This window comes from Convolutriloba macropyga, chromosome 8 (genome assembly GCF_964194025.1).
Source record: "Convolutriloba macropyga chromosome 8, txConMacr16.3, whole genome shotgun sequence".
In the NCBI taxonomy this organism is placed as follows: Eukaryota; Metazoa; Xenacoelomorpha; order Acoela; family Convolutidae; genus Convolutriloba; species Convolutriloba macropyga.
In genome coordinates this window covers 43,505,610-43,624,467 of record NC_134475.1, presented here as the reverse complement: position 1 = coordinate 43,624,467, position 118,858 = coordinate 43,505,610, and the positions used below count along the sequence as shown (strand labels likewise).

The 118,858-nt window shown below is 36.2% G+C and overlaps 2 protein-coding genes across 5 annotated transcripts; both read left to right on the top strand.

The window, feature by feature from the left end:
- The first annotated feature begins 18,963 nt into the window (after nucleotides 1-18,963).
- Nucleotides 18,964-23,940, top strand: LOC142345064 (uncharacterized). The gene is made up of 4 exons (XM_075397146.1): nucleotides 18,964-20,012; nucleotides 20,356-21,173; nucleotides 21,528-22,483; nucleotides 22,636-23,940. The coding sequence occupies exons 1-4, from the start codon at nucleotides 18,964-18,966 to the stop codon at nucleotides 23,938-23,940; spliced, it is 4,128 nt and encodes a 1,375-aa protein (XP_075253261.1).
- Nucleotides 23,941-36,208: 12,268 nt separating this feature from the next.
- On the top strand, nucleotides 36,209-79,668 carry LOC142344747 (uncharacterized). 4 transcript variants are annotated; one of them, XM_075396638.1, is made up of 9 exons: nucleotides 36,209-36,440; nucleotides 41,721-41,810; nucleotides 45,287-45,582; nucleotides 54,035-54,046; nucleotides 56,683-56,895; nucleotides 61,098-63,926; nucleotides 64,455-64,472; nucleotides 73,209-75,262; nucleotides 79,390-79,668. In XM_075396638.1, exons 1-9 carry the CDS (start codon nucleotides 36,371-36,373, stop codon nucleotides 79,586-79,588), a joined length of 5,781 nt encoding a protein of 1,926 aa, XP_075252753.1. In that variant the 5' UTR covers nucleotides 36,209-36,370; the 3' UTR covers nucleotides 79,589-79,668. The 4 variants fall into 4 exon arrangements, with proteins under 4 accessions (XP_075252753.1, XP_075252755.1, XP_075252756.1 ...); XM_075396640.1 differs by lacking the exon at nucleotides 54,035-54,046; XM_075396641.1 differs by lacking the exon at nucleotides 64,455-64,472 and having other exon boundaries at nucleotides 36,210-36,440.
- The last annotated feature ends 39,190 nt before the right edge of the window (nucleotides 79,669-118,858 follow it).

Sequence of the window (118,858 nt, the reverse complement as noted above, 5' to 3'; positions counted from 1 at the left end):
AGAGAGAGAGAGAGAGAGAGAGAGGAGAGAGAGAGAGAGAGAGAGAGAGAGGAGAGAGGAGAAGAGAGAGAGAGAGAGAGAGAGAGAGAGAGAGAGGGAGAGAGAGAGAGAGAGAGAGAGATAGAGAGAAAGAGAGGAGAGAGAGAGAGAGAGAGAGAGAGAGAGAGAGAGAGAAAGAGAGATAGTTAGAGTTAGATAGAGAGAGAGAGAAAGAGACGGAGAGTGTGTGAGAGAGAGAAAGAGGGAGAGAAAGAGAGAGAGAGAGAGAGAGAGAGAGAGAGAAAGAGAGATAGTTAGAGTTAGATAGAGAGAGAGAGAGAAAGAGACGGAGAGTGTGTGAGAGAGAGAAAGAGGGAGAGAGAGAGAGAGAGAGAGAGAGAGAGAGTGAGAGGGAGAGAAAGAGAGAGATACTCAAAGGCACGGTTCAACGAGATCAAGCCCTGCAAATTGCAAAACAATTCCAATTAGAATTCGAAAATTAAACATCCTTGAAGGCACTTAGAATAGCACTGCATCAAAGTCATAAAGACAAAATATTCTCTGCTTTAGATATGCGACCATCGGTTAGCAGCATGAATGCAATAAAAATTCAAAACAAGCGAGCTCTAATACAAAGATTTGTAGCAATTGTAGTTTTAATTACAATAAGGATGTTTAAACCCGATGCCCAACAGTCGGCCGAACTTGCACGAAATACATTAAAATCAATCATTTTTCGCCAGTCGCAGTTCTTCGAAGGTTGTCAATAAATCTCTCTTTATGTATTGTTGATCCATGTTCAAAGGCATACTAAAACCGCATTGACAGCACGAGATTCAATTTTTTTTCCAAGAAAAACATTTCTTTTTCGAGCTCTTCGAATTGATCAGTGGATACACAGGGGTGGAACATACTTGTGTTCTCGAAGACCACCTATTGAAAAGCCCATTTTCCCGAGCATCGTAGACCACAGTTTTCAGACTATGTTTTAGCTTATCAATCTGACTTTATCTTTCCAAAAATATGTCCCTTTCACAGCAACACACCAAAAAGGTGACATAATTCCAATTAATATCTAATCTGGAGTTCACAAAAGAACTCTCAGACTCAATCGCAGGAGGACATATTCCCGATAAATTCCTAAATTCAAGTCGTGATTACAGTTAAGAGAAATAAGCCAATCAGAATTTCAACTTATTCAAAAGGTGCAAATTGAAGCAAGACCTAAAAACGATTATCAAATTCCAAACATCGAAATACTAATTCACAGTATCGGAAATGTCAGCACAATTGGTGAAAAAGTCTGCGACGTCTGGTTTAGCAACATTGAAGTCGAAATACCCGTACAATACAGTCAACTTAATTTCGTCCCTGAGTTATGGAATATGCTGTCCAAATTTCAAAATACGATGAACGTTAATTTAGCACCACGAAATACGAAGTACACGTACTGTCTGTGAGGTGAAATAATTATAGTTACGCAGCGTCAAAATTTTAATGAGAAAGACTTGTACGCGTAACCGAATTACTAGACACGGAAAATCTTTGAATTAGTTCTCCAAACTGTCATATTTTTCAACATTTATTCAAATGGCTACACTATGCGATTGCCAATTCGTGTGTAACGCCTCTAATTTTATGAACATCATCAACCTTGAGCCTATCTGCCTCAAAAAGTTTCAACCAAATCAGATCCGTCCTAAGATCCGATCACCTTATCACTAAACATATGCCATAATTAGTTGCACTATGCCATCTGTGGTACAATAGTACATTTTTAGTTTGAGTTCATTAATTTGGTGCAACCAATTTAGTTCAATTTCTGTTTAACTTAATTTAGTTCAATTTCCTTATTTTAATTTGTTCATTTATTCAGTTTAATTTTGAAGATCAAATCTGATGATTTCATACTTGTTAATTTGTTTATATCCTATGCATGATCATTTGTCTGTTCACCTTGTCTCGTGATTGTCAGTTGCCGCAATTTAGTAATGTTATCTTGTGAACAATTTGTGAAGCAGTTTTGTTAATCTTGCCTAATTTCATTCTTCTCAATTTCTTAATTTAAAATAGTTGACTCTCTCTCTTAACTAGATTTCGATCCGCCAAAGTCTAAATTCAGACACAACAAAAATTTGGTATATCTCGCTAAGCGAAATACCCGATAGATAGTTGACGTGATTTCGCTCCGCCAAATCAACCTAAATTTTGTAACTCAAATAAACGATATTTGAATAACAAAATAAAGCTTGAATTCGCTCCGCCAATTCACTCTTAAATTGGCCGAAATAAAGAACGCTAATTGGCACTACGAAACAATTCAAATCTACAGATTGTAAATCTGTACGACATGGCGCAGCCAGCTCGAGAATCGAGAAAAACACCGCTGTCGATAGAGCCATTTTGGGAACGACCAACCTCAGACCCACCGATCAGATGGGAGAAATGGAGAATTCAATTAAAACTAGCGATTCTCGCTCGCGAGAACATAACTATAGACATATTGCTTCAACCCAAACCATCGACAGTTCGCCTACCAGTGGAACCGAAGTACGAAATGCCGATTGACGACACAACCGAGGAAGCAGAAAGAGAACGTAGAGTAAGAAACAACCAGCTGAAGCTACAATGGGAACTAAAGTGTCAAAAAACAACCGAAGCGGGAATACTATGTGGGGAGCGTCCTTGGAATCTGTGCGATCAGAAATGCGTGTCTTTGTTGTACCTCAGTATTGGTACTGAAGGAAGACGACTATTAACACAAAAATTTCCGCACGACAACATTTATGATTTGACTACTCTAAAACTCCGGGAAATGATGGAGATTGCCTTTATCCGCCCAAGAAACATCACATTCGATCGATTTGTGTTCTTTTCTCGGAAACAAAAGAAGGGCGAGACTGTAGAGCAATTTTACAGCATCTTAAAAGAACTAGCTGAAAACTGTGACTTTGAAAACCGTGAAGAAGCCATCATCAGGGACATTTTCATCACTAACATGCTAGACGATGACATTCAGCGAGAGCTTCTAAGGGACACAGTCGAACCAGAGAGGGCACTCAGCATTGCAGTAAACATGGAAATGGGTAATCAGAATCAGCAAAGAATTTCATCTAATAACGGCGCAACTGGCAGTACGGTAAACACAGTACAACAATTCAATCGATTTCGCGGCGCGGGAGCACGAGGACCTCAATCAAGCAGAACAGTCACAAACCGTGCACCCATTGGTCAATGCCGTGGTTGTGGTCAAGTCTGGACACCTACACATCGTCAGGTTTGCCCCGCAATGGGTAAGAAATGTAATCACTGCGGTTTGCAAAACCATTTCGCTAAAGTTTGTCGTCGAAGACTTAATTCTTCAAGAAACACTCAACAAACTAATCGCATTAACAATATAGATACGGCAGAAACATCTAATCAAAATTCTAGCCAGGAAAGTCTAAACGTCAATTATATCAATTATAATACGCAAATCAATTCAGACTATGATTCTTCGGATGATAATTACGTTGCCACTATTGAAAATACGAGTTCCCCAAATTTGACACTGAAAAATTTAACACTAACAATTGGAAACACAAACTGCGATTTACTTCTAGACTCTGGTAGTGGTTGTACCATTATTAATATGTCACTCGCAAGAGAAATAATGCTCAATTGCGCTCAATCACAATGGTCGGAGAAAAGACCATTGGAATTGAAGTCATTTTGGAATGATATCGTCCAACCTCTTGGTACTTTGAAAACGCCGGTAAAATGCAATGATTGGAGTCTACAGAAGGCAAAAATAACAGTTGTATCCGATGGCTTTAGACCAAAATTAGGACGGGACCTTTTTGACCACTTAGGTATTACAATTTCTCAGAAGCCTTGTCCGCAATCTGAAGTTAACAATATAGATCCACCTTGTGCAATCAAGAAATCAATGGCAAAGGAATTTCCTGATTTGATATCTCGAATTGGGAAATCAAAAAACCACACGGTCAATTCAAAATTTCACAAAAATTATCGAGTAATACATCAAAAAGGACGAAAAGTACCCATTCACCTCCAACCGAAAGTGAAAGTTGAATTAGAAAAACTGTTAAATGAAGGACATATTGAAAAGTTAAACAACTGTTCAGATCAATTTTTCATATCTCCGATTGTCATTACGGTAAAAAAGGATAAGTTAATCAAAATAGCCCTTGATTCAAAAATCCTAAACAAAGCTATTCATAAAACAAGTATCAAATGCCTAATATAGATTCGCTAATTCAAACGATTTCGCAAACACTGTCAACGCGCCGCAGGAGACTGCTTATTTCACAACTCTTGATTTGCAATACGCTTATAGTCAATTAAAGCTACACAGTGATACGGCCCGCCATTGTAACTTCAATATAGTCAGTGGTGATATGACTGGCACATATCGATTTAAAACTGGATTTTATGGGCTGACAGACATGCCGGCGGAGTTCCAAAAAGCTATTGATTGTACCCTAGCCGGTTTAGAAAATACTTTCTGTTTCCTAGATGACATTTTGATCGTTAGTAGAGGTGGAATCGAAAATCATCTTCATTTAGTAAGAAAATGTCTAATAAAACTGGATCAGGAAAATTTACGCATAAATCTGGCAAAATGTCATTTCGCAAAAGAGACGATTGAATGGCTCGGTCATAATATTACGCAGTCTGGTGTAACCCCACTTTCAAGTAAAACAGATGCAATCGGAAAATTATCGGCACCTACTAATCTTAAAAAACTTCGATCTTTTATGGGATCTGTACACCATCTTGGAAAATTTATTCCAAATTTGTCACAATTATGTTACCCCCTCCGACCATTGCTTAAGAAAAATTCAAAATTTCTCTGGACGGAAGAGCACGATAAACAGTTTTCTTTAATAAAAGAACAAATTACGGAAACGACTGAAAATAAACATTTCAATCCGGATTTGGAAACGCGAATTAAATGTGACGCCTCGCGTAGGGGATTGGGATGTGCATTGGAGTAACGAACACCTAATGGGTGGCATACTGTAGCGTTCGCGTCGCGATTTTTGAACTCTGTTGAAGACAGATATAGCATAAACGAACAAGAACTTCTGGGTGTTGTTTGGTCAGTGGAACACTTTAAGTATTACTTATACGGCAAACCCTTTACTGTGATAACTGATCATAGAGCCCTTCTCTCTATTATGAGAGAAAACAGATCCAATAAATCCTATAATAGTAGACTGACGCGATGGGAATATCGTTTACTACCATTTGAATTTTCGATTGATCACCTTCCGGGCACAAAAATGGGATTAGTGGATTATATATCTCGCGACCCGCATCATCAAGCTGCTAATATATCCACATACGACGAGCAATTTATTGTAGCTAAATTGGATATAATTAAGCGTAGCGCGAAACGCTTCTTATTAAATGCTGAAAATTACGTCGATTTCGCAGCGCGAAATCAATCTACAAATTGCGTCGTAATTAATCCAAATTCCACTAATAACTTATGTGGTGATTTCGCACCGCGAAATCCAGAACATTCTACAAGCACGCAAATTGACGACTCAATTAGCGAATTAACGATAAATAGTTTAAATTCCATCCCCAAAATCGAAACAACTAACATTCCTCAATCGCTTTTTGCCTTAAACCGACCCACCGAACAGTCACACTCTAATCAAAATCATTTTCAACGCATCGCAACAAAATTCAAGAAAGTATATATGATGTCTCAATCACCTTCTGACGACGACACACTGATGACTGTAAAACAATCGACCCCTTCGAGAGTTCGATTTGCAGAAGCGGGGCCTTCTACTGTTCAAGCGGCACCCGTGACCCCCATTACACCTACTACAGATACAACAGCCACTTCGCCTTCGGTAGACGACTTGTACATGGATTCCTTCAATTTCGCGCTTTCAAAAATCTTCTCAAGTTCTCTCATGGCCAGCCTGAAAACAAAGGACGCGATCTTGAAAGAGATTCGCGACTGCATTTTGACGTCCAATGAAGACAGATGCAGACAAATCTCACCCTACATTCATTCCTTCTGGAAGGACTTACACGTGAAGAATGGGTGTGTTTGCATAGACGACAGAATTGCACTCCCACATGCTATCAAGGATGCGTATGTAGATGCAATCCACGCAACTCACCCTGGCACATGGGGAATGACGGATATGGCGACACACGCGTGGTGGCCATACATGCACAGGGATATTGCCACCAAAACAGCAAAGTGCAACCCATGTGTCAAAATTGGTAAAAATTTAAAACCTATTATACCAGCAAATAAATGGGCACCATTAAAGCTATGTAAAGTTCCTAATGAAGAGATTCAAATTGATTTTGGAGGACCCATTTATAATGAGAAAAATCAAGAGATTTATTTTCTTGCATGTATTGATCGATTTTCGAAATTTCTAACAGCAAAGGTATTTGATAGAGCCAATGCAGATAATATTTTAAAGTTTCTTCAAGAATATGTTTTGCTACACGGTATACCCCGCGCGATTAGATTGGATCAGGCTAGATGTCAAACGGGGCATCGAATTAAAACATTCTGTAATCAAAATAATATACAGCTAATCGAGGCGCCAATACACGACCACAGAGCTATTGGTTTGGTTGAAAGACTCATTCAAACAATCAAGAATCGCTTAGCCTGTATTTAAACGGCGGCGCAAAATCAATTTAACATGAAAGCATCAATAAATTCGATAATTTATCAATTACGAATATGTCGTCAAAAGACCATTGGAATATCACCTTTTGAAGCACATTTTGGCAGAAAAGCGAATACACCATTAAGCAATATAACGACTAATCCTGATTCAAAAAGTTTAACTTACAAAAATATTCTTAACAAATATTTAGATTTGGAGACTGTCAAATGGGACCAACTCATCACTGACGACAAATGGGATAATGATGAGCGAAGCGACATAGAAATGGAAAAAAACAAGGACAAACTGGGCAAGGAGGCAATGAAAAGACAGAGGGACGACCCAGATAAAGAATCGAGATTAATTTCTCATCCCGATGTTGGCCAACCGATACCAAGAACAGAATCGTCACTGGAGCTCAAATTGGCAAAGAAAAAACCACAAATAAAACGATCAAAGAAAAGTCTCGACGGTCTCTACGACGTACTTGCACCAGGATCGTCAGTTATTAAAACAACCGAAAACACATCAATAATCAAAGAACCGGGCAAGACAGAGGTTACTATACGGAATTCTGACCTCGCAAAGTTCGGCACAAAGGCAGAACGAGAAACAGATTTGCAAATATATGCAAATAGACGCCCGAAAATCCCCACGGAAAAACAACGGAGGAAATCATTCATCACCATGCAAAAGAACTAAGAAAAAAGTTAGAAGGTGGAAAGAAAATGAAACACAGAAAAGTGGCAGATGACGTCAGCACAGTGTCGTCCATTCACTCTAATGTAACACGCGCCCTCAGAGTAAGAATGCCGACCAAGCCAAAGATACAACAAGCAACGGCGCCGCGAAATCAAACCACGGAGTCAAATAACGATCCCGCAGTGCCAATGGAACTACCGACTTCAAGCATCATTATCGCGGAGCCACCAAGCAGACCGAAAAGAAAAGCAGCCACGAAAGCATCCGCAGCGCTAATTCCTTCAAAGAGAATACGCTCTGCGACTTCAACAACAGAATCGGATGAGTCTGTGAATCCAATTCAATCATGCCCTCCCTCAACACCAAGTACTTCAGCAATTGGAAAACAGAAGAGACGGCAAAACATTAAAAAACAACAAATCGAAAACAAGTCCATAATTTCTGCAATACAAACGGCTGCAGCGCAATCCAACCAAGAGGAGTCAAACTTCACAGTCGGCCCATGCTCCCCAACAACTTCCTACCCCACTCAATTCTACGTCTCTCCGAATTATGAGGAACCCGAATTATCTATGACAGTTGGCGAAGCGGAAAGGTATTATGAAAGCGAAAGCGATTAATGAATAAAACTGACCATTCCAAACTCTGTCTAAAACATTACAGTATTAATTATTTAACAAGTACATATTTCTTACTAATTTTCTGATAAATAACATGTTATTTGTTTCCGCCAAGGAGGAAATGTGGTACAATAGTACATTTTTAGTTTGAGTTCATTAATTTGGTGCAACCAATTTAGTTCAATTTCTGTTTAACTTAATTTAGTTCAATTTCCTTATTTTAATTTGTTCATTTATTCAGTTTAATTTTGAAGATCAAATCTGATGATTTCATACTTGTTAATTTGTTTATATCCTATGCATGATCATTTGTCTGTTCACCTTGTCTCGTGATTGTCAGTTGCCGCAATTTAGTAATGTTATCTTGTGAACAATTTGTGAAGCAGTTTTGTTAATCTTGCCTAATTTCATTCTTCTCAATTTCTTAATTTAAAATAGTTGACTCTCTCTCTTAACTAGATTTCGATCCGCCAAAGTCTAAATTCAGACACAACAAAAATTTGGTATATCTCGCTAAGCGAAATACCCGATAGATAGTTGACGTGATTTCGCTCCGCCAAATCAACCTAAATTTTGTAACTCAAATAAACGATATTTGAATAACAAAATAAAGCTTGAATTCGCTCCGCCAATTCACTCTTAAATTGGCCGAAATAAAGAACGCTAATTGGCACTACGAAACAATTCAAATCTACAGATTGTAAATCTGTACGACACCATCCTCTCAAAAATTTTTTCAAGAAAGATTTGAAATGTTCTTGGACAGAATCAATTGAATCGTACTTAAGATCAATCAAAGCCGAAATTTTCAAGCTGGAGAAAACTTTTTTCGGCGCAACTCGTAACACAACAGCCATATAATAAGAGAGGGCGTGCGCGCTGCAATTGAAGAACAATTTCCAATTGCGTAGAAATTTTTTAGTGGTAAGGGAGAATAACGCAATTTAGTCTCTATCATAACGTCTAATTAAAATATCAAAGTAGATTAACTTACTACTAATCCTTACTTTTGTAAAAAATATTTGATAATATTTTGCATTCTACAACTGACAATTGATTTGAAGTCCGAGTTGGTCTTTACTCAGCTACTCTGACAATATAATTTCTAGTGAAATCCCAATGCGATGCTCAAGTATCAACTCCGTAAACAACGCGCTATTTTCTTTTGATTCAAATATTTCCTCAATGAGTAACAAATCAGAAAAGTTGATCTATTTCAAAGACTCAACTGACACTCACATCAAGGAAATGCTGGATATTGTTTTAACAAGAATGTGATTCCTAGCATCTTCGATGAACCTCGCGACTGTGTAAGTGCCCCAAAAAAAAAACGTTGCGAAACCCTATCTATTTTTATTCATCCCTTCTGGAAAGATTATCATGGTTGTCTGTGATGTGGCGATAAAATGGCAATACACTTCAATTGGTAAAAATATTATAACAGTCATAGCAAAATGTAAATCTAGGACTCTGTCCGAATGGCAACAGCTCAATGAAGAATTTAAAGTAGATTTTGCGTGCACTTTCTTAGACGACCTTGGCCAAGAGTTCTATATTCTAATAGCTATCGATATGTTTAGCGAACATCCTTAAGCGAAATTCTATCCGCTAACTTCGAGTGAAAGTGTTATAACTTTTATCGACAAGAAAAATTATATACAAAGTCTACCTCGAAACACACTTTCTGATCAAATGAAAAGGCTGTCCGAAAATACTGATATAATTATAATCGAAGATCCTGCAAACGACGCTTAGGCCATTTTGAAATTTTAAAACTTGCACTATTATGTGTAATGCAACAAAATGATTTCCCAAATAAAGGAAAGGATTTTAAGAAAGCGTTGAAAACAATTTACCAGCGCAAAGTTTGCAAACAACTCTCCATCAAATTATCTTCGTTTAGAGCTCATTTCGAAAGACCCGCTGTCACCAGATTTAGCTTGAAACTCTAGCTAGTGAATCCGATCATCAAGCACTTAATCGGAATACTGTTAAACGAAATCGTTTAAATCGAGAGAAGGTAGCCTCAATACAAATGGAACAACCTGCATTATGGTAGCCTCCATGGAACAACCTGCATTAGATAAATTACCAGGGCCTCAATGCAAATAAAGCCCTTTGGATCAAAGATGCAGGAGCTTGCCCACAGACAGTCCTAAGCTGCCTGATTAGGTGTCAAAATTTTCTCCGATGAAGAGCAATAATCATCTTGATGTCTCGATTGAAGTATTGGCACCAGGTAAAGCAATCGAACTGACAGACACCAGTTCAAAGATCAGCAAACCCGGCTTTATGTAGGAGTTAGAAACAGCTACATTGCTAATTTCGGCAAGGAATACTCTATAGATCTAATGGTTTATACGAATCGCCAACACAGATAGTTAGGAAAATATCTGACAATATTTATGAAAAAAAAGTAGTCTCAACCCGCTTCAGCAAACACTAAGAAATCGAACGTACAACGCGCTCTACAAACACTCCCCAAATTTTGCTAACTAAGAAGAACAGCTGATAGTCAAATCTCCAGACTGCAAGCGAGGATCAGGTCATCATACTAAATCTGAGCGAAACCTTTGACGAACCAACACAGACTAGCAAGTATATTAAGGCCACTGACAACCCTCCAACATTTTCTATTGACTTCAATTCCAACGTCTCCAGAACTACCGCATGAATTTCAGAAAGTCCATACATTACGGCTTCGACAACAGAGACTCTCTTTTGTCTCACAAGTCCACGTCTTGCAAGCCTAAAACCCTAAAGCCCAAGAAGCACACAACTATCGATTTTATTTAATCTCAGTATCTCAATGACAGATTTTTGTCACCTCCATCTTTGAAGGACAAACAATTTTAAATATGTCCAAAAAGCTATTGAGAACTTGAACGGGATTATCTTCTCACCTATTTCTCAGCGTCAAGACACAGGACTCTCGGCTTCATCCGACACAACTCAAGCAACAAGGAGTGTGACCCTCGGGTTCATCAGCGAACCAACTGGATTAACAGGGAGTGGAACCTCGGGTTCATCTGAGAGCACCCTTTTGAACGTCTCAAACACTTCTAAGGGTAAAGAACATTGCGCATTTGATGCTGAGCAAAAGTTCATTTTTGATGGAAAACTCTATTTATCGATTTTATTTAATATCAGTATCTCAAGGACAGATATATTCCACCTCCAGCTTTGAAAAACAAACAATTTTAAATCCGAGCGTAAACGCGATCATCTTGTCACTTATATCTAAGCGTCAGGAAGCGGGAACCTCGGGTTCATCAGCGACCCAAGTTGATTCACAGGGAAAGAAACCTCGTGGTCATCTGACAACACCCTTTTAAACGTCTCCAACACCTCCAAGGCTAAAGAGCATTCCTTATTGGATGCTGAGCAAAGCTCACTTTTGACGGAACATTCTATTCATTCTTTATTCCTTCGCATGTCAAATTTTAGACGATTATAGGTCAAATCTTTGCAGACAAAACGAAAAATGTCACAAAACGAAAAATTCTCATACGAACTTTTTCTCTCTTCTGCCTCTACTTTTTGAAATCTCCATTTTAGTGCACTCAAGTTTTTTTCTTGTTCCCTAACTCCCATATATATTTCACATTCACCAATAAAAGTTAGCCAATTACGGGTTGACACTCATTATTTTGTTAGATCAACACCTACCATCTGATGAGCAATTTAAACTTCAAATCACACTTCAACTTGTCTTATAAAAATCTAGCCTCTGATACATTGACTATATACTTTACATACGCGCGTCTCAAAAGTGTAACTTAAAAGTCATATTGTCGTCAAGTTGAAAATTTGAATTTAGTCCCGAGTAGTTTGTTACGTAGTAAATGGATTTTAGCCAATCAGATTCGAGAATTTCTAATCTTTAAAATAAGATTTAAATACGTTCTAATATACGTAGAAAGTTGCGAAAAAGTTAAATTAACCTAATTTTAAGTAAATATAACCACGATTTGAATCGACTAAGTTGGTTTTCGCCTCAATATTTTTAGGTTATCTAGACAATTGTTGAACGATTACGAACAAATTTTGACGTCAATAACATCAGACAAAAAACCGGTAAAAGAGCATCAAAATCCGCGCCGTCTAAGTTTTCACTTGTTGTCTTGATCTTATTAATGCTGACACGTTGTTGAATTGAACGTCTTAATGCTTGTACGTTGTCTTATTAAACCTTGTATGAAAGATACGTTGCATTATACTATAGCGAACTGAATTCGCGAACTACAGTTTTTTCTGAGTTTATATGGTTCCGCGACCCGGGATTACGAACACTCTTCATTTTTGATAAACTTATGAAACTTAGAAACTGTTGCGATTGTGATTGTTGTTCGAATTTGAAGCTCTGCTCTGTTGTGGTTTGCAATACTCTGTTGACCAGACAGGACTTTGGAGTAGGTAACTGCTCCGACATCGACGGCCAAGATTCACCATCAAGACCAGTAGACAGAAGTGTTTGTGGACCAGACATGCCTTGGAAAGAAATTGTCTACATCACCAAAGATAATGTAGTGGGCAGTCAACAGATGGATCTGGTTTCGAGCTATTTTAACACAGCATTCAGTTGCAGACCATCTCATGTGACAAGAACGCCCTGCTGAAAGACTTACTTACATTATAGTAAGAGGCAATGTGCTCCCAGTATCTGCTTTCGAATAGCAAATTGTCATACAAATGAACACGCAAATGGTTCAGCCAGTAGCAGAAGAGGCAGGCAGTGATCACAAGGACGATAGTTATCAACTGCGTTGACGTCAGAGAAAACTGTAAGACAGAACAAAAAAAATTTTATTGAGTTTACATTAATTTATTGTGTTGAAATTAGACGGTAAGAAACCCAACCCGTGAATTTTTTTCGATATCGCATGTGGTAGTGAAATTATACTATTCCTTTTTTTAAAAATACTGGTAAGGGGCCCACGCAAACATGATTTTTGAGACGAAAAAACATCGAATTTGAAAATTTTTGGTCAAATTGTCGAAAATTTGTAAAAAGTGATCAAGTTGGCCCGTATATCAAAAAATAACATGCGATATAGAAAAAATAGAGAAGACATTATGCCATATTGTTCAATTTTGTAAATTTTTGGTCAATTTTGATGCAATTCAAAAAACTTACCGTTTCGTAATAAAGAAATTGCAGAAAAAATTGACCAAAACTGGTAAAAATTGGACAAAAGCATAGAATTTTGACAATTTTTTCAAAATTATGATATTTCAATCAGAAGGTTCGTCAATTGAGTGAAACTCAATACACAGAGAAAATTTGTGAAAAAATCCACAACCTCCGGCCTAAAGAGAAAATGATCGAAGTCCCAGAATTTTTTCTCGTCGCTCGTTCATGTAACGTTTCGTACGCGTCCTTTTCCTCCTTTCACTCTCCAACTTTCAACGTTCCGTTTTTTTCATTAACGTCACTCTCCCAAAACTTTACTTTTCGTTTCTTCTGCTACGTTTCCGGATGTCGATGTAGTATGTCATATGTGATGAAGTATGCTATTGTTTTTGCTGTAGTATGTTGAGTACGTTAGTAAGCCGTCTTGTTGCTCTGGTCTTACAGCTTGGTAGGGTGTGACTTAAGTTTATTCTCGAGTTACGGCTGGATTGACCTTTGATTTTTCAAGTTTACTATTTAAGTAGCCGGCTTGTTGTAGTATATTGATTTTGCTGCTGTATGTTTGTGTGTACCTGTTTGACTGGTAGTTGGTTTGGTCCTGTTGCCCTCTAGGGTGTGACTTAAAATTATTCTCGAGTTACGGCTGGATTTTCTCTGGACTTTTCCAACTGTCTTAGTCTAAAAATACACTATTGTAGTTTTTTCAATTTTGCTGTAGTTTGTTTAATACCGTTAGTATGCTGATTGTTTATTTGGTTCGGTTTTTGCTAAGATGTTACTTATGTTTTTTCTGGAGTTACGGCTAGTAAACTTCTCGACTTTTTCATCCTTTTAGCGTTTTAATGCTTTGCCGTAGATTAATTTGTTGTTATATTAAGTCCCATAATGAATTATGGTATATGTCTTGCAGTAGCTTCTCTCCTTCTTCCTAGGGAGTGACTTAAGTTTGTTCTGGAGTTACGGCTAGGTTGTTTGGTTGAGTTTTCTGCTGTGGTCTGCTAACAAAGTTCTTTCTGACTTCATTTCCCGCCCGTTCTTTCCCCACTGTCCCGTTTCGTTGCGTTGCGCGTTTTTTGCTCAGTTTCCCGTCCGTCCTGTTTCCGTTCCGTTGCGCACTGCTCGCTCGACTTCTCGTCTGTTCCGTTTCCGTTGCGTCGCGCGTTGCTCGCTCGACTTCCCGTCCGTAACGTCTCCGCTTCATCGCGCGTTGCTCGCTCGACTTCCTGTCCGTAACGCTTCCCTTTTGTCGCGCGTTGCTCGTTCGACTTCCCGTTTGTCCTTCGTGTCCCGCCGCTTTGAGCGCATAGCGTTCAGCTCTCCACTTCTGCTTTTGTCGGGCACTGTGTGCTCAACGATCTTTTCTGCTGTTTGGGTGGTTTGTTTTACAGATTTTCTACAGTGTGCTGTGTTTGTTATCTTTTGCGTCAGCTTTGTTTTGCGTGGTTTGTTTGTGGTGTGCATATAATTGATAACCGTTTGCAGTGGTAGTTTTGCTGGTTTTTGGAAATAATAGCATCACGATGTCTAAAGGTTTTGATCAAAAAGTCAAACAGTTGTACGCTGCCAGGTCAAAGCGTGAGGCTGAATTGCATGCTATACATGAAGACATTCTTCATTGTATAAATAGTCAAAGAAGGCGAGTGAAATGTGAACGACTAGTAACAAAGTGCAACGAAAAAACGAAAAAATGAGGACCTGATTGCATTTGCTGGAAAAACGGAGGATCCAAGTGCCTTTGTTCCTTAATTAGAGTCTTACTTGGAGGCAATGACAAATAAGAACGACAAAATACTCATTTCAGCACGAAACTACGTCAACTCTGCTGACAATAAAGTGAGCGAAATTCAGGAACCGAGGGCTTCCATTCTTTTCAGAGTTCCCTCACTGATGGCCTCGTCAAAACATCTAGTCAGCGTAAACAAGATTACAAATGTGCTAAACTGAAGCGTGAAGAAATTGAAAAACAGAATGAGGCAGACATTCGCCCTGCTAAACAGAAAAAACAAACGGAATCAGATGAACTGGAAGGAAAACAACAGGAAGGGTTTGGCTGAGGCAACTCTGCAAGAACTTGAATTGCGGGACGCTTCTTCTAAAGGTAGCCAATCTGAAACAACTGCAAGTGATAGGAGCTCAATGAGAAGTGAAAAGGCTGTCCAGGACTGGATCAACACCTCATTTGCTTTAAGTGTTAACAATGAGGAGAAGACTGGGGAACCAGAGGTTACAAAAAGCCCTCCAGAATTCCCTAGCCACAATAACGGCGAAGCAGTGGAAGATCACAACACTGAGATTTCAAGGCATTCCATTCCAAAAAAAATGTCGAGGCAATTACTTTTTAAGCAATGAGACCTTGCCTCAACTTGACCCCTACTATACCCCACCTGAAAATCTCCTGGCTGCTGCTAACACACAGGCGTTGTACCAGCCGCACCTAAGGGCACAAATGGATCAAACAGGCCAACAAGGCATGGTGCTTCCGAGCATAACTAAACATGGACCCGCTGACAGTTACCCGCCTTCTGTACACGCCTCAGGGGCTTCACCGCCCATTCAACAGCCCGTTACATCACAGCCGTTCGCACCGCAAGTAAATCAAAATAATGCATCCGAGTTTTTTCCCAACGCACAACTTCAATTTTTACAAGCAAGGGCACCTGAAACTTCAATTCTGCCTATCTGCTTAAGAGAAATTCAGCTCAGCGTATATGCTCCCGACAACAAATTAATTTTGTCCCCCTAGCACCAAACGCCACTCTTCCTTTTTTTCCGGCAACAAATCATCCAGCCCTCGCAAAAAACGTTAACTTGCACCCAAGCGTCCCACCTAGTCTAAACACTCAACAGCACAACTCCAAACCCGCTCTACCTAATGACCTTCCCATTCCGAATCCAGTTTTCGCACCTAACCTCACTACTCCAATCCTACACACCCTTTTTATTAATCAGCCTCTCGTCAACAACGCTTTTCAGAAAAATAATAACCGAGTACACAAAGTCGTACGTCCCGTTGCTGCTTTTGTCCCAAATATGCCCAATATCCCTCTTGGCCAACACTTTGTGCCAAGTATGAGTAATTGGCGTTTTTCAATGCACAGACCGCTAATAGTCAACCAAGGCACTACCACCGTAAATAGTGTGCCTCCAAACGTACAGGCACATATTGCACACTCAAGAGTTTGCTTACTGTGGTTTAATGTACAAGATTGCACTAAGGACTTTAGAACGTAGTTTTGGTCAACACAGGCAGTCGTAAGTGCACACTTGGATAAACTAAGCAATTTTCCGCCTCTTAAAATGCACAATGGTGATAACATCATTAACTATTCTGCAGCCATATACACCCTCGTTGGGTTTTCAAGTCGCTATCATATGATGCTGACTTAAAGAGCGCTTCCCTACTTAAGCAAGCGATACAGAAGTTACCACCAAACATGAAAAAGTCGTGGTCACTCTTTACGGTTAAGAAGCACTGGGTTAAACCTACCCTCCTTGTCTTCAACGATTGGCCTAGGGTAAATGCTGAGACCCATGATCATATGAAACAAAGCCCAAACAAGGCAAAACCTGAAGAGAACAGCACTTTCAGTAACCAAGACCAAAACAGCTTCAAAAATGTTTGCATCAAATTCACAACAAAAGGAAACAAAGAAGCATGTGCCCTCTTTTTCCACAAACACTTACTCTTGCCGCATTGTATGCAAAACTAACCACCGGCTACGGGAGTGTCGAGTTTTCAAGAAAAATACTCCGACCCAGAGAGCTAATTTGGTGGCCGATAACAAACTTCGCTTTTCGTGCTTACGGGACAAGCACACATTCCGCCAGTGCCCTAAACCGAGAAAGTGCCAAGCAGAGGGGTGCAATAGTTCGCATAACTCACTATTGCATGGATTGGATAGGGTTTTGCCAACAAAACAGTCAACAAATTCCAATACCATTCAGCCTTCTGTGGCAATGTTGCGACCAAAAAACTTTTGATACTCATTTTATATATTTGTTGAGGTCCTTTTGAACGTATATAACTTTGCGAATTCCTAAATAGCCAAATAGTACCATATGAAGTGCCCTAGTAATGTTTTAACTTGTTAAAAGTGCAGAATTTACCCTATAATCAAAAAGTGCTAATTTTGCCTGTTTTTTAAAGTGATGTATCTTCTCAGGAAGTGATCTGAGAACCCTAAACCCCCCTTTGTTTTTCTAGTGGGACCAAACTACGATCAATGGTATAGGTCTCAACTCGTACCTTTGACCTAAGTTTCACATCATTTTTTACCTCATTTTTGCCAAATTTATCTGTTTTACGGTGTATTTGTTATATTTTGTCAAAGTTCAATTACATTTGAGTGTTCATATGTTCCATAATGGTGCTTAAAGGTCAGGTCAAGTGACCACAAATGCCAAACATCTGTTTCCTGTGCTTGTCATTTACTTTAGCCCGACTAATAGTCAGAAAATGTCAGAATTTTCATATTTTATTTATTTAATTTTTAATTTAAACTTGATTATTTGCCCTAATCACGCCACAATTGTGATCGGGTGCTCTTCGTGTGTCATTCTGCTATTTTCGTTCATGAGATTGCTTTATAGTTGTCCTTAAACGGTTCATAGGTATTTAATATGAATTCATATATGTATTTGTTTAGTTATGTAAACATTGTAAGTCAGTTTTATAACATCACAAGGTGAATTGGTTTTGATTATATATTTATAATGATAAATTATCAAGTCAGCGAACAGTTGTATTCAGATTGTCACAATATTAATAATTTGAAACTTTTATATATCGTTTTGGCTGAAAACCTAAGGATAAAATACAGTCATAAAAGATAATTTGAATTTGATATCGAACCAACCGGTACAAAGATAATTTTAGTTTTCATTCTTATTATCAGCCGGAACATTAATGGTCCGTAATCTCCCCGGACTTTGAAAAAAAAGTTATTGAATTAGAAGTTTCGAAAATGTTGAAAAAATCTTCGAAATCGTCAAAGAAGAATGCTTCTGCTCAACCTGTCTCATCCGACGCTGACTCCAAACGTTCAGATGAAATACTTCAAATCCACTGCGACGACTCAGCGACTTACGAGCAACTCAGAAGAAAACGAGAGGACGTAATACGACTTTTGAAAGGCAATTATCGTATTGCGAGAGTTAAAACTGAGTTGGATCATTATCTGGCAGAAGAATCAGATCTTTGCCGCAGATTAGAGCAATTTGAAAACGAATTCGATCGAAGTGTATTAACAAAAGCCGCTCTCGCGAACGTGGAAAAATGTAACGACTATGCAGAACGATTGAAAAATCACAGAAGTTATATAGAAGAACTGTTTGTAGAAAAGAAGCAAGCAGTTTCGAGAAAGTATGTCACATTTGAGAAGTCATCAGTCTCGTCATTCACTTCTGTAACAGGTGAAGAAGAGAATTTGGGTGCATCTAATGTCGTGGAACCACCGAAGCCTAATCAAGATGTACGTCCGAAGAACTCAACACCTTTGGAAACAGAGAGCAGTGAAAAGAGGAATTCGGAACATCTTGACAGTCAGGTCACACATAAAAGTACTTGTGAGTCTTATTTAGACGCCGAGGAAGCAGCTCATCTTGAAATGCGACGAAAAGAACGTCAACAAAAATCGGTTGAAAAGCGAGCCGAATTGAAACGAAAGAAGGTGCAAATCGAGTACGAGCGAGCTCAACGAAGAGAACGAATCGAGTACGAAGAGCGAATGAAGAAACTCGATGAAGAAACGCAACTTCAACTACTGGAAGGTGAATTGGGCACTTTTGAATTGAGTGGCGAGGTAAAGAAGCCTGTCGAAGACGATTAAAGTCTTCGTGATTTTGAGAAAACTGAAAGAGTTGTTGCAAGATGATACTCCCAAGAAGTTTCCAGGCAAGAACAGATTTTGTGCCGGAGAAAACTGATTCCTTGAGCCATCAGGGACGGAGAGAGTTGTCTTCAGAGATGGAAGACAGATATCGCAACAGATCGTCTAGCGGTGATTCGAATGATTCATTGAGAAGAAATCGTCTTCGAGATTTTGACTATTCAGCAAGGAGAGAAGAACGAGACTATGATGCCGCAAGAAGAGGTGGCCATGCTCACTTTGCATATGCCAGTCATCGGAACATTCCTAAGCTGAAACTTAGAGAGTTTAACGGCGATCCACTGGAATGGCCAGAATGGAGCGGAATGTTTTTGGCTACAATTGACAGTAGTCCGCTGGCAAATGATGAAAAGATGAGTCATTTGAAAAGCCTTGTCACTGGTAAAGCAAAACGTGCAATAATGGGTCTCGGATTCTCAGGTGCTATGTACAATCAAGCGTGGCAAACACTGCAGAAGAAATTCGGACAGTCGCATCACATCGTGTCATCGCAATTGTCCAAGATACAAGAGTTTGCCCCGATACGATACAATGATTCAACTGCGTATATCAAATTTGTTGATGCTATTGCATCATTTGTCGGAGTATTACAACAGTTTGGATACTCTAATGATCTGTTCTCATCTAGTAACCTGGATAAAAATGTCAATAAACTGCCTCATGAAGCCAGACGGAGATGGTTTGCTTATATTGAGAGTCCAGCGAGAGTTGGAAAACTGCCAAATCCATCTCAACTGAACGAGTGGCTGCAAGAAGAAGCTCAGGTTCAGGAGAGACTGCTGAACAGTTCATCAAACAGCAGCAGCAGTTTCAAGAATGACAATCAGAGGAAACCTGACGGAGATAAACGCTCAGGTTTCAAGAAGTTCAACAGATCTTCAAATTCAACTTTCAGTTCTGCCGAAACAGAAAACGCAGAAGATGGTCCCAAGTGCCCACTGGACAGTGAGAACCACCGCATTTGGAACTGTGAGAAGTTTAAGTCAATGAAGATTGACGATCGATACAATGTTGCGAAAGAGAAAAGATTGTGTTTCTGTTGTTTGGCTGCTGATCATTCAGCAAAAGATTGTCCACGCAAACGCAAACGTGGAATTGATGGTTGTGAGAAGAATCACAACAAACTGTTGCATTACAAAAAAAGTCTGATGAAAATAAGCCAACCACCAAGACAGAGAGCACAAACTTGACAAGCAATACTGAGTCAGTAAGAGGACTAATGCAGATTGGTAGAGTGAAAATCTTCGGCAATGATGGCAAGTTCGAAGAAACTCTTGCTTGTTGTGACACAGGTTCAAATCAGACGTGGGTTGATGAAGATCTGCTGAAAAAACTGGATCTTAAAGGAGAATCAATCTCGTTGAATGTCACAGGAATTCACGGAACCCATGTAACTCCATGCAAACAGTGCAGGCTACAATTGGGCCGGCTAATTGCAAGGAGAGCAAGGGGAAGAAGCTTGTTGTTCACAGTCAGAAGAACTTGGAAATTGGAAAGAGTGTCTACAATGTCCAAGAAATGAAACAAACGTATCCGTACCTAAAATGCGTTGGTTTCAAGCAAATTGATTTGAAAAAGGTCACAATTATCTTGGGGCAGAACGCCTACGATCTCATTCGTCCATTGCAGTACAAAAATGGAGGTGATAATCAACCATGGGCAGTTAAATTACCGCTTGGGTGGACAGTTAGTGGCCCAGTCCCAGTCAGTGAATTGCGTTTGAACGCAGCATGTCACATTGCTAATGAAGATGACGTAAAATTGGCTGATATTGTTAAAAAATGGTGGGATATGGAATCCTATGGAACTCTGATGGTTGCTGACAAGCGCTCCAAAGAAGAAAAGCTTGCAAGCGAGATTCTAAATTCAACGATTAAGTTCAACGGCGAGCGATATGAAGTTGGATTACTCTGGAATGGTGAACAAGCAGCTTTGTCGAACAATTTCTCTTCCGCCTTGGGACAACTTCGAGGTTTGAAACGTCGTCTTGACTCTGATGAATCACTGAATCTGCGCTACAGTGATACCATTGCAGCAGATTTCAAGAAAGGGTATGTTTCCATCCTTTCAGACGCAGAATTAGCTGAAACAAGCAATCAGCAAGTTTGGTACGTGCCACATCACCCAGTTTTGAATCCTCACAAGCCAGATAAAGTGAGACGAGTCTGCAATGCCGCCAGCAAGTTCGGTGGTAACTGTTTGAATGATATGTTACTTGCAGGCCCAGGCTTACTTGCAAGCCTGATGGGGATACTCGCAAGATTTAGAGAAAATCAGTTTGCGTTAAGTGCTGATATTGAAGAAATGTTTCTTCAAGTTGAAGTTAGGCCGGAAGACCGCCACTTTCTACGCTTCTTGTGGTTTGACGGGAATAGAAAAATTGTCACTTACCAGTACAATCAACATTTTTTTGGAGCAAAGTTGTCTCCAAATTGTGCCAATTTCGCGTTACAGAGATGTGCGTTGGACAATGCTGAAGGCTTTTAACGAGCTAGCTACATCGCATGTCACAACTTTTATATGGACGATCTTCTTGTTTCCCTAGAAAACAAAAAAGAAGCTGCTGACATTAAAGAAGAATTAACAACTCTTCTTGCCAAAGGTGGTTTCGACCTGACAAAATGGGCTACAAATTTCAACGAAGATGAAGTTCATGACAAAGCCCTAACAATCCTTGGTTTGGAGTGGAATAATATCAATGATTCCTTCAAAGTCTGTAGAGGATTTCAATTTGAAACAGAGAGTCAATGGACTCAGCGGAAAGTGTTGTCAGTTGTATCAAGTGTCTTTGATCTACTTGGATTTTTGGCTCCGTTTGTGATCAGAGGAAGAATCATTTTGAAAGGCATTTGGCAAACAAGACGGCAACAGTGGGATTTTTTTATTGAAGAGAATCTAAACAACCAATTCAGTGATTGGGTAGCAGAGCTAAACGCTGGAGAATCTTTTGAAGTCAATAGATGGTATCAAACATCCAGCGAAAGCGTACGAAACGAGTTACACGTTTTTGGAGATGCTTCTGAAGATGCCTTTGGTGCGGTTGCTTATGTTGTGACTGAAAAGGTGAATGCCGATCGAAAAGTCTCTTTCATCATGGGAAAAGCAAGAGCTGCACCAGTCAAACATCACACGATCCCCAAACTTGAGCTAATGGCAGCTATAACTGGGAATCGACTGAAAGACTCTATAATGAAAGAGCATTCAATTCATTTTCACAAAGTTTACATGTGGTCGGATTCAACAACCGTTATTCAGTGGATTCGATCAAGTATTGAAAAGCAACCAACCTTTGTTGCTAATCGAGTAGCCGAGATTTTGGATTCATCGACTGTAGATGAATGGCATCATGTTGCAGGTGCTAAGAATCCAGCCGATCTAGCAACAAGCGGTCTTAGTTTTGATGATGTAGCAAACAGTAACTGGATACATGGACCAGATTGGCTTAGACAGTCAATATTTCTTCAAGAAGATAATAAGCATCCTGCAGAACAGGAGATGAACGTAAATGTGTTCGTCTCAAAGGATGAATCAGAAGTTTTGATTGTGTGGCAACGTTTCAGTCAATTTAACAGATTTTAACTTTATTCAAGTCCGACAAAACAGTGAACGAGTTAATTGATGAATCAGAGCAAACAATTTGGAAACTTGTTCAGAGCGAAAGTTACGCGAAAGAGCTTACTGATTTGAAAGCGGGTAAACAGTTGTCTTCCAATAGCAAGATAGTTTCGTTATCGCCTTTTATCGATTCAAAAGGAGTCATGAGAGCTAAAGGACGATTACGAAAAGCAGATTTGTCATTCGAGACAAAACACCCAATCATACTGCCGAGCAAACATCGAGCAGTAGAGTTGTACTTGAACTTTCAACACAAAGTCTTTCATCACGAAGGTGTCGAGTATATTCGAAACGAAGTTCAGAAGAAGTTTTGGATTTTCGGGTTGCGAAATGCATTGCGTGCAGTGAAGCATAACTGCGTAATGTGCCGATTGTTTACAAACAGTAAGACACCACAGATAAGCGACCTACCAACTGACAGATTGACGAGCAATGTTCGACCGTTTACGAATAGCGGTGTTGATTATTTTGGACCGTTCGAAATGAAGATGTTTAGACGAACAGTCAAGAAGTGGGTTTGTCTTTTCACATCCTTGAGTGTTCGTGCTGTTCATTTGGAGTTGGTTGATAGCCTTGACACAGCAGCTTGCATTGATGCAGTACACAGATTCGTTGCAAGGAGAGGTCAACCACAATCAATCATCTCTGATAATGGAACAAACTTTGTTGGCGCAGCAAGAGAGTTCAAAGAGGCTTTCCAGGAGTTGCAAAGGGAAACAATCACCAACACATTAGCCGAGCAAGGTATCAAGTGGTCATTTAATCCTCCAGCTGCACCTCATTTTGGTGGCGTATGGGAAAGACTTGTGAGATCTTGCAAGAAAGCGTTGTATAATGTGCTTGGAAAACAAAGTTTGAGTGAAGACAAGCTTCGAACAGTATTGTGTATCGTTGAGCAGTTAATAAACAATCGTCCACTCACAGACGTTAGTGGAGATGTAGCAGATTTGGAGCCATTGACACCAAATCACTTCTTGATTGGTCAAATAAGCGTAAATTGGCCAAATGCGTTATTTTCTGGAACAGCAGCGAGTTACAGAAAACTTTTCCGTGATCAAAACAGTATCCTAGTATCAGTATGGAATAGATTGATGTCAGAGTATCTACCCAGTCTTCAACAAAGAACCAAATGGGCCAAAGAAGAGCCAGAGGAATTGAAGGTTGGAGACTTAGTATGGATCATTGATGAGAATACATATCCATTCAACTTTCCTTTGGGCAGAATAGAGGAACTGTTCAAAGGTGATGATGAACTTGTTCGAGCAGCAACAGTGAAAACTACGACGGGTAGTTACAAGCGACCAATTGTTAAGTTAATTGCAGTAAAAAGTGACCGCAAGTGAAGTTGTTTTTGGAGTTGACCAAAAACTGGGCCGGCTATGTTGCGATCAAAAAACTTTTGATACTCATTTTATATATTTGTTGAGGTCCTTTTGAACGTATATAACTTTGCGAATTCCTAAATAGCCAAATAGTACCATATGAAGTGCCCTAGTAATGTTTTAACTTGTTAAAAGTGCAGAATTTACCCTATAATCAAAAAGTGCTAATTTTGCCTGTTTTTAAAGCGCTGTACCTTCTCAGGAAGTGATCTGAGAACCCTAACCCCCCCTTTGTTTTTCTAGTGGGACCAAACTACGATCAATGGTATAGGTCTCAACTCGTACCTTTGACCTAAATTTCACAACATTTTTTACCTCATTTTTGCCAAATTTATGTTTTACGGTGTATTTGTTATTTTTTGTCAAACTTCGATTACATTTGAGTGTTCATATGTTCCATAATGGTGCTTAAAGGTCAGGTCAAGTCACCACAAATGCCAAACAACTGTTTCCTGTGCTTGTCATTTACTTTAGCCCGACTAATAGTCAGAAAATGTCAGAATTTTCATATTTTATTTATTTAATTTTTACTTTAAACTTGATTATTTGCCCTAATCACGCCACAATAGTGATCGGGTGCTCTTCGTGTGTCATTCTGCTATTTTCGTTCATGAGATTGCTTTATAGTTGTCCTTAAACGGTTCATAGGTATTTAATATGAATTCATAAATGTATTTGTTTAGTTATGTAAACATTGTAAGTCAGTTTTATAACATCACAAGGTGAAGTTGTTTTGATTATATATTTATAATGATAAATTATTAAGTCAGCGAACAGTTGTATTCAAATTGTCACGATATTAATAATTTGAAGCTTTTATATATCGTTTTGGCTGAAAACCTAAGGATAAAATACAGTCATAAAAGATAATTTGAATTTGATATCGAACCAACCGATACAAAGATAATTTTAGTTTTCACTCTTATTATCAGCCGGAACAGGCAACATAGGTCAAAGTAAAGTAACTACTAGTCAACACCCGCCTAATAAAACCACAACGATGTCATCTGTTACTGATGCTAAGGGGCTCCTTCAGGTGATTGAATTGCAGTTGGTCAATTCGTCCGGTTTATATACCAAGGCTTTAGTTTTGTGTGATAACGCCTGCAGTAACTCTTCAGTGGCCGGTAGTCTCGCAGATAGACTCGGTCTGCACGATAAAGCACTAAAACTAACTGTCAAGGGTATTAATACCGAAGAAGTAGTTGATACTAGGATTGTTGAAGTTTCTGTGAAACAAGAAAACATCAGGATTTCGAACCATTTACCATCAACCCTTTCGTTAAAGAGAGTATGAACGTCGGCTCACATATAACTAATGTACTGGCCCTGCAAGAGACTTACCTACACTTAGCAGTCCTTGATCCCGTGTCATATTCCTACAAGGACATTGAGATGATACTCGGACAAGATGTCTATCATTCCATTCGCCCGTTAGAATACTTCTCTGCCGATGAGAAGCGTTCACCCGTTGCCGTACGCTTACCCATAGGTTGGGTCTTAAGTGGTCCGTTACCATCAAGTTCGTGTTTAACCTCAACGTGCTTTAAAGTGAATATCGAACACGACAATGAGTTAGCAAGTCAAGTAAAGTCATGGTACGACATTGAATCCATCGGGGCAAACAAGCAGGTCGACCCACGATCTGCAGCAGACGCAAGGGCTCACAAAATCCTTGAGAGTACAACCACACACATTGGCCTGAGATACGATGTCGGAATGCTGTGGGCAGCAGACAAATCCAAGCTCCCAAATAACTACTTCTCTTCCCTTGTGCAACTAAAATCTGGAAAAACGATTGGCCAAGGATGAAGATCTCAGAGAGAAGTATACTAAAACCATTAAGGAAGATTCATAACAGGGGTATGTAATTGACGTTGAGAACTGGTCTGATAAAGTATGATACCCACCCCACCTTCCGGTTTTAAACCCGAACAAACCGGGTAACCCGAACAAACCCGAACAAACCGGGTAAATCTTCGACAACATCCATATGCCGTCTCTGCCGACATCAAGGGAATGTTTCTACAGGTTGGTGTATTACCATCAGATTAACCATCACTTCGCTTTTTGGGCGTGAGGACCCCACAACTAACGTTGTAGTTTATCAATATACGCGCCATATATTTGGGGCTAAAGACTAAAGACCCGCCCACATGCGCCAAATAGGCCCTACAACGCACTGCGAGAGACAACGCAAAGTTTTACCCCGAAGCTGCAAAAGCGGTTCTTGAAAAATTTTATTTGGACGATAACCTTGACTCAGTGGAGTGGTCTGAGAAAGTCATCAATAGATCGAAAGAATTGGGACATCTTCTCCATCTCGGTGGGTTCAAGTTTACAGAGTTTGTAAGCAATGTGCCAAATCTGGCTGATCAAATTGATGGTTCTCTTCAAGCCACTGAACCCAAGCTTATTCCTTCATGCCAGGATCCCTTCGTGCTGGGGCTAAAGCGGGACCACACTGATGACACTTTAGTTGTGAGTAGGGGTACAAGTTGCGCTATCACCAAGTCATTCACGCAGCGCTTTGTCCTAAGTCTTGTCTTAAAAGTCTTTGACCCTATTGGTCTTGTCGCACCGTTTACTGTTGGTGCTCGACTGATGTTAAAAGACATCTGGCCTGTAACAAGACAACATTGGGATGATGAGCTCCCACGATACATAGTTCAAAGATTTTTGGTTTGGAATGCGGACTTACCAAAGCTTGAACATCAAAATTCCTCGAAGATATTTTACTGGACCCTTTGATAATGTAGAATTGCATATGTTCGGTGACAGTTCACAGGACATTTTTAGTGCCGTCGCATTTCTTTGAGGGCGATTAATAACTCCTACGGGCAAGGTAAACACAGAGCTTGCGTTTGTTTTGGGGAAAGCGCGCGTGACGCCAATGAAAGTAATGACTGTCCCAAAACTGGAATTGCAAGCAGCTCTACTTGCCGCTCGGCTCAAGAACGAAATTATTCAGGCATTTACTGTAACTGCTAACCAAGTATTCATGTGGACAGACAGTACGACCGCTCTTCGGTGGATAAACTCTAATGAAAAGCAACCAATCTTTGTTACAAACGGCGTTTGCGAGATTTTGGAGTAAACCAGCGTTGACCAATGGAACCAGGTCTCAACTAAGGATAATCCCGCTGACGCTGGCACGCGTGGAATGTCCGCTGAAGTTTTGCAACTATGCAGTTGGATCAAAGGTCCACATTTATAAACTAATTCACATTTCCCGTTTGTAACGAACAAAGATGTCAATAAAAACATCAAACTTGGTGTCAACCAAGCAGTCACTATAGAGGATACTGTATCTCTGACTACACCTGTCAAAAACAGACAACTCTCGTTCCTTCAATATTTCCGTTTGATAAGTTTAGTTCTTATCAACAGTACTTGCGCATTGCCGCATAAGTTCTCCGGCTTCTGCCGAAACGTGCCGGCTACCGTAACCTCGATGGTAGCATTACTGACCCTACTGAGCTTGACGAAACTGAGCGTCATCTACAGTACTTGGTGCAGGAAGAGTCTTTTGAAACCTAAATGTGAGATCTTCTTCACAAAAAATCTGCTAAACGGAGCAGCCGAATCGCTCCACATTCACCGTTCCTTACTCCAAATGGACTAATCCGTTCCTCGGGCCGCATCAAGCGGTTAACGGAAGTTGGGTTTCACGTAAAGTACCCAATCATTTTAGATACACGTCATCCTTTGTAAAACTGTTCCTTGAACACACCCTCGTAAAGCATTATCATCAAAGTGTTGAATATCTAGGATCAATTGCACAGGTACACTATACAGTACTGAAACTGAGATCATCTTTGAGTTCCATGAAAGCCCACTGCCTGAGATGCCGAAAATTCCAATCATGTCTGTTATTCCTAAGGAGAGACTTGCTTACCAGTCTCCTCTCTTCACGAACAGACTACTTTGGGCCGTTCTATGTTACTGTCCACCGTACTACTGAGAAACGGGGAGGCTTCCTCTTCACCTGTTTCACTACTGGCGCTGTCCATGTCGAGATAGTTAAATCCATGGACACCAGTTCTTGTGTTATGGGAGTTGAGCGGTTTGTGTCACGTAGGGGTACACCTGCCATGATTTTGGTCGGAAAATAGCACTAATTTTATTGGAGCGGAGAAAGAACTCCGATAAAGTGTCGAAAAGTGGAACATTGTAAATATTTCAGCTGAGCTCGCTCACAAAGGCATAAAGTGGATGTTCAATCCACCCAGCGCACCACATGAATGTGGTAACTGGGAGAGGTTGGTACGCAGTTTGAAGCGCGTGTTGTATACTATTCTTGGCACGCGTCGCCTCACGGATGAGGTGCTGCATACTACCTTTTGTCTCGTGGAGCGTACTCTCATTTCGCGTCCATTTACACCCGTAAGCGCTGATCAGTGCAATTTGAACGCTTTAACGCCCAACCACTTCCTTTTAGGAGAATACTCTACCGGTATTCCGTCTGTTGTCGACAATAATGAATTTAACCATCGTAAACGTTACGCCCGTGCGCAGTCGCACGCCAATGCGATCTGGTCCCGTTGGATCAGAGAGTACGTGCCGACGCTTAACCGACGCTCTAAGTGGCAGACGCCTGCCGAGCAACACCTTAAGACGATTGAATTGGTTTGGATAGTTGAGAAAACCAACTCTAGGGGTTACTACCCAACCGCTCGAAATGTGGATATCCGTTACGGCTCCGATAGCGTCGCGCGCTCCGCCGTTTTACGTATGTCGACAGATTCACTCGTCCGTCCGCTTTAAAAACTTGTACCAGTTTTCCCAACATCTTCTTCCGGGCCGAAGTGTGTTACGTAGTAAATAAAAGAATTTTAGCCAATCAGATTCGAGTGTTTCTAAGCGTTAAAATAAGATTTAAATACGTTCTAATATACGTAGAATGTTGCAAACAAGTTCAATTAATTTAATTTTAAGTAAATATAACCACGATTTGTATCGATTAAAGGGGTTTTAGCTTCAATATTTTTAGGTTATCTAGACAATTGTTGAACGATTGCGAACCTATTTTGACGTCAATAACATCAGACAAAAAACCGGTAAAAGAGCATCAAAATCCTTGCAGTCTAAGTTTTCACTTGTTGTCTTGATCTTATTAATGCTGACACGTTGTTGAATTGTACGTCTTAATGCTTGTACGTTGTCTTATTGACCCTTGTTTGAAAGATACGTTGCTTCATACTATAGCGAATTGAATTCCCGAACTACAGTTCTTACTGAGTTTATATAGTTTATTCCGAAATTTTTCCTCGCAGGGCGATGTTGGTGGATAACTTACTATGCAATTGACCCTCGGTTACATATCAATTTCATTCAACTTATTGTCATTGTTACGTCTCTATTATGTACGAGCCATTGATGTTGCATAAACACGTATTACGTAATCTTTTTCTGTTAGCCTTTATAATATGCATAATCATGTGAACGTTTTTTTGGTGTCTCATTCTCTTTTGAATCCTATTGCATTACAGACATTAAAACACGGTTATTTTACATTTCTTTTCCTATTAGTTGTCTTCTTGATAGAAGATTTAATGCGACCCTCGGTTCACGGTATCAATGTAATCGCTTACCATAGGTCTGCTCTTCCATTCGTACATGACGCCGACTCTTTTAGGACGCAGACAAGGGGTAGGGTGTGTATAAATAAACACATATGAGAAAATATTTCAAGCGAGTTACATCAACATATCATCTGCTTATCATTGAGTCTGATTTTGCGCTAGTATTAGTGTTTTGTACCTTGAACTTCGCACAGCAAAGACGTGATCTAGAACAAATGACAGGGAGCAATATATAAACTCATTGAGGAGCTTATTGAGAACCCAACCCAAGACGACAGATGAGGAGCTAGATGAAGAGTACGCAGTATCACACTTTCTCAGCAACGACGATAAGCCGACTTAGTTAATCTCTTAGTCTCTTTTCCAAGAGGCGAGGCTTTAGTTGCGCGCCACCCCCCCCCCCCTCCCAAAGGCCCCCTGCCAGAACTGCGCTGCCAATCTACACTACGCGGGAGTTGAGGCTGAGTCTACGCGGGACAACCCGGCCACCATAGCACTTACACCTGAGCTAGCTCGCACTAAGTCAAGAGTACTTGGTGCTATAAGTTAGAGTGTTGGCGGTACCACTTGCACTTCGGTTCCGTCGAGAGCACAAGCCCAGGTTTAGACACCAAAGGGTTGTCGTACTCTCAAGATCGCAACACTCGCCACCCGAGCATCCTTTTCAGGAAGCTCTAGCTAGCTCAGTGACCTGCAAGCTCCCTGGTGTAACTGCTCCAAGAAGAATTCCCTCGAACGATGAGACTAGTTGGAGGCAAAGGAATCCCGGTGTTAGCCGTCCTGAGCCAAAGACTTGAGGCTAGCACTACAGTGTATAGATAGGCGGTAAGCTGCTAGTCTCACTCTCAGTGAGAGGGGGACCGAGCAAGACGTCGCGAGGACGAGCAAAGAGTGCTAGACGTCGCGAGACGCCGCGATCCCAGACGAAGAGGTTGCAAGAAGACAACTCTGCCCACATAGTGGGTGAAGATAAGAGACGCACCACTGTACTCTGCTCGTCCAGTCTGAACCAATAAGCTCCTGTGTTGGGACATTGAACATCGCCTCTCTCCCTTTCAGTCATCGAGTCACGAGCCCCTTTTAACTATACAAAGAACAACTCTGCTTTTACCCCTGCACAAAGAAGAGAACTCTCATCTCGAGCTTTTAGACTGTACAAACATCCAACTCGAGCTTCCTAGACAACAACTCCAATTTTACCTCTGTACAAAGACGAACCCTGTATAAACTCTCATCTCGAGCTTTTAGACTGTACAAACCTCCAACTCGAGCTTTTAGACAACAACTCTACTTTTACCTCTGTACAAAGACGAACCCTGTACAAACTCTCATTTCGAGCTTTTAGACAACTCCACTTTTATCTCTGTACAAAGACGAACCCTGTACAAACTCTCATCTCGAGCTTTTAGACTGTACAAACTTCCAACTCGAGCTTTTATCAACCCCCGCTTCAAGCTTTTACCCCTGTACAAACATCAATTTCGAGCTTTTTACAACTCTAGTCTTTCAAGCCATCTCAGTAATGTCTCTTCGCAATCCTTTCTCCCTTAACGCGAAGATCTTCCAACCAGCTGCCTCAGCAGTGAACTGCTCTGCTCCAAGTCTTGACATATCTCAAGCCTCCAACCTCGACCAAAGTCTAGCAACGAGCCACAATCAAAGCCAGAGAAAACGCAAAGCAACTGATGGACCCCGAACCAGCTCCAAGATTAGAAAGAGGCAACCTGAGCAACATATAAAAGTAGTCTACTTCACATTTGAACATGAAACACCGAGCCACAGAGAATTCAACCAGCAGCTGAAGAACTTAACTGGCAACCCGAACTACGGAGAAGTGAGGCGAAGTCAGAACGGAAATGGCTACTCAATGAAACCAAGAACTATCGAGATAGCAAAGACGATCACTGCAAATAAAGTCAAGGAAGCATTCGCAAACTACCAAGTCAAACTAAGCACTGCTGCCACCAACCCAGTGAAACCGAGCTTCGTCATAACAAGTGTAAACCAAGACATCGATCCTGAAGACGTTAAAAGTGAGCTGCAAAGTCAGAACATAGAGGCAACATCAGTACATAGAATAACAAGTCGTGCAACCAACCAACCTACGAGGCTCATAAGAGTATTTACGAACACAGAAACAACTGCCAGGAATGCTGTTGATAACGGTGTCAGAAATTTCAATCAGAGAAAGAGATGTGAGCGATCAAGACTAGAGCCCTCGGTAGTACAATGCTTCAAATGCCTCCAATATGACCACAAGGCGAAGGACTGCCCGAACGATCTCAAATGTAGACGATGTGGCGGAGAGCATGTTATAAGAGAATGTAATGTTGCTCCAGAAAGTGCCAAATGCTCTAACTGCGGAGAGAGTCACTCTGCAAATTATCGAGGCTGCTCCAAGTACCAAGAAGCAGGAGCTAGCAGCTACGCTGATGCAGTGAAGAGCAAGGCACACTCTAGTCCGCAAAGCTCTCTGAACAAGATTGAAGAAGTCCTCAGCAACATCGACAAGAGGCTCGAGAAAATAGAGAGCAACCTCACTGAAAGGGTCCAAATACTTGAGAACAAAGTAGCTGAACTAAACAACAAGATCAATCTGGCGGAGCAAAGAGAACAAAATAGCATGACAATTATTGCAGCCATGATACAATGCTTCTTCGATTCCCCAAAACAAAAGATAAACATCCTCCAGGCTCTAAACGTTGTCTCTGGCCATAACTACAGTCAAGTTAAATATGATGCAAAGATTAGAGAATTCAAGCATCAATTCGCAAGCGAACGAACTTCAATTCAACATGGCAAACCTTAAAGTTGCTCAACTCAACGTCAGAGGCTTGAGACCAAAGCTCAGAGTTATTGAACCAATTTTATTAGACAAGGGCATTCATGTAGCCTGTTTTAACGAGACCAAAACGAAGCAGCCTCCTCATCTGCGTAATTTTATCTTAGCTGCAAGCATTAACGACAATATACATGGCTCAGCCATATATATAAGAGAGGGACTAAACTACACACTGCTAGACCACAAATTCGTCAAAAACAACTCTAAAACCAACGAGAAGCTGCATATAAGACTCAAAGAATCTGATGTTGACATTACTCTGATATACTGTTCACCCGGCAATGAGATTGAAGCAAGTCACTTGGTCAGGCACAATAAAAAATGCATAGTGGTGGGAGATTTTAATCTCCAGAACATAAACATAAACCCTATGTCCACAAAGAGCGATGCAACAGGTCGAGTCGTTGAGGAACTTCTGGATGAAGAATACATACTTCTGAATAAAGACCTCAAAACGCATGAGAAGGGATCCGTTTTAGACCTGCACCTGTGCTCTAAGCCTTTGGCAAAATACTTTGTGAAGTTCGAAATATTTGAAGAGACTCTGAGCGACCACTATATGACCATCAGCGAATTCAACCTGCGAGCTTCAAAACTTAGATCACTGCGGCCAAATTGGAAATGCTTCAGAGAGAAGGTGAGTTGCTACAGAAGCCAGTACGCAGATTTGAACAGCAGAGCAGAAAGCATAGCAACCCACATTCAGACGTGCTACGAGAGCAGCCTCAAAGAAGCTAAACCAATACGAAACAAAGAAATAGTCGCGCTCACCAGAAAGAAACACCAGCTGTAGAGAAAAGTCAGAAAACTGAGAAGACTGGGCATGAGAGGATACTCAGAGGAGAGATACCTCACATCAGAGCTAAATAGAACATCGAGAAAGCTCTCACAATCACTAATACAAGAAAGGCAGAATCAAGAACTGAAGACGGTGGCCAGCATGAACTCAAATGGGAAGGGCATCGATTTCTGGAAGGCTTACAAGAAACTCACGCAATCTAGTAAGAGCAAGGCAAACCAGCTTAAAATTAGCACGTAGGAGTCAGCAGATAAATTTGCTGAGAAACTTAAACAGAATATGAGAATGCATGAGGCCGTAACTCAGGAAGCTGAAGAGATTGAAGATCTAGTTGAAACATGCATGAACGAGAATGAAATAGCACAGTATCGCCTGCCCCCTAACCACCGCGAAACTACAGTCGAGGTTGAACAACTGAGAAACATCAAAGGGAGGAAAAGCACTGCTCCAGGCCCTGACGGAATATCGTATAAAATATTGAAACAGCTACCAGACGCAATAATGAAAGAACTCAGTGACATAATACAAAGCTCTCTAAAGGATGGAATTGTGCCTGATTGCTGGAAAAGATCCAATGTCTCTATGCTGCCCAAGCCAAATAAAGACCACTCTGATCTCAAGAATTACAGACCTCTCTCCCTCACAAGTTGCATCGGTAAATTGTGCGAAGTTGTTATCAAGGAGAACTTAAACAAGCACTGTGAAAGTAACGATATATTCACCAACGCGCAAGGCGCATACAGAGCAGGTCGCTCCACAACTGACAACTTACTCTGTTTAAGCGAACATATTTTCAATGAAGCCCTCTGGAAGCAGCCAACCGCAGCAGCTTTTCTCGATGTTCAGCAGGCATTCGATGCGGTGTGGCATAAAGGACTAATCTATAAAATGCAGCTAAACAAAGTGCCAGAGTGGATCATAAAATGGACCGTAAGCTATCTCAAAGACCGAGAGCTGACTGTAATATACCAACAGGCTGTGGCCAACAGCTTCAAACCAAGTGCAGGAGTACCACAGGGCAGCGTAATCAGCCCTACACTGTTCAACATCTATGTCAGCAGTCCAGAAGTCTCGAATGCAAACATCTCCCAATATGCAGATGATATTGCAATATACACGAGTGGCAGAAACTGTAGAGCAGCTACTTTCAAACTACAGAAGGCTCTCAACTCACTGGACATCTTTGCAACCTTTGGAAAATCAAAATTAATCCTTGAAAACAAACTTCATGTTATTGACCAGAAATAGAGACAAAAGCCACCACCATCTCAAACTGCAAGACGTAATTCTAAATCCATCGAAGACGTCTACTTTTCTCGGAGTTGAGTTGAACGATAATCTAACTTGGGCAGCGCAGATCAGGAAGATTGAAAACAAGATGTTTGGGAGAATAAATGGCCTCATGATGCTGAAAGCGAAAGGTGTCAACTCTAAGTGCCTCATATTACTATATAGAGCAACGATACGACCAATTATGGAGTACGCTTCGCCGGCATGGGCGAATGCCCCCAAGCACAGCATCATGCGACTTCAAAGACAACAAAACAAAGCCATAAGAGTAGCATTAGATCTACCCAGATGGACGTCGTCAGAAGAGCTACATAATGCAGCGAACCTTCCCAGAGTGAGCACACTTCTAGCCCAGAGAAATATACAATACCTCAAGAGAGCTTCTAGCAACAATGCAGCAATAAGAGAACTGATCCAAGATCAACTTACTAACACGACCACTGAACTTCAATACATTACACCTGTACAGACGATACTGTTTGAAACAGCGAAAAAAAGACTCGGCAATATGGGCAGTCCCTAGGACTTTTTATCGCAATTTCAATTTAATCAATCTTTTCTTTTAATCGACTTTCTATCTCTCTTTGATGGCCTGTGTGTTTTATTGAGCAACGGACATATGGAACATATACACAACTAACTCATCATCTTCTTCTCTTCTTCACTTTTTGGTGGCCTAATCTCAATCCTGACTCTGACTCTTTCTCTTTGCAACACGAGCAACGCTAGACGCCTAGTTGGGTTCCATGACTGAGAGCACGATCTGAGAAAGAATACACGAAGACAAGAGACAGTCAATCTCAGCGAGCCAAAGAAACTCAAGTCCCCCCCCCCCCCTCGGGAGACTTACAGCCTCGGTACAATGGGAGCAATATATAAACTCATTAATCTATCTAAGCTATTCGATTAGCTCTCTTTTTTATGTACGACCGAAAAAAAACAAGTTTTTTTCTGAGCAAAATGAAGAGCCCAAGTCCTTAAGAGAGAGATCAAAATTTTTGCCATGAAATGAATTTTTATCAAACTTAATATTCAATTGAGATTTGAGGTCTTGACCATCAGCATGATTGTAGGTATGGATCTTTCCATGAATTTGAATCTGCTGAAGTATGGATACTACAGCCATTTCTTCATTCTTTTCACTACTGGAACGAGTTCAATTAAAGTTTGGATCATATATCCAATTTTGGTATGGATGGTCTTTACATGCGAACTTTTGGTCAAGCACGATAAAGCATGGAATTCTTATCGAGCCGAAGTTTGGATCGTAGGTAATTCTGGCATGTCCGGGAATTTTCACGCGGAAAAGTAGTTTGGATGGGTGCTTTAAACCATTTCCAACGATTACAGCAAAGTGGCGAGCAGCCTGACAACATTTTTTAAAATTGATAAAATTGGAATCAGTTCGTTATTCCTGACCTTGAAAGTCAAAATGTTTGTCAGTTATCATAGCAACTTGTTAGCTGTTACGTTTAGTAGATTGTTTACTTATGACGTGATTTATATTCTGAACCAGTGTAGTTCTGGTCAGCACAATTAAAAAACACTTTGCGATTTAAAGAACTGTGTAAATAAAAAGTAAAAAGCGGCTTTCAAAAACTTCAACTTGAAGACAAACCGTGGCAAAACTATTCTACGCTGGCCATGCTTCGTAATAGTAATTTGCGATTAAACTAACTCATGGTGTATAAAAATTTGAACAATTACTTTTTTTCTGTTTCAGTAGTTACACATTTAAGTGCATGAGTTTATTTTTGAGCATATGTAGAATTGTTTAAATTGGTTAAATTAGTTTTAACGTGAGTATGTGTGCTTTATGACAAAAGTGTCTGTTTGTATAATTTACCTTGGGCGAAATTATTGTGATTGTGAACAATGAGCAGTAACCTGGATAAATTGTTGGCCCAGAAACCCTACTCAAAAAACAAATCTAGCTCTGTAGAAGGTAAATCTTAAAATTTGCTTTACAAGCAATATAGTTTTGAGCCAAAAAAGACGAATTTTTCTCTATTGCCTTATTTACTTTCCTGTGCTTAACAGAAACATCAAAATCCTAAATAATATGGGCAGACATTTAAGCTTTCAAAGTTGCTAAGAAGGTTAGGAACTCGATGTCTTCAATGGAGTGTTTCGATGTCGCCAGGAAATGTTTTTTTTTCGTGCGCGTTTTTATGGACTAATCGAAAAACAATGGCTGCCTAAAAACAAAAAGTTCTTTTAGGCTGAAAGAAGACCCGTACTTAAGTCTAAAACGTAAAGTTATCAGTACGACGGCGGACTCGAATTTTCTATCTGAATCATATAAATTTCAGAGCACTTTAATTTTGAAACTTAACAATTCCATCTAGTACAGAGTGAAGACAAGTATTTTCAGTCTAAAAATGGTAGGTTTCAATTGCCTTTGAAAGTCTTACTACTTGAGATGGAGTACTAGGGGTCCTGGAGCTCGAGGAATTAGTGAACTCTGATTATAACTTCCGACCACAGTCAGATTCAACCGTACAAAAATCTGATCAGAGGCGGTCTTGAGCGCACTTTTTTCTGACTGAAGTGAGTTTAATAGCATAAAGGTGTGATATTAAAGCAAGGGAAGTTATAATCAGAACTGACTATGAAGAGTGTTTCAGTTTGATTCGAAAAATAACAATATCAGCGAGAACAATATATGGTATTAGATAGATTGATTGCCTATGTATGCGAAACATCAACAACGTACCCAAAAAATTTCGGTCATCAAAAAACGAAGGATCTGTTAACTAAACTTGAACGAATTTCTGGAGCGTTCACCTTCAAATAGCAACTTCACAGCGCTAAATTAACTTTTCATTTTTAGGAGAAAAAATAAACTCATTAAAATAGCTAATTTTGTGATATGAGCAAATAGTAAATGTTTATCAGACTATATGAGCAATTTTGTAATGCCTCAGATATAAGTCACACTGTCTTTTCAAATTCAAATTACTTGTTTAAAAAAATAGCATTTTCAGCGTTCACACTATTTCGCTAATTTTTTAAAATGAGATTTTCTTTCCAAATTCCCTTCTCTCCAAATAACTTAAGTATAGATGAAAATTATAGACCGAAATCAAAACGTATAGACCGAAATCAAAGAAAACCCAATTAAGATTAATTTCAGAAGTTTCCCTCTCGATACTAATTGTCGATTAAGAGGACAATTATCAGCTTAGCGATTACACGTATACTTGTTCGCAGGAATTATTGTCTATAAATTGTGTGTCAAGTAATTACAAATAAAATTGGGGCAATAAAGTTTCGCTAATTTTATGTTGAATGTTGAGGAAATGGTTTACATTTATTTGCGATAACTGGTTACAAAATGTGAGCCTTTTCCACGAAATAAGTATCTTTTTTCCATTTTGTGTCACTGTATTCCATCGTTGAGAATGGTATATGAGTAATAAAAACTGGCGGCAGAGTTTTGACATTCGATTCCACGAAAACAAAAAATTTGTTGAGATTTGCTTTTTTGGACATTGGCCACGTAACGCTAAATTTTATTAATGATTTATGATAATTAGCTTTTTTGCTTTTTGCATTATGTTTGTCGGACACAAATTTATTAACTATACAAGAACTTATAAAATATTTACTTCGCAGATTGAGATCGTGGGTTCAAATTAAATTCAATCAGACCTTTTTTTCTGTCTCACTGCTTTTTTTAATTGTTCCGACCCCCACTTTAGTGGGGAGGGAGGAACTATATACTCAAATGGGTTTTTTTTGTTCAGTCAATTTTGGCCGATCGATATAATCATCGTAGAGAGTTGTGAGTGGTATCATTAGAAAGCCAGTCCAACGTAGAATAAGGCATTAATTTTTTTTCATTTTCCGCTTTTCTGGGAGGTATCGAGGTTTAAAGTTTGTGAATAATTGCTGTTTTTATTCACATTTTCAGTATTTTTGACCAAATTTTTGTCAATTTTGCTTAAAAAATGTAAAAATTGTTAACTGTACTGCTTTTTATTTCATCTCTAAGGATAAAAGAGGGTTGCTGAGTTCTTCAATCCGAGTTTTTTGGCTAATATTTATGCTAAATTTTTCAAAAATAAGACTTTTTTCGAAAAAAAAATAGGACCACATTTGCTTTTTTTTAGCCCACCTGCTTTAAATTTGCTGGGAGTAGACACCTTAAAACAGCGGTCGAAATCTTCTTAAGCTCAGAAAGGAGCTAGTTGTAATCCCGCTGGCTTTATGAGCGTTCTGAATTAGAATTTTGCAAGTTTTTTGCAAATTTAAACTCGATAACTACAAAAAAATTATTTATAAATAAAGCATTATTTATTTTTTTGAAAAACTGAAAATTTTATTTAAAAATTGATTTTTTTTCGCAATCTTTTGAAACATTGAATGTTTTGTTAAACGCGCAGTAATATCTGCGCTGATCTTGATCTCACAGTAGATCCTTACGATAAAAAAAATTTTTAGATTTAAATGGGGCGCGACCTTTTTTTCAAAGCATTTCCGCTATGTAAATGTTTTTATGTAAATTACTAACAAGAATCTCAAATCAGGGCTCAATTAATGTCAGATACTATTTGCAAAAGAGATGTCCATAGAAATTATATTATGGTTTAAGAGTTAAGCTCCGGGTTTTTATGGCTCTGTCGAATTGTTTTCGTAAAAATTTTATAGACTTCTTGAGTTTTGCCTTCATTTGTTATAATTTTGTAGCCCAACAACTTAGTGTCCCCAATCAAAGATGTAGTTAACTTTTTTGTAGGTATAGATGGTCCTAGACAACTCTTTCAGTTGTTATCTAATGTCTCTTATGACTTTTGAATATATTTGCTTTAAGAAAAGATCGGTGAACTTTTGAACTTGCCACTATTTTATCTTATTTATCTCAACTTCGGGCGCAGCCTCAATAAAAACAGGCAAATACCAATTCCGTGCGAGTAATACATTATTGGTGGAAACGGTTTTATATTCATATTATGTTTTCCTTGTTTTAAAACTACGCGTTTTCAAATATTTTTTTTTCATTTTCATTTTTGTGCATAATTGAGTTTTTTTTATGAGTCCATTTCGTTTCCTTGTCGAATTATCACAGTATTGGCAAATCTAATTGAAAGAAAACATAGTAGGAAACTCGAACAGCGTTGGAAAAATGCGTATCTGTATAAATTAATTGTTTTTGTTGAATAGTTTATGCTTTTTGGGCTGAGACCAAGTTATCTAGCAAAATTTTGTGGATTTTTTGTTGTTTTTCAATTTTTGTTTTTCATTTTATTGTTGTCCGTCATATACTTTTGATAACAATAGGTCTCAATTGCTTCCCCAGGATTTATAACACCACCTAGATAAAGATTTCAGTTTATAGCTGTTTGTTTTAATGACATTCAAATTAAATTTTTTAAACAGTTTTCTTTCAACTGTCTCTTTTTGATTTCAATTTGGTCGTCATGTAACTAAATCTCATTGATAAAAAATCTCAATTACGTTTGATGATTCATCCACTTTTTTTGCGCTTTGTTATACGTTGTGACTGATTGCTTCGACCATTTATTTTCAAAAAAATTTTCGAGATTTATACTGTCCAATTTTCGGGTTTCTTTTTGTTGTCGTGTCTACGTTGTCCTTTCATAGGGAGGGCTCGTTCATTTTAGGATGAGGAGAAAATGATGATTTTTATTTCTTGTGGGTAGCATCTTATAAGTACAGTGCCTTAAATAGTGTGATGTCGTAAAATTGTTTGAAGTTTTGGCTTCTTTGTGTGTTTGTTATGTATTTGTTATCTTGTGGGGTCATGGCGTGGTCTCATTATTAAAAGGCCCAATTGGCTTCCTGAGGTATTGCAACTTAATCCATCGCTTTTTGTTGAAATCTTAAATCTGTTATGACTTTTGGAAATATTTGTTTCCAAAACAAATTTGGGTTTTCGAGCTTTGTCATTTTTTAAACTTTTAAGATTTTTGGTCGAATTGTAGTTCAGTCTTTGTAAACACAGGTCACAACCCGTTTGCAGTGAGTTATAAATTAACCCATGTAACAGTTTTAGCTTCAAACTTTTCTTCTGCTTTTTTACTACTTTTACTACGAGACCTCATAAAATTTTTGAGATTTTTATAATTGTACATTTTAGAGAATTTTTGTTTTCTTTTTGATTTATAAAAATAATCGTCAGTCCCATTGGCTTCAAAATTTTGCGCAATTGCAGATTGGACTCTGGCATGTCTCAATTGCTTCCTATGGATATATAAATGAAAATTTCAGTGATTTCAGGTGATATCTTATGACATTAATAACTGTGAAGTTAATTGTTTTCAAAAATAGAAACGTATTTTTTAACTTTGCACCTCTTTGCTTTTTCGTCGACCTGTTAACCAGTTGCATTGAGAACCGCTCCCATATTTTTCCTGATGAAGTATAGGTTAAACTGGTTTGTTTAGATTTTATCTGACGCGAGTTTGATTTTGTTATGAATTTTTTTATTGTAGACATCTAGTTGTGGTCGTAAATGATGTTTGTTTTTTGATTTTTTAATGTTCCTTTTTAGTAGTTCTAATATCAAAAACTGTCATCGGCCCTGTAGCGTGGCATCATTATATTCCATTGGTTGTTTATTGAACTATTTCTATATTTTTGATCTCTTCATCATTTGATAGCCAATTAAGTTAAGAATGTGGATGAGCGGGGTCGGAACATTATGTGCGTACGCACATTACCGAGCCTCCTGGTTCATTAGAAATTATGGCTCTATTCTGTTTCCCCCTCCCAGCTTAGTGAGCATAAATTGTTTTTGACCCCCAGGCACACGTGCTATTTTCTTACATAGTAACGTGCTATAACAACATATAATTTGTAACATAAAAACCACGGGGGGGTTTATGTTACAAATTATATGTTGTTATAGCACGTTACTATGTAAGAATATAGCAAGTGTGCCACATCGAAAACCGCTATAACCAATACGTTCATTAAAAATTTCAACTCTCCATTTAGAACTTTTCACGTTCAAAATGATACCGAATTTCAGCTTACGTAATTAAGTCCAGAGTTTTGTGCACTCAACGCCTTCTGATGCAGCCATTGACATCATACCAGCCTAAAACTATTTCGCATGACCGCTAACTCCATGGTACGCTTTATATCTTAGATTTCCCAGTAGGGTCTCTCATGAGTTTTCTTTAGAGGTCTGTTCGCTGTGACCTCAATTTGGTTTAGAGGCTTAATAAATAAAAATAGAGTGCTGTGGTTTCTTCAGGCTTAGATGGCCAAAATGGTGAAAAACCGGGAGCAGATGGTGGGAGCCAGTCAACATCAGCTGACAGATATAAGGATTTAGCTATGAGAGGTAAACCACACCATCTTTCTAACTGGAAGCACAGCTTTCATCTTCTGATTATAAACATGGAAAGTTTCCCCCACTTGCACTTTCTAGTGGGAAATCTATTATAAAATGATGAAACGGGAACCTGACAAGAACTTTGGGAACGGTACACCGAGGTCTAAGCTGCACCAGAAAGTGCAAGCGGGAAAGCCTAAGGTGCACCGGAACAAACAAGGGCAGTATAGTAAAGAACATCTTAGTTTTTCATCTTGGTTCGAATAATTGCTCACTTCTTAGGTATCATACAAAACATCATATGAATATGAATCCTTACGTATTTGCCTTTTAGATCTTTGAATGAAGACAAGTCAAATACGCGCGGGGCGTGACTATTATGGTATCAAAAATTATATCATAATGATAACCAAGTAACCATTAGTTTTGATTTGTCTCATCGTAACTTCTTTCGAGTTTTTTGTTTTAAAAAGATGCGGATCAAAGTTGGCTTCCAACAATTATTCTCCGGTTGTTTCAGCTTTCTCAATAAATTTTTATACAGGGAAATATAACATCAGAAAGTTTAAAACAATCATCAATTTTTCATTGTTATTTGAGTTGCAATACTGTTGGAGATCAATTTTCCTGCTATCCTTTGGCGTTCAAATTTATTAAAAATCATAGAAGACACTAGTTATCTAGGTAACGATTTGAAGACACTATTACCAATTCAGAGCAATCACGCACACACCACACGCAGTCCCCCCGCCCACACACACGGCGACGTCTTAACAAATAGACGTACCAAATTGTAGAATTTTCAACGAGATTGTTTGAGAAATTTTAAATTTTACTTTATTGTGGTACCCCTGAATGCTGACCCCGCGTAATCATAATTTTTTTAAATATCTCTGAAAATCTCACGCTCAAAAATTGTCAAGCCAGCTTTCTTTTCTGCATGACCTCTGCCACAAATCATCTCTTAGATAGAGATATTTGTTGAGTTAGTTAAATCCTTTTGCTTGCTTTGCTAAAACTTAGAATTAATTGCAATGAAAGAGGTTTGTATCATATTTTATAAAGAATTTGCACAGTTCAAAGATTTTTATGAAACAAAATTTCTGAAGCTTGAAAAACGCAACAAAAAATTGAAAGGAAAATGAACAAACAAACTCAACAAACCGTTTGATACACTCGCACTTTACTTGATGAGACTGCAATTGTTATATTTAGTTCATACTTCATCTTATCGCATACTTCAGCTCATCTTATTTGAAAACAAAATGCGTGATTTATTTTTGGGGAAAGTACAAAAAGAGATTGTTTAACCAATATTATTAAAAACATTAACTGTAACATCATAGAGTTCCATGAGGCAATCGTAATAGAATGATACTATTTATAATAATCGCTATTTATAATAATAATTTTCGCATAAAAGTAAACCAACTGAATTTTGCCAGGTCTTTGTTTAATCAGTTAAATGACGTGTTTTTCTTGGAAACTACTGGTTATTGTCCAAAGTCCAACTGGATATAAAAATTGTAAATTGATATCAGTTTTTATGGTCATTGTTTTTAACTCAGTAAGTGAAACTAAAAGAGTCTCTGTTTTCTTGCTCAGAATGTTAAAATTCATTTGTATGACCCTTGATTCACAATAGCGTCGAATTTCGTTTTTCCGCTTGTTTGGAGATCAAAAATTTTTAATATTTATTTAAGTCACCTGCGTCTCAAATCTGACAAACCTATTAGCAATTCAGAGCGCAGGTTGTTTCACAAACACAAAATTTAGAATCTAATTGCAATCATAAATACTAAACATTAAAAAAAAGACAACTTGCGTCGAAAAAATCTTCTTTTCCATCGAACATAAAGTTCACTTGATGTTGTAATTTTTTGTACTTTCCTCTTCTTCTGTGACGGAGAGGATGAAACGAGTAATAACAAAGAAAGTAAAACAAATTGAAAAAAGAAGCTCAACACAGCGTAGAACAAACTAGTGCTTCATTAATAATACTGCAGTTTTTCATATTACTTTCATGAATAGATTTGCAGTTTCGACGAAAAATGCAGATTTGTTTTTTTAGTAAAAAATCGTTTTTTTTTCTCTTGAAAGCAGAAACAACTGAATATTGCGTCGTCATTCTTTAACCAGCTGATTGTTTATTTTCCATGAGAACTACTATATTTTTTTTTCTCTATAAAAATTGAATGTTAAACCATAAATGACTGTTAGTTTATTTTGCCTTGTGCTATTGGCTCTAATGCAGTGGAAAATATTAATTTCAATTTTTGTGCTAAACATGTCAAAACGTTTTTCATTGTTGTCATCAGTCTTAGAGTTGCAATATCCTTGAGTTGGTTAAATTACCTTTGCTGTCAAGTTATGGTTCAACAAAACCCACGTTGAAGTGCCCGACGCAGACTGGTAAGTTCCGACCGTCCCATACAGAAAAATTTTATGTCCAGACTTTTGTGCGTTCACCGGTTGTTCGTGCGTTTATATCCAGATTTTAGTGCTTTCACAAGATTTTTGTTCGTTCATGTCCAGACTTTTGTGCATTCGCCAGACGTTCATTCATTCGTCAGATTTTCGTGCGTTATCCAGACTTTCGTGAGTTCATGTCCAGACTTTAGCGCGTTTTTCGGTATTTACTGGCTATGCAATTGTGCGTTCACCTTCGGTCAAGACATACTTGATTCCGTCTGGGACCTCAACCTGGGTAGTCTTAAGCGAGATATCAACAATCAGTCGCTTGCTCATTTAAACAATTTGGGTATACAAAGTTTCGACTCGTGGCAAATCTTTGAGCGTTAGCTCATATTCTCATTATTGATTATGTTGACAAAGTTATCAGTTCCCAGGTTGAGGTCCAGGACCGATAGTCGATATTTCCAGATCCAAATAAACATAAGAGGGGGGTGTTGTGCGTTCAAATTTACATATTCTGGAAACACGAAAAACGCAAGAAAGTCTGGACAAAATGTCTAGTAAACGCACGAAAGTCTGATGAACGCACAAAAGTCTGGACATGAAGGCACAAATGGTCTGGTGGACGCACGAAAGTCTGGACATGAACGCAGGAAAATTTGCGAAGACAAGAAAGTCTGATGAACGCACAAAAGTCAGGACATAGACACTATCTGTCTGGAACGGTCTGGACAGAGACAATTTGCGTCTGGGACGGTCTGGACATATCGATTATCGGTCTGGAACCTCAACTTGGTTTTACAAGAACTATATAACGTGCGTGAATATTTTGCTTAGCCGTATTTCCATGATGATCAGGCCGAGAAGATCCTAAAGCAAAAACAAACAAGACAACATCTTTCTGCAAATTCAGAACAACTATTAATGAGTAATCAAAATGTGCGGGACAACTTTCCGTTAAGAATCAAGTAAAGATTGAAGGACCAATTTTAAATGATATTTTTTGCCTTTAAAAAGGCAGCTTACGTGATCATTTCGTAGTAATCTTTTTGTTTTTTTTGTCATCACAGCACGTGTGCTCAGTGCAGTGCTAGACCCAAAAGACAAACGGCGTAAAGGCAAACAAGGAAGCAACAGCGCCTCTCCCAGCGGAAAACCTTCCCACGCCCCGATAGGATCCCTCAAACCAGGCGGAAACCTCCCGGATGAGGGTGGAAGAACTCCACGCGGCATGATGTCTCCACCGAACGAGACTGATGAGGATTACGTGGAATTGTTCACTGGCTCTAAGCCACAACTGGAAGCAGGTGGATTTGACGGATTGGACGATTTAGTCGGAAACCAGCAGAAGGAACAAAAATTGAAGGTCAGTATTAAATAAACTAATTGTAATAATAATAATACTAATAATAACAACGATCGAAAAGAATATCGCTTTACATACTAAACCAAATAGAGCAATCACAAACGATATTGCAAAGGCATCTGATGCATAAATAGTGACGGCTATACCCAGTGCGCTGGTTCCCGAAAAATCTCAGTAAGATCCCGGATTTTCTCCCACTCAGATCTCGTAAACTCACCTGAATGATCCAGGGATCTTACGGGGAAAATTACCGGGAATTACAAGATGTGCCAAAAATGAGCAGGTTTCTTGGCAAAGTTTCAAGGATTCGACGTACTGGGTAGTCCAAAACTTAGCAGTTTATATAACACTCATAGACACCATAAATACGCATTCGTTTGTGTCATATTTGGCAACGAAAACAAAATTTTTATTCATGGAGATGAGGAGGAAAATTTATTTGATTTATTGCAGCTAAAGTAACTTAAAGTTTTGCACCAGTAGGGAGATCACTAATAGGTCTAAGTGACCTCACCCCACATGCCTCAATCTTAAAATGAGTCCAAAGGTCTGCTTTAGAAAAATATTGTGATTTCAGCCGTATAACCCACTTGAAAAATAATGGATAAATTTATAAAATTTAATAAATTAGTTTAGAAACAATTGCAAAAAAGATGTATCATTTTTATGAATATTTATAACTTTTTTTTGCAATTTTTGCATTAATTTATAAATTATTTGTAAATCTTTGCATTATAAATTATTTGTAAATCTTTGGATTAATTTATAAATTATTTGTAAACTTTTGGATTAGTTTATAAAACATTTATCAAATTTGGATTATTTTATAAATTCGAACAAAAATTTCCATCCCGCAAATAATATTTTCCAAAAATTTATAAATATTTATAAAATATCCATTATTTTCCGACTGGGAAGACACAGACATTGCAAATAAGTTACCTTTTAATATCTTCGAAAACTTTTGTTCAGTCGACTGGTAAGTTTCTCCGTCAGTTGAATGAATATAGTATAATTTTACCAGTAAGATTTTTAAAGTGAAGTGTAGCAATCATTAGTACTTCTATTAAAGCTTACAAGAAATACTGGGATCTTAATAGAAAAAGTAAAAAAAATGAAACGCATATAACTATTTTACGATATAAGTAACTGTCTTGCACCATTGGTGCAAATCCAAAAGTTCATATTCTTCCAAAGTTTTTTCAGATCCTGCATTACTTCATGTTCATTTCTGTCAGACCACAGATTGGATTCTATAACAGTTGCGAGCCACAAAAAGAAGTTTATTTTTCTAATGACCCAGAATTAGCAAGATGAACAAATTGCTACCTATGTGTAAGTTTTATTAGGGGAGAATATGAAGGGCAAAAAAACAAAGCAACTTGAGAACTAATTTTGTTGCAAATAGCCCTGGCTGTTGTCGTAGGAATTGCAACACCACAAAAATCAGTGACTATTATCAACTGATAATATGGCCTTAACTCAGCTAAGTAAATCAATGACAGTCGATAAAAAGTAGGTCTAAAAAAGCAAAAAATGACTCACTTCAACCTAAATAATCTTGAATATTTACAAAAAACACTATCAAATCGCAAAAGAACACATTAAAACAGTTCTGTTCATTTTCAACACAACTTGAAAAATGCAAAAGTTTAGTATTTAGGTGTTAATATTGACGGAAAATTGAACTTTAGTGGCCACATTCAATTTTTTCTGAAAAAAAGACAATTGCTGTTTAACTTTAAGAAACTGAGAAAGCTTTTAATTGTTCCGAACCCATCATATGGGGGGGAGGAACTATATACTCAAATGGGTTTTTTTTGTTGCGTGAATTTTCGCCGATCGATATATTCATCGTAGAGACTTATGAGTGGTATCATTAAAAAGCCCGTCCAGCGTAGATTATAGAATTAAAAAGATTTTTTCGAAATTCATTTTTTTACTGGGAGTTATCGAGCTCCAAAATTTTGTGATCATTCTGGCGTTTTTGTTCACTTTTTCGGTTTTTTCACTTTTCCGATAAAATCATGTGTCATATCATTGAAAAGCCCTTTGAAATAGATTATATAAGTATTTTTTTTGAAAAATCCCTGCTCAGGTAATATATTCTTTTAGTTATCATATTGACATTTTCGTTGTGTCAAAGTGACCATTTAAGAAAGAATTTTTTTCTTTTGCTTGAAAGCTTTTATTGTTAATATTTCAATTGTCTTGTTTTTCAGAAAGAACTAAAAAAATATCTATATTTTATTGCCCCAGGTTTTCTTATTGTTCCGACCCTCTTGAAGGGGGAGGAACTATATACTCAAATGGGTTTTTTTTTGTTCAGTCAATTTTCGCCGATCGATATATTCATCGTAGAGAGTTGAGACTGGTATCATTAGAAAGCTCGTCCAGCGTAGAATATGAAATTAAAAAGTTTTTTTAATTTTCGTTTTCTACGGGGAGTTATCGAGGTTAAAACTTTTGAGAAAAGTAGAGTGAATTCACGTTGTTTTTATTCACATATTCCGGAATTTTAGCCCTAAACTTTCGTAAATTTTGCTAAATTTTGTTAAAATTTTTATGAATAGTGTCGTTGATTTTATTTTTAAAGACAAATAAGCATTATTGATTGTTTTGGCTTAATTTTTTGGTCAAAAAATTTGGATAAATATTTCAAAATTCAGCCTTTTTCATCAAAAACAGCACGAAATAGGCTACTTTAGTTCACTTTGATTAAATTTGCCGCCAGTACAAACCCAAACAACACTCATACAATCTTTGTAGACTTAGAGGGGGACTATTGCTACTTCAGCTTCAGCTGAGACTGCTCTGTATTTAAAACTTCGCCGTTCTTTGCTAACTTTATTCGTTTATTGTCAAAAATGCAGAATTTATTTTTGAGTTTTTAACTAACAAATTATCTATATCTACAACATTCGAAAAATCAATTGTTGCTAACAGACAATAAGCGTTAGCAGGGCTAGTTTTGGGCCAATCTTGGACTCTTACAATCCAAAAAGAAATCGGATTGTAGTTATTCGGTCTTTTTTTGTTTTAATAATAAAGATAAGAACATATCAAATCAAAACTCAGGAGTGATAGGTCCAATTGGCTTTCTAAGCAGCTCCAAGTTAATGCTTTTAGTTTTTTACTTAAAAGTTTATGGTCGTTTCGACTTTTAAAAATAATTGATTTTCAAAAAAATAGTGGCCTAATTAAATCTTCCTCTATTTTCACTTAATTTGTTCAACTTCTAGCTTAGTGTCAGCAAAGAACGAATGCTTCTTCACTCTAATGATTCAAATTTTAGTCTCGATTGCTGTTTTAAGCCTGAATTCGTTTTTTCTGGCTTTGATACTACTAGATTTCAGATTTTTTTGTTTTTAGATATTTGCCAGTTTTTCACATTTTCTAGTTTTGTCACATTATCACATTATCGATAGTTCTCATATCACATCATTAGCGTTCAAAACGAGACACAATTCAACATCTTAGAATCTTGAAGGATATCGATTATCGTTTTACGATATGGCCTCAATACCTTTCTTGAAAAAAACTATGTGATTTTTTAAATTTTGTCTTTAACTCTCATTTTTACTTTGTCGTTTCGGTCGTATGAGAATTCCTGTATAGTGATAAGTTTCGTTGGCATTCAATTGAAGAATATATTAGCCGATATTCGTATATTAGTAAATAGATGATGGCTTTCTTGACTTTGAAAACGAAAACAGTCGTTTTCCAAAACTAAAAAATTTTTTAACTTCGCAATTTTCTTCTTTTTGTTTTTCATCTTGTTACCTAATCTTGTTAGTTAAGTACAGTACAAATATGACATCATGGGTGTCAAGGGAAGGTGTCGAAAGGGATTGGTAACCTAAAATCTTTTTTTTAAAAATTCCTTTTGACCTTATTAGCTTCGATACCGGTTTTTCACAAAAAAAGTAAATTAATTTGATTTTTGTCATATTTGACGTTCTTTTCATAGACGCAAGAAATATTCTGGATAGTTTCAGGTCTCAACGGCTTCCTTTGCATGAATAAACGACCCTATTAAAATAGATCTTTTTGTAATTAATTTCTTTCATGACTTTGGATGTAATTTTGTTCCGAAAAAAAATCAAAATTATTACATACTTTTGCCCTTCGCCTTTTTGTCTACTTGTTACCTAGTCTCACTAATGAATGTACACATACTACATTATTGCTGTTATTGCTGTGAAGAAGGAGCAATCGAATATATTTTGAGGGCCAAAATATGGCTTGACGTTTTTGACAGCGTTTTCTGGCAAGTTTCAATTGAATTTTTATTTGTTGTTTTTTTGTTGTTCTTTTAGCCGCTTAAAAATTTAAAAGGACAGGTCCTAATGCCCCTCTGTAGAAACAATGGTAGTTGTAAACCTTTGTGATATTTTACTTGATTTCTAATGGTTTTCATTACTTTGAAGTTAATTTTTTCAAAAAAAATAAGCGATTTTTTTAGCTTTCCTGTTTTTGTTCTTATTTGTCAAATTGTTACCAAACCTTTTTATGGAGTGGTCCCATATATTTTCTGGTGATTTATAAGTTATTTTGTTTAGTTTTAGGTATATCTGATGGTATGTGGACTTTGTTATTAAATTTCGTTTTTTAAAACGGACATAAATTTTTTGATGTAATTAATGTTTGTTGATGCTGTTGTTGTTTGATTTTGCTGTTCGTCTTGACTCGCTTTCTTAATATTGGCGTATCACAGCAATCTAATGCATCAATTTTTATTCCAATGAGTTATTTGCTTTGGAGGCTATCTTATGGTTCATACACAATTTTTTTGAAAAATACTTGGGCTTTCTGTTTTTTTTTTGGGATTCCCAAAAGATAATTTTTTTGGTTTTTCTATCTATTCTTCATTTGGTAGACAATTATGCCAAAATTGTGGTTGGGTGGGGTCGGAACCTTATGTGCCATCGCACATTACCGGGCCGCCTTGTTAGAAGTCAATGATATGTGCTGACAAAAAAACGCCGTCAACCATTTTTTAGTATGGGGTTTTCTTATACGGGCTACAGAATTGTATTGATCAAAATACCGATAGTAAAGTGTGACTCTGTAGTCAACGTAAGGGTGTCTGAAAGAATTTACAATATAAAAGACCTACATCTGTATGAACTGCTGAATTAAAAAAAATGCTGAATAATTAAGGAAAAAAATATCAACAGAAGCTCAGCAGTTAGACTCAGCACACAGAGAATTTATCAATAAAATACACGCTCAAAGAAATTGCGCAAACCGTGTAATTCTTTTTCATAGAACAACAAAATACAATAAGATCATTTCAAATCCGCACAACTCAACATAAATTTCTGTTTTCAATCAAATTTCTTTGAACAGGTAAAAACAATGACCCAATAAGAGAACAAAAGTTTTACACATCAGCTTTGTGTTGTAACTAATTTTTGGAAACTCTGGACATTATCGAAATGCTTGGCAATATACTAGGCCTGTGATTTTAAATTTAACACAACAGGATAGACCGCGGCTCTGGAGATAGTTGTTTCGAGTTCTTCTAGCCCTCTATACTTCGTAGTTACCTTGTCATTACTTCGTAGCTGTTAAGATAATTGAGCAATATATTGTTGCAAGTTGAGTTTGAAATTTTTATTGGGGAATCAAGAATGAGACAATTCAAATGAAGCGGAGCTTGCCAGCTTCGAGAATAAGATTCATGAGGGAATATTACCTGATTTTGCCAAAGCCGACACAAAGGAATCTTTTTCAATTTACTTTACTGATGTTGCGAAGTCCTCATTCGTTACATATATGTAACAATATTACAAATGATTTCGTTCAAATCTTGAAAAATTGATCACTTTTGCTTCTTTTTAAACAGCCACGCGAGTCGGTAATTGAGAAGAAACCGTTTAGAAACCATTTGGTAAATGGTAATGCTGTTCACAAAAAGGTACGTAATATCTAAATGCAAATCTCTGATGTTCTTCAGAACTTAAGAAATTGTAAATTCTTGAAAGAGGTACAAATATTTTGGCACTTTTGTTGCTGCGGTCCTACACCAATCTTTCACACGTGATCTTCTACACATATTTCACCGTTAATAAAGCACCCACTCAATTATTTCTTTCTTTGCTGTGGATTTTCTGGCGATTTTTACTGTTGTTTATTACTACTAATAATTAAAGACTTAATTCGGTTCCTGGACTATTTTACGAAATTAGAAGCAAAGTCGATCAAGGTATTAATTTATGAGCAAACTTTTTTTTCGAAAAAAAAACAAAATTTGTAAAATCTACTTATGCTCCAATAAAAACAATTTGCACCCTAGGTGATGCACTCGACGTGACGTAGCCCTGATCAGACCAACATGAGGGGGTAGAACGTAGTCTCCTGACAGAGCTTATAGGCTACTAAGAGGCCCAGTTGCAGACCCCCCCCCCCCCCCCGTAAGCTCTATTTAATATCAGTAACTAAAGTACGGTTGCGCAAAAGAAAAAAATTACAATAATCTTGTGAGAAATAGTTCCTTTCCAAAAACAAATTAAACGGATGAAGAGCAAAATGATTGCCTGCAAATATAAAATTTGCTACTAGTTTTGTACCAACTTGTTTTTGCTGTTATATTTTATCTGAACAAAATAATACTCGAGAGTAACAGCAACAAAAATTGGTGACCTTTGGGTGATCACAAAGAACAAGATTCAAGGAGACAGTTTTTCGATGCAAAAAAAATTGTACTCAGGGATATTGAAAAAAAATGTTCTTTCAACATGGGCAAATTTAATTTAAAAGTACGTTTTTTTTCTGTTTAATGAATCAATACTGTACTTGAGATACCAATTACACATACCTGGATCATTACGAGCATCCACCGGTACCGAACTAAACCTAATTCAAAAGAATGTGGCTGGCGCTTTCAAGCACCATTTCCGTTAAATGGGGAAATCTCTTAATTTTGTGAAAGTGGTTTCCGTAAAACAATTAAAAGCATTAAATTGAAAAATAAGATCAAATAAATGTTAAAAATACTTAGTTTTGGCTGTAAGGGCATTTCACAAAATTTTAATCCTTTTGATTTTTTTGCCGCACAATTTTACGATTTAATGTTCTAAGAATACTAAAAAGATGGATTATGCTGCAATGAACCAGGGGCAAAATTCTCTGCGGGACTCACTGGCGTCAAATATATTTTGCGTAGAAAGGCCATTTTATTTTTTCAACTGCCAGTTTAAAAGTGAAAAAACACTGACAAAATTTTCCAGATAAGGAATCGCCTTTTCATCCCGAAAGTTTGAAAGTATGTTTCACACGCACAATGTATTAACACAGGAAAAGTGAAATCTGGTAATAACGAAGAGTAAATTTACTCGAAATTTTGCTACTGGTAGATTGCTCGTAATGATGGTATTTGTTTGATGGTAACTTACCAAATTTATAAAAAACAAGCTTGGTTTAATTGTTTGATTGAATTCCTATGTATTATTTTCATGATAAATATTTGTCTTATTTCAGACTATTTTAATACTATGGTCATTGAATTACAATTTTACTCTTATAAATTAGCCCCAGTAGACACAGTTTTTGAGAAACTCTACCGAACTTTATATGATGAGCAGAAAATACCACGCAAAACGTTAAGTGATGTTGTGCGTTGTTGAGATGAACGTTTTTTTGGCAAGAACTATTACTTTTTTACGGATGAAATTGAATTTATAAAAAAATATATTTCAGAAACAAATGCATCATAACAGGTGTCGCTGCACCACCTTTTCTTAAACCGTTAGTCTAGTTATTCATGGTGCACATTCCGAGCTAATCTGGAACACCAGTGTGCGAATCAAGCAATTGGAATTTGCAAGGTGCGACTCAAGGAGGTCTTGAAATCCCATTGTTGAAACACAAATGAGCCTGACACCGGTGTGCACCATTCAAGTTACTCTGATCGGAGGTGATTTTTCTCTCAATTGTCTTGTGGCGACACATGTCAGCCTGATGAGAGCACCTCAACCTGACCAATCAATTAGTTTTCATTGAGCTGATATTGACTGCAACAAAAAACAGTTGCTAAGCGATTGCCAAAAGATGTTCTAATTATAGAGGACATTTATTTACATTTTGTCTCTTCTTCATTAAAATCGAATGGAATGAATCACATGGACTATTGACTGAATGGTATTTAATGCTATGCGAGCTTTTTCGAATGAATAAAAATTGGGTGAAACAACAGAAATTAGGATTACCCGCGGATAAACCCTCCAAAGGCATGATTGACAATGATAAGCGTGTGCCGTTTGAGCCATCTTTTTAATTGATGACATATTTAAAAGAGTTCCAGGAATTACCATTTAATTATTTTTTACAAATATATGTTCCAGAACAGTATTATTAAACGTTAAAGGTCATGGTTTCCTCTATTTATATAAACTAATTTTAAGAAGTAAGTAGAACTGACAATAAATTTTTCTGTTTTTTTTTTCAGAGCAAGAGCGGGGTGAGTTTATGCACAGTTTAGTTTATCGGAAGTCTGCATTTGTTATAAATTCACGTTATATTCTGTGAACGATGCTTTTCCGCTTTCTTCTCTCATTTTAATCAATTTTATTTTTTCGCCACCGCTATTGTTGCTGCGATGATTGAAATGATATTCTCAAAATATTAAAAGCTAAAGAACATATTTTTCCTCATAAATTGCATAATGTGTTCTATATTGAGATTTAGAGCAATTTTCACAGACCTTGCTTATTCACAATGTCTTGCAAAATTAGAAACTATACGCAACTCTAACTCCCAAAGAGATTAGAATGCTTCACCTCTTGTGTGACAACCAAGAAATCTTATCAGATCATTTTAAGACTAACGGGAAATCATAAAAATCTTGGCTTAGTATGACTGTTAGCAATGATATATGTACTTGCATGGCTACCATGAATTTTGTACGATAGCCAAACAGGGATATAGAAAATATATTGCACAATCATGTTCCCGGGTCGAGGTGTCACCGCCATTCAACGCAAAATTGTGTAAGATCAGCGGTGAATGCGGAAAATTTTGCAAGATAAGCGGTGAATGCGGTGAAATTACAAAAATCAGGCGGTGAATGCGGTGAAAAACATTTATCGCCTGGTACCGGTGAAATTAGATAATTTCACCGCTGAATTTAGTGGTGAAATTACATAACTTCACCGTTTTCAAAAAAAGTGTCCAAATTATGTAAGATAAGCGGTGAATGCAATGAAATTACATAAATTCACCGCTAGAAAACAAATGTTAAATATGTGTAGGAACAGCAGTGAATGCGGTGAAAATGCGTAAATTCACTGCTCAACTTAGTTTTGAAATTAAATAAATTCACCGCTTAGAAAACGCCTAGAATTGTCTTTTGTTCAACGAAGTTAAGATACATTTATTAAAAGACGCTCATTTACCCACGAATAATCATGCATCTTTTTGAAACTTTTTTATGCGGTGAATTTATGTAATTTCACTACTAGAGTGAGCGGTGAAATAACAAAAAATCGCCACGTTTCACCGTTAAAATTTGTAATTTCACCGCTAATCTTACAAAAGTTCAACGCCTATGTTTTACAAAAAGTATAGTGAATTTGAATTAAATTCAAAACAAATAGGCTAGATTTTAGTTCGATGTGGCGCAGTGGAAGAAAAAATGGCCGACATTCAGGAGGTGTGAGGTTCGAATCCGTGCAAGGTCGGTAACATGTAGCAAGCAATGAAATGTGGTGCATTTTTGTAAGTTAATCGCTTACTCTAGCGGTGAATTAACATAATTTTACCGATTCACCGCGTTTCACCGCAAAATTTACCGCACAAAAGTACGAAATTTGTGGTGAAAAAACCAAATTTTCACCGCTAATCTTACATATTTTTCCGATTTTTTCTCGACCCGGTTTGATCTAATCTAAGGAAGTGGTTAATCAGCATAATAAAAACGAATGCTGTGAATGCAGTGAATAAAATCATCACGGAGAATTCACAATCAACAGTATTAAGCCCGTCCCATTCAACAGCCCATTGTTTGAAACCTCGTGATGAATTTGTTGATTAAAATGCAAGAATACGCTAAGCTTTAAGATTATTCAATATAACTTCTAAAATGCAGTTTGTTTTTTTTTGTTTTCGTAAACTTTCAGAGTAATTATTCAGAACAGAATCAAAATATTTTTTTTAGCAAACTCTTAGTAGCGATTATTTGTCTGTTCACATTGCACTTGACTTGATATCCTCTGATTAAGAGACTGATTTAAAGTTTAACAGCAAAATGCCAGACGATATTAATTGTTTGTAAATGTTGTGGTCTAGAGGGTAGGAAAATATCTATCATATGTTGTAAGCGGGGTTGCAGAAAGTTCTCTTAACTAACTTTTTCATTGATTTGAGCACCGATTAGCAAAACTATTCATTCTGAGTTTTGTCTCGATTTAGAAAAAAATCTTTCCTCGACTTTTTCTGTGAATCAAGAGTATATTAGAGACCCTCAATTTTAAGTTGTGCGATGGGTCAAAGAAAATGAGATTGAATGCTTCCTTCCGTTCTTCTGTTTTTGTTCTGAATCAGTACTGAATGTTGAGTTTACTCTGAACATTGAAATGCACGAAGCACTGATCTGGAATGAACGTTATAGGCAGGAGGCCGCTTGCACTGCAACCCCTATATTTTATATATAACACGGCCCTTCTTCTACGTTTTTGGCGATTAATTGACCATATATATATATATATATATATATATATATATATAAAATAAATTCGTTCTCAAACTGATACCAAATGACAGAATAAACAAACCATATTGTCTTGGGAATTATCATGATTCCTTGACGGAATTTTTTTTTCTGAAGTCCTCTCACTGCTGCCCGCTTGTTCATTCTATAACCCCGTTTAGTGGAATCATTGTTGCTCAAAATAATTAAGAATTTTGAGCTGCTCTATCGTCAAAATTTTTCCCCTTGTCATATCATTTTATCCCCTATGGCAGCAGCCCTATAGAGACCAAGATATTTAAGAGCCTTGACCTTGATTTTCCTAAAATATAACCAGATAATCATTACATCCCAATCTTTACACTTTTTGAGCGAGAAATCTGAAGTCGGGTTCTTTCGTCGTATTTCAGGACCAAGAAGAAGAGCTGCGCAAACTGAAGCAACACACTCGAGATGCAGAGAGGGAGAAAGCAGAGATGCAGAAGGACCTGGATGACCTTCACACTCGACTGCAGAAGCAAGCAGAAGAGGCGAGGAGCATGAAGAACGAAGTTGAAGGCCTGCACGACTACCTTGAAAAACAAAAGAAAGAAAACGACAAATTGAGAAATCAGCTTGACCAGGTAAGCTGTAAAACCAAACGAACTGACGATTCTTTAATATAAATTTATAATTAAACTAATTTTTATACCCAGGTTGAGGTCCCAGACCGAAAGTCGATATGTCCAGACCCAGATGAACGCACGACAGTGAACATAGTCTTATACAGTTGTTTTTGCAGACTCTAAATACACTAGTAATAATCCAAAACAGTCTTTGATCAGTTTCAACAACTCTTTGATCCACTTTATATCAGATATTCTTCAAAGATTCTGCTCTCTTAATTCACAGAATTATCTCTAAAAAAACCTCTTCTTTTTGTAGACCAACTGTACCAAAAATTCTTTTTGTTTTAGGCTCTACATACACCACTAAATAACAACTCTATAACCCGATTAAAACCAACTTTTTTAGAAAAAAAAATCTCTAAATTCGCAAAACTACTTCCAAAACACCATCTTTTTTGTCAAATCTTTTAGTCAATTAGGAAAACCCCTCGACCGGACGAATTTTTACTTCTTTTCACTTCTTTTCACTTCTTAACGGCAATAAGCAAAATAATTTTTTTTATGTCTGAGCTTGAACGGTCAATAGTTCGATTATCGCACCAAACTTTGATGAACGCACGAAAGTCTGATTATGGACGCACAAAAATCTGTTGAACGCACGAAAGTCTGGACATAAACTCACAGAAAAATGGTGAGTGGACGACAATCTGGTGAATGCACGAAGTTCTGGACATGAACGCACAAAAGTCTGTTGAACGCACAAAAGTCTGGACATGAACGCACAAAAGTCTGGTGAACGCACAAAAGTCAGGACATGAAAGCAAAAAATTCTGGTGAACGCACAAAAGTCTGGACATGAAAGCACGAAATTTTGGTGAACACATAAAAGTCTGTTGAATGCACGAAAGTCTGGACATGAACGCACGAAATCTGATGAACGCACGAAAATCTGACCATTAACGCACGAAAGTCTGGTGAACTCACAAAAGTCTGGACATGGGCAGTCTCCGTCTGTGATGTGGTCTGGACTCAGGCACTTTTTGTCTGGAACGGTCTGGACATACAGACTTTCCGTCTGGGGCCTGAAGCTGGGTATGATTTAAAATGTAACGTGTTATATAAGCAGAAAAGTTTTCCTGAGGGGCGTCAATTTTCAAAATTTATCAGTTTAACTTTTACTCCAAGATTTCTTACACCTCCTTTCTCATGTTTGAAAGCGAATGAAAATGATGATACTAATGAAAAAAAATCTTGAACTCAACACCGACAATTTTTTTCGCTCAAACCCATATATTTCACAGCAAGGATAACCTATGCATTTGCTCATAATCCTTGTCGATACCGGATGGTTATCGTTTAGGATCTTGTAAGATTTTTGAAAAAACGTGTTATCTTGTAAGATCTTGAAAAATGATTGATTTGTATTATTTACCTGATGTGGTTCTCTTCAAATTTTTGTTTTCCTCAAACATATGCTCAGATACCTTGCACGTTCATAAGATAAAACTTTAGCTCAAAAATTTTGAGGTATCTTGCAAAAGAATGTTAATTTTTAGGTGAGGCCATCTTCAACACCCATAGAGGCTACGTCTGATCAAACAAACGCACAAAATCCCGAATTAAAAATCTAGGTCAAATACATTTAGTTTTTGCTTGGAAGTGGAAAATATTTTAACCAAAAAAATGTTATGACTGCCGGGACAAAGTTCTGGGCATAAGCTGCCTTGATCAAAATGAACAATAATGAGTGAACGTTAGCAAATTTATGCAGAAGTTCAGATATCAGTTCTACGTTTTTTGTTTATTGATCTGTGATACAGGTATAAAATCACCGTTTTGTATAAATGCTGAAGCATCAATTAGCAGTTAAACTCAATGTTAAAGGCAGTTGTTGATTCAATATATCAAGATAGCTTTAAATACTGTTCTCCAATTGCTAAGGCTATTTCAATTTTTTAAATCCTTTGTTTGTTTCTTTCAACGTATTTGAAAATGAGTGAACTTTTGAACAACACATAAAAAATAATTGATAATAAAAATTTATCAATAACTATAGAACCTACAAACAAAATTGAAAAAGCGAAAAGCGATCTTTGTTTTTTAGAGACAGACAAAATGCTATAAAAATTAACTGAGGTAATGTTGATTTCAACTAACTGTAATGGCATAACCAGTAGTTACCAATCCACCGATTTATGATGTGAGTTTATTGCCTGATTGGGTTTCATTATTGTCAACATTTACTTCAACATGTAAGCCAATGTACTTCAAACCTATGTAATCATTTTTATTGAAGGATCAAATTGAAACCAATTTTGATAATAAGTGAGCCCAATAAGGCAACAAAATGACCTCATCAATCGGTAAAAGGACAACATAAGGTATAAAGTTTGCAAAATTGCAGGTCCTGTTCTCGCGAAACCTTTAGCTGATATATTTAACCAATGTTTTAAAGAGGATACTTTTCCTACTTGGAAATGGGCAGGGGCTTTTGGTATTCATAAAAGTGGTTATATTACTGTGCCAGAATACAATCGACCAATTAGTTTGGTAAGTACATTTAGCAAAATTTTTGAATAACTAATAAGCACAAGATTGTTAAGTTTCATCAAAAAATATGGCATACTTAACCCAAATTAATTTGATTTTCGAATTGTGTTGACGCGGTCAAATAAATGACAGAAGAAATCCGGACACTATTTGAGAGCAGAAGTTCTGGACATTTATGCTTGCTTGATTTGAAAAAAGCTTTTGATACAGTAGATAATCAAATTTTCCTAAAAATAATTGAATTCTTAGGCCGTCGTGGTAAAATAAACAATCTTATTAAAAGCTATCTGAGTGGCAGAAAACAATTTGCACTATGGGATAACTCAAAATTGGTGCAAAAGTCGATAACCTATGGAGTGCCGCAGGGTTCAACCTCGGGGCCCCTTTTGTTCATTTTGTACGTCAATGATCTGCCTAGTGCCCCAACAGATTGCAAAATTGTTCTACACTTCGATGATACCAGTTTATTTTGTTGCGGTAAAAAATCTGGAGTAGTCTTAGAGAAAAATGTTGAAGAAGTTACCAAATGGCTATTCTTGAAGGTGCTTATCATGAATGCAGACAAATGTGAAATCATTTGCTTCAGAGCCAGCAATGATACACCAAATAATCCTAATTCGTTCAAAGAAAATGATTCATGGAAATATCTTGGCACACATCTTGATAAAAACTTAAATGTTAGACACCATATAAGCCGGGTTATTTGGCATTTGTCGGAATTCTACGGAATCAATTATAAGTTACATAATTTTTCTATCACGCAAACATCTTATCGTTTTCTATGACGCATATGTAAAATCAATCTTTATTTTCAGCGTTCTAATCTACGGCTGTACTTATAGTTCAAATCTGCATGATATTTTATATATTCAAAAACGAATAGTGAGGCCAATATTTTTTACAAAAGTAGTTCGATTCTGTATCAGAAATATTCCTTAAAAACAATATCTTTTCAGTATTCGAACTACACGTTCCAGTGGTTTTCTGTGAATTAACCAGAGGAATAAGTGACGATGGCTATTATAATGTTGTTCATCTAAACGCTCAAGTTTCAAGTAGAATGTGAACTTTGATTAGAACTTTGAGAAGTTTTAAACCTGATTGTTATTTTTGAAAGTTTTATTTTTAGTGACTATTACTATCATGCAAACACATATTGTAATAGTATCGTATCAGTTTACACTTGTGTGTTCCGTCGAGCTGGATGAAGAAAAAATGATATCTTACAAGGGCGTCAGTTATAAGGTTGACCATCAAAACAATTTATCATATTTTTCACAAAATGGTATTTGTCAACATAGCTTTGCTTGCTTTTTGACATAGCGCAAGGATAGGCTCATTATTTATTTTCAATGCAAGTTTTCTAACCTAATAATCTGACAGACTCAAATTTGGACGTGAAAATTTTTTGATTTCCTGGTAGCCATCGAAATTTTCTTCTACTTTTCAATTATATATATAGCATACATTTTCTGAATTTCTGTGCAAATATTATTCCAAGAAAAGTGGAGTGTTTGTAAGATATCTTGCAGTTAATCTTCACATATTTAACTGCAAGAATGATTGTGTTAAACAGGTAGGCATAAGGCAATTAATCCGGGTACTTTTGTTCATTGAGATATGAAATAATGAGATTTTTATAACTCCGTTATATTCCGTTTGCACAGGACTCAGACCAGAAAACGCGAAAGATCCGAGACTTGGAAGCCGAAAACGACCAAACTCGAAAAGACATGCAAAATCAGCAACAGAATCTAAAAGATCAAATTGATCAACTTCAGCGAGAGGTCAAAGATCTAGTGCATGACAAAGAGAGAGACAATGCCGATAAAGACGACCTTGTCGCGTCACTTCAGCGACAAATTGACAACGAAGCGATCAAAGCTAAGGAAGCACAAAAGGTTCTTGAAGACAAAATAACTGCCCTCAACAATAAAAATGATGACCTTGAAAGCGAAAACAAAGCGGAAATCGACAGGTTGAAACGGGAAACAGAAAAAGTGAAAGCTGACCAAAACCGAACTCAATCAAACTTAAACGATGAACTACAAAAAGTCAAACGTGAGAGAGATTCAATAAAAGCAGACTTGAACGAAGCTTTAAATAAACAAAAAGCGGAATTAGATAAACTGAGCTCGGATTATGATTCAAAAATCAGAAACTGGAAAGACGATTATGATAGAGTGAAAGCCGAAATGATTGAAAACGAACGTAGAAACGAACTGAATACCGCAAAACTTCAAGATGAAAACGAAAAGTTTAAGAAAAATTATTCCGAAGAGTTTGACCGTTTAAAAAATGAGCTGCAAAATACTAAAGATCAAAGATCAAAAGATGTCAGCAAAATGAAACAAGACAATGAAAATTTAAAAGAAGACTTTGACGGCCAACTTGAAAGACTCAAAAAAACTAAAGATTACGAAATTGAATCGTTAAAAGCTGCTTGTGATAAAATCAACACAGAATACGATCAGTGTTTAGATGAAAAACAGAATCAAATTGGTGAGTTGAAATCAAAAATCGACGCTTTAGAAAACGGTCATCAAAATGAAGTTAAATTATTACACGAACAGATTGCACAAAATGATGCATCAAGCCGCGAAAAAATAGAAGAGCTGAAAAAATTGAACGGTCATGAAAAAGATGAACTGATAAAGCAAATTGAATCTTTAAAAGAAGACAACAAGAACAACAAAACTGCCCACAGTGATGAACTAAAAGCAATTCAAGCTGAAATGAAATCAAAAGTTGACCAGCTAAACACAGACTATCGACAACTTGATAAAGACAACAAAGCACTGGTTAAGGACCACCAAAAAGAACTTCAAAGCTTGAAAACTAATTTACAAAAAACCATCGATGATCAACAAAAAAACTTAGAACGCCAAAAGGAAAAATCAGAAAACGATTTGGAAAATTTGAAAGGGGAAATTTCCAGTCTTAAAAACGAGAATGCTGAGTTGAGATCTGATTCGTCGACTAACGCTGAGAGATTGACCAATGAGATTCGACGAATAACAGCCAATAAGGACGCAGAGATTAAAGATATCCAATCAAAACTGGAGAAAGAGCAAGCGGAGGCGGAAGCAACTTTGAGCAAATCAAGAGCCGAAAAGTCTAAAGTCGAGACCGAACTAAACGACGAAATAAACGATCTTCGAGAAAAGCTGCAAAAATCAAACGACGAATACAAACAAAAAGTGGGAAAAATGGAAGAAGAGAAAAGGCGAGAAATTGATCGCTTAAATGAAGAACTTCAAAAACAATTTGTAGCAAAAGATGAAGAGATGAAAGAACTGCGTGAAAACTTAGAAAAAATGATGAACGAAGCAGTTATGGCAAAAGAAGCGCGTGATAAAACTATTGAGAAACTGAAGAAAGATTTAATCCATTCTGAGAACCAGAAGAACAAAGAAATCCAAGAATTATTGGACAAGCAACAATCAGAAATTGAAAAACTAAAGAAAGATCTTGGCGCCGAAATTGAACAAAAGCAAAACTTTATCACAGAACTTATGAAAGAAATCGAAAGATTGAAAGCAGAAATCGCAAATCTTAAGAAAACATCCAAAGCGGAGAATGAGCGCAATAAATCTGAAAATTTAGCTCTTCAGGACGAAATTAAAGCTTTAAAAGCAGAGCGCGATGATCAAAAATCAAAACTGAATCAAGAAATCGAAGACCTGAAGAAAAATCGGGACGCCGAATTGTCGAAATTAACTGCAGATTTGAACAAACTGAAAAATGAATCGGAAACTGACAAAGCCGAACTTGAAAGCAAAATTAGCGACTTGAAAAACGAGGCGGATGATTTGAATATCAGAAACAAAAATGAAATGGAAAGTATGAAACACAAATTTGAAAAGGAGAAAGATAAAATGAAACAAGACTTTCATGAACAAATTGCTTACAAAGATTCGTTACTGAAACAAAACAGCGATGATATGTTGAGTTCAAATGAACTTCATTTGAAGGAATTGGAAAGTTTGAGTCAAACTTATGAAAAACAGCTTCAAGCATCGCTTGCTGAAACAGCAGAACGGGATGAGACACTAAAACGAGTGAAACAAGATCGAGATAACGACATTAAAACCCTTCAGAGTGAAATCAAAAATCTGAAATCCGAACATAATGGCGAAGTTGCCGCGCTAAAGGCCGAATTAAAAGACCAACAGCAAAGTGCAAAATCACTTGAAGATGATAAAAACCAAGAAATTAAAGAACTAAAAGACGAAATTTTAAATCTGAAAGATTATAATGACAAAGTTCAAACTGATTTACACGAAGAGATAAAAGCTCAGAAATTTGAATCGGAGAAATTGCGACAAGAATTGACAGATAGGGAAAAGGAATTGAAGTCGGAAAACGAGGATTTGATAAAAGAAACTAGAAAACTAGAGGACGAGAAAGGTGATTTGCAATCGGAATTGAGGTCGGCACTTGGAGACCTTAATGACCTCAATAGGCGCCATGAGCAGCTGCGACACGATGTTGAGGTACGAATAAATTGTTTTTTTTTTATTTTGCATCTTCGCCTCCTTCTTCACCTTCTTCATTTCATTAGGCAGTAAACACTTTGTCCCTTAATTGCATTGAAATGACAAATATTCGGGCATAAAATATCGATTGCTCATTTCAAAGAGATTCTTGATTGTAACGAAATAGAAATAAAATATCAAGGATAGAAAGATTAAATTTATGTAAGGCAAAAAAAAACATTGTCAGATTCTTTTGAGCTCTATGATAAATGTACTCTAAGTCAAGCCATTAGTGCAGTTTTCACTGAATTTGAAAACAGGACGCAGCCGTATTTATTGTATGATAAATCAATATATGTCATATATTTTGTAACTCTTTTTTCCTTGGGAGGTGACAATGAGTTGAAAATTATACGGCCAATGTCGACCCTAATAGAAATCTGACAATCGGTTGACAATTAAGGAGGTGCTGGCTGATCATGAACGAGTTATTATACTCTGATAATTGATGATCACAATACAATGTTTATTTGATTTGAATTACAGGACGGTGCAACAATGCAGGCAAGTAAATTGAAAGGTTTTATGTCTTCCTCTGATTGTCACTTTTTGTCACTATCGAATGTCAATCATCAATATCACCTCTATATCTGCGTTGTTACTGCTATACTGCACGTTCAATCTCTCTGTTTAGAATCAAGTTTCATTTCAGATGGTAGTACGTATTGAATTTGTTTTATGTTTGTCTTTTTCATGCCATATCTGCCATATATGGAGGATGAATGAAGGATTGGCACAGTGACTGTATAAGTTTCAGAGAAAGCTTGCTTCGTATGAAATCCTATGAATTAAGGTTTTTTCAGCGTGTACTCCACATTAAACAGTTCGCATTTTTTCAAGAAAAAACAAAACAGTAAAAGAAAAATTTCAAAAAAAAATTTTTTGAGAGAATCAAGTCCAACAAGAAGCTCAATTTCCATATTTTTTTCATGTTAAGAAATATATGGGTCAAAAAAGATTCATAAGGGTCTTGTAAGAAATTTTTTGACAAGGACAACTTGGGCAATTATTTTCCTTTCGAAGTTTTGGTGATTTTTACTGTTACTTGTACTGAAAATTTTGCACTGAAAACTAGTGATTTTACTGGTGTGACTATAATTTCTGGTTAAGTTATTAAAATTCGTCGAAAAATTTCCCTGATATATATTCATTATAAATTTAGGTCTAATTTTTGTGAGTCTGGAGAAACCCTTTGCGTATCATGCATAGTGGTCTGAGAATACCAGAAAAATTCCTGAGCTCCGCTTCCGCCAAAAATCATTAAAATCATTTGTTTCAGAGGGTTTCAGTTCTTCAATCTCGATTTTCTTTCAAAGAATTTACGGAAAATACGACTGCTGTATAATTTTTAATTTCATAATGTAGTGAAAACAAGGACGCTCGTTAATTGCGTTTGCACAAGATGTTCCGACCCCGCCCATCCACGTTTTGATTTATTAGTCTACCAAATGAGAAAGAGAAAGAAAAGGTTCAAAAACTCTCATAACTTTCAGCAAACAATTAAAGCTGCATTAGAGAGCCAATGAGAAGTGCCATCAATGAGATTACTGGACAAGATACACCCAAAAACAAACACTAGCAAACATTAATTGAGATCAAAACTTGATGAATATAATTAAAAAAAAAGAGAAAATAACAAAATGAAGAACGAATCCGATAAAACCCGATCTAAACAAATCAACATGTACTTCATTAGTTGTCCATTGGATAGGATATAAGACCTCTCAATATTGCGACTCGGAGACAGGTCGACAATGAAGAGCAAAAAGGACAAAATTCAAAAATACAGTTTTCTTTTTGAAAACAACCAATTTCAAATTGATTGAAACGAAACCACTTTATCACCTCAGCTCATTAGGAAGGCTAATTTATACATGAAGCAATTGAGACTTGTTGTTTTCCGTAATATGTTGGACGACTGCAAAACTAACAGCGCCAAATGGGCCAAACAATTAGTAAAATAATGTGGAAAGGAAACATAAAACTTAGAATGAGCGAACGTCCAAAAAGCACACATTTTTTAAAATAAAAATGCGTAGTACCAAACCCCACAAACCATTGGTTTAAAATAAAATTAAAATACAGGTTGTATCATGGTTTACTGGAAAGAGGATGCGACCTATCGTTACAGACCCAGCTACAAAATTGAAAGAACTATTATAAAGCGACAAAGCTAATAAACCAACTGAATTTTTAAGAAAAATTTTCAAAAGTTTCAATAAGCGAAAAGCTTTGAACTTTAAACAAAAGAAATTAATTTTCAACTGCTCGGTAATCTTGTTGTGCTTGTTATTATTGAAGCCAAATCAAATGACGACAAAAACAGCAAATACGGATAAACAAAAAAATTAACAAAGAATTTACTGAAGCCACAGTGTTGAAGCCATTATATCTGTAATACATTAAAAAACCATTAAATAACTAAAACTGAAGAAAGTGATTCAATGATTTGCTTCAGTCCCTTTTGATTTGAACTGTTTCTTCTAGGTAACGCGTCTTTGTGAAAAAGACAACAAAATGAACCACAAATACTGACCATTATCAGAAACTCACAAAATTCTTATGAGAACACATTTCAAAGCTCTATAGACATATGCCGAAACATAATCAGCAGCAAAAATATTGTTTAGAGCAATAAAAAATGATGAGTTCTTTCAATAATAAGACATAGTTGATTTTTGACGACGGAGATAACAAAAATTGGGAATTACAAGAATGTTTTATTAAAAGAAAATAACTGAATGTCTTTAAAACCATTAACTATAAACTGATATCAAAAAACAGATTCAGTTGAAAAATCTTGGAGGCATTCAAATTCTTTGATTGTCATAAAAAATCCAAACAACAACAGAAAGAACGACATTTAGAGGAAAAAACGAAAAGAAACTCGTATAAATTTTTTTGGAGCTTGCAGCCGTTAAAAATGTAGGCTAATTACCGAATTCATAGAAATAATTCTTTTTGCGCATTCCGCCAATGCCAGTTGGAACTGTTTTTAGTGTGGTAAATTGAAAATAGAACAAATAACAATCCCAGATGCAGGAAAATATTGGGCAATAAGAAATTATTTTCTTAAGAAAATAACTGAAAGTCATTGAAGTTTTCACTCTAATCCAAAATCGGTAAATAGATTCTTTTAGTCGTCTGTAAAAGCTTTTAAGGCTCTCGACTGACAAGAATATGTCGTATGAAAACGAAAAGAACCACAATTACAGGCGAAGACACAAATCCAGGAAGTTTTGAGAGAACGGCTTCGCATTCGTTGAAACTTTCAGCTATTCACCAAAGTGATTCAAAATGCATTTTGCGCATTAATTCAATGCCAATAGGAGCAATAAAAATATGATTAGTTGAAAAGGGAATAAATAACTACCTCAAATACAGGAAAACATGCAAAAATTCACAAAACTTTCATCAAATTTCTTAGTAAGAATATCAAAAAACATTACTTGAAAAAAATCAATGTAAGCAGTATTTTTTTCTCCAATCGGAAAACGTTTTGCCATGTAAAAATTGAGACTAAGCTACATGTGGACAGAAACAAGATTGAAATATTACAAATTTCAAAACTTCACTAACATGCTCTTAAAACAAATACTTTCAAAGTCATAAGAGGCATTAGATAATAAATGAAGGCAATGTGTAGGCTCAGCTGCAGCTGTTTAAAAATTCATTTCAATCTGTAATTAATAAAACATAGTGCTGTGGCTGCAAAAGTTTACAAATGACTCCAGAACAAAAGGAAATCATTTAAAGTTTAAGAAAATACATTTTCAAAGTCATAATAACTTAGAGCTTTTCTCTGAAGACAAACTGTAATTTCATATGGCCTGATTTTTTTGTAATTAGGATTGATTAAATTCTTGATTGGGATTAATAAGTTTTTGATTAAGCGGCGATTTGATATAATTCATGTCAGTAATCAACATAAATCAACAAAACTGCGAAAAATTTTTTGAAATGGTCCGCGCCCTAATATAATCCGAATATTTTTTGATTGTAAGAATCCATGATGAGTTGACCCTTAACCCTAATTTTTCTGAGCCTTTAGCAAAAACAAGTGATTACTCCGTATTTTTGTAAAACAGATTAATAATTAAATGAAGTATTTCAATTAACCACAATTAAAACATGCACTTTGTATAATTTTTAGTTTTTTTTTCATAAACCGGCAAAAATTTTTATCCAGAAAGCTCCTACAGGAAGCGAATGTACATGTACAGGTGTCTTTGTAAAAGTTTGCAAACATTGTAACAGCAGATGCTAGGTCTCTACTTTCTGCAAATTTAATCGAAGTACGAAACAAAAGCTTATTTGGAGCCTTTCTTGAGTAAAAAAGTATCAAATTCGAACAATTTAGCAAAAATAATAACTAAAAGATGAAAACGAGTTGGCGAGGCTTCGCTATCCTTACCGTAAAACCAATAACATTTTTTTGCAAAACTTAGTTTTAGCAAAATTAACGAAAATTTGGTCAAAAATTGCGGAAAACGTGAATAAAAACAACGGAATTCACTCTACTTTTTTTCAAAAGTTTAAACCTCGATAATTCCCCGTAAAATACGTAAAAAAGTCTTTTTAATTCCATATTTTACTCTAGACGAGCTTTCTAATTATACCAGTCTCAACTCTCTACGATGAATATATCGATCGGCCAAAATTGTCTGAACAAAAAAAACCCATTTGAGTATATAGTTCCTCCACACACATGTGGGTCGGAACAATTAGGTAGTACATTTATGTCATAAACTCGAATTTACATGAAAAGTGTAGTTAAAATTTTTATATGTTATAAAATGTATGCCTTTTAATTTGACATTACTCTGATTTAATGGATTGGTTATTGAGAAAGTATTTTGTGTTTGCATTTCAAAAGAGAAAAATTGTTTATGTGCGGTAAACCATGTTGCTGCTGCTATAGTTTGGGTGCATAGTATGTATACGTTGTGATGAAATTAGTACGAGCTGCTAATTTCAATATAAGCTGTAATTTTGTTTTAAAACCAGTAAAAATTTGAGTAGGGAAAACCTTGATGTTCTTGCAAAAACTAACGAATATATAGCCGCTATCTTTAAATGCTGGTGAGTTTTTCAGAGTAATATGGCTTGCAATAGTTATAAAAATTTAATATTTGCAAGAAAGCATCCCGATCAACAGAGTTTCAGCAAATATAATTTAAAAAAAACATTTGCTCAAATCCACAATGAAAGGGTTATGAACATTATGGTAAACCAATTTGTTTGTTTAGTTAATTTTGGGTGATCGAAGTTTTCCGAGGAGAGATACAAAAGTAAGATTGCGCTAAACTTACAAAAAAAGCTGTCGACCAATTAAGAGTCATTTTCAGATATTTAAATTATCGAGGATATATTAACCTTTCAAATTTTCAAATATTTTTACTTTTGCCCTATAATTTTCATAAAACAACATTAAGTATTGAAAATTAAAAATATGAAAAAATTGTTTTCCCATATATCAGATTTCATTGTATACCCAATGCGAGAGAGAAAGGTTATCTTGTAAGATCTTGCAAGATTCTTATAAAAGATGGTTATCTTATAAGTTCTCATAATCATCTTACAGAAAAAAAGGTTATCTTATAAGATCATACAAGATGAATGGCTATCTTGTAAGATTCTTACATGTACGTCCCGGTTGAGCTGCATGCTTATTGATTCTTTTGTGCGCAATTTTGTTCATATAATGCATTGGAACTTTGCCTATAATTGGGTAATATTTTAATGCATTATTTTGATTGAAAGTTATTGATAACAAATTTTACTAAAATTCTTACAAAAATGTTATGTTTTAATTTGACTTAATGACAAGAACTGAAAAACATGTATTGAACTATTATTTTTTAAAGATTTTATGCTCCTATGAATAACAAATTTCAGAATCATTTCTTCTTTAACAGCATGGCTTTTTTCTCATTTCGTTTAATCTGGAGAAATAGAAAAAACTCATTTTTGTATCTTTCAATTAATAATGGGTATTAATATATTGCTCACAAAAAATGTTTTTTGACTTTCAAGGTTTACTTTATGGAAAAAAATATTACCTTTTTTGTCAAGCGCAGCAACTACAAATTCTTTTATGCTCAGTTTATTTCAAAATTTTGAATGGCTGCCTTGCATAACTCTTGGAAGACGACAATTAATCTTGTAAGAATCATATAAGACGAGTGTTAATCTTATAAGCATCTTGTTAGACGAATGCTTATCTTTTGAGGTTCTTTCAGAAATTCTTGTAAGATGATGAATCCTCTTGTAAGATTCTGCCAGAATCTAACAAGATATTGCAAGATAACATTTCCCAGTCCACTCGGGTGAGGAAATGAGGCACCCTGTTTAAAAGACAGAGCTGAAAGTTTTTGCTCGACTTGTTTTTAAATGCTTACTCATCCCAAACAACTATTTTGCTTCATAATGTCCCAGTTCGACAGAAGATCAATTTAATTTGAAAACATCAGAAGATTTTGATTTCCGAAAAAACATGAAAAACAACTATTAAATTTTTCTACGGATTGAAAAATTTCCGAATTTAATGAAAATGTAACTCAAAAACTTTTCACTTAACTCCTTTTGTATTACCGTTCTCAAGATTTTATTTCTATATTTTATCTCTAAAAAAATCATCCATATTCATTTTTTCCTGTTGATGCAAAATTGGATTCGTTGTAATTTTTCAGAATTACTTTTTATCAAAAACAGCCTTCAAAACGACTAAAAACATTGGTTTTTTCTTGCTCGTAACGTAACATAGGACAAATTAGATGTTCATTACTTTGGAGCGAAAGTATTTTTTATTGTTCGGAAGCTAATTTTATGTTCTCTCTAGTTTCAAGAAGGAAATTTTATTTCGTTTAATATATGTATTTCAATATCAATTTGCAGCTGAGTATATTTACTGAAAAACCTGATTTTTAAATTTTTGCTCTCGTTAGCGTAGAATTACTACCATAGCGCCGCCAAAGTATGCCCTAAAACTTCTCCCTTAGTCAAAATTGCTCGAAAAATAGATACATATAATGAACCAAATTAGGAGACAAGCTTTGCATCTTATGTTTTGCAAAAGTGGTTACGCTTTTTTTTCGCAAAATTGAGGTATCTTAAAACTGTAAAATAGCTGACAAGTCTTTTAGCATGTTTTTAATCATTTTAGGTATCTATGTAATTTAAATTTAAATCTAATTCGCAATTGAGTCTAATTAAGCGCTCGCCTTTGATCATGCAAACGTGATTTGATTTTAAAGACTTATTAATCGAGCATGCAAGGGTGATTTCAAGCTGTTTTAGTCGAGCTTTCAAAAAGTACTTAAGGCTTCGAATTGATTTAAAAGTAGATTTAGTGATACGAAAAACATAATGGTTTTGAACTGTGGTCGTTGTTTTAAATATCTGTAAGCATCTGCAAATTCCTGCTTCTGAAAATATTTTTTTTGAAAATTGTTTATAGAGGGAGAGAGAAGAATGAGTGAAGTTTTCAATATTTCAAAAAAAATACAGACACCATTAAGCATGTAAATAGGCAAAAAAATGTTGATTAAACGCAATTTAGCCATTTCATTTGCTGAATGTAATTGGGAATCTCTTATTAAATCAAATTTAGCTAGTAAAAAATAGTAATCGATTCACATGAAGATTTTTAAAGAAACTTCCCTCTGCCCAATCTTATCTTGTTACGAACGAACAAGAGAAGTTAAGAACTTGTTACAAGACAAAATTTCGTTTTAATGACGGAGAAATTTACGGAAATAGTGAGGCAGTGAGGCGATGATCAAAAATCTCCGTTGATGGTAATTCGTTTCTGTTTCTCCTGTACACTATATTATCACTGATGGATATTGCAGAAGTAGTTTAATTATCAAATTTCATAACATTATCTCAAAACTATAATACCAGAATATCAGTTGATGTTAATTTCATTTTCCATTAACCTCAATTGAAACTGAGAGATTTTCAGCAATTAATTTTTTTGTCAAAAATTTTCATAAATTTATCTCAAAACGATGATGCTCGAATACAAATGAAAGCCTGAAGAATCATGAAGATAGTACTATATTGTATATTATTAACCCATAAACCACTTTTAATCACTTAATTGTTATAAGTTAGTAACGCTTTGCAACACTTTTAAATGCTCCAAACCGCGTAAATTAGGCTTAAATGTGGATTGTTGATTTATTCATTGCGAAAATTAGATATATTCAGTGCGAGATGAAAAAACGTTGCGTGCTAAAAACAGATACTTAAATCAAACAGAGTTGCGTTACATAGCGCACGAAAAATAAGGACACACCGCTTGTGACTTAAATTCGCGGTTAAAATTTGGCCACTTTTGTGAACATTGGTTGTGCAGTTCCTTTCAGTTTTGCTTTTTTTTGCTAAAGTATCTATTTTGGGCAATATTGCTGCATTTTTAATGTATTAATATAGGAAAAACGAACAAGAGATACACAGATCGGGCAAATTTGCCGGTGATGATTTGAGTATACTGCTGCGGCGTTAGGACCATTTTGTCCAATAATGGAAAAAATTTTATTGGGTACACAACAGACGCCACATACTGTCAATTGCCGGACAAAAAAATTATAATCGTTTTGATAATGTTTTCTCTTCTTTTTCGTTTTTGTTTTTCTCTCTCTCTCTCTCTCTCTCTCTAGTTCTCTTCTTATTTTCCATTTTTTGCTAGAAATTACTGTAACTAGGGGCCAATATAGCCGTGTTGTTGTTTGAAACTGCTAGTAGATTAATCTCCAAAAGTTTGCTGAAATCTGTTCTCAGTTCAAGTTTCGAATAATCTGTTATTAATTATCAAATCCGTAAAACTTCTGCTTCAATGTCGTCAAAAACCTTTGCGAGGAGGATAATACATAGCTCGGATGATAATGAGCGAGGATAATGATCCTGTTTCCTCGGAGAAACGTTTCATGTTTTCTAAAGAATTATAGATGCAGAATCCGGGTTGTGTATTTGATAGTTCTATTTTTTCGGTAAAAATCTGATCATATTTTGATCAATTTTTGCATTGTTTTGCGATTCATTTTCATTGTCATTCATTTTTAAACGGGACAGCTCCTTCATGGCCCTTTTTCAATTACTTTTTACGGGGCAGCTCATTAATTCTTCCGGTTTGACAAAAAAAATATTTAAGTCAGTTGGATCAGGCATCCGTTGTTAGACCCAGTCCATTTTATGCAGTCTGTAACGTTTCATCTCTATCATTGGACATTTCAGGAAGAGCGTTTGCGACTAAAAGAAGATCTACGTCAAGTTAAAGAGGAGAAAGAAAATGAGCTGGATCAGAAACAAACCGAACTGGAAGACCTCTACCAGGAACTGGAGAACACACGGGCGGAAAAAGCCAAATCAATCGAACTGCTTCAAAAACAATGTGAAGATAACATTAATGAAAGCAGGGAAGTTGTTGATCGACTCCAGAAAGAAAATGGCTCTCTTGCCGATAATTTAGAGTCATTACGTAACGAGAACAAAGACTTACGTAAGCATTATGATGACGACACATTCGCGTTACGCAATGAAGTTGACCGCGCGAAAGATCAACTTATCAACGAGCGACGGCAGTTTTTAGAGGAAATTCGAGCTGCTAAAGAAGAAGATAGGAAAAACGCAGAAAATTTAGGGAACCGTTTGAAAGAAGCCCGCGATGAGCTGCAAAATGTCAAGGAAGAAAGCTCCCAAATGAAGAGTAACTTTGTTGACGAAATTGGAAAACTTCGAGAAGAATGTCATCGACTCGAAGATGCAAAAATTAAAGAAGAGCGATTGCTGAAAGACGAATTGCAAAACACAAAACAGGAGGCGGATAACAAAGTTAAAAGTTTGCAACAGGAAATGCAAAATTGCAAAAATGAAGCTAAAAATCTTCGTCAAACTTTGGAAAAATCCGAGGATACATCTCGTAAAGAGATCGCAGACCTTAAAAAGAACAATAAGGAGGAGCGCGATCTTATTAAAAAGACTTACGAATCTCAAAGAGATTCTCTTCAAAACCAAGTTGACGCTTTGCAAAGTGAACTCGAGAACAATCGGGAACACGCTTTAGCCGATTCCGACAACAAAAATAAACAAATTACTCATTTGAACAACGAGTTGGAAACTGAAAGAGCTCTTGCTAAATCGAGAATTGAAAATTTAGAAAAAGGAAATTCTTTACTTAAAGACGAAGTCAGCAGACAGCAAAAAGATCACAGTTTAATGGTACGTGAACTAACTGATGAAATCAACGGTGAACGAAAAGCCTTTTCTGATCTTTCGGACGAGAAAACTAGAATAATCGAGGAATTACGTGACGAATTAGGCGTTTTGAAAAACGAAATGAACAACGAACGCGACCGAAACGAGAAAAATATAACAGAAGCAAACGAGGAACTTAAGCTACGAAAAGCGGAACTCGATATGACAAAATCCGAGTTGAAAGACGAAAAAGAACGACTCAAAGCCGAACTTGACGAACTGAAAGACGAATCAAAACGACAACTCGAAGATCGGTCAAAAGAGGTTGAAATGTTATCAAATGAAGTTCAAAGTGGCAGACAAGAAATTGACGAACAACGAAAAGAGTTAGACAAGCTCCGAAGTGACAGAACAGCTTTGCACGAACGGCTTCAAAACGAACGCGAAAAATTGGTCTCGGAAATGGACGCAGTGAAGTCAGAAAACAATATGAAATTAGAATCAGTTCTAAATGACCTTGAACAACAGAAAGAAGATAACAAACTGATAAAAAAGGAAAGAGAACTAGAAACCGAACGGCTTCGAGATGATATCGAAAATGCGAAATCTGATAGCGCAGAGATAATTGGCAAAATCAGAACTGATTTAAACGACGCACGAGATGAATTACGCAATACGAAAGCCGAACGCGACGACGTAGTGGAAAAACTTCGCGAAGAAATAGAAAAGGTCAAGTTCGAACGTGATCGAGATGTTTTAGATTTGAAGAAAGCGTTACAGCATCAGGAAAACGAAACGGAAAAAGGTTATGAACGAATTGATGCTCAAAATCGTGACTTGAACGAGAAGAATAGAGCGTTGAACAACAAATTAAACGATTACGAACAATATGTTGACGAATTGAAAAACGAGTTAAGAGATGCACAGATTGCGCGAAGCCAGTCGGAAAAGGATTCGAAGTTAAATGCAGACCAGATGAGTGATTTCAAGGACGAATTGGACAAGCAGCTGAACAAAATGGGAGATTTGCAGCAGCATAAGTGGGGTTTGGAAGAGAACAATCGGGCTCTGAGCGGTGATTTGGAGTACTTTAGGTAAATTATATACAATTTTTTATGAATAAATAGCTGATGTGTCTCAACTCAGTGAAAAAATAGGCATACTCTAATTAACGACAGTCTTACGTTAGCATAAAGATAGCACTAATTTTTGGGGGCTCCAAGGTCTCATCTGGAGCCCAAGGCACAGGATCTGAACAGACAGCAAAATTTGGAAATGGTATTCGAGGTCGTGTGGTTCTGCACTTCAAAGTGGGAAAATATATTTTTGGGAAGATATATTTTGCCAGACATGCAAGATCTTGGTGTACTTGACAAAAGTTCAGATGCCCTATTCTGAATTGGTCATGTTCATTATAAATCTTGAACATCTTGGATGAAGCGTGTAAAAATACACCTTTATTTTAAAGCATATAATTTGTTGAAATATGCAAAGATCTTGTATATCATGGAGTTCTTTTCTGAATAACAAATCTTGTCAAGACCTGGTCACCATTTCAAATTTCATTTCCTTCGGAAATAGTTTCCTGTTTTGGAATATTCTCAATACCGCTATTATCGGCGCTTCAGATTGCTCTGGTGATATTGGTCTGCATGTTGACGGTGTCATACAAGTAAATTTGCCGATTCAAACTTATGACATCGTGCGATTATCATTCATGCCTACCCAGGTTGAGTTCCAGTTCAAACTGAGCTATCATCAGACTGTCCAGACTGAAATGACCTCTGATCAGAAATTCCAGACCAAAGTGACCTCTGATGAGACTTTTCAGACAAAATGACCTCTGATCAGACTTTCCAGACCAAGATGACTTCCGATCAGACACTACCGATCAGAAACTACCCAGACTATCGTCCAGACTAAAGTGCGCTTATGATCAGACTCAAACTCAGACCTTTGTCCAGACTATAAATAGACTAAGATCAGACCTTTCAGAGCGAACTGACCTATGATCAAACCTTCCAAACCGAAGTGACTTCTGATCATAGACTACAATTAAACACGCGCGAAACTTTAGGTATCGCTAAAATTTATGCATTTCGTAAAAATCGATGTCTCCAGCAAAAACTCAATTAAGTCATTTCAATATCAAAAATGGTTTAGTGAAATAAAAGATTTAGAGAAATTTTTAAAATAAAAATTTCGCATGCCCGTTATGCATTGGTTAAAAATGCGAACACGAAATGAAAAACCTAGTGGCCTGCTGTTCGAATCCTTGCTCAGTGAAGTTCTCTTATATTTTGCTTATGAATACAAATATCACAATTTGTACACGTGACAAGGCAGTCTCAACTTCCTTCATTCTAGATACTCCACTGATTTAAAGAAAGCATTTGCAAGTGACCAGGCAGTCTCAACTTTCTTCAATTTCGATTTTCCACTGATTTAAAAAAAAAAGAAAAAAAAACAATCCCATTTGACGATTAAAATAAATCTTCCACGCCACGTGCGGTTCGGTTTCATTGGTTTTATGGTTCAAGTCAGGGAAGTCAGGGTAGCATTTTTATTTGACAATTTCTCAATTTCGGTACTTTTGTCTGAATCTTTTTTCAAACCAGAAACAATGCTTGTTTTTAGTATTTCTCTCACTCTCTCGATGCTAATCTTAATCTTTTTTTCCTCAGTCTGATTTCAATATTGAAGCAGCATTATTTGGAAACAAGGCCAAGCATATAAGTCTCAGCTTTAATTGCATCAAACGGAAGGTTAATATATTTGTATGAAAAGCTGAATTTATGTGACATCTTACACGAGACTTAGCGCGTTCTGTGAGGAGAACATCAGAACATCGCTCCTCGGTTCGGTTCGAAACTCTTCAAATAAGATTTCTGTTCTCCAGTTTTTTTTTCTAAACGATCTGAAAGTGGTGTAACCTCTGCTCTCCCAATCGATTACGACGAGGAAATTTTTACACGGCCCAGTTCGTTTCAGCAGTTTGAAATCTTTACGGATATTCTGTTTTTTTTTGCAGTTGGCTTTGTTAACTGTACATTCGGTGTGTTCTTACCGTTTCATTACAATTCAGTTCGTAACAGTTTGCTAATCTTAGTTTTGTTTCTATATTGAATCAGATTGGGTTGCTAGAGATAACAGAATACGGGATCTCTAAATGTATACCAGTTCAATCCGATAGAAAAACTAATCTAAGACAAAGATATATGTAAAAAAAACCTGTTTATGCAAAATTAATTAAACTTAAACTTGGTTGGTTTTGCCTTTTGAACAAACAATTTGAAAGACCAGAAGCAGGGGTTCGTAGCAAAAAATATTCTGCTCCAGAATGACATTCAGTACAAGACACAGTAACAATTTATTGCTCAAGAATATTTTTAGCGCAAGACACGGTGACACGTTATTTAGTGCTCAAGTCAGTTTTTTTTGCAATATATTGCAGATGTATAGGGAGAAAGTTGTTTTCTGCGGCTGCTTTTGCTGTGTGCTGTTGTTTTCCTTTTGTGATTTAACCTTTTTTTTCCACATCACCTGACTATGTCTGTACTAGTATCTATAACTGAAACTGGGACTATTACGATGGCTAATAGACAACTAATACAAAAGAGTTTTTCCCTCTCTCAGTTTTTATGCTGATGGATTTTCCTACGCACGTTGTGAGAGCTTAGCCTCAAAATCACCGGCCCGGTTTTCCTTCGTGATAACATCTTTGTTATTTGGCATTGCTGGAGCGAGCTTCAAAACAGGCCTTCTTCAGACTCCATCTTTCCTTGGAATTGTTTGTGATCAATTGGCTCCGTCAGAACTTTTGATGGATTCTGCGACTCGAGCACGTTTATTATAACTTCGTTTGTCACTGTCTTCGACCAACCAAACAAAGGTGACCTTGGGTGCAGATTCCTGTCAGATTCTCCATTCCATTTGCTTCCATTGTTCAAAGTTGTCAGATACTCCTTTCGGATTCTGTCCCAGATGAGATTCGTGAAGGCTTGTGTTTGTCAAAAGAGTTTTCGATGGTCGACAAACCCATCTGTGCATGGTAAATATGGTAGACAAATGTTTTTGTTACCAAGAAAGAAGTGGTTTGGGGTTATAGCTTCTGAATCGAATACGTCAGAACTGACTGCTGTCAATAGTCTCGCATTCATTGTCTGCTCAAGATGACACATTGTGGTTCAGAGGACATCTTCAGTATTCGATCCATTCCCCAAAACTGCAAACATTGCTTTCTTGCAAATTCTGACCAGTCGCTCCCACATTCCTCCAAAGTGAGTTGCTGCGGGTGGATTGACCTTCCATCTGATGTCTTGTTGAACTAAATGTTCCTCAATCTTGTCATACTATTAATAATATGTAATACTTCCAATGCTTTCATTTCTATAATACTTCCAATTCTATTCTTTTTACTGCTTTAATTATCATACTTACCTACATTAACACGAATTTCAAACAATCTCTACGAGGCTAGCCAAAATGGAGCCACTATCATTTGGATACGCCAAGTTCAGCCAACAGAAGACCACCATGCTACTTGAAATGTCTGAGGGCACCTGAGGCAGAGGGAGTCCTCAGTACAGTTAGATAGTACACTCAGTCTTATCAAGAACTCTTTTCCCCCAACGTTACTTTTTAAAACTGAAACTCTCCTATTTTGCATATAACTTCTTTCACCTCATGGTTATACATAAATTGTATATATATATATATATATATATATATATATATATATATATATATATATATATGGCTATTTTTTTATAAAGGGAACTACCAGCTGTGAGCGGTTGAACTCTTTTGTCCTGATCGTTTTGATCGGAGTAAAGGCACTGCAAATGACTCTCTGGTCAGAAGAGATATTTTGGCTCGTGGCAGAGCCATAGTCAGCTACTCATTAGGGAAAATTGTAAAAAAAAATTGCTCAGAGTCAAGTGCGACCGACATAGCCTCTGATAATACTGAAGTGCTCTCAAATCCACCTGTGATCAGATCTTTCAAACCCAAGTGACCTATGATCAGACCTTCTAGACCAAAGTGAACTCTGACCAGATTTTCCAGACCAAATTGATCTCCGATCAGACCTAAACGATCTCTGATCAGACCTTGACCCACATTATTTTGCGCTCGAACTGCTCTCTCTCCAGACCCTGTTTTTCAGTCTGGGAACACATGGGTGTGCGTTCGAGTGGGTCTGATAATAGCCCATTTTTAGATACCAAACTGAGATGCTACAGAAAACGAACAAAGAACTGGAGGAGAATTTGAGAGTGTGTTTGACTCTTCTCAAACTGGTGAGGGGATCTGTGCTGAATCCTGAGCAGGATTCCTCACAACATCACAACTACTCCTCAAGAGGATACCTGTCAAGTCCCACAGAACACCTGCCACACATGGAGAGCATAGACTACTGAAAAAATAGAACTCACCCCTTCTAGATCTGTTTCTCCTTCTCCCTAAACTGGGTTATAAAACTACAAAGTCAAGTGGAATATTAATGAAGTTTTGTGTGAGTCACAACAAATGATAATATAAAACTTGATCTGAGTGGAAGAAAGCCAAAACTCGGAGAGTCGAGAGGCGCGGGAGAAACAGTTCTATATATGAACCAATAATAGCAACACGCTTTCACTACCAATTCAACAACTGACACGCAATTAGATAGCAAATCAACAAATTTGAAAATTTAGTTCACAATCTATTAAACAGTTTATGATCAAAATTAGTTCACAATCTATTAAACAGTTGATGATCAAAATAATTAAGTATTTTCTGAGCTTTTGGTATAGGCTGCACGTGGTGTCTGTCCCCTTAAAGTTTGATCATATTTAGTAATTTTCCCGGGTCGAGGTTTCAGCAGATATAATTTGGTAATATAGAACATGTACTGAATGGGTGGAAATCATCTAAAAAGGCGACAAATGTGTTGAATGTTTAAATCTGGTTAGTTTTGCTACAAAAATAATTTGAATAACTTACGACATAACTTGTGCAAACGTTCAGCACATTGCTTACATTAAGTTCAGGCTTGGGAACAAGGTAGAGTCAACATTTACAGCACAATTTTAATATAAATTGAGCACAGTTCTGCCAAAATTCAACCAGAACATTCAAGAATTTCCTACTTTCTTTGCCGACAACTTCCGAAACTATCAAGCAGCTAATACATTAATTGCATGGTTTCCAAAGCTAAAGTTATGTCAAAATTGAGCGCTTTCAGCTCATTTTCCACTGAAGCATGAGAAACAATCATATCGAAATCAAACTCGCATCGGATGAAACCTAAACAAAAAAATTGACATATAATTTATTAGAGAAGATATGACACCTCTCTTCAATGCGACTGGGTAACAGGTCGACAAAAAAGAGCAAAAACCTGCGAAATTCAAATATAAGTTTCTATTTTTGAAAACAACTAATTTCAAAGTAACTATTATCGTTAGATTTTAACTGAAATCACAAAAATAATCATTTATATCTCCATACGAAGCAATTGAGACGTGTAATTATCCAATGTACCTCATTCGACTAAAAAAAAGACAAATACCGGCACAAGCTAAAAAGTTCAAATTTGAGCGAAAATTGCAATGAAGCCGTTAAAACCATAAACAAACAAGTCACTAAAAGCATTACAAACCTTCAATTGCGCAATATTTCAAAGCCACTGGGTCCTACTATTAATTTTATGATTGCAAAAGAAAACAAAAATTGTTTCTAATGTACGAATATATAAAAATCTCAAGCATTCTATGAAATCTGGTAGTTACAGTAGTAACAAAGACGAGAAACGGTTAGTTCAAATTGAAACCGGTATAAAGACAAAATATAGCCCACTGGAAACGATTTGTGACCTGTATTTGCAGAGACTAAGTTACAAATTGACTCTAAAACGTTTAAAAATGGCGAAGATCAAAATTCCAAATTTGTTTTGAAAACAAATATTTGAAAGTTATTAAAACAAATAACTAAAAACTAAATTCTTTAGATAGGTTCAGTTATACGTCCTAGGGAAGCAATTTAGACATATAATCATCAGATGTATGTTGTACAACAAAAAGAAATAAAGATAAACAGAGGCAAACAATTTTTTTAAAAATCCACTGAGTTTTAGTAGAATATTGCGCCTCAGCTCAAAAGCAAAATAATTAATCAAAATTGAATAGCATATTCAAATACGTACTTTTTCAACGCATTGCAATTGCTTGTTTCAAATCTGCTTTTCTTCAGTTGAACCTGTCAAACTTAACAAAACAAAATAACTTATACTTCATTAGAGGAAATATGACATCTCTCTTCAATGCTACTTGGTAACAGGTCAACAAAAAGAGCAAAAAACGGAGAAGTTCAAAAACCAGTTCTTATTTTTGGAAACAACTAAAAGTTGAAATCTGTGAATCATCACTTGCTTCTCATCTGAACATCAACGGGTCTCCCTTATCAAAGTACTCCGGAGGAAAGACAACAAAGAGAAACCCAAAAAAATGATCCGACTAGAATTTTTGAAAATTGTTAATGAAATTATTTAGTCAAATTCATCAGTCAAAACAAAAAACAGACAGAGAAAAATTTATTCTATCAACTTAAAAATAATTTCAATAAATTACGACATAACTTGTGCAAACGTTCAGCACACTGCTTACATTAAGTTCAGGCTTGGAAACAAGGTAGAGTCAACATTTACAGCACAGTTTTAATACAAATTGAGCAGAGTTCTGCAAAAATTCAACCAGGACATTCAAGAATTTCCTACTTACTTTGCTGACAACTTCCGAGACTACCAAGCAGCTAATACATTAATTGCATGGTTTTCAAAGCTAAAGTTATGTCAAAATTGAGCGCTTTCAGCTCATTTTCCACTGAAGCATGAGAAACAATCATATCGAAATCAAAAATGCATCGGATGAAACCTAAACAAAACAAATTAACATATACTTCATTGGAGAAGAAATGACACCTCTCTCTTCAATGCAACTGGGTAACAGGTCGTCAAAAAAGAGCAAAAAGATGCGAAATTCAAATATAAGTTTCTATTTTTTATAAACAACTAATTTCAAAGTAACTATTATCGTTCGATTTTAACTGAAATCAATAAAGTAATCATTTATATCTCCATAAGAAGCAATTGAGACGTGTAATTATCCAATGTACCTCATACGACTAAAAGAATACAAATACCGGCACAAGCTAAAAAGTTCAATTTTGAGCAAAAATTGCAAAGAAGCCGTTGAAACCATAAATAAACAAGTCAGTAAAAGCATTACGAACGTTCAATTGAGCAATATTTCAAAGCCACTGGGTCCTACCATTTATTTTATGATTGCAAAAGAAAGCAAAAATTGTTTCTAATATTGGAGTATTTAAAAATCTCAAGCATTCTATAAAAGCTGGAAGTTTGAGTAGTAACAAAGCCGAGAAACAGTTGGTTCAATTTGAAACTGGTATAAAAAACAACACATGGTTCCCTGGAAACAATTTTTCGACTGTATTTGCAGAGATTAAGTTACAAATCGACTTTAAAACGTTTAAAAATGGCGAAGATCAAAATTCCAAATTTGTTTTGAAAACAAATTTTATCAAAAATCATAAGAGACACGAGTTTTCATGAAAAAGAGATTGATTAAATTGCAACGCCTCAGGAAGCCAATTAAGCCTGTTATAAACGAGAATAAGTCACAAGACTGCAATAAAGCAGCAATTACAGGTAGAAGCCAAAAGTTCAAGAACAATTTTACGACATAAGTGGTCAAGGCACTATATTTAATTTATGTTATCTGCAAGAACTGTAAATCATCACTTTCTTCTCATCTGAAAATCAACAGGTTTTCCTTATTAATGGACATGGAAAAAAGACAACATCGAGAAACCCAAAAGAATGAACAGATTAGAAATCTTGAATACTTTCCATGAAATTTAAGAGTCAAAGCCATCATTCAAAACATAAAAATAACAAAGAAAAAAATTTCAATCAAGTTTTGAAGTTTGAATCAATATCGAATCAATTAAAATTAACAATAGAAATATTTGAGACTTCTTTTTAGTGAGATTGATTTATATGGTGACGAAAATGAGAGCAAAAAGAGACAAGTGTAACTTTAAATAGGATCAATTTTACGTCCCAGGGAAGCAACTGAGAAATATTAATGTCATTTGTATGTTGTACAACCACAAAAATATGGACAAACATAAGCAATTTTTTTGAAAAATCCACTAAATTTTGATAGAGTATTGAGTCTCATTGCACAAGCAAAAATAATTCAACAAAATCAAATAACATTTTCAAATATGCCTTTTTCAACGTATTGCCTTTGCATTTCTCGAGCATGTTTTCCATCAATTGGAAAAGTCAATAGGTGGTAATTCGAAACGAACACAAAATGAACCTAAAAAATCTGCAATTATTCTCAAACCTATAAAAGTAACAAAACCATGAAACCATTAGTTAAAAAAACTATTACAGACATTAAACTATAACTCATAGGAATTGGATTTCTGCCTGTTTTACTGAGACTACGGCAGAAGTTTAGAGAAAAAAGACAAAATATTGGCAATTTTAAAAAAAATCACTGATTTCATCTTAAAACAATTATTTTCGAAGTCATAAGAGACATTCGCCGCATTTGTCTCACATAATCTATTGTTGAGTGTGTTAATTTTAGAAACGTATATTGAACGCATTCAACGCAAAATTTTGGAAATTGCGGTGAATTTTCCGATTTCTCAACGCTATCTAATGTCTATCTTACATAATTCGGCGTTGAATTTAGCATAGATCTTACATAATTTTTCGTTGAATTTAGCGTTGGTCATACAAAATTTTATCTATTCTTTTTTGGCCCTCCCAGTTTACTGGGAAGATATCATTTACGCTCCCAGTCTTATGCGCTTGTCTTTTTCATAGTAGCGTGCTATATAACAACAAATAAGTTGTAACTGGGGGCATAAAAGACACTGGGGGCAAAAAAAGAATAGATCCCAAAAATTGATGGCGTTGACTTCTGCATATGAGACTCCAACCACTCACCTCCTGAATGCTTGTCTTCTCTTTCATCACTCTGCCAGGGTTCCTTGGTTCTCTTAAGAACAAAACTATTTAGAAATTAGACAGTAACATCACGCTGCAAAAAAAATTGGCGCTTCTAATTGTAGATCTTACATTACTTTGAGTTTTCTAAGCGTAGATTTTAAGCAACTATTCGTTTCTAATCTTATTTATTCACAAAAATTAAGCACTTATTAGTGGCACCTAACAGGGACTTGACAAAAAATCACCTTTGAGACTCTAAAATCAGTATCATAACACTATCCCTTATCTCCTCCTTGTACCCAAATACCCATTCACAACCCCCGTACCTATCTCCCACCACTTACCCCTCCCCAGCCGCCCACCTCACACAAACAGACACAAACACACACACACACACACAAGCCCATTCTTAGTCAACCGAAATTATGTAAAATCAACGGTAAATATACTTAAAAATCATGAAAGATCAACGCTTAATTCGTTGACTCTACGCAAATTTAATTAAGATATACCTTAATTTCAACGCAAAATTATGTAAGATCTACGCTGAAAAACGCAATTTTATGTAGAATTGGTTTTTTATGGATTGATTTTATGCAAGATCTACTCCAAATTCAACGTAATTTTCTGTAAGCTAAGCTAAATTCAACCAAAATTATGTCAACACTAAATCATGTAAGATCTACTCTTCAAAAAGACAAAATTTTGTGCACCTTGATGTTAATATACAATTTAGAATGATTGCGGTTCTTCAGAAAGCAAAGGTACTGTAGCACAATGGGAGAAGCGGCGCCAAGCATGAAGGAGGGCAGTGGTTCGATCCTCATACGCAGAGGAATACGAGTTGAACTCTTGTAAGATCAACACTGAATCGACGCAAAATAATGTAAGATCTACGCTAACTACACCTCAAAACTATGTAAGACCTACGTTAAAAACGCAAAATTGTGTAAACTTTGCCGTGAATACTTCGAACTGTTTGACCGTAGATTTTTCATAAATTCAACGTTCTCACCGCCTATCTTACATTGTTTTGTAGTTTTTTAGCGTTGACTCCTCGATCTGGGGAGGTGAAAATGGAATCTAAGCAAGGGACGCGTGCAAAAACTTGTAAGAAAATTGCTGAGATTTCAAACAAAAACGGGAACTTATCCGTTCTGACCACGGCCTCGTACGTTATGCTCCCCCAGTTACAGAGCTACGTGCCATTCCGTAGTAGTTTATTATTTTAAAGTTTAGCGCGTCTGAGGTGTGCATATCGTGCGCACCCACTAAAATGGGGGGGGGAGCACAAACGGAGAAGATCCGTTAAGTGCAATAAAAGATGATAGTTGGTTTAAAATAGCCTTTAACCAAACATGGCTTCTAATTATATAAAGAGAAAAATGTTTGTTTGTTTTGTAGATAAATGGCAAAATGGAACAAAAGGCGGTTTTTGCTATAAAAACCCCGTTTTGAGACTGAGCATTGGCAGTGAAAGCTATTGAATTGCTTATATCATTGAAAGAAATTAGTGTGGTCAATGTGCTTATGCTATTGAACGAAATAAGCAATATCACTAATAAAACAGCGCAATTAAGCTTAAAAGCGCACAATTTTTATAATAAGACAGCCACTGTCAGAAGCTAAACATTTTTGTTACTGATATATTTCACATAAAAAAATAGAAACACTTGAATTTTTCTATGAAATGCGTTAAAAATTCGGCAAATGAAGCAAATAATAGCTAAAATTTGTTTCAGCAGCCAAAAAACATTTTTTTTCAAGAGCTGTCAGTAAAAAACATGATTTTTTAAGGGAAAACCTTGAGTCCAAAGAGGTTCGAATTTCGTATTCTATCGGAGAGCTGTCTTTTATTATTTTCACAATTTTTTTGGTTTTTCTCATGTCATTAAGAGACAAATCATTTTTTATATCCTGATTCCATTATAGACAATTTCCATTTACGATCTAATGAGGCTCTATTCAGCATTATTTTTTTTCAGAGAAATTTTGCTTATTGCTTCTTTTGACATCGACACAGTGTTTACGAAATTTTAAATGAATTTTTGCGTTTTGAATAAAGGTCACCGCGTTTTAGACTCTTTTTTTGTGAATTTTAATGTTTAACTATAGGTCCCATATGCTTACAACAGAATCAAAAGTTTTGCTGCCGACAGTTTTTATCTTCTAAGCATTCGTTTTTAAGATTTTAATGCTACAAGTTTTTTTTTTAAATTTTTTTTCGAAACTGGTTATTTTTGAAGTCTTGTCGCATTTTCACAACATTGAAGGTTCTCCTTGTTGTTGAAAAGACTTTTACTTGAATGTGGAGAAAGTTATCAACGAATAGCGTATCGTTTAAGCGGATTCGACAGATTCTTCTTGCAATTTTCAATAGAATGTTTGTTTTTTATTAGTATGATTGTTGATAGGCCATAATAGCATGCTTTTAAGCGAAAAATGAAATGCAAAGCTTCATATGCAATGCTTCAGTTGTTAGATAATGGTTTGGATGTTTTTGATTTGATTGCATTTCAAAACTTTTTTAAAACGTGAATTTTTCGTTTCTTATTGTTTTGTGAAACTATAACTCAGTCTGAGCAAATAGAGGTCCCAGCTGCTTTAAGTTTTTTGGTTTTATGTCCCAAACGATGTCTTATTACGTGGACACTATCGCGTGGACACAGCGATCGGTTTTTGAGTTTTTTTTGTTGTCCTTATAGTATTCGCTTTAATATCAGAACCCATTGATTTTCAAATGAGACCCAAGTGATAATCAAGAGTCTTTTGTTTAATTAGTATCTGAAATAAAACAAAGAAAAGTTTACAGTATTCAGATAATATCTGATGATATTACCGGTTTCAATACATTGTTTTTTCGTAAATTGTTTGCAATTTTTTCGGTACTTCTGTATCTGTATATATTATGATTTTTATGACCTATAATGTTATTCGGTTAAAAAATCAAGCGATTATTCTCCTCATTCTCCTTTCTGTCAGCTGATTATCTTGTCTCATCTTGTGTCAGGTGCCAGCTGCTTTGTAGTTAAGGACAAGCGTAGTTTTAGGTATTATCTGATGGTGTTTTTACTTTGTTACTTTGTGTTTTAAAAAACAGAGTTTGAGTTTTTGCTTTAATTTTTTCTAGTTGGAGTTTTTGCTTTAATTTTTTCTGTTTTATCGCTGCTTTTTTCTGATAGTCCTAGTAGTGGCAGGCATCATGAGCTCTCTAATACTGCATGACATTATATATTCAATTAAGTATCTTTGAGTTTACAACATTTTTTTGAAATCAAATAACTATTTTTATATATCTCTTTTAATCTTTCCATTTGGTAGACAATTAAGTCGAAATTGTGGATGAGCGGGGTGGGAACATTATGTGCAAACACGCATTTACGAGCCTCCTCGTTTTTCATTTTTACAATGACATTAATTCTGGCAATCAATAGCAGAACAAAGAAATCAGATGAAATTGATTACATCTGATTTGCTCGAAGCAGATTCCATTCATGAGAAATCGGCTCTTTTAATTCCAATTTTCACCTTCTTTCATTTGCTTGTTTCTCATTTTGATCATTCATATGCGAATAAAGTAGGAAAACTGTTCACCAAGTCTTCATTTTTTACTACAGTAACTGGGATTATTCGACGTCAAATATTAGATTGTAAGTAATTTTTTGTCGCTGCTAAACTTATTCTTGCCGATTTTTCCCCCGAAAAAAAACAATCTTTTTATGATTTTACAAATTATTCGTTTCAATTTATTCAATGAATTTATAAGAAATTGATACATTTTAATGGCTGCTAAAACAGTTATAAGTGGATCAAAAATCAAATGGCAGTTACGTTAGTGTGTCAACTGATTCATAATCAACATCCAGCAAAACGTTCATTGCCAATGCTTAGCCGACATCTCGACCTATAAAATAATGTTTCTCGAACGACACTAGTTTGAAAGAAGCGTTTAAGATAATTTCTAATGGAAAAATCAGCCCGACTGCAAAAAAAGTTTAGATATACCACCCTTGTACTGATGCAAGATCTGTATTTAATTTCACTCGGGAGAGAAATTGAACACTCTTGATTTTTTTGTACTTGATCACCTTTTGAGGAACCAATTGGACTCAAAAATGTTAAGGAAAACATCGGAGACGAATACAGTTGTCGCTATAATACACATTATCTTTTGATTGTAAGAGAAAAACAATGATCTAGTGACCAACTTTTTATCAGTGCATCTTTTGGGCTCTTTTTTGTCATTTTTAATAGCATTTTCGATAGCGGAATTGGAAACCAAATTGTCCAGGTTTGAAACGTTAACAATTAAGTAATTTTTTCAGAAGGATTTAGAAGGGTTCGTAAGAAGACATGAATGGTTTCAATAATTGACCTTTTTGGATTAAAGAAATCGATGCCTCGACCTTTAGAGGCACAAGTTTTTTCGCATAACTTTTCCCGTAGAGTTTATTGCATGAATCTGTTGCAAAACAAATTTTCACAGAAATGATATACGCAAAGATCATCACTAGAGAGCCAAATTAGTTCTCATTTTTGTTGCTATATGCAGTTATAGTCGTTTATTGTCATCGAGATATTTGCTAAACTCTAAACTAGCTGTAATATTAGACTGTCTGTGCTGATGTATTAACAAGAGTTACGTAACTGAACAAATTCTCCGCAAATAAGTCCAAAAATAGCTTGCAAAAAGTATGAATAGGTTGAAACAAAATTGTTGGATCTATAGCGATGCCAAAAAACGGGTTCTGATCAGTCATTTTGGGTCACTGACCGGGGTTATAAGGCGACCCAAAGATCTGGAAAATGTTATGGTTACCCGTTAGCCTGACCAATGTGAGACTGCTTAGGTCCATAGCTTGCGAGAACTTCAATGGTATGAAAACTAGACTCAAGGTTGTGGTAGCCAGTTTCAATTATTACACCCCAGGTTGAGGTGGCCAGATCGAAGTGACCCCTGATCAGACGAGTTTCGAGCGCACACATGTTCCCGGTGCGCTCGAATTACATGGTCTGGAAAAGGCTTCGAGCGCACTTTTGTCTGGACAATGGTCTGGAACTTGCCTGATCAGAGTCCACTTTGTTCTGGGACGGTCTGATCAGAGGTCTCTTTGGCCTGGGACGGTCTGATCAGAGGCAGTTTCAAGCGCACGCTAGTCTGACCAGAGACCAATTCGAGTGAAATTTTTTTTCAAGTTTTTTTTGTTTTCTTACTGACTTTTGTTGTCTCTGGCAAGAGTCAACAATAAAACAGCATTCTGATCAGAACTTCATCAAAAAATCTGATGGGTTTGATCAGAACCAAGGTGTCCAGCTGATAACAACTGCCGTTCCCCTCAAGAAAAGATTTTGAATCAAAGTAGATCAAGACGTTTTTATGCAAAGCTGTCTAAGTTCATTTTTTCAGTTAAAAGCATAAATAAATGGCATACTGAGTAATTTTTTTGATCATTTTTTTTTCAATTTACTTTCATTAGCAACACTTTCAGGATTGATTTTTTGTTAGTTGAATATAAGGTTGATAAAATGATAGATGAAATGAATATATTATAACGATATTGAGAGATTTGTTCGTGTTCAAAATCATTCTCTGATCAGAATATTTCGAACGCACTTTAGTCTAAACAGAGGCAACTTCGAGCGCACTTTTGTCTGATCAGAGGTGATTTCGAGCGCACTTTGGTCTGGACAATGGTCTGGAACTCGTCTGGACAATGGTCTGGAACTTGTCTGATCAGGGGTCACTTCGGTCTGGAACTCGTCTGATCAGAGGTGGCTTCGAGCGCACTTCGAGCGCACAATGATCTTCGAGCGCATACTCGTCTGATCAGAGGTCACTTCGGTCTGGGAGAGTCTGATCAGAGGTCCCACTTGCCTGGGACGGTTTGATCAGAGGCGATTTCGAGCGTGACCTCAACCTGGGACTTTGTCGAGAAAACAGAAGAAGCTCATAAAATCAATCTCTAAATAAAGCAAAAACTTTTCAACAGAACATTCCGAAAAATGGTTTTTAATTTTAACTCAGTATTTGAATCGTTTGTGATTACTCGGATAATACTACGCCATGCACATCCCGTGAATTGTTTTCCAATTTTTCAAAAATTTGACAGCACTATATTGCACCCAAAACTACTCCTCATTGAGAATATTTGTTCCGACGCACTTTAGTGGTGGAGGAACTATATACTCAAACGGTTTTTTTTGTTCAGACAATTTTTGCTGATCGATATATTCATCTCATCGAAGAGGGTTGTGAGTGGTATCATTAGAAAGCCTGTCCAGCTTAGAATATGGAATAAAAAAGATTTTTTTGATTTTCGTTTTTTAAAAAGAGTTACAATGGTTTGAAAATTTGAGAATAGCAGACCGAAATCCGTTGTTTTGTTCACATTTTCACTATTTTTGACAAAAATTATCGTCAATTTTGCTAAAAATTTTGAAAATTTTTAAATAACAGTGTCATTGATTTCAGTAAAAAAATATTTTAAAAATTTCCTGATTTTTTTTATTTCCACACAGTTATCGAGCTAAGAAGTTTTGTGAACGTTTGACTGATTTTCGTTGTTTCTTTTCACATTTTTCGTATTTTTATGCAATTTTTTGCCAATTTTACTTAAATAATCGTGAAAATTGGTAAGAAAAAAAAAGTTTTTTGTTTTACCTCTAAAAACATGGGTGTTTTTCAACCGTTTGGTTCAACTTTTTGGCAGGAATGGTGTAAAGTTTGTCAAATTTCAGCCTTTTTGCCATCAAATTTGGCTGGAGATAGGATATGTAGTCCAGTTTGTTTAATTTTACAGCATTAATAAACCTAAAAAGTGCTGACGCAGTTTTTGGTCACTCGGAAACAGGCTAGTTTTAACTGTGGATCCTTTATGGATGGGATGTACTTGAATTAAACGTTTGCCGGTTATTCGCGGATTTAACTCTTTAATTAAGCAAAATGCATCATTTATGTTTGATATTTGACTTTTTTAAATCAAAATAATCAATATCCATAACATTTGGGACAATAAAGTGTTTCCAATAGACCAACGGCAATAGCCAATCTAGTTTTGGTCTAATCATTATTTCCTTAACTCCAAAGGAACTGATTGCAATCAATCGATTTTTTTTCAGAGATGTTCATTTCCCCATTTTTTCAGTTAATTACGGGAAAAAAGAGTTAATTACAAAACGAAATAATGACAAGTCAAACTGGTTTACTTCCTAGGGCGTTCCAAGGAAACCTATTTTGCTTTTTAGTCGAAAGCTTATAGTCGTTAAGATTTTAAAAAATCCAGACTTTTAAAACGAACAATGATTTATAGAGCTTTGCGACATTCTTCTCTTTTCATGGCGAAAATCTAGCTCAACGTCAGCAAACACAGGTCACACGGTTTCTTATTTGATTAAAAAAATAATACCTACTGCGATTTTTTGTTATAAGTAATCCTTCCTCTGCTTTGATACTATAAGTTTTCGTAAAAATTTTCAATTTGTTGTTTTAACGGCCTCGATACATGTTTTTTGCAAACGAATAAGTTGTTTTTTTTAGTTCCTTTATGTTTGAAGTTTTTTGTTTAGTCGAATGAGCTACACTGCATAAAGGCAGGTTGTAAGGGTTTGCTTTGGATGAACTGTTTGCTGATTCCTTTGATAGCTAAAATTTCTCATGAATTTGGAATCAAATGTTTTCGAATATATAAAAAGATGTCTTTTTTATATTTGAAATTGGCTTTTTTTTAACTACGTGTTATCTAGTCTCCCTAACTATAACTTGCATATTTAATTATTGGTGTCAAAGAAGCACAGTTGATCAAATCTAAGGATTGTAGTGCAATGCTTTTTATTTTACGCCTTCACTACAAGTTTTTTTGCTAAATATTTTTTTAGTTTTTTGTTTTTGTCTATTTATCGTTCTTTTTGTAGATCTATGACAAATTCAGATTAATAGCAGTTCCCAATGCCTTTTTTTAGGACACAAACAACTCTCTTCAGGGATTTCGTTGCTTTCTAATTCTTCGACGCCCTTGAAATTAACAGTTTTTGAAAATTTTTTGATATAAATGTATTTTTAAAATTCTCCCTCATTTTTTTTGAAACATGATTCTCAGTCTCATTATTCAGCGGTCACATATCTCAAACTTGAGTTCTAAAGAAGACGCAGTTGACTAAATTTTAATTTTTACTGATTATATTATTGTTCTAACCGCTTCCACGCCGTTTTATTGAAAAATTTAACCGAAAGCAGTTTTTCGTCGGACTTTTTTGTTTTTATTTGTAGACGTGCGACATAATGGGGAAGCAGACAGGTCTCAATGTTTTATTTAGTAAGAATGAAAATAAATTTATTTAAAGTTATTTTCCATTTCTCCCCTAATCTGGGGACTACCAAGCTGGCTGTAACCATGTTTGGTTGAATTCAATTTTATTATTATTATTATTATTATTAGATTTCATTGATTTATATGTTTTCGGGCAGACAAACGTTTTTTTTGTAACTTTGTCCTTTTTTGTTCTTTTTTGCCTGCTTGTTACCAAGTGTCATTAAAGACTGGTCCCATGTTTTTCCTAGCAAAAAGCAAGCTAGTAGGCTTAATATAGATTTTATTTGAAACTTTAGTTTTTATCTTTTTGACTTTGTTGTTATTTACCTTTTTCTTAAAAAAATGAATTTTGGATGTAAATGCTTGTTGTGGTTATTTGATAGTTTTGTTGTTCTTGTCTCGTAGTCCTCTTGATGACAACTCTCAATGGCTCACTAACGCGGCATTATTTATTTTATTAAGTGATTTGAGTCGGAGGAAAATTTTTTATTCATGCACCAATTATTGTTGATCAATATACGCGAGTTTTTTTAAAAATGTTCTACCTCTTCCTCATTTGGTCGACAATCAAGTCAAACTTGTGGATATGCGGGATCGGAATTTTATGTGCGAGCGCACATTACTGGGCCTCCTTGTTTGATTTGTTTTAAAAGCACCCTTAAACAAAACTTGTGGTATCATTATTAAGCTCACAGTACAGAGAATTTGCTGAACTATATTAATTCTAAAGATATAAATTTGACGGAGAGTTGCTGATAGATATAACTAGGGAACTTTAAAGCACCATCAAACTCAACTATATATAAAGTTTAAAGTTTTTCTTTAAAATTGTTTTGTTAAATTTGTTCACAAATTTCAATTTCGACTATAAGTTTTAACGGTGTGCAAAGATTTTTGTTAGCCTGCCAGTTTGCCATGATACGCTTTTTGACTACTTTGCGGTTATTGGCGACAATACATTGATTTAGTTCCCAAGTTTCTTCTTGAAATTTTTTCACTTTGTTTGTTTGTTTTATTTGACGTTAAGGAAAAAGTCAAAGATAGTTTGATTTGCTTTTTTTAAATTTTTTGAGATTATTAAACTTGTTGCGTGGTATTATAAAAACTGATTATGAAAGAATAAATTGAAAAATTGAACAATGAGGAGTTTCTTCTTTTTTGTTTGAAAAAAATTAGTTTTCTGTTTTCAATGTTGTCTTAGCTTTCAAATGAATAGTTAAATGTTGAACTTTCCCCTAAAAATTTTCTGTAAAACGTTTCCAAACATTTCTTACATAAGTATTGTACCAATTAGCTCCGCTGACATTGTTCTTTTTTATTGAGCGATGCTTAAATTTTTAACAACTATTGATTTGCATTGCATTGACATGCAAAAATTAAAAAAAAAGTTCAAATTTACATTTTTTTTTCGAACATCAATCGCTTTTCTGTTTGTCTTCCAAGCATCTGAAAAAAAATTAGCCACGATCCTAACCGCACTATTTGATTTTGTGATATTATTACGGGGTATAAAAATGGGTAAAAAAGAGCACTGTTCAAGATTTACGCTCCAAAAATTTTGGTAAGTGGAGAGCTTCTTGAAATTAATATATCATTATCTTCTCATAATCGAAGTCTCATCTATGGTCAAAATCCTAACTCTATAGTAGCCAAAGTTGAGTTCAGAATTTTTATGCAATCTAGATAACATTGAAGCACACTCTAATTTCTTGTTTTCTTCACAAGATAATACATCATTGTGGAACATTTCGATTATTATAGCTGTTTCAAATTTTTACAATTTTTTTTAGTTGTTTAACATTTTTTTTCAAAACAGTAAATTTTGAAGCTTTGAAGAGTTTTTTCTGCAGTATGGAGTAATTTATACAAGTAAACGTACAGATTTATACAATTCATAACCTCATAAAATTTTTATTCAATTTCAATTTGCCTCTTATGATTATGATCCAAGAATGAAGTGTGTGACCCAAGCGAGCTCTGTTCAGGTTGAATTTTATCAAGCAGAGGGGTAACAAACCATGCAGATTGACATTTTCCCTGATCAGACCAATCAGAGTTGCACACTGCAGGTGCCACACTAATTTGGGTTGCACACTGGTGGCGCTAGACCCACTTAAGTTGCGCTTTGGGGCTGACACTTTTAACCGTTGAAATAACACTTATTATGGGTATGATGTATTGTTTTCAGAAAACTAGACATCATTTCATGCATACGGTTTTTCAGTTATTCAGTAATGAAACACTAGTTCTAAACAAAGAGTGAGTAGTTTTTAGCTCAACCGCGAGAACCACAACATAGTCTTTAGCGAGGTCTTTGATGTCCATCAAAATAAAATTGGAAAGTGCTTTGCAAAAACGGTCCCCTCTGGAATTAATTATTTCTTCATTTTCAGGGGACTGGGCTTCATCTCCGTTGGCCTTGGTTTTTAGCGCAGACTTTCTAGACTCTGGAAGGGTTTGTGATCAGACCGCACAGACTCTTGATTGAGCTTTTTCACAATATCCAGATCATACCACGAAATCATTTAGACCCTAGACCACGCTATCGCCAATGGTCAGACTCTCAAGACTCCCTTCGGTAGGTCTCTGATCAGACGTTCCAAACTGCTGGTTTTGCGCTGGTCAGTGATCGCGAGTTAGGAAAATTATCAAGCTACATTGCAGATCGATATAAACAATGTAATAAACTGGACAGAACAAAATGGTCTCAATTTTAGTTTCAAAAATTTCAATTTAGTCAAGTTTTTGCTGAGGAAACATTCTGATGACGAGGATAACTATCAAACAACGAGCATCATATTCGAAAGGTCAGCTCAGTAGAACTTAATTTTATAGCGTTGAAATTAGCTCTAAGAAAGAACTTAGAATTATAGCAAATGGTAAATCCCTGATTCAGAAAACATACTTGATCTTACTATGCAAGCTCAATTATATACTGGTCGGATATAAAATGTTTTTTTTTTTCAAAATCTCATTCAACAAAATTTTGGTCGGAAAAACAAGATTGAATCCAAATTATTTCCAAAGTATCAGTGTTACTGATAAGACAAACTCAAGCGAAAAGTTTTTAGTGTATGCTAGGTAGACAAAGGAAACGTGATGTGAGGAAAACTTTTCTGTTCGGGTTGTGAATTACAATTAAGCAGGTTTGCTATACAGACGGCCTTGGTTCTCACAACTAGTCAATCCAAAGCGATTTAAAAAAGAATTAAAGCTTTTGGAGACGGAAGTGTTAGGGGAAACTGAGATAGTACTACTGTCCTTTGGGTTGGGAACCATTAGATGATTTGAACTAAATCTAAATATCCTACTTAGGAGCAAAGCAAGATGTTGAAAACCATGCTCTGGTTTAATTTTTTTTTATTTTCACTAATTTTATTGTTAATATTAGAACTGGTTTCGCGAGTTGTTTCACATTGTTTATTATTATCCCCATTTCCTCGGGCGGGAACAGTTTTTGAACCCAAAATGCGTAGGTTTTGTGTATACCGTGGTGTGGCTAATGATTTGCTGCTCAATGTTAACATTGATTTAAGTATTAAAAACATACAAGCCAGAAACACTAGTCAGTGAGGAGCAATTGAAGAATTCTGATAAATTTATAGGAATAAACAGGTCTAGGTTTGAGCAAAACTGCGAAATCGTTGTATTTGAGCCCTAAAATCAAAGGCGGAGATCTTTCATATGAACCCAAGTCGGATCCGAATTGTTATCTTGCAAGATCTTGCAAGAATCTTGTAAAATCTTGCAAGACGATACACCTTCTTGCAGATTTTCTTCCAAAAACTTGCAAGATCTTGCAAGATAACCATCCGTCTTGCGAGAATCGTGCAAGATAACTATCCGTCTTGCAAGAATCTTGCCAGATAACCATCCGTCTTGCAAGAATCTTGCAAAATCTTGCAAGACGATACATCGTCTTGTAAGATTCTCCTCCAAAATCTTGCAAGATCTTGCAAGATAACCATCCGTCTTGCAAGAGTCTTGTAAAATCTTGCAAGACGATACATCTTCTTGCAGATTTTCTTCCAAAATCTTGCAAGATCTTGCAAGATAACCATCCGTCTTGCAAGAATCTTGAAAGATAACCATTCATCCTGTAAGAATCTTGAACGATAACCATTCATCTTGTAAGAATCTTGAAAGTTAACCATTTGTCTTAGATAACCATTTTTTGCACAAAAAACGTCCTACATCCTAGTGACCTAGTGTTAGGCTGAAAAATCTTAAACTTTTGCAATATTTGAATGTACACATATTCTGCGCATCAACAAAATTAATTTTAAAGAAAAAAACATCAAAAAATTATTGATTTGAAACATCAGAAAAGAGCTCCATCCATCTTTAACCTTCATTTCTCAATTTTATTTTTTCAAATTTTCTTGAATTTTTCTTGACTTTCTGTTTTTGTGCTGAAGAGGAGTTGAAGTTGGGTTGAATTTGCGCTGAAGTTGATGTCAACAGAAGTGGGTTACCTGGCTAGAACAGACGGAAAAATCAGACAAACGAACACACACACACACACACACACACACTCACACACGCGCACACACACACACACACAAACACGCACGCATACACATACACGCGCACGCATACACACACGCTCGCACGTATACACACACGCACGCACACACATACACACATACGCTACTGCCCGAACTGAACGTCAAGTCCTAATCAGTACTGATTCAGTGAAATTACAGGTCTTGGATTAGTACTGTATCAGCCACTGGCACGTCTTTAATCAGGTCTGAAGACTTGGCAGGTCATGAGTTAAGTCTCGGCCAAAACTTGACAAGTCTTGTGCATGTCTTAGCCAAGACTTGACAAATCTTGGTTCAAGTATTGCGCAGTTTAATGGTTTGTTTCCTTTTGTTTGGTAGTGACAGATGAAGACCACCACTTACAGTGGCCTGCCTCAAAAACTCTCCAAAGTGAAATACGAAGCACACGACAACAGGATTACTACCACGTTGTTCAAAGTTTTTTAGTGTTCCTTTTTGGCACTTACTGTTATGTTTGAAAAAACCCCTCAATTTTGTTTAAGATTGATCGAGTTTTCATTTGCGCTGCAATTTTTGTTAAATTTATTCTTCGCTCAGAGGTAAATTTTTGTTTTTTTTTTCATGTTTTTTTTGCAAAAATCTTGAAAGATAACGATCCGTTTTGCAAGAATCTTGCAAGATAATCATTCGTCTTGCAAGATCTTGCAAAATAACCATCGTCTTGCGAGATCTTGCAAGATAACCATTTTTTGCAAGATTATTGCAAGATCTTGCAAGATAAACATCTGGTCTCGACTAGGGAAGTAAGACATGTTTGATATCAGCTCACTGCGCAGTTACATTTTCAAACAGTATGAACATTAGTTTTGTTAATGTTTTGAAATTGCTTACGACTGAAGGTCGCTATACTCTACATTTTTGTTTAGAGATTACAGCGGCCATACAGCCAATATGACATTTTTTGTCGACGACTATGTCTCATGGCCAATGTTTGCAATGAGTGATTTTCGCTACAATCTGATAGACAGAACGGGTGAATATTTACGATGCTTCTATATATTCGAGGTAATTATTAACTCTTTTTCTTTTTATTTTGTTGGAAGAATCTAAGTTTTATTTGGTAAAGTTTCACGTCCTGAAAACCCATGCCTTTATGAATAATTTTTTTTAACATACCTGTTTTGAACGCTTTATGGGGACGATAAAAGAAAACTATTTCAATTTTTGTAAAAAAAACTTAAGTAGCATCTTCCAACCAGTCGATTACCAATTAATTTTCACAGCGCGCAAATTACTTTTCTTGAAACATTATATGCGACTCATGTTTCTTGGAAATTTTTTACCTATCGATTAGCAAACAATTTGTCAAAACGCTATCACATTCATCTTGCTGTGGCCTGCGGTCGAGTTTGCATTTCTGAGTTTTAGTGGGCTTGTTTTCTTTTTCTGGACGCCCAATTTCAACCCTGAGCAGACCCAAGTCTATATATGGTAAGCATTTTTGACCTTTAGGAGTCTGTTCAAAAATATGGAGAAGTGCAAGTAAGGATCATAGCTAATTTTGGTCTGCATCGGATGTTTCATATGTAATTTGAACAAACACAAAAATATTGAAAATATTGTGCGAGTCAGTTTTCGATCAAATTTATACATAAATACGTTTATAAGCATTCATCTAAATTAGAAAAAAAACTTAGGCAAAGCAGTGCTTGATTGAGACAGAAGTTAAAATTTTTTCTGGTAGCCCTAAAAGCAATCGCCGAAATGTTTGGTGCTCGCATGGTGCGCAAATCCCTTAATACTTTATTTGCTTGTTCATTTAAATGCTTTCGTTTTATAATTTCACTGAAAGCAACACCCGTTTTTACTGACAGTGACTTCTTCACTGTAATTTTCAGTATCTGAAACCACGCACGTTTTAATTGATAACTTTTTCGAAAATTGCAAGCAATGGAAAAAACTGGTCCCGGAAGAAAAGATGTACGCTTGAGTGATTTCAATTATGCCACTTTACACTAAAATGAACACAAATTAAAAAAAAATTGCTTCGTCCACTTTAGCTTCAAAATGGAGACGCTTGTCTTCATTATGATATAGCTGATGGGAGTGATGACAATGGCAACTTCTCAGACGCCAATGTTAACAAGTTAATCATTAATGCATTTGCATTTTGGATCCGAGAAGCAACTTTTTCAACAACAGGAGGTGTTTGAATAGCAACTAAAGATTCTGTATGTTCATTACGCAAAGATTCTGTTCACTACGCAAAAAAAAACTAAAGATTCTGTACGCAAAGAGGCATAATTGATATCCTTTTCATGAAATTGGTAGAACACAGATTACCAATAACTTATTAAAACAGAAATTCAACGATAATTTTGCAGCAGCAGAAAACAGCGCGAATTATTTGGACAATTAACATTGAAACGCATTTTTGATAAACTTTTACAAAGGGTTACAAAAATTTGAGGATTTAGTCTAACTTTGAAAACAGTTGACTTGGAAAATTTGTTCCAAATTTCTTTGCAGATTCTTCCCCATTCGATTTCGAATGGTTATCTTGCAAGATTCTGGCAGATTCTGCCAGAATCTTGCAAAATTATGCATAATCTTGCAAGATTTCTGCCAAAATCTTGCAAGATAACCATTCAGTCTGCCAGAAACTTGCAAGATAACCTTTTTTCTGCCAGAATCTGGCAAGATAACCACTTTTCTGCCAGAATCTTGCAAGAGAGCAATTTTTCTGCCAGAATCTTACAAGATAATCATTTTCTCTGTCAGAATTTTCTAACATATTCACTTTTTTGCAAAAGATCCTACTAGATGAACTGATTAATGCGAGTAATTCTGACAGCAAGAGATATGCGCGAAAGCTCTTCTGAAGTCCATCGAAGCTCAAAAAATTGGCAAGCCGTGAATAATCACATTTTTGGGTATTGGCAAGAAAACCTAAGCGTAATGAGCTGAATTAAATAAAAGGAAGCTATTTAAGATGCAAAGAATAATATCACACAATATTTTTCATCAGAAAATGTAATCTGAACGTGTAATTTTGTAAAATTTGATAAAGTTGAAGAAAAATAGTTCTTAATAGTAGTTCATTTTGTTTTAACAGTTCTCGAAGGCAGATTTTATTTTGTTTTCCTCAGATAATTCAAATTTCCAGATTTAAAATCTATTCAAATTTATTATTTTTCTCAAAAAACACGCAACTGATTCTTCAGTAAATTTCTCGTCAAAATGAAATGTGTTGCACGAAAGAAAGCCAATTAGAGGACAGCTCGACTGGAACGAACTTGCAAGTATCTTGCAAGATAACTATTTTCCTGGCAGATCTTGCAAGATAACCATTCAGTCTGCCATAAACTTGCAAGATAACCTTTTTTCTGCCAGAATCTTGCAAGACAACCATTTTTCTGCCAGAATCTTGCAAGATAGCAATTTTTCTGCCAGAATCTTACAAGATAATCATTTTCTCAGTCAGAAATTTCTAACATATTCACTTTTTTGCACAAGATCCTACAAGATGAACTGATTAATGCGAGTAATTCTGACAGCAAGAGATATGCGCGAAAGCTCTTCTGAAGTCCATTGAAGCTCAAAAAATTGGCAAGCCGTGAATAATCACATTTTTGGGTATTGGCAAGAAAACCTAAGCGTAATGAGCTGAATTAAATAAAAGGAAGCTATTTAAGATGCAAAGAATAATATCACACAATATTTTTCATCAGAAAATGTAATCTAGACGTGTAATTTTGTACAACTTGATAAAGTTGAAGAAAAATAGTTCTTAATAGTAGTTCATTTTGTTTTAACAGTTCTCGAAGGCATTTAAAATCAAAGATTTAAAATCTATTCAAATTTATTATTTTTCTCAAAAAACACGCAACTGATTCTTCAGTAAATTTCTCGTCAAAATGAAATGTGTTGCACGAAAGAAAGCCAATTAGAGGACAGCTCGACTGGAACGAACTTGCAAGTATCTTGCAAGATAACCATTTTTCTGCCAGATCTTGTAAGATAACCATATTTCTGCCAGATCTTGCAAGATAGACAGTTTTTGCATGATTCTGGCAGAATCTTGCAAGATAACAATCTGGTTCCGACTGGGGTTCTATTCAAGTACTCGTCAACAGAAATATAAAAGACAAATTTCAGGCATCCTTTGATTTTTTTGGACATCTGATAGAAAAACAGTCATTAAAATCTTAGAATATCAGTTGTTGAACTGCAAAAATTAGTACTCCTAATTTTTCAACCGTAGCACATCAAACATCTGTTAGATCTATAGAACCAAAAAAGCAGTTATTACTGCTAATGTGATAAACTTATTGTAAGAAAGAATTGCAGTGAAATTGAGGGGATTGGATATCTGAAAGATGCTTTTGATACTTATTTTGGTACTATGAACTATCTTGACCAAAATAGAGATATCGAGATCCGGAGAGCAGTTACCAAAAATGTACAGATGTGAAAAAAACACACATCAATTTGATGTCACTAATACACAGATGTGGAAAACACAAACACACAGGTTGTAACGATCAGACTCTCGTCTTTTTGTGGGTTCATGATCAGACACTCGTGCGTTCATGTCCAGACTTTCGTGCGTTTGACAGACTTTCGTGCGTTCATGTTCAGACTTTCGTGCGTTCATGTCCAGACTTTCGTGCGTTCATGTTCAGACGTTCGTGCGTTCATGTTCAGAATTTCGTGCGTTCATGTCCAGACTTTCGTGCGTTCACCAGACTTTCAAGCGTTCATATCCAGATTTTCGTGCGTTCATGTTCAGACTCTCGTGCGTTCATGTTCAGACTTTCGTGCGTTCACCAGTCTTTCGGGCGTTCAAGTCCAGATTTTCTTGCGTTCATGTTTAGACTTTCGTGCGTTCATGTTCAGACTTTCGTGCGTTTATGTCCAGTCTTTCGTGCGTTCATGTCCAGATTTTCGTGCGTTCATGTTCAGACTTTCGTGCGCTCATGTTCAGACTTTCGTGCGTTTATGTCCAGACTTTCGTGCGTTCACCAGACTTTCGTGCGTTCATGTTCAGACGTTCGTGCGTTCATGTTCAGACTTTAGTGCGTTCATGTCCAGACTTTCGTGCGTTCATATCCAGATTTTCGTGCGTCCATGTTCAGACTTTCGTGCGTTCATGATCAGACTCTCGTGCGTTCATGGCCAGACTTTCGTGAGTTTAACAGATTTTCGTGCGTTCATGTTCAGACTTTCGTGCGTTCATGTCCAGATTTTTGTGTGTTCATGTTCAGACTTTCGATTGTTCATGTTCAGACTTTCGTGCGCTCATGTTCAGACTTTCGTGCGTTCACCAGTCTTTCGTTTGTTCATGTCCAGATTTTCGTGCGTTCATGTTTAGACTTTCGTGCGTTCATTTTCAGACTTTCGTGCGTTCATGTCCAGTCTTTCGTGCGTTCATGTCCAGATTTTCGTGCATTCATGTTCAGACTTTCGTGCGTTCATGTTCAGACTTTCGTGCGTTCATGTCCAGACTTTTGTGCGTTCGACAGACTTTCGTGTGTTCATGTTCAGACTTTCCTGCGTTTTTGATGTTTCCAGACTATGTAATTTTGAACGCACGACGGTCCGGACATACTTGCTTCCGTCTGGGACCTCAACCTGGGTATTGATTTAAGATTGCAAATTGGTCATAAAAACCTTAAGAACGAGCAGTTGTTTGAAGAAAATCAAGCCTATCCTTCAAACGATGGAATGTTTAAGTTGGTAAAAAAACATAGAGAAATTAAGCTGATTTCAGACTAAATGGAGATTACTGAATTTAAAATAACTTTTAGAATCACTGCTGAAAAGGTTTGTATAAATTATATGCTTAACTTTGAAAAATTTAAGACAAACATGATCTAACAATTTTATTATGATTTCTTTAGATCTGACAGAAAATATAAGTTTATTTTTTTCGTCGTTTTGATCGGTTTTTGTCGGTATTCAAACGTACGAATCGTCGACTTTCGTCGGTTTTATACGTAAGAATCGTCGGTCTTTGTCGGTTTTAAACGTAAGAAGCGTCGGTTTTCGTCGGTTTTAAACGTAAGAAGCGTCGGTTTTCGTCGGTTTCAAAACGTAAGAAGCGTCGGCTTTCGTCGGTTTTAAACGTAAGAAGCGTCGGTTTTTGTCGGTTTCAAAAGGTCAGAAGCGTCGGTTTTCGTCGGTTTTAAAACGTAAGAATCGTCGTTTTTCGTCGGTTTCAAAACGTAAGAAGCGTCGGTTTTCGTTGGTTTTAAACGCCAGAAGCGTTGGTTTTCGTCGGTTTTAAACGTAAGAAGCATCGGTTTTCGTCGGTTTTAAACGTAAGAAGCGTCGGTTTTCGTTGGTTTCAAAACGTCAGAAGCGTCGGATTTTGTTGGTTTTAAAACGAAAGAATCGTCGGTTTTCGTCGGTTTCAAAACGTAAGAAGCGTCGGTTTTCGTCAGTTTTCGTCGATATTCTTCCAAAAGTTCAGAAGGTCCATTTGGTAACTACTCAACCACATGCTGTCCACAGGTTCTCGGGTAGGTGTCATAGGAAAATCTTGGTGAGCATCGTGAATTGAGTCGGGGTAGTCCAAGTCGACGCAGACGATATATCCGAATTCAGCGTCGTCTGCTTTGACGTAGCACTTCTCCAAAGAATTTTTTGGCTCATCAAGATCTTGGCAAGATGTATGTAGCTTTGCCAGAGTTATCATGATGCTTCATAACATTGCAAGGTGTATAAAGTTTTGTTTAATTGATTTGTTCAGATATTGATTAAGTTTAAAGTATTCTTTCGAAGGCACAGTATCTTTCAAGACCTGCAGGTCTACATAGAAGCAACAAAAACTTGGAAATATTAACGAAGACTTTGTAAGTAAGAGACAGAAGTAGAAATTGCAAATTTTGGCAAGTTCTTGGATTTAGTCTGGCAACGTTTAGCCAAGTGACAGACTTAGACTTGTCATGCACAAGATGTTGCTTTAGAAATGCATGTCTTCGCAAAGACATTCAGTCGTCGTCTTTGATAACAACTTGAGCTGACTACAATCGTTAATTATAGGAGATGGAAAATAGTATTGCTAATATTGAAGCACTCGTTGACCCAAAGGACCACATCTTTTTCTAAACACTGCCAAATTTTTAGAGAAACATTTAATAAAACTGCAGATGTTGACTTTACATATCACTGATGGTAAATTTCTCTATTCCAGTGCCAACTTAGGCTTTATGTAAACATCTTATGTCACTTTAACTTTTTCGATGAAACTCCAAAACTTGACGTTATAAAGGAATCACGTATCGTAAATCTCTTTTCACTATAGTGATTAATAGTATAAGACACTCGCTTGTAATTGTGTTTATCATTTTTCACTCCCTGGTCCCAAGTGTTCGGAGATATACGAAGCGTCAAAATAAAACAGACAAACGTTTGCGTTTATGCAGACACTTGTTTCGATGTTTCATCGCGTTTCTGATGCTGTTTTAGGTTTTCCAGAACTTGTTGACATCAGAACTTACAAAGTTGTGAAGAGAGCACATAAAAATAGAGGACAAAAATTTACACAATGTGTCGATAGCCTCATGTAGAAATGGAATTTCTATCTTAAGATATCTTAAGAAAATTAAGAAACCTTAAGAAATTATAGCAAAGTATTAACCTTGGGTTATTTCTCAGACGTTTCGAATTAAATTATAATGAAAGAAGAATGGCTAAGTGAGTTAGAACTGTATTAGTGGTTTATTGAACAAATATTGATTTTGACTAGTAATGACAGTTCTGACTTTGTCTAAACTGAACGGATTTAGAACCTTTAACGAAACTTAAGAGTTCTCAGCTCAAATTAGAGGTTACTTTCCAAATTGGGGATAAGTTTAATTCAACCATAAGATTTTTGGCACTTTTTCGCATAATATTAGTTTATTATTTACTTTTGCGGAGTATATATACTGCTGAATTTTTGTAGATTTTCAGAGCTTCTTTTCAATTTAATCTTGTAAGTGAAGTCTCTCCTTTCTGTTGGTAAGACAGAGAGTTCGTAGTTAGAATTCACCTTGTTCCTGATAAAATTTTCTCAGTAGGCATAAGTACTAGAAGTTAGCTGGTGTGAATTATTTTTTTCCAAGTATAGGATTGCTCCCGTTTTTGTTTTTAAGTTGGTTAGGGCAGAAGGTCTTTAAGAGAATTAAAGTCGCCTAGAGGGCTCACTTAGAAAAAAACAATACTCAGGTATTATTTTCAAAACTTGTTGGAATTTAGAGGCTAAGGCCCTAGAACCACCTTAGCTGAATTTTAAATTCTACACCTCATCAATTGAGAAAATTCTTTAAAAGTTTTCATCGATGGCTTTCTTCATAAAGATAGAACTTTCTGTTAAACCCGAACGAGCCAAAGTCTGGATCATGAAATTATTCGGTCTGCTTGAATCTTTTCATAAGGACTTTGGAACAAGCACATGAACATACCGAAACTTTGAACGAGTCAGAGTCTGGATCATAGGAGGAAAAATGATCTGCATGGTTATTTTCATAAGCCGTTTTAAACGCGGAGTTCAACCTGGGAAGCTCAAGTCCGTCTCGATCAAGACGATTCTTTGACCCACTGTTTGAAGGTCGGATTAATTGCAAAATTTTTGATATGAACTTTCAAGTCCTGCAACAGACTTGGTTTCAAAATTGAATACTTTTGGCAAAAACTTGGCTTAAGAATTAGAGTTCTCAGCCAGTGCACAGATTTAGACATTATTCATAGCACAAGTCTTGGCTAATAGATGCAGTTATAATTGAGCGCTGGCAAAGATTTGAACTAAGGTCTGGAACTTTTGCTCCAAATCAACATCAGACCACTAAAGTAGCATCATCATTTTTCTTAGTTTAAGACTTTGATTGGGGAATACGTTGAAACATTTGGAATTCTGCAGATTGTTGAACATTGTAAAGATTAGAGACATACGGAGAGAAACTACCAAAGCAACTGTTTTCCAAATGAATCTAACTAAAGTGCAGTGTATAATTTGTGTTCATGTCCATTTCTTGTACTTTATGTTTTGTAGCTTTTCGGGAGAATAGTTAAGTCCAACAGGGTGGTGTAGAAATGGAATTTCTATCTTAAGATATCTTTGAAAATTAAGAAAACTTAAGAAATTATAGCAAAGTGCTAACCTTGGGTTATTTCTCAGATGAATTAAATTAGAATGAAAGAAGAATGGCTAAGCGAGTTAGAACCGTATAAGCGGTTTATTGAACAAAAATTGATTTGGATTAGTAATGACAGTTCTGACTTTGTCTAAACTGAACGGATTTAGAACCTTTAACAAAACTTAAGAGTTCTCAATTCAAATTAGAGGTTACTTTCCAAATTGGGGATAAGTTTAATTCAACCATAAGATTTGTTGGCACTTTTTCGCATAATATTAGTTTATTATTTACTTTTGCGGAGTATATATACTGCTGAATTTTTGTAGATTTTCAGAGCTTCTTTTCAATTTAATCTTGTAAGTTAAGTCTCTCCTTTCTGTTGGTAAGACAGAGAGTTCGTAGTTAGAATTCGCCTTGTTCCTGATAAAATTTTCTCAGTAGGCATAAGTACTAGAAGTTAGCTGGTGTGAGTTAATTTTTTCCAAGTATAGGATTGCGCCCGTTTTTGTTTTTAAGTTAGTTAGGGCAGAAGGTCTTTAAGAGAATTAAAGTCGCCTATAGGGCTCACTTAGAAAAAAACAATACTCAGGTATTATTTTCAAAACTTGTTGGAGTTTAGAGGCTAAGGCCCTAGAACCACCTTAGCTGAATTTTAAATTCTACATTGGCGACAGAGATGGGATTCGGGATTTTTTGGTTGCAATTCTACGATATTAAATTTTTGCTGATGAATTTTCAGAACTTTGTGAACAGTTCGTGAGCTGGTGAAATTAAATTTGAAAATTTTTCTTTCTAACTAAGATTTCTCCTATCTAAGCGCTAGGATGTTAATTCTTTTCTTTCTACTTTTTAACCAGTTGAATAATTGAATGTTTCATCATAGCAAAAGCCTAGATTCCCTGTTTATATCAGTCCTCGATTGATATAATCGGTTAACCGCCCCGAAAAACGATAGATGTCCGGGCACGGTTGTTCAAAGGGCGAATCTTTGACAGCTTTTTTAATGAACATTCTCTATCGATAATTTTTTATCGACCAAATTTCCTGATTAAAGAATCACTTTCTTGCTGTACAGTCGTTGCTGTTTTCCGCGGTAAACTCTTTCCTTTGTTTCAGATTTTCTAAATTCTTAGGATTATTCGATAGAGTTAGTGTAACCTCAGAGCTCGAATAGAGAATTAGGAAAGAGCCAAGATACATTCTTGAGAAAACAATTTGATTGGTACCAGCTTTGAATAAATCAAGAATAGGGTCTCTAGTAAGATTGCAGTCTTCCATTTTTGTGTAAATTGTAATGGAGTTCGAACTTGTCCTTAGTCAGAATACAGTATAGCTACTCAAGAAACTATAGATCGTTTTATAGAGATCACTCCACTAATAGGTAATAATTATTAAATAACTAGGAGACTCTTATAGAAGATAATTCGCAAAATTGGTACTTTGTTCCAGAAAATTTAGTTTTTTTTTCAGTTAGTTCTGCAGTAAAGCAAGTTCGACTCTATTTTATGTACGTTGAAACTGTTAGATTTTTATCATGGAGATTTTTTCTCTTTCTTGCACGTTGACAACATTCGAAGCAGTGTTGTAGTGACTGGTTCGCCACTAAATCTGTTTGTTTCCCAACACATGAATTGACAGTTTCCAGCAAATGGCAAGGCACAAAGTTGCGTGGTTCAACGCAAGGTAGAACAAGTACTCACCACAGATCTAGGACAATATGCTTAACAACATTGCCAGAATCATCTTCAATTAGGAACCAGAACAACAGACACTCACCACTGAAAGTGGGTCCAACGGACCCTTAGGCGCACTTAGAGAGTTCCCAAATGGGAGATGTGACCCAATGAGATGAATCGTTCAGTAGAAGCATAATTTACAAAGCAACAATGTGGTGCTGAGGAGAGTTTAAGACTTTGATTGGGGAATACGTTGAAACATTTGGAATTCTGCAGATTGTTGAACATTGGAAAGATTACATACACACGGAGAGAAACTACCAAAGCAACGGTTTTCCAAATGATTCTAACTAAAGTGCAGTGTATAATTTGTGTTCATGTCCATTTCTTGTACTTTATGTTTTGTAACTTTTCGGAGAATAGTTAAGTCCAACAGGGTGGTGTAGAAATGGAATTTCTATCTTAAGATATCTACGAAAATTAAGAAAACTTAAGAAATTATAGCAAAGTGCTAACCTTGGGTTATTTCTCAGAAGTTTCGAATTAAATTATAATGAAAGAAGAATGGCTAAGCGAGTTAGAACCGTATAAGCGGTTTTTTGAACAACAATTGATTTGGATTAGTAATGACAGTTCTGATTTGGTCTAAACTGAACGGATTTAGAGCCTTTAATGAATCTTAAGATTTCTCGGCCCAAATTAGAGGTTACCTACCAAATTGGGGATAAACCTAAGTCAGCCATAGGATTTTTTGAGACTTTTTCGCATGAGATTATTTTGTATAAAGAAATCGGGCATGATTATATCTATATTATTTACTTTTCCGGAGTATATATACGCTTGATTTTGGTAGATTTTCAGAGTTTCTTTTCAATTTAATCTTGTAAGTGAAGTCTCTTCTTTCTGTTGGTAAGACAGAGAGTTCGTAGTTAGAATTCGCCTTGTTCATGATAAAATTTTCTCAGTAGGCATAAGTACTAGAAGTTAGCTGGTGTAAGTTAATTTTTTCCAAGTGTAGGATTGTGCCCGTTTTTCTTTATAAGTTAGTTAGGGCAGAAGGTCTTTAAGAGAGCTAAAGTCACCTAGAGAGCTAACTTAGAGAAAAACAATACTCAAAAATTATTTTCAAAACGTGTTTGAGTTTAGAGGTTAAGGCCCCGGAACCACATTAGCTGAATTTTAAATTCTACACCTCATCAATTGAGAAAATTCTTTAAAAGTTTTCATCGATGGCTTTTTTCATAAGGGTAGAACTTTCTGTTAAACACGAACGAGCCAAAATCTGGATCATGAAATTATTCGGTCTGCTTGAATCTTTTCATAAGGACTTTGGAACAAGCACATGAACATACCGAAACTTTGAACGAGTCAGAGTCTGAATCATAGGAGCAAAAATGATCTGCATGGTTATTTTCATAAGCCGTTTTAAACGCGGAGTTCAACCTGGGAAGCTCAAGTCCATCTCGATCAAGACTATTCTTTGACCCACTGTTTGAAGGTCGGATTAATTGCAAATTTTTTGATATGAACTTTCAAGTCCTGCAACAGACTTGGTTTCAAAATTGAATACTTTGGCCAAAACTTGGCTTAAGAACTAGAGTTCTCAGCCAGTGCACAGATTTAGTCATTATTCATAGCACAAGTCTTGGCTAATAGATGCAGTTATAATTGAGCGCTGGCAAAGATTTGAACTAAGGTCTGGAACTTTTGCTCCAAATTAACATCAGACCACTAAAGTAGCATCATCATTTTTCTTAGTTTAAGACTTTGATTGGGGAATACGTTGAAACATTTGGATTTCTGCAGATTTTTGAACATTGGAAAGATTACAGACACACGGAGAGAAACTACCAAAGCAACTGTTTTCCAAATGATTCTAACTAAAGTGCAGTGTATAATTTGTGTTCATGTCCATTTCTTGTACTTTATGTTTTGTAGCTTTTCGGGAGAATAGTTAAGTCCAACAGGGTGGTGTAGAAATGGAATTTCTATCTTAAGATATCTTTGAAAATTAAGAAAACTTAAGAAATTATAGCAAAGTGCTAACCTTGGGTTATTTCTCAGATGAATTAAATTAGAATGAAAGAAGAATGGCTAAGCGAGTTAGAACCGTATGAGCGGTTTATTGAACAAAAATTGATTTGGATTAGTAATGACTGTTCTGACTTGGTCTAAACTGAACGGATTTAGAGCCTTTAATGAATCTTAAGATTTCTCGGCCCAAATTAGAGGTTACCTACCAAATTGGGGATAAACCTAAGTCAGCCATAGGATTTTTTGAGACTTTTTCGCATAAGATTATTTTGTATAAAGAAATCGGGCATGATTATATCTCTATTATTTACTTTTCCGGAGTATATATACGCTTGATTTTGTTAGGTTTTCAGAGTTTCTTTTCAATTTAATCCTGTAAGTGAAGTCTCTCCTTTCTGTTGGTAAAACAGAGAGTTCGTAGTTTGAATTCGCCTTGTTCCTGATAAAATTTTCTCAGTAGGCATAAGTACTAGAAGTTAGCTGGTGTAAGTTAATTTTTTCCAAGTATAGGATTGTGCCCGTTTTTCTTTATAAGTTAGTTGGGGAAGAAGGTCTTTAAGAGAGCTAAAGTCACCTAGAGGGCTAACTTAGAGAAAAACAATACTCAGGAATTATTTTCAAAACGTGTTTGAGTTTAGAGGTTAAGGCCCCGGAACCACCTTAGCTGAATTTTAAATTCTACACCTCATCAATTGAGAAAATTCTTGAAAAATTTTCATCAATGGCTTTTTTCATAAAGATCGAACTTTATGTTAAACACGAACGAGGCAAAGTCTGGATCATGAAATTATTCGGTCTGCTTGAATCTTTTCATAAGGACTTTTGAACAAGCACATGAACATACCGAAACTTTGAACGAGTCAGAGTCTGGATCATAGGAGCAAAAATGATCTGCATGGTTATTTTCATAAGCCGTTTTAAACGCGGAGTTCAACCTGGGAAGCTCAAGTCCGTCTCGATCAAGACGATTCTTTGACCCACTGTTTGGAGGTCGGATTAATTGCAAATTTTTTGATATGAACTTTCAAGTCCTGCAACAGACTTGGTTTCAAAATTGAATACTTTGAACAAAACTTGGCTTAAGAACTAGAGTTCTCAGCCAATGCACAGATTTAGACATTATTCATAGCGCAACTCTTGGCTAATAGATGCATTTATAATTGAGCGCTGGCAAAGATTTCGACTAAGGTCTGGAACTTTTGCTCCAAATTAACATCAGACCACTAAAGTAGCATCATCATTTTTCTTAATCCGTACCGATATCAAATTTGCTATTAGGTCCCTCGGTGTAATTACCCCTAGTGATAGTTAAGGTTATCTTGCAAGATCTGACAGGAAAATGGTTAGATCTCCTGATCAAATTAATTGAAACTCAGTATGTCAGCTTTCATTGAAGAAACTTTAAAATTTTTTGGGTTACTTAAACTTGAAATAAAATTTTATTACCGCCTGAATAGTGCTACTTTCTATGCTCGTTCTTTTCTGATAAAAAACAGCCCTCAATTTAAAAGCAGTATCAAAGTAAAATTGCTACTAAAACTTTTTATCTTCGCATCTTCAGTCGGTAATTTTTTTAAATACTCTGGCTAAAAAACCAAGCTACCACGGACATTTGGCTTAGAACAATTCTTATCTTATATGATTCAGACCGACAGAAAAACGGTTGTCTCGTTAAAGTCTGGTCAAAAATTGGTTATCTTGCAAGATTCTGTCAGATTCTGCTCGAATCTTGCAAGATATCCATTCGACATCGGCTGGGGTATATTCACTAGCTATTATGTCCGGGCATTCAAATGTGACCACTGATCTTCCAGCACATAGGTACAACTTCTGCGCTAGAGCTTACAAATTACCAGCTGCTTCAATTCAATACGGTTTGGACAATGTTGCGGAAAGAATTAGTAAATTTTGTCTCGGGATATTCTGATCGGATGTCACTTTGGACTAGGGGATATCAATCTGGGTGATGGTACACCAATTTTTTTTTAATTTTGGTTAAAAAATTGATATTTTAGATTATATGCCGACTGCTAACAATATTGCTGAATTCTTTCTGTCTGATCAGCTTGGCTTTTGTGGCAGATTTGAGGAGCATTGACTTTTTCCTCATCAACTTCCAGTGTGTTATCGAAGTATTAGGATGCATTTGCTTTCTGCTAAGGGCCATTACCAGCTCCACTGTCACTTTCTTTTTGCGGCAATGTACTGAGGAAGAATGGAACGATTATGAATTGTTATCCGACAGAAACCATTGCTTCACTATCATTTAAAAAATTAAACCAACAAAGAATTTGACACATGAGTTGACTTCTGACTCAAGTCGAGGTGTCAGACGGAAGTGACTTCTGATCAGACTCAAGTCGATTAAATATGTTGCGTTTCCAGACAAGAATTACAGTGTCTGGGAATTGGTTCGGGCGCACAAATGTCTGGACAATGTTGTGAGTTTGTTATAATCATAGGTCACTTTAATTGCCGTCTGGGATTGCCTGATCACAGGTCTGTTTCATCTGGTAGTTGTCTGATTATAGGTGGCATGGGTCTGGTACCTCAACCTGGGGAACATTCAATTTCAAATCATATGGCAATTGTTTTTGATGAAGCAAAACTTTTTTTCAACTTGAAAATCATGACCATACTTTGCACAATCGATCGTGTAAAAAAGACTTTTTTGAATTCCAATGCAACATGATTCGATTATGCAACTTAAATATATTTGTCGATAGCTGCTTATAGTTACTTCAAAATCAAATTAAGGAGAACATAATTGCTTACAAATAGCTTTTGCCAAACTAAGCTAATAATGTACAAATACATGAAAAAAAAATAAAAGTTACCTGAAAAAATGTTTTTTAAATAGATTTTTGTCGCTAATTATATTTAGGAGGAATTGAGCATTCAGAAGCATTTATTACCATTCAAACGACTGTCAAAACACATCCAAACAAGGGAAGATTTATTTAGATGGTGAATTGGGAAAACTCATTGTGGTAAACTGTAAAAAATAAATTGGGCTTAATATTCCACAAATAGGCTTCATTCAGTAACTGTTGTTACAATAGAACGAACCTTGAAATTGTGCTTCTTGCTACAAACAAGATGTGTTTTGTGTGTGAATTATCAGAAAATGGCTTCCATAATTAATTGATACTGGTCAGTGGTCAGTTCCGTAACAATTTTGATCCCTCATCGCAATATCTGATCATTTTTACTGTCCTTATAAGGTACTAGAAATGGTAATTACATCATTATTTAAATTTTTTGTGCAATTATTGTTTCATTATATACTAATTATAAATTTTTCATCTATGCCATTTCACAAAAGATTTACAAAACATTTACAATCAGATTCAAAATGATTCTATCCCTAGATATGGCCCATTGTTCTCCTCTCCAATCAAAATGGGGAGCGGAGAAAAAAGTGTGTCTTTCTAGCATTTTTTGAATTGATGACATTGTTTTTTCGTGATCAGAAATGATCGCTCGCGTTCATTGTCATTTTCATAAGTCTGCCTCGGAGAGCTTTACTTTGAGGTCGAGTAGTGTGCCCAATTCCACCGTTAAAAAATGGAGATAACACTGACACGGTTTTTCACGGTTAGTAATTGGGGGGTAAGGGTGGAAACGTGGACAGATTGGAATTTCATTCTTGGTTCAATTGTATTTTACCACAATTCCACCTTTATTCCTCTCTAAAACATTAAAGTTGACCGGCTGATTTTAGTCTTTACGTCCACTTGATTTACACCATTGGTCCACAGTTAATCCACTCAAAACTTAAAGTGTTTTCATTTTGGTTTTCATTGTAAGTTCACTTTTGACTCACCGTTTTCTCCACTCCTATTCCACCTATATTTGATAACAACGGACAGTTATAGTTTTCTCTAGAGGTTTCCTAGTTCTCCTCCTCAAAAATTTTAGATTTATGTGTATTAAAAAGTAGTATTAGTAGTTGTAATAATACTAATAATAACAATAATAGTTATTGAGGAAGTAAAAGTAGCTATTAATCAATTGATTTAGTTCAGCGATAATTTGACGAGTTTCACTCAGTGGTTTACAGTTCTCCCCAACATTTTAAAAACTGGATTAATTCTGTATTATTTCTTTGTTTTACTTTTATTAACAGGCTACGCTAAGCATCGTTGAATAATTTCAGAGTCCTTAATGGCTTCATCAGTTTTTCCTCAGTATTTTCTTGCTATCCGCCAACGCTATCTCTAAGCTGGTAAAACCTTTTTTGTATTACCCGGACCTACCTCACATACTATTTCAGTGCTGAATCATTACATTTCAATTATGTGTTTTATTATGTCAAGTTCACTGATCATGACACTTTATAGACTGTTTATGATGTCTTTTTAGCTCCTACTATGTCGATGGGCTGCATAGTATGAAATAATAAACTTCCTTTGTTCTTGACAGAATGAATCATAAACTGTCTTTTGTCTGCAAAGCATGATTTTAAGATGCGCATGATGCGAAGTATTCGCTTGATTTAGGATGCGCAGGATGCTTAGTATTCGCTTAAAATTAGCATCATGACTAATAGAAGCAATTTTCAGCTTGCCTTCCTGCTCATTTTACCGCGCTTTGTTTGCTCAAGTGGCACTTAATTTGCAAAATTGACGCTGTGCAAAGCATAAATTTGAGCATTTATATTAAGCATAAATTTTGTTTACAGTAATTTGGTTAAAATCATGTAATCATGCAGTCAAAATCAAAACCATGTGTTTGTACGATTAAGTTTTAGTTGTTGCAAGTTTTGAATTCACAAGATTTGAATTCTCCTCATTCACACGTACAGCCAAAGAAATCACAGCCGGAGGTCGGAGGTCGGTGGTCGGAGGTCGGTTTCAGGAGGTTGGAGGTGGAATAACAGCGTCTGGTGCGCTCGGCTCTGGTCCGATTGGCCGGATGAGTGAAGACCGAAGGTTGTCGATCCCGTCCAGCTGAACAAAATTAAAGGAAACCTAAAACATTTGAACGTCAAAATTACATTTGAATATGTCAGAAAATTAGTGTCTCCTCAAAACAAATAAAGAATACCCCTCCTAAAAAAGTTATGCAGACTATCCACCACAACCCGTTTCTATCCACCAGAACGTTTATGTAACACAAATAGCACATGCTCCTGGGGTGGGGGGGGGGTGGGGGAGCCTCGATGGAAGTAGGCGAAGAGAAGGACAGGAGTATTTCGACTTCCTTTGGTACCAGAATAAAGTCACAGAAAAATAAAAGAAAGACTCACAGCGGCTGTAATCTGCTCGGTTGTTTGCGCTAATAATGTACTATGCAATCTTTGACGTCAATCATTAAAAAGAACTTGGTCAATTATTCCGTAGGATTCAGGATAGTTCATTAATCACAAATCACACAGCTGAATTTGTTGAGAAGCATTAGGTCTAACTTGAAGGAAGGTGAGAGCAGGAGCTCAAAAACCTAGGTTGGGGGGGTCACTTTTTAGCTCCATCATATAAAGAATTTGATTTAAAAATAAAAAATTTGATTTTTTTTGCACTGATTTTGTCTCTTTTCAACTGTTTCCACTTTATCTTGCACACAGCTATTTTTTTTGAGAAGCATTAGGTCAAATTTGAAGGAAGGTGAGAGCAGGAGCTCAAAAACCTAGGTTGGGGGGGTCACTTTTTAGCTCCATCATATAAAAAATTTGATTTAAAAATAAAAGATTTGATTTTTTTTGCACTGATTTTGTCTCTTTTCAACTGTTTCCACTTTATCTTGCACACAGCTATTTTTTTTGAGAAGCATTAGGTCAAATTTGAAGGAAGGTGAGAGCAGGAGCTCAAAAACCTAGATTGGGGGGGTCACTTTTTAGCTCCATCATATAAAGAATTTGATTTGAAAATAAAAGATTTGATTTTTTTTGCACTGATTTTGTCTCTTTTCAACTGTTTCCACTTTATCTTGCACACAGCTATTTTTTTGAGAAGCATTAGGTCTAATTTGAAGGAAGGTGAGAGCAGGAGCTCAAAAACCTAGGTTGGGGGGGTCACTTTTTAGCTCCATCATATAAAGAATTTGATTTAAAAATAAAAAATTTGATTTTTTTGCACTGATTTTGTCTCTTTTCAACTGTTTCCACTTTATCTTGCACACAGCTATTTTTTTGAGAAGCATTAGGTCTATTTTGAAGGTAGGTGAGAGCAGGAGCTCAAAAACCTAGGTTGGGGGGGTCACTTTTTTAGCTCCATCTTATAAAAAATTTGATTTAAAAATAAAAGATTTGATTTTTTTGCACTGATTTTGTCTCTTTTCAACTGTTTCCACTTTATCTTGCACACAGCTATTTTTTTGAGAAGCATTAGGTCTAATTTGAAGGAAGGTGAGAGCAGGAACTCAAAAACCTAGGTTGGGGGGTCACTTTTTAGCTCCATCATATAAAGAATTTGATTTGAAAATAAAAAATTTGATTTTTTTGCACTGATTTTGTCTCTTTTCAACTGTTTCCACTTTATCTTGCACACAGCTATTTTTTGAGAAGCATTAGGTCTATTTTGAAGGTAGGTGAGAGCAGGAGCTCAAAAACCTAGGTTGGGGGGGGTCACTTTTTAGCTCCATCATATAAAGAATTTGATTTAAAAATAAAAAATTTGATTTTTTTGCACTGATTTTGTCTCTTTTCAACTGTTTCCACTTTATCTTGCACACAGCTATTTTTTTGAGAAGCATTAGGTCTATTTTGAAGGTAGGTGAGAGCAGGAGCTCAAAAACCTAGGTTGGGGGGGTCACTTTTTAGCTCCATCATATAAAGAATTTGATTTAAAAATAAAAAATTTGATTTTTTTGCACTGATTTTGTCTCTTTTCAACTGTTTCCACTTTATCTTGCACACAGCTATTTTTTTGAGAAGCATTAGGTCTATTTTGAATGAAGGTGAGAGCAGGAGCTCAAAAACCTACGTTGGGGGGGTCACTTTTTAGCTCCATCATATAAAGAATTTGATTTAAAAATAAAAAATTTGATTTTTTTGCACTGATTTTGTCTCTTTTCAACTGTTTCCACTTTATCTTGCACACAGCTATTTTTTTGAGAAGAATTAGGTCTATTTTGAAGGTAGGTGAGAGCAGGAGCTCAAAAACCTAGGTTGGGGGGGTCACTTTTTAGCTCCATCATATAAAGAATTTGATTTAAAAATAAAAAATTTGATTTTTTTGCACTGATTTTGTCTCTTTTCAACTGTTTCCACTTTATCTTGAACACAGCTAATTTTTTGAGAAGCATTAGGTCTATTTTGAAGGTAGGTGAGAGCAGGAGCTCAAAAATCTAGGTTGGGGGGGTCACTTTTTAGCTCCATCATATAAAGAATTTGATTTAAAAAAAAAAAATTGATTTTTTTGCACTGATTTTGTCTCTTTTCAACTGTTTCCACCTTCTCCTGCACACTGCTATTTTTTTGAGAAAAATAATGTCTATTTTGAAGGTAAGTGAGTGCAGGATCTCAAAAACCTAGGTTGGCCGTGAAAAAATGTAAAACGAAAAAAGAGCGTCAGACGACGATACAAGGGAAAAACAAGATCACCGCAATATATCTCCGTTCAGCTTAGACCTTCGCAGCTATAAAATGGGCACAATGAACACCTCAACCTAGGAACTTTTAGCTCACGGCTTTTTAGCTACATGAAATGCTGCGTTCAAAATATCAAAAGGGCAAAACTTGAAAAATTACTCTTATCAATTGTTTTTTAAAAAAACGAAACTGATTCTTAACTCACTTTGGGCATCGTTGTTAGAGCAAACTGTTGATTTTCGCATCGCTCCCCAATCATCGTGCCGAAGACAAGCACTGTAAACAAAGTCAAGATGTTTGAGGACATAAAATTGTGCACCCACACCACCACCCCCCCCCATTTTTTCCCGCTTTTAATCGGCGTTATGCTAAACGTCTCAAAGCTTTTTCTTGAAATCTGTTCACCACAAACATTATCAAAACGGCGGTCCTTTTGAATTATTTCACAAGTAAATAATAGTGTTGAAAATGACAAGGTGATTCATTAAGGTATCTCTAACCATATAGATGACTTGGAAATGTTTCCCTTAATCTCCAGAAGTGTTTGTGAACAATGTGGCAGTGACTTCAGTCGGTCCTCATCCCACCAGAGCCATCATAAATGGCATTTGTCCAGTTGGCACCAAGTTCACCATTTCAACAGCGGAATCCAAATTCAACAAATCGTGCATCTGAAACGAGGATGGGGCGCCGAAGGATCTAGTGACTTGGGAACCTGAATGCTTGAAGGCCACCTAAACCTGAATTCAACTTAAAGCAAAAGCAATACTGAACTTGAAATCAGCAAAGTTGAAAGAAGCAGCACAACATCATAACGATATAATTACCATTCTTTAACAAATTCTTCTAAAACGCTGAGAATCATTGCGGCCATATGACGATAGCCTTGACCTAAGGGTTCAAAGTGAAACCTTCGATTATCTCGAAAGTCTTCTCTTTTAATAAGTTTTGTGCTCTTATAATGACAACCGAGATTATTACTTAGAAAAATATTATTATCGGAAACAACAGTAGCATCTAAATCTTTGCGTCGCATGTTTCCCGAGAATTTCACTTTGGTAGGCCAAATCGCTTCTTTGAATCGCAAAAAATTTTGCAAGATGTAATTAACACTTCGAGTTGCAACGTCGTTGTCGCCTACAATCACAAACACATGAGTAAAGCCTGAGGCGTACTCGACTAAATTCTCGAGATCTGCGCTTGTACGCCCACCAACTCCATTGTACTCGGCACTGCAAAAAAAATATTTAGAAAGGCTTATCTTGAGAAAAAATTGACGGACTAATGGTAAGATTTACCCAAAGATTTGAAGCCAACTGTCTTGTTGCAAATACTGCTCAGAGTCCCTTAAGTTCGAGTCCCCTAGTATCAGGAACGACATCTGTGAAAAAAAAACTTTAATGCTCAATTGTTTTGCCACTTTTGTAAAACTAACCACAATTCTGAATCGCAAGAAAAATATGGTCGTAACAAAAATCTT

Excerpts from the sequence above, each read along its gene's own strand:
- LOC142345064 (XM_075397146.1), top strand. The coding sequence starts at position 18,964 with ATGATACTCCCAAGAAGTTTCCAGGCAAGAACAGATTTTGTGCCGGAG. Across the intron at positions 21,174-21,527 it reads TGCCGCCAGCAAGTTCGGTG|AAAACAAAAAAGAAGCTGCT; the intron begins GTAACTGTTTGA and ends TTGTTTCCCTAG. Across the intron at positions 22,484-22,635 it reads CTGCAGAACAGGAGATGAAC|AGCGAAAGTTACGCGAAAGA; the intron begins GTAAATGTGTTC and ends AAACTTGTTCAG.
- LOC142344747 (XM_075396638.1), top strand. The coding sequence starts at position 36,371 with ATGAGCAGTAACCTGGATAAATTGTTGGCCCAGAAACCCTACTCAAAA. Across the intron at positions 36,441-41,720 it reads CAAATCTAGCTCTGTAGAAG|GCTTAGATGGCCAAAATGGT; the intron begins GTAAATCTTAAA and ends TGGTTTCTTCAG. Across the intron at positions 41,811-45,286 it reads TAAGGATTTAGCTATGAGAG|CACGTGTGCTCAGTGCAGTG; the intron begins GTAAACCACACC and ends TTGTCATCACAG.